At 41.4% G+C, this 136264-nt stretch overlaps 1 protein-coding gene across 1 annotated transcript; it reads left to right on the forward strand.

The window, feature by feature from the left end:
* Window positions 1-23410: 23410 nt before the first annotated feature.
* Window positions 23411-121669, forward strand: LOC111141299 (ATPase phospholipid transporting 10B (putative)). The gene is made up of 22 exons (XM_022493759.1): window positions 23411-23685; window positions 24674-24868; window positions 41638-41842; window positions 56933-57018; window positions 59653-59759; window positions 63210-63341; window positions 66706-66833; window positions 68414-68666; window positions 69767-70005; window positions 79540-79731; window positions 81236-81836; window positions 84243-84352; window positions 86324-86450; window positions 89391-89575; window positions 93884-94205; window positions 97123-97199; window positions 99224-99349; window positions 105784-105984; window positions 107160-107240; window positions 108446-108550; window positions 116313-116500; window positions 121207-121669. Exons 1-22 carry the CDS (start codon window positions 23411-23413, stop codon window positions 121667-121669), a joined length of 4398 nt encoding a protein of 1465 aa, XP_022349467.1.
* Window positions 121670-136264: the final 14595 nt, after the last annotated feature.

Raw genomic sequence — 136264 nt, forward strand, 5'->3', positions numbered from 1 at the left:
CATCACAAAATAAGGATAAAGATTTTCTGGACCCATTGCACAGGTTTTCAGGCATATTGACTCATAAGAAAAGTTTAGGAGTGTTGATTTTATTTATTTTTATTATGTTATATTTGTCACTATACAGTACATCATTAGTTTTTGATGTAGTGTTCCATGATTCATTATTTGCATATAACACCCAGTGCTCATTACAACACGCGCCCTCCTTAATACCCATCATGGAGCTAACCCATCCCCTGACTCCCCTCCCCTCTGAAATCCTCAGATTGTTTTCTAAGTCCATAGTCCCTCATGGTTCATATCTTCCTCTGACTTCCCCTCTTCAGTTTCCCCTTCCTTCCCCTAATGTTCTACATGCTATTACTTATGTTCCACATATGAGTGAAACCATGCGATAATAAGTCTGCTTGACTTATTTCACTTAGCATAATCCCCCCCAGTTCCATCCATGTTGATGCAAATGGTGGGTATTCATCCATTCTGATGGCTGAGCAATATTCCATTGTATATATGAACCATATCTTTTTTATCCATTTGTCTGTTGAAGGGCATCTCAGTTCCTTCCACAGTTTGGCTATTGTGGACATTGCTGCTACAAACGTTGGGGTGCATGTGGCCCTTTTCACTACATCTGTATCTTTCAGGTAAATACCCCTTAGTACAATTGCTGGGACATAGGGTAGCTCTACTTTTAACTTACTGAGGAACCTCCATACTGTTTTCCAAAGTGGCTGTACCGACTTGCATTCCTACCAACAATGTAAAGGGTTTGCCTTTCTCCACATCATCTCCAACATTTGTTGTTTCCTGCCTTGTTAATTTTTGCAATTCTAACTGGTATAAGGTGGTATCTCAATATGGTTTTGATTTGAATTTCCCTCATGGCTAAAGATGTTGAACATTTTTTCATGTGTCTGTTAGCTATTCATATGTCTTCTTTGGAGAAGTGTCTGTTCATGTCTTCTGCCCATTTTTTGACTTGATTATTTGTTTTTGGGTGTTGAGTTTGAGAAGTTCTTTATAGATCTTGGATACCAGCCCTTTATCTGAAGTGTCATGTGCAAATATCTTCTACCATTCTGTGAGTTGCCTCTTAGTTTTGTTGACTGTTTCCTTTGCTGAGAAGAAACTTTTTATCTTGATGAAGTCCCAATAGTTCATTTTTGCTTTTGTTTCCCTTCCCTTTGGAGACATGTCATGAAAGAAGTTGCTATGGCCAATGTCGAAGAAGTGACTGCCTGTGTTCTCCTCTAAGATTTTGATGGATTCCTGTCAGACATTGAGGTCTTTCATCCATTTAGAGTTTATCTTTTGGTATGGTGTAAGAGAATGATCGAGTTTCATTCTTCTGTATATAGCTGTCCAATTTTCCCAGCACCATTTATTGAAGAGACTATCTTTTTTCCATTGGATATATTTCCTGACTTGTCAAAGTTTAGTTGACCATAGAGTTCAGAGCCTGGGCTCTCTGTTCTGTTCCACTGATCTATGTGTCCGTTTTTGTGCCAGTACCATGCTGTCTTAGTGATCATAGCTTTGTAAGATAGTTTGAAACCAGTTTTTCAATATAGTTTGAAACTTGATGTCCCCAGCTTTGTTTTTCCTTTTTCAACATTTCCTAAATGATTCAGGGTCTTTTCTGGTTCCATACAAATTTTAGTGTTGTTTGTTCTACCCTTTGAAAAATGCCATTGGTATTTTGATTGTAAGGGCATTGAATGTATAGATTACTCTGGGCAGCATAGACATTTCAACAATGTTTATTCTTCCAACCCATGAGCATGGAATGTTTTTCCATCTTTTTGTTTCTTCTTCAATTTCTTTCATAAGTGTTCTGTAGTTTCTATAGATTCTTTACCTTTTTGGTTAGGTTTATTCCACATTATCTTATGGGTTTTGGTGCCATTGTAAATGGAATCAATTCTCTGATTTCCCTTTCTACAATTACATTATTAGTGTGTAGAAAAGCAACTGATTTCTGTGCATCAATTTTGTATCACATTACTGAATTGCTGTGTGAGTTCTAGTAATTTGGAGGTGGAGTCTTTTGGGTTTTCCACACCAAGTATCGGGTCATCTGCCAAGAGAGAGTTTGACTTCTTCTTTGCCAATTTGAATACCTTTTATTTCTTTTTGTTGTCTGATTGTTGTTGGTAGGACTTCCAGTACTACGTTGAAAAATAGTGGTGAGAGTGGGCATCCTTGTTGTGTTCCTGATCTTGAGAATAATATTTGTTGTGGGCTTTTCATAGATGATTTTATGAAATTGAGGATGTTCCCACTCTCCCTACACTCTGAAGAGTTTTAGTCAGGAAAGGATGCTGTATTTTGTCAAATGCTTTTCCTGCATCAATTAAGAGGATCAAATGGTTCTTGTCTTTTCTTTTACTATTGTGTTCTATTACATTGATTGATTTGTAAATGTTGAACCACCCTTGCATCACAGGGATAAATCCCAGCTGGTCATAATGGATAATCCTTTTAATATACTGTTGGATCCTATTGTCTAGGATCTTGAAGTATTGACTTTAATCTGAATTCAGTTCAAAGGACCCTGAAGCAAAGAATGTTTAAGAAGCTTGTTGGAGTGATATTGGCCAGGAAAGGAAGCCAGCATTTTCATTTCAAACTCCATTGCACTCAGAATTTTGTCACTTCTTAAAGAAAAAGAAAGAAAATACAATGTAGACTTTACATTCACTATTTGATTTTTGCTTCTTAATAATGTTTATAAAAGCACATATTTGGGCGCTCTTTTTTTGGGGGGGGAAATTCCCCCTCATTTATTTTCATAATTAGTGTTGGTTTTTTATGCTATACGAAGTTTCCATAGGGTAGTAATAATTCATAACATCTGTCCAATGGAAATAAATGTTTACGTTATGTCAACTAGATTTGCCAGCAGAAAACAATTAGGTTAGGAGTTACATATATTCAGGGTATATTCATGAGATAAGTAGCCAGTGCCTTGGGAGAGGTTGTAGTGCTTCACATTTGATAAGCTCTCAACCAATTTACTCCTTTTAAAGCAGGCACTCAAAAAACTCTGCCCTTTGGAACAAACTATTCCAAGTCCAGTAAGAGCTTGAATTTTCAAGAGGAGAGGAAACTCTGGGGGATCTAGATCCTTCTCTTCAGGAAGAGAGTGTAAAAACCAAAGTCCAAAATGGTGTCACTTAGGCCAAGTCATCAAACCAGAGCTTACTACCAATTCCAATTTCAGCCTCAATCTCCCCTAGAAATGTAGTCTTAACTACTAAGTGAGGAATTTTCTGATGAGCATCATTGAGGTAATCTGCCATATGGATCCTCTCCATCCCCCTAAGGAAAATGTAGCAATCCACCTAATAAGACCCCTGCTCTTTCCGCCTAACAGAAGGTGGCCTTGCCTAGAACAATATTTTTTTTTCTTTTGCTATTAACTTGCTTACCCCACCCTCCTTCCTATAATAGCCTTCCATTTTCTATAACTCCTCAGAGCTCCCCTCTACTTGCTAGATTGGATGCTGCCCAATTCGTGAATCAGAAAGCAAATTAGATCTTCAAATTTTTGTTCTTTAACAAGAGAAAAAAGAGTGAATGAACTACTCAAAAGAAGAGGAGAACTAGAAAACACACATACCCTTCTGAAAGACACACTGGATCTTACCCTTCACCGAACTTATCAAATTTTAACATTATTTCATTTTTGCATTAGAGGTTTTTTTAAAGGTTAGACATATAAGTGAAATTTATGGTGTATCCCTCTGTAGTGCTTCTTCTTCCTTCCTTCTCCAAACACAACTATTGTCCTAAATGTGATATTAATTATTCCCATACATGTTTTTCTACTATAAACAATATATAGTATTCTTTCAAGCCTTACCTAAATGGTGTTTGGGATAGAAACTCTTAATTTCCTATTCAACATTTATTTATTAGTTGACCTACTCAGTATTTACTCTTCTGTTTTATAGAACAGGTAGTATATTCTGGGTAAAAGTGCGCCCTACTAAAGGCCTACATTTCTCACCTTCTCTTACAGCTATATGGACAGCCAGTGAGAGGAGACAAAGGTCATTGGGCAGGGCTTCTGGGATGACCCTTTAAAGTGACTCAGCTGACAGGTATACCATTTGCTCTTCCTTCTTTTTCCTTCCTACTTGGAACACAGCTGTGGTGGTGAAGCTCCAATAGTGTAATGCCTAAGTTTTCGCATCTGAGAGACCACCATGGAGCCAATACCGATGCAATCACACGAGGGTTTATTTTACAAGCTTAAGCTTGGGCCCAAGTATACTGGATGCAGCGGAGTAGGGACTTGGACCCCGAGGCTAGTTAAGGGAGGGGTTTTTATGGGTCATTACAAGACGCTTGGGGAGGGGATGAGGAGGAGAAGTTTCAGACTTTTCTGCAGTAAGCTGATTAGCTGTTGCGGGAGTGTTGCAGGGTGGGGTACTTTCTTGGAACTAAAGCAGGGTGGGGGGTCCCTGGAACTAAAGTAAAGTAGGGGAAAGTTCAGCCCTTAGGCCTGAGATGGCTGCCAAAGCTAAGATGGCTATACTAGTGCTAATGCTAAACCTGAGGTGGGATGGCCTTAATTTTCTCGGCCTCCACAATAGCTCTTTGGTTCATGATATCACCTAAGGTCAGAAACCAGTACTAAGAATCATGGAACAGAAAGTCTAGGGTCCCTTATGACCCTGAACTGTATCAGCCCTGAACTGCCTACCTCTAGATTCATTTTATGTTATAAATATGAATATAAAAACAAATATCTTGTTCGAGGCACTTTTTATTGTTAAATATAGTTGAACTTCACCCTAAATAATAGAGAAACATACTGTGTGAATCCTCTTCCAAACTGAATTTTTCTCTCAACATTATATTTTTGTTGCTCAGCATTCTGAGTGTATTTTATAAGGCAGGTACAGTGTTAAAATCACTAATTCTGGGATTAGACTGGCTGGTTTACAGCTCAGCTCTGTCACTGATAGCTATGAGACTTGGGGGTAATTAATTACATTTTTCTGAACCTTAGTTTGCTCATAAAACAGAGATGAAATAGTGCCCCTGCCAGAGGAATGTAAAGAGAATTAAATGAGTTCATATGTATATGCAAAGTGCTTACCGTACTACCTACAGCAAAATAATTAAGCTATGGAGAATTATTAACTATTATTTTGCTATTTATCCATGATGATACAGTTCAGTTTTAAGTGCCATATAATATTACATTTTATAAACATGCTATAATTTATGTTTTCATTTTGTTTGATGTGTATGTTTCCAGTTTTTAACTTTTACTAAATGATGATGCATTGAACATTTCTGAATATATCTTCTGAATTTTGAATATACATGTGAAGGTTTCTCCAGGGTATCTACCCAGAAGTAGAAATTCTGAGTCTAGGGACGTGTGCACTTCCAGCCTGGCCTGATAAAGCTAAATTGCTTTCCAAAGTGGTTGTAACAATTTATATAAAAAAGTGCCTATTGCATTTCATCTTTGCCAAATCTTAATGTAATTAGAATTAATTTTTGCCAATCTGATGATACAGCAAGGTATCATTTTGTTGTTTTAATTTGCATTTTCCTGATTACTAACAAAGCTGGAAATAATTTCATGTGATTTGGAGCCATTTAGGTTTCCTCTTCTGATAATATCCTGTTCCTGTCATTTCTTGTTTTTCTCCTGGGTTGTTTATCTTTTCCTTTTTGAATTTGTTTATGTAATAATGTTACAAACATCTCTTCCCTTTCTGTGACTTGCCTTTCTACAATCTTTAGGACACAGAAATTTTAATGCAGTCAAATTTATCAGTCTTTAATTATTGATGTCTTTGCCTTAAGAGTTGCCTCCCTACCACAAGGTCATAAGGATTTTCTTCTATATTTTTATTGCAACAGGAATTTTTTTCTTTTTTTGGTCTGCTGTGTAAAGTAGAAATTTGTTGTTATCGTTATTTTTGCTGTTATATAAGTTAACAATCTCAACACTATTGACTGAGTATTCTGTCCACACTGATTTGTAAGGCCACATCTGTCACGTATCAAGTCCCCATATGTACACAAGTCTGTTGCCCAGCTCTCTGGTGTGTATCATTTGTCTATTTGCTATTTTGGTGCCAATACGCACTGTCTGAATCTGTCTCCAAGGGGTCTTTAATCCATGAGATAATTCAAGAACCTTGGTTTTTGGCATCGTACAGATAAATCAAATCATCAGATGGATTTTCCCCATTCAGACAGTTCTTCCAGCACTACGTAGGACAAGTCTCAGTGCCACAGAGACACAGCAGAAGGGAGGAAAAGGTTTAACTCAAAGCTGCTTTTTACCTCTCTTCTCAATATATACCCTGTAGTGTTTCAGACTCCAAAATCCATACACGCATTCTGCTGCCATCAGAGTCTACTCTACATGATGCTGTACTTGCCAGTCTCCCTTCCCCACATTGTTACACAACAAAGCCATTTGTCTTTCTAATGGTCTAGAGGAAAAGAATGGTATCTAGGCAATATTTATAGCCTGCATAATATGAAGTGCTTGTGACAGAGACCATCATATTGGAGATGTAAAACGTCACCAAATCTCCACACGCATGGGAATTTGGTGACTGAGAGAATTGGAAATAAATTATCCACTCACCAGATGGAGTGTTATCTCCTTGGCTCTTTCATGAAAGGACAGAATGAAGTGATCAGAGAGTGGGAGGGAAGGTGAGTGTAGCTACCTATGTGCGTTAATTTGCTTTTTTCTCTTCCAACATCAGAATAATAAGCCAAAAAAAGTATACCAGAAAGAATGCTAATTTTGTCTTATAAATCAAATTTTTAAAAGCCTGCAACACCCCAAAAATGTTTAAATGGTGGCCAAATCCCCTGGGCACCAGGAAATGTCAGTGAGTCTGCCTTAGCAGCCTCAACCACAATCAATCAGACAGGAACATAAAAAGCAAAGCCCAGTGGTTTTCCTAAACATCCAGGATCTCTAGCCAAGGATTCAGGTTTAATGAAGAGAGAGGAATTGAGCCTCAGGGACTAAGGCTTCAGAAGGGGAAGATTACCTGGAGGTGTGGGCAGCTCCCAACCCCTATCAGACAGTCCAGCCAGGAGACATTACTCTGTCATTCTTCTTCAAGTTTTTGGTGGCAGATTGATTTATCCCTGTGCTGCTTTTCCACATCTCCATGGACCTTTGCCATTTAAACCATAGGAGTATTCAAGTGGTGACAACTGTTTCTCTACTTTTTTCTCATTGTGTGTGTGTGTGTGTGTGTGTGTGTGTGTGTCTTTTCTCTCCTCTCCTGTCTCTGCGTTTACAGGTTTGTGGTTTTGTCATAGGAGACTACAGCCATTTTCTCCTTCACAGTCTTTTTCTTTTTTTTATTTAAGATTTTATTATTAAGTAATCTCTACACCCAACGTGGGGCTCGAACTCACAACCCTGAGACCGAGAGTCACATGTTTCAGTGACTGGGTCAGCCAGGCTCCTGCCCTCCTATTTATTTATTTATTTGTTTGTTTGTTTGTTGTTTGACAGGCAGAGATCACAAGTAGGCAGAGAGGCAGGCAGAGAGAGAGGGGAAAGGAGGCTCCCCACTGAGCAGAGAGCCTGATGCAGGAGTTGATCCCAGGACCCTGGGATCATGACATGAGCCAAAGGCAGAGGCTTTAACCCACTGAGCTACCCAGGGGTGACTCCTTCACTCTTACAGAGCTCCTTCCACACACCCAACTTTAATAACTTCTTCTTGACTATAGGAAACAGATTAACAATTATGGTGTATTGTTCTCCAGAAAACTATCTGTGGATCTGTTTGCTCCACCCTGAAGATAAAATGTGCATATTTCAATAGACAAAAAAGAATATGTGTTGTTTTCACCATCCAATGCAAAGTCTCTGTCCAGAAACTCTTGCTTACAGTTTAATGAGTCTTATAACAACCAGGAAGTCTTTTAGAATCTCAAATGATGTTAAAAAAAAAAAAAAAAAAAATGTTATGATTGGCTATCATGGAGAGTCCAGGCTCCCCGCGCCGAAAAGCCAGACTCCTAAGCACCCATACCAGCTCGAGCATTCTGCTCATAGTGGGAGAGCCAGAAGTAGTGTGAATTGTACCAGAAAGTCACTTAGTATTATTTCAGGTATAGATAAAGGGATATAAAACAAATGAACAATCCATAAACAAACCTTTGACCAACTGAGTTTCTTGGTGCCAATGACCACGTATCATTATAGCACTGGGGTCAAGATCTGTACTGTTATCCAATTTGAAATGCTCTGTAATTTAAGAAATGTTTTAAATGTCCAGATGAAAAATAAATAAAGTCTATAGTTTAGTTAATTGTTAATTGTATGGTACTGATGCTAATTTATTATTTTGAGAAATGTAGCCTGATTCTATAAGATTAGGAGAATGTCAGGTAAAGGAACTCTCTGTACTATCTTTGCAATTTTTCTGTAAACCTGAAATTATTCTGAAATCAAAAGTTTATTTTTAAACAAATAATCCAGGGCAATAACAGATATCAAAAGTTATAGGAACAAATACAAATGGCTCACACTGAGGTAGAAAAACCAAAAGCCACACTGTCCAGGCTGTGCATTAAGAAACTGACAATTCTACTGATTATCTTTATGACCTTAAGCCACCTAACCTTTTTTTGTTTATTATTCCAGAGTAAAAGAGCCATCAGATTGATCTCTAAAACATGGAAAAATTCAGAATTATTCACAGCCATGCCCTCCAAGCCACAATTTCACCAAATATGAAAATTTAGTACAAACAAATTTAATCCTGCAATCTTCTAGTTCACCCAGACAGTATCAGTTCTGCTGTGTGCAAATATCAAGTCATTTCTAAGAAAACAGGGAACTGAAGAGTTGGTAATAAATAAAGACAGTGTATTGGAAGTAAAGGTTTACATGAGATAACATTAAAAGATAAATATTGAATGCATATGAATTGTGATCCTGGAACTGCAGAGAGAGCTTTTGCTAGGAGGTGTAAGAACAATGTTTTACAAGTACTTTAGTCAGAAATGCTCCTAAGCAGTTAAGGACATGCAATCCTATGTCATGGGGAGAGAGTTTCAGAAACACTTCCCCGGTAATTTATCTCAAAGATCCAGCCATAGTCATTGAGATCTAAGAAGCCAGAAATCAAAAACACTATTTCATAAATCAGAATAATTTTGTTTGTATGCTTCATAACAGATGTTAGCTACAAACAGAATTAACTTCCAGTTTCTTGTATTAAGAGAGGCAAGCATTAGAAAGATCTAGAGAGCAGATTCTGAGTGAAACTGTATCATATCTGTTGTTATTTTAAAAGGAAAAATTTCATTTATATTGAAATTATGTAGTATGCTACATCAATTGTCTTTTTCAAAACATTATATATTATTTTCTCAAAGCTTGGTCACAAGGAAGGGGAACTTCTGCTATGAGTTCTCGAATTCCTTAATCACAGATCCCTCTAAGAGGGCATTTTGAGGAACTTAATGCCTATGGCTAGAAAGAACCACCATAATACTTCAAAGGATCATTTGGAGGGAAAAATAGAATAATAAGGTTGAGGTTTTTGAAATTCTTAAAAATAATATTGCAATACAAATTTTTTCTTCATCAAATCAGGCACCTCTTGGTGTCTATCATTGTACCGGGGAAGGAGGTGTAAAGAGCTGATTGTTCCCAGGAGGTGCTGGGGTAAAGTCATGACTAAACACACCAGGCACTGGGGAAGAGTGGTGACTACTCCCAGAATGCACTAGGGTTGTTAGTGGTGACTGCTTTCAAGAGACATGGAGTGGGGTTATTAAAATGGTGGCTGCCCCGGGGCGCCTGGGTGGCTCAGTGGGTTGAAGCCTCTGCCTTCGGCTCAGGTCATGGTCTCAGGGTCCTGGGATCGAGCCCCACGTCGGGCTCTCTGCTCAGCAGGGCTCCTGCTTTCTTCTCTCTCTCTCTGTCTGCCTCTCTGCCTACTTGTGATCTCTCTCTGCATCAAATAAATAAATTTTAAAAAAAAATCTTTAAAATGGTGGCTGCCCCAAGAAACATGGAGTGTAGAGTGGTGACTGCCCCATAGAAGCCTTCAACCAGACAAATGCATAGGCTCAATACACAGAACTAGGAGTTAAAATGGGATAACGACAGAGTACTCTGAAGCATATGAGTAACCCTTAAATCATACTTTAGGACCAAGGAAAGTTTTCCAGGGGAGGGAACATCTAAGTCAAAAAATGAATGAAGATTAGCTAGGCCTGGTGGTGGTGGGGAGGGGTAGAAAGGGCTGCTGGTATTGTTTGTGACAGTGAGAGACACAAAAACAAATACAATAATTTCCTATGACTAGAATAGAGCACAAAAAAGAGGTACAGAAGAGGAGCTCTATCTAATTCATGGAGAGAAAGATTTATAAATTATTTTAAAGTTCAGTTATTCTATCTGATGGAAACTGAAAGTTAGAAAGGGTTTTGATCAAGGCAGTGACATGAATGGATTCACAATTGGATGACATCTTTCTGATTTCACTTTGAAAAGACAGATTGGAGGGGAGCAAATATGGAAGCAAGGGGACCAACTATGAAACTATCCATGTATTTGAGGCAACTATGGCTTAGACTGCTGTGGTGGCAAGGATCCCAGAGGCGAGTAGACAGAACTGACAGAATGTATATAGGATGGAATCAACAGGACTTGGTAACTGATTGGATACATTAGGTGGGAGAGGAATCAGAAGCCTAGTCAACTGAAGGCGTAGCACTGTCACTCCACGAGATAGGGACTGGAGTTAACATCAGATACGGGGGTAAAGATAATGAGTCTCTCTGGAAGCAAACAGAGATTGACATTCTTTTTTTTTTTTTTTTTTTGAGATTGACATTCTTAATAGACATCCAGGTGATGATATCCAATAGACCATTAGGATCTGTCTTGAAACTCCTCCTTATATTAGGAATGGAAGTTTGGAACTTGTAGAGGCCTTTTGAGAACATTATCATGGCTATATTAATGTAATAAAAAAGGAGAAATAATAAAGATGAGGGTTTAGGTGTTGTTTTGGAAATGTGAGAATATTCAGCCCAAGCATATATAAAAAAATAACTCAACCAAAATAGATCTAAGAAAAAGGCTCCATTTCTTTTTTTTTTTTTAATTTCTTTCTTTTTTTTTTTTTTTTAGATTTTTTTTATTTATTTATTTGTCAGAGAGAGAGAGGGGAGAGAGAGCGAGCACAGGCAGACAGAATGGCAGGCAGAGGCAGAGGGAGAAGCAGGCTCCCTGAGGAGCAAGGAACCCGATGTGGGACTCGATCCCAGGACGCTGGGATCATGACCTGAGCCGAAGGCAGCTGCTTAACCAACTGAGCCACCCAGGCGTCCCAAAGGCTCCATTTCTGAAAAGAGAAAGGATCAGCCACTTAGCAGTCACATGCTCTGAGACCTGACCTTTTAAGGATAGGCTATCATCTGGGGAGGAAATAATCTGCCCTCTGACAAGGTCCCTCATCAAGGTCACTCATCTCCTTGACTTCTGAAAAGTCAGGGTGAGAATTAAACCTGAAGCAAAAGTGTTAGAGACACACATGGGTGTGAGTGATTACCTAGTCAGATTCCCTCATTCATAGAGGAAGGAACTAAGGCCCAGAGAGAGTAAGCAACATGCCCTCTGGTCACACAGCTAGTCAGTGAGATGTATAAGCCAGGTGTCAGCTTGGCTTGGCTTACCCCACCCTTTAAAATCCGAATTAGATGAACTTGAACCCCTATGTTATATCCTATGAAAAACCTCATGCCACCATTTGCCTCCCAACTTCTGTGAATTCTTATGGGATTTTTGTTTTTCCTCATCATCTCTAGTTCTGATTTCCAGCATTTGCTTAGTTTCTCATTCTCTACTCTTTCTTGTGCCTCTTCTTTTATCTTCTTCCCCTGGCATTGAGCCAACCAAATATGGGAACAACTCTTTCTTGACTTCTAGACCTCTACCCCTAATCAAATGCTATCATTTATACAAGTCCACTCTATGTTGTAAAGTTTTATGAAAAAATTTCAAGTAACATGAAAACACATTACACATATTCCAATATCATACATATTTTTAGTGAATATTTGACCTTTAAAAAAAAGTCCCATATATACAATGGAATATTATTTAGTCATAAAAAAGAAGGAAATCTTGCAATTTGCAATAGTACCGATGGATGTTAAGGGCTTTACACTGAGTGAAATAAATCAGAGAAAAATACTGAGTAATCTCACTTATATGTGGAATCTAAAAGAAAAAAAAAAGTAAGCTCATAGAAATAGAGAACTTGGGCATCTGGGTGGCTCAGTCAGTTAAGCATCTGCCTTCAGCTCTGGTCATGATCCCAGGGTCCTGGGATCAAGCCCTGCTTCAGGTTCCCTGCTCAATGGGGAGCCTGCTTCTCCCTCTTCCTGTGCTGCTCCCCCTGCTTGTGCTCTCTCACACATATGCTCTCCCTCTGTGTCAAATAAATAAAATTAAAGTTAAAAAAGAAATAGAGAAGAGATTGGTGGTTGCCAGAGGTGGTGGTGCTTGGGGTGGGTGAAATGGGTGAAGGAGGTCAGAAGGTACAAGCTTCCAGTTGTAAAATAAGTCTTGGGTATGTAACACAAACACATGACTGTAGTTAATAATACTATATTGCATATTTGAAAGTTGCTAAGAAAGTTCTTAAATATTCTCATTATAAGAAAAAAAATTGTAATTATGTATGACAATGGATGTTAACTAGACTTACCATGGTGATCATTTTGCAATATATACCATTGTTAAATCATTATGTTAGACACCTGAAATTATTGTAGTGTTATTTGGCAATTATACCTCAAAAAATTTTAGAAAGTCCCTCTACCTTTTTCTGACAACGCAAGCAGCAACTATCTTAATCTCTATTTCTTATACTCTTGCCAACTAATTCTTTCCTCCTTTCCCTTCCCCTTTTTTTCCTTCTACTTAATTTGTGTTCCCTAGCCTTTCATCCCAAGTGTTGATCAGTGTGCATTTCCTTCCTAAGGAAACTCTAGAGACACCCACTAAAATATCAGTTTTTCTCACCCTATTTTACAGATCTGGTCCCATTTTCTTTGCACTGAGCCAGTTGTCTAGTCCATTTGACCCTGAGAAAACTCCTCCCATCTTTCCCAGGTCCTGCTCTCTCACTGCCTACCTCACCTCAGCCTTTCTTGGAAGTATTAGCATGTAACTCACAGAATCATGCATATGTTTGGAGTGAGGTGAACTGAGCACATCAGTGTGTCCTATTGTCTTTTAATTGCTTTCACTCCTGCAGACTTCGAACAACTTTCTTCACCCTTCAGCTCAGCACTGATTTATTCAGCTTGTGAAAGCAATTTGTTCACTTTTAATTAGACCCAATTTAATTATTTTATCAGTAAAATAAACCGAAAGAACTATAAAACAACTTTTAACTGAAATCACCTTTCTGCCTGAAGGGATATAAAAAATGAAATTATGCATCTCATTTTACCTACCTCTTACAAAGAGAAGATTGTCTACATTGTCTTTTTATTTCCCAAGATCTTCTGCCTTTATTAGGAAGATACTTGGGAAATCAGGCTTGGAATAGAGGAAAGAAAATAAGTAAAGGTAGTTTTCAATAGACAGCAGATATTTAAGGGCATAAGGGAGGGTCTTTCCAGGTTTGCCCTTTAGCAGTCCCTACTTTACAATGATCTGGGAGCTGGTTAGGAGTACCAGTTTCCTATCCCATTCCCAGGATTTCTAACTTAGTAGGTCTGAGAGGTGGGAACAAGAGACCTTGCTTCTGGGTACCCAGGCTTTTATTCACTAATTGACCACTTCTGCTTCTCCAGCAAGTTTGCCTTGTCCTACTCAGTCATTCATGTTTTCTTCTACCTTTGGCAACTTCCAGAGCTTGCTGTTTGTGTTTATTTAATTCTCTGTTGATAGCCTATCTGTTACCTTTCTTGTGTATAACCTCATCTCTCCAACCATCTTGTTGGGGCGGGAACTGTGCTTTACAGAACTTTTTCTCTGCACTTAGCCAAATACCCTGTATTCAACTCTGTGCTCCCTCCGCTACACCAGTTTTTCCAACCTTTCAAAGCCCAAAGACCTCTTCTTTCATCAAAGAATTTCATAACCTACGCCTCAGAGTTGGTATAATTTTAGTATCTTGGACTGAGGAAATACATAATAGCAAAAGTTTACCATGAAGTCAGTAATGCCCTTAAACAAATTTGCAATATATCCATTTCAACCCTATCTGCTACACATTTGCAAAGGTAGCGGCTCACATTTGCAACAACGTGGATGGAGCTAGAGAGTATAATGCTAAGCAAATTAAATCGGAGAAAGGCAAATACTATATGATTTCACTCATATGTGGAATTTAAGAAACAAACAAAAACGAAATCAAAGGAAAAAAAAAAAATAAGAGAGAGAGCCTCACCGAAGAACAGGCTCTTAACTATAGAGAATAAACTGATGGTTACCAGAAGGGAGGTGGGTGAGGGGAGGGGTTAAATATTTGATGGGGATTAAGGAACGCATTTGTCCTGATGAACACAGGGTCGTGTATGGAAGTGTTGAATTATTATATTTCATACCTGAAACTATTATAACACTGTATGTTAAGTGAAATTAAAATAACCGAATAAATAAAAACTTTTAAAAAAGAGAGAAAGAAAAAAGAAGTAGTAGTTCACATATGTATGCAGCATATAATGTGTTCCATCTACAGACTATGCCTGGAGCACATACGAATTCTCTAATATCTCACTATCAACAGCCTTAACCCAGGGCAGCAGCTAAGGGCCAGTACCTACAGATCCCTCTCTTGGCCTCAAATTTGAAGGAGGGCACCCAAATAGAAGGTCAAAGTGTTCAGAAAGTGTAGAATCCCTTTCTTCAGCTAACAGGAAATAACGACAGGCCTGACCGTATCCTAACCGCCACACTGACACGTTGCCTAGTAGCCCTCAGTGGATTAATCCTATGCCCAAATCTATGAAGAAATGTCATTTAACTTGGGACCTGGTAGAAACCACCAATTCTCGCCAAAGATTCTATGTATTTGCCCACATAGCTCACCCTCCCTTGTAGCCGAGGTTAGACCATGTGGCTGATTCTGGCAGCCATTTGATTAAGAGCAAAGTCATGTAGTTCACGTCTACATCTCTGTTATGGCTCTATTTAAAGCCACATGTTAAGATGATGAGGCAGAGGGAGCCTGGAGCCCTGAGCCACTGGATTGAGGAGAGCTACTTTGGAGCTGCAAACCCTTAGTGGTTGTGCTAAGCCACTGAGATCTAGGGCTTCATCTCACAGCCTGGCCTGTGGCTTAGCCTGACTAATATACTAGGCAAAGCCTGAAGAAAGGGCCTTCAAGGGAGACAAACTACTAACTGCCTAAATTCTCACACATGTGCACACGTGCACATGCACGCGTGCACACACACACACGCACACACACACGGGGTGGGGGAGACAGACGGGAGGTGGAGAAAGAAAGCTTGGAGTATTTAAGAATACTGAATAAGAAAAAAAGATATAGGTGGGAGCTGGGTCACAGGAAGTCTAATGCAGGCCACAGTGAGAAGTCTGGGTTTTATACAAAAACAATCATAATCACTGAAAGTATTAAGAGACCTGACATGATCTGATTTGCACTTTAGAAAAACAACTTTGGCTGTTAGGAGGAAACCAGGGTGGAAAGGGAGTAAGCAAGGATGTAGAAAGCCAACAGGAGTCGTGCAGTGGTCCATACAAGAGACAATAATGTCTTTTCTTATATTGGAAGCAGTAGAAATGTTGAGAAGCAGATGGATTTGAAAAATATTTAGGTGAACACATGTAGAATTGAAAAATAGCTTGACTGTTCGTCAAAAAAATGAAATTTTACCATTTGCAACACTATGGATGAACTAGAGGGTATTATGCTAAGTGAAGTAAGTCAATAAGAGAAAGACGAGTATTTTATAATTTCACTCATATGTGGAATTTAAGAAACAAAACATATGAACATAGGGGAAGGGATTGGGAAAAATAAAATAAGACGAAATCAGAGAGGGAGACAAACCATAAGAGACTCTCAGCTACAGGAAACAAACTGAAATTTGCCTGAGGGGAGGCTGCTGGAAGGGGTAGGGTTACTGGGTGATGGGCATTAAGGAGGGTACTTGATGTAATGAGCACTGGGTGTTATATGCATGTGATGAATCATTAAATTCTACCTCTGAAACTAATAATACACTATATGGTAATTAATTGATTTTAAATATAACTTTAAAAAATAGACTGTAGCAAATGAAGAAGAAATCAGAGATAACTTCCAGATCATTTGGGTAAAGGGAGATGCTACTCATAGGAATGGGGGCTACTGGAACCAAAGTGAATTTTGGAGAGAATCCAAATCTTTAGAAATATTAAAGCTGAGATACCTAGAAAAGAAGAGAAGATGGCAAAGAAGCAGTGGGACACTCCTGTCCAAAACTCATGAAAGATGTCTGAGCTCCAAATACACCTAATGGGAGACCATCTTGCTGGGTACCTGGTGATGCCCTAAACTCCAATGAACCTGGGGAGTAATGAAGTAGAGTATAGCAGACCATAGAACTTTCTTCTTGTCTGTTTCAGAAACAATTGCTGTCCTTGAAAATCTGTTGGAGTAAGGCTCTTATGGACCAAGATGCTAAGAAAAAATCAGGGTAAACCACATTCACAAAAAAGACTGGTAATGGAGACTGAATGTGGTGTGCTATTAATACTTCTATAAAGATCTACCCTCTGGTCATTCCCACACAACCCCATTCTGTAGGATTTCATTTGTGACATGTTTTCATTATCTTCTACAGAAGTACCTCCTTCAAATTAACTTTTATCTAAGGTGATTGCTATTTCCTTCTCACTCTGCCTTTGCCTTTCACTCCCAGCAGCCTCCAAAAGCCACAATTTCCACCCCACCCTGTGCAAGGGCCTCAGACACATTTCTTATTCAAAATTTCTTTCTCTCTGGAGGAAGTCAGCATCTGGCATCCTAATTATAGGACACGTTTTGTACCCGGTGAATGAGGCACAATCACAGCTCCTGCTCCTCCCAGTGGGAAGGACAGAGCACTTTCTGGTACTTACAAGAACTGATTGCCCACAGCAGCTATATGTAGAATCCTGGAGCCGCATACAAGGCAAATGAAGGCTCTGACGTTCTGCCATCCTCAAGGCTTCTAGCCTCTCTGAATTCCACTGAAGAATAAGGTCTCCCCTTGGGCCATTCCTTTCCCAGATTTCTCAGCCAGGTTCTGGAACTGGAAGCCTTAGTGACAGGCTTTTTTTTTTTTTTTTTTTTTTAAAGATTTTATTTATTTATTTGACAGAGAGAGATCACAAGTAGACAGAGAGGCAGGCAAAGAGAGAGAGAGAGAGAGAGGGAAGCAGGCTCCCTGCTGAGCAGAGAGCCCGATGCGGGACTCGATCCCAGGACCCTGAGATCATGACCTGAGCCGAAGGCAGCGGCTTAACCCACTGAGCCACCCAGGCGCCCTTAGTGACAGGCTTTTAAACTGTGATTTCTGTTCTGTGGTCTGCAACTAAATGTATTTCCTTGAATCTAAAATGTCATCAGCTTAATAATATGTTGTGAGGGTAAAAAAGAAATATTATCATATCAATTATGTGACATATCCTAGGTTCAAAACATTAAAATGTGGGGAAAAGGGTACATTTTGGATTCTAATAAATATAGGTTTTTCTAACAGGGAGAAGGAAGAAGTTTCCATAAAGGAATCATTCTATTCCCCTTACTTTTGTTTCTCCATCTATAAAATGGATATGGGTAAAATAGGTAGAGGACTACATAAAAGTAGTGGCCATTTCCTTGAGCAAATCCAATCAGAATAAGTGGGGGAAATAACAAAATGAATAGGGAATTGGTAATAAGCTTGTAGTATTGCAAATTTTTCCTTGATCTAGTAGAATATTTGGGAAATGGATAGGAAGCAGTTTCTCTGGATTTTTTATTTAATTCAGGGTTGATGAAAAGCCTTTTGTTGTTTTGACACTTCTGTGGGAAACAAACAAAGAACTTGCAAAACATGTTAGCAGCATTTCCTGCATTAGTAGGTAAGCATCGAATAACGAAAATGATACTTTCTCTATAATTGATGATGTTTCTGAACCTGGTTCCCCCAATGGCAAAGGGAGATATAGAAGGTCTAGGACAGTGTTGTGATAATGGGCCAGCAGTTTTTATTTCAATAAAAGTAGGACCATGTTAGTGCCTATGAAAAATAATGTGTATCAAACCCCTAATTTCAGATATCAGTGTCATATCAGAGTTATAGTCAGTGTTATATCACTGTTAAAGTCAATATTTAAGCTTTAAAAAAAGCGAGTTGACTTAAAACATATTGCATTTAATAAAACAAATGATCTTTGGGTATGGTAAAAATTGGAAAGGTAATTCAAGAATGATTGCAATTTGGGGAAAACTGGTATAATTGATTGATTTAAGGACATACTAACCCTTGACTACTCTAAGGTGTTATTTTTGTTAACTAGAAGTCTAAGAGGAAATTATTTTGTGAGATTCATACATTTTGTAGGGCTCAGGGTAGAGTGTTTTAAAAACTCCTGTGGTTAATTGAAGGCCAAACTTTCTTAGATTCCAATTAATTTTAATATCGAGATAGTGTACTTTTTATCAAGAATCTGAGTGTAGACTAAATTTAATTTTATAGTTGTTTGTTTGTTTGTTTTCCCTTCATGCCTGCCTAACTGATATACTTTTTAAGGAACTGGACATGAAGGGAAAATAACTCTCTAGTCTCCACTTACTACTACTTTCTAGCGTTACTTGAATTTTCTTCCCATTTTTAAAATCAATATTTGCTCTAGCCATAGGACACTTGTAAATGTGGCTTCTTCTTAGGATGCTCTCTTACTTACAGACACAATGCACATATACACACAATACGCATACACTTATCCCATCCGCCTTACAGACACAATGCACATATACACACAACACACATACACTTATCCCATCCCCCTTACAGACACAATGCACATATATACACAGCACACATATACTTATCCCATCCCCCTGATCTCAGCTCAACCCCACCTCTTCAGGGACAAGGCCACACCCCTCTGTAGTACAATCACGTTGGGCCCTTTTCTCCTTTGTGACACTTAATCATGGTTGGTGAATATACAGTTGACCCTTGAAGAGCAGAGGGGTTAGGGGTGCAGACACTCCGCACAATCAAAAGAATAAGCACAAGTCAAAATCTACATATAACTTTTGACTCTCCAAAAACAACTACTAATAACCTACTATTGACTGGAAGCCTTTTGGATAACATAAACAGTCAATCAGCACATATTTTGTATGTCATACGTATTATATTCTTCGTTCTTACAATGAAGTAAACTCGAGAAAAAAATATTTTAAAAATCATAAATTACATTTACAATACTGTGCTGTATTGAAAAAAAATCTACATTAAAGTGCACACAAGTGGTTCAAACCCATGTTGTTCAAGGATCAACTTTACATTTATTTCTATGAGTGTGTGTTTAGCTTCTGAGTGCCTCACTAGAGTGCAAGTTCCAGAAGAAAAGAAATGGATGTGTAGGTTTTACTCACTTAGTACAAAACAAGAGTTCAATAAGTATTTTTTGGTTTGAAGAATGACTGGTTGATTGACTCCTTAACAGTGAAAATGGGATTTGCTGAAGATGGGGTTTCCTTGGTTTGTTAAAATAAAAAAGTAAAGGCCTAGGGTTAATTGGAATGTGGGCCAGGCTAGATGGAGAAAGTTGGGGAACAGGATTTCTCAGTAAACTGTAATTAACTCAATACGTTAGGCTAATGGTCCACCAAATAGAAATGTACCCCCTACCATCTAGAGGACATTCTGCCCAGGGGAAAATGATAGTGGTGCTAGAAGGAATTACTACTTCCAGCCAGAGGGATCTGAGTATGAATTAGCAAAACTAGAAACTTCTCAAGCTTATTGTTAGTGGGAGGTACCATTTCAGAAAATTAGGAGAGAAAAGACTTTGTAACTGGATGGACCTTGTAGAGTTGCTTCAGACAGGGCCCTCCCTCTAGGCAAGCAGTAATAAACCACACCTCAGATAAAAGGATTACACAATACCACCTTGTTTCCTGATCTACTTTTGGAAAGCAGTTGCTTACTTGGAAGAATGAGTAAACAGTGGGTTAAGGAGCAGCTGTCCCAACAGGGTCTTGGCCCTACCCAACCCATTCCAGTAAGTTTCTGGCAGAGCAAAGCCTGGGATTCACAGCTCTGGTCAGGTGCTTTCCCTGCCTAAAACTCTTCAGGACTCCATTCTACTCTCCCCACAACAGCCTTAACAAGCCAGCTGGTTAGGCTCCCCACTCAAGTGGGGAGCCTGCTTCTCCCTACCCCTCTGCTGCGCCCCCTGCTTATGCTCTCTCTCTCTCTCTGTCAAATAAATAAATAAAATCTTAAAAAAAAAAGGGGGTGGGGGGTTCCTGGGTGGCTCAGTTGGTTAAGCCTCTGCTTTTGGCTCAGGTCATGATCCCAGGGTCCTGAGATTGAGTCCCACATCGGGCTCCCTGCTCAGTGAGGAGCCTGCTTCTCCCTCACCCTCTGCTGCTCCCCTTGCTTGTGCTCTCTCTTATTCTGTCAAATAAATAAATAAAATATTTGACAAGCCATCTGGTCCTTGTCTGGCCCTCCAGCCTCAGCCCTTGTTCTTTGTCCCGTACTTCATGTGCTCTATAGGACACTCCTATGAACTTTTTTTTGTTGTTTCTAGAACCAGTTCTTCTCCATGGATCACCCCTGCACAACCTTCCTACCTAGCTAAGTATGTATATGTATATATGTATACACACACATATACAAACATGGACATTATTTTCTGAACCACTGAAACATCTTGCCCCTTTACCCATAACTACTTTAGGATGAATTTTCTAGGAACAAGAACATTTTCTTATATCACCACAATATAATTATTATAATAGGGTAAATTGCTATAGTAAATTGCTATAATAGGGTAAAATGCTATTACTAAGCTTCAAATAATTTTTAAATTTTATGCATTGTCCATTTATGTCCTTTATACCTGTACTATCCCCCCCAGGCCAGGATCCAACCCAGGATTACACATTACACTTAATTATCATATCGTTTTAGTCTGTTTTATTTTTTTTTAATTTTTTTAAGATTTTATTTTATTTTTTTATTTGACAGAGAGAGAGAGATAGATCACAAGTAGGCAGAGAGGCAGGCAGAGGGAAAGGAAGAAGCAGGCTCTCCACTGAGCAGGGAACCCTATGTGGGGCTCAATCCCAGGACCCTGGGTTCATGACCTGAGTCAAAGGCAGCCCTTTAACCGACTGAGCCACCTAGGAGCCCCTTTTTAGTCTGTTTTAATCAGAAATAGTTCCTCTGCCTTTTTTTGACCTTTGACATTTAATACCTTTAAGGTAAGCTGATTATTTTGTAAAATAATCCCCAGCTTGAGGCTTTTCAATGTTTCCTTGTGACTACCACAGAGATGATGCCATGTCCTTGGTACATCATAACAGGAGGCACAGAATGTCAGGTTATACCATATTGGTGATTTTGGTTTAATCTCTTAGATTAGGTAGTGCCTGCCATGTTTCTTTAATACAATGGTTCTTTTTTTACTATTGTAATTAATAATTTGGGGGAAAGATATTTTGAAACTATGGAAATATTCACTTCTTCATCAAACTTAAGTCTACTTGTTTAGCATCCATTTTACATCTGTTTTATTTTTAAGAAAGTTTATTTTACAGTGTGAATAAAGAAAAGCAAAAGATATGATATGAAAAATGGACTTTTTAAACCACCCTACCTAAAATATCTGCATCTCCCATATCAATTCAGTCTTCCTTTTTGAAGTCCTTATTGTCTAAAATTGAGAGAAGCCTGATATGTATGGAATTAGGCACGGCAAGATTTCTCATTTGCATTTTCAACCCTATTCATGAATTATCTTTTCATTTCCTTTTCTTTTACAATAATAAAAAAAAAATCCTTGAAAGGAACATTTTTTTATAATGAGAAAGAAGATATACGATATTATTTCTGGCTTATCATATGTCACAATATTGCTTTTGGTCACATTATGATGGGCATCAGTAATTGCATTTATTTTTTCATGCTTGCTACAAGGGCTCACTTAAGACTCTGAAGAGCTCTTCTGGATTGAAAATCATTTGGATTGATTAAACTCATGAGGAGAATTATGATAAGGGTCAGATCATATGGGCATCAGGAAGGTAAAATATTATCATTTAAACTAGAAATGGAACTTTTTCTCCTTTAAAGAACCATATTGTCAATGACAGGTGAGGTTGTTCATCGTAAGATAAATAATACCTGATGTTTACTGGTCTATTTATTCAAAAGAAAATCATCCTGTGAGCCTAAGTGAGAAGCCCCATTATATGCAAATTCTTACAAAGGATGTCTTTGAATAAAATCCTTCAGGGTCTTTAAGTAAGAATGGCCAGAGGGAAACTTGAAGGCTTGCTTATAGGTTCCATTAAAAGAGCTCAGGAACTGGAATATCCTAGATAAAGCAGTATTTTGTCCCCCATCTAGGAGGATCATCTGAAAAAGTGCTCAGTTTCAGAAACCACCAAATGGAGTTGGAGAGTAAGAGAAGGGTCTCCCACCCTCACACCCAGTCAGCCACATTAAAAAAAAAAAAAAAAAAAGGTGATGTCCCCGGAACGACATTCTGTACAGCACAGTCACCTCGGGCCAAAGTTTCCTAGGAAAGAAACTGTCTCCTCTGTCCCACCTATTACTCTCATTTGAGGTTCTGACCACAAACAAGGTTCTCCAAAATATCTGTACCAGAGAATTTTAGAGATAGAGAACACCCTTCCCTTTAAGATATGACTCAGCATATTTTTATGTACTATTTAATTCACTCCTTACAAAAAGCTTGTGAAAAAGGTAGAATAAGACTAGTTTTCCTCATATTACAGTGAAGACACTGAAGACCGTGAAGGTGAAGGGACAGCTCAGTGTTAGGAACAAATCACAGATCACATTCTGACCTCTGGGGGTCGTAGCCCACTGGGCTATACCTTTCCTGATAGGCCGAACAAGGTCATCAGCCCCCTCCTCCCATCTTAAATGCTTTCGTGGTACTTACCACTGTGCTAGTTGTGTATTATTTATATGATTATTTGCTTTATGTCTCTCACTCTTGAACATATGGTTTATAGGGATTGAACCTATTTGGTTCACATTGTATCCCAGAATCTACCTTGGATGGATGGGTAAACAAGTGAGTGAGCCAATGTACCACTTATTTTCTTCTGACCATGGCAACTGCCTGTGTCTGTTTTCAGACCGTAGCTTGCTATCAGAAATGGCCCTCTCAGTGGACTCATCTTGGCACCGGTGGCAGTGGCGAGTCAGAGATGGCCTCCCCCAGTCTCCATCAGAAGCCACACCTCTGTTGTCCCAAGATAGAAGAAGGCAAAGCTACAACCTGACACAGCAGCGGGTCGTGTTCCCCAACAACAGCATGTGCCACCAAGATTGGGCAGCGGTCTCCAGGAAATACTCTGGCAACAGAATCTGCACGACCAAATATACCTTCCTCACCTTCCTGCCTCAGAATCTCTTTGAGCAGTTTCATAGGTATGCAACCAGTTGGCCAAGTAATATGTGCTTTAACCAAGTATTTGCTAGTATTTCTGAAACAAAGATGCTGCCCTTGGGGCCACCTAGCCTTTAATATCCAAATGCATAAACCTTGAAAAGACTTGTCATTCATTTGCTCATTCATTCATTCAATAAATATTAGATTCTACTCTGTGTTAGGCCATGCATTAGCAGCTAGAGATACATGAGGGGAAGAAAAGAGAGGGATTGTCCTGACTATTTTCTAGTAGAAGAGATAGGCATTAATTTTAAGAATTACATAAATTAATATAAAATTAGAACTTAGAGAGATACTTCCAAGGAGAGGTATATGGTGATCTTAGAGTGAATAGGAGGGAGATCTGGCCTAGTTAAGAAAGTCAGGAAAGACTTCCAGGAGGAAGTGACAATTGAATTGAAGTAACCTGAAAGAAGAGAATGCATTAACTGGATAAAAACAGAAGTCAGGAAGGGAGCCAGGGGAATGTTCCTGCCAACAGAACTTCATAGTGGCAAGAAGGAGCAAAATGCACTTGGAAGACTTAAAAATGTAAGCCATACTTTCAAGATAATATATGCAAGATCATCTTTTATTTATAAAGCAAAATACATACCAAGCTATCATCCTAAATTTTGTAATTACTATTACAAGCTATCATTTATTGAGCAAGTACCATGACTGAGAACCCTCTATTGTGTATATAACAAATATTATCCTTTGTAATAGTTATATGAGCCCTTAAAAGTAGGTAGTACTATCCCCCTTTTATACAAGTTGAAACAAGCTCCAGAGGGTCACACAACTAGTGAACACTTCAAGTTTGAATGTATCTGGATTTGGCTAAAAAGCCCTTACCATAATTCCAGGTGACACTGAAAGAGAATATCATTTCTGTTGGTAAGGGCCAACAGTAGGGAAGAAGGAATGAGGAGAGTATATTTTCCTCTCCGTGGTTTTCCCTCACACTTTGCTTGCTCCTTCCAGATGGGCTAACCTCTACTTCCTGTTCCTGGTGATTCTGAACTGGATACCCTCCATGGAAGTTTTCCACAGAGAAATCACCATGTTACCATTGGCCATTGTGCTGTTTATCATCATGGTCAAGGATGGCATGGAGGACTTCAAGAGACATCGTTTTGACAGAGAGATCAACTGCTCCAACATCTGGATATATGAAAGGTAAGAGAAATCATTCTTCTGTTTGCTTTCTTGCAAATAGGTTATACATATTCACCAGCCTTTTCAAAGGATTGGTCTCTCTTCTCACATTTTATTTTCTTAAGTTCACTTAATTCAGTGACTCTCAACCAGGGCAGTTTTTCCCAGGAGGGAACATTTGACAATGCCTGGAGACATTTTTCTCTGCCATATTGTGAAGGAAAATGCCAACGGCATGTAGTGGATAAAGGCAGAAAGACGATGCTAAACATCTTATGCCATGCAGGACAGCTGTCCACAACAAATAATGTCAGTGATATTGAGATTTAGATACCTTAATTTAACATGTATAAGCACTCAAATTATTAAATACAAGAATGTTATATTATTAATAGTACAGTTGGAAGCTCAAGAATTGATATCTAAAATTGACTAGATTGGGGCACCTGGGTGGCTCAGTGGGTTAAGCCTCTGCCTTTGGCTCATGTCATGGTATTACGGTCCTGGGATCGAGCCCTGCATTGGGTTCTCTGCTCAGCAGGGAGCCTGCTTCCCCCTCTCTCTCTGCCTACTTGTAATCTCTGTCCGTCAAAGAAATAAATTTTTTTAAAAATCTTTTTAAAAAAATCTTTAAAAAAAATTTTAGGGGCGCCTGGGTGGCTCAGTGGGTTAAGCCGCTGCCTTCGGCTCAGGTCATGATCCCAGGTCCTGAGTTCAAGCCCCACATCGGGCTTTCTGCTCAGCAGGGAGCCTGCTTCCTCCTCTCTCTCTGCCTGCCTCTCTGCCTACTTGTGATTTCTCTCTGTCAAATAAATAAATAAAATCTTTAAAAAAAAAAATTTTTTTTAAATAAAATTGACTAGATCATCTCAGGAGACCAAGTTTAAAAGCAGCTCTTTGGAGAGTGAGTGATAGGCTATGTCTCCCATACAAGAAAATGTATACCATTTTTTTTTTATATATATACCATTTTAAAGCATCTGAGGCTTCTTGTTTTTAAAACTTAACCAGGTAGGTTTTAGGACCTAGAGTTGGCACACCTGTTCTTGGCTGCCTGGGTGGAAAAGGAAGATCCCCATGGGTGCTGTCGATATTCCAAGAGGCGGAGTCTCAAGAGGTAGAAGGAAGTGGCCTGGCAGGTGCACACCTGTTCTCTGCAAGCTTTTTCCTTGTCATTTCTCACCTGGTGTTTGTAAACCAGCTTTTTATTTTTAATTTTCCTTTTGAAAGAAGAGAGAGAAATTTCCAGCGGAGAAGGCAAGTAAAAGATGTCAGGGACATGACTCACTGGCAGCTCAACAATGGGACTGATTAGGGAAAAACTCTTTTATGGGGAACTCATGTGCCGTGCTATAAGAATTAAAGAGATGAATTGAGCCGAGATGAGAAAGGAAGGGAAGAAAGGGCGGAAAAGGAAAGAAGACAAGAAACGAGTGGTAGTCTCCAACCTGCCCTTTGAAGGATGGTCCTGCGGAGAGAATCCCAACAGGCATTATTGTGGAAATCAAATTAAGACCAGCAAGTACACTGTGTTGTCCTTCATGCCCAAGAACATCTTTGAACAGCTGCACCGCTTTGCCAATCTCTATTTTCTGGGAATTGTGGTTCTGAATTTTGTCCCTGTGGTCAATGCTTTCCAGCCTGAGGTGAGCATGATACCTATCTGTATCATTCTGGCGGTCACTGCCATCAAGGATGCTTGGGAAGACCTCCGGAGGTACAAATCTGATAAAGCGATCAATAACCAAGAGTGTATCATCTATCGCAGGTAAAGCAAAACCCACTGGGGAAGTCTTGTGGGCCTAGCTCCGATATTTCTATGGCTGCTGCCACTACCGCTACGGTTGATAGAGGAGATGGAATAGGGAGAGAGCGTTATTTTATTTCAGTGAAGCTGTTTAATTCTCCACAGTCAGAATTATGATCTAAAAGCAAAAACCAGGTTTAAAAAAAAAAAAGAGTCTTGAATCCATTGCTTATTTTTTGTAAAGGTTTTATTTATTTATTTATTTATTTATTTATTTATTTATTTGAGAGAGAGAGAGTGCACAAGCCAGGGGAGGGAGAGGGACAAGTAGACTTTGCACTGAGCATGGAGCCCCAGGCAGGGCTAATCTTGCAACCCTGAGATCATGACCTGAGCCATAACTAAGAGTCAGACACTTAATAGACTGAGCCACACAGGCACCCCTTGAACCTGCTGTTTATTAAAATTAAGAGGTCTTTATTATGTGGTATTTTCTTTGGTGCTTCAAATGTGTTTAACACTTAAGAATTTTGCATAAATTTTTCATCCGCTCTTAGTCTGGTGTTACTATGAGCGCACTGGAGCGTATCTGGAGAACTTTAGATGGAACAGGCATCACTCTTTCAGGAGAGCTGTAGAGCATTTTTTTATTAGATGCACTGGAGACACACACTGCCTGAATCAAACTGCTCATTAACTACATGACCTTAGGCAGATGACCCAAACTCTCTGAGCCTCATTTTGTCACCTATAAAATTGAAATCCTTCCTGGGGTGGTCATGAGAATTGCATCATTCGAAAGTGCTTAGCACTATGCCTGATATATAATAAATGCTCAATACACAAGCTGTAATTGCTTTATTTTTAGACTATAAAACTCATGTTAGCTCCATCATCAAGGCTTTCCTTAAGATTTCTCTTTGATGTCGTGCCAACAAAAGCAAAAACGGTGAACCACCTGTCTTGCCACATTTTTTTAAAGTTATTTCATACATGCTATTGTTTTACAAAGGTTCCACTGAGGGTTGTTAGGGAAAGGACATGCACTTGGTCAGCCATATCCATATCCTTCTTTAGTGAAAGAGAAAAAGATAAGAGTTATTGTAGGTCTTAAGTTTATGACTGCACATGTAGCCAACAAAGAAGCAAGGGAGTCAAGTCTGGGCTTGAAGAGCAACTGCCTGCAGTGACTGAGGGCTTTCTGGGCTAGCAGTCTGAAGCCATTGATGACTAAGTCGTGAGCAGGGACGGTCTTGACTTTTTTGGCAGATGAGGAAAACATCCATCTCTCTCAAAGGGCACCATCCCTCTGACTTTATCAACCTCAACTCAGCAGAAGTTCTGCCGTCACTTTGGTCACTCTTAAAATGAGAAGGACTGGCTTCAAGGTGTGCGCTACAGCCTTTTAGTGGCTTCCTTCTCAGGAGGGTTTCTATTCCCCAGGGAAATGGAGGGTGACCGACTTGGAGCTGGCTGATGAAAGGTTTTATAAGAGACCATTGAATCCAAGGGACTCATTTGTTCCAGGGCACCTCTATGAAAAACTCCACTCCCTCCCTCAGCAGTAGCTGTACTTCTGGTCTTTTTGCTTGCAGGGCCACAGTTGCATGTCTAAAGAAGTTAATCGGAAGCGTGTGTGTGTGTGTGTGTGTGTGTGTGTGTGTGTGTGTGTGTGTGTTTTCAGCTAAATCTAATTGTCTTGATTGTTGTTAGCACACTGAACACCTAGAGATGAGATTTAGTCATTCCTCACCTTTGAATAATAAATTATAAAGAGAGGGAAAATAATTGTCAGGTTGCCTTTGTTTGAAGAGACTGTCAACCAGTCCACCCCATCACTTTTTGTTTGCTCCTTTTCTCCTTTGTTGTTTTCCTCAGAGAAGACATACAGGGGTGAGCCAGGAAACTGTTTCTTTAGGGAAGAATGAGTGTGGGCAACTCAATTAACCTGATCCTATTCTCCCTCATCTGCCAGAAATCCTCTGCCCTAAGCCTCCTAGAGTCATGGGCCTGTTCTTGGGGATAATCTCAGTGTTGATCAGACCCTAGACTGACCTGTGCTGGGAGCTGGTCTGACATAGGCCACACTGTTGTTCTGTTCTCAAAATAGCTTCCAGGGAACAGTGAAAAACGGAGGCAATAGCAATCCTAGCAAAAAGAGACCTTGGTCCACAGGTTCACTGGCAGTGAGAGGCATTAGAGGTTTTATAATAGCAGTATTTCCCAAAATGTATTCAGTGGAATAATAATGACAAAGAGGTATTCTCTGAGAAAAAAAGCATTCATGATCAAAAAATAATACATTGGCCCTCCTAACCTGTGTTCCACGAGGGAACTGAGAAAAGAGACACCATAAAGAAATCTGTCCATCCTTAACTCCATGTTGTTCCTAACTTACTTAACTTGGAAATTTTTTCTAACATATATTAACATCTCAATTAGGGGAATTTTACCTTCTTCAATATAACAAAATAATTGACTACAGGGCCAGGCAGGTAATTGAATGAATGAAGTGGACTAGATACAAAAAGGAAAGCAATATTATCTGTGTACTAACAAGTGGGAACGGATCCTCCGCATCAGTGCTAGGATGAACAAGGGAATGGTGAGCACTCTGGGAAATGGGGGGACCCACGTTCTCATATCAGGAGACAGAGCTGGCCACCATATGGAAATATAGACCTAGTGTTGCCAGATTGTCTGAATTTTATTAAAGGAGCTTAGAAGTTAGTATTTTTATTTTAAATAACCTGATACTTAAATGAAATAATCTGATAGAATTTTTTCAAATACTTCATGCCTATTTTGTTTGGCCTGAATTTCTTATTTTGCCTGTGAGTCCCTAATTTGCAAACTTTGCTTTAGCCTCTGGCCCTAGGAATCTAGAGTCTCTGAAAAAGAATAATTAGATTCTTCCTTTGAGATTCATCTTCAGTGAAGGAACCTCTTAACCTCTTTGCTCAGGGATGGGGTGTAACTTTGAAGTGAGAATACAGGCCTGGTATTCAGTAGGTCTACTTGAAGCCCACATCTACGACTGACTACTAATAATAGCTTAGAAAAGTCATTTAATTCTCTGGATCTGTTTCCACTTTTGTAAGACTTGGGAGTCAGACTAGATCTTGTCCTGTGAAATGGGCTCTGAAAGAAAAGAATCCATGGGGCGCCTGGGTGGCTCAGTGGGTTAAAGCCTCTGCCTTCAGCTCAGGTCATGATCCCAGGGTCCTGGGATCAAGCCCCACATCGGGCTCTCTGCTCCGCGGGGAACCTGCTTCCTCCTCTCTCTCTCTGCCTGCCTCTCTGCCTACTTGTGATCTCTGTCTGTCAAATAAATAAATAAAATCTTAAAAAAAAAAAAAGAATCCACAACCAAATAAATTCGAGAAATAGAACATACTTGACCTTTCTCTTGAATCTAACAATGCACAGCAATATAATAAAGGTCCTAGGAGGACATTCCATAAGTAATCTGTCCAATTTTGTTTAATTCAGTTGTGTCTGTTGGAATACTCTCTACTATAAGCAGCAGAAACCAATTCAAATTTAAGCAACAAACAGACTTGTTGGTTTAAGTCACTACAAATGTTCTGAGGTGGTCAGGTGATCAGGTATAGTTCAGTCTGCTTTCTCGATCTAGCACTTAGCTGTCCTTCTCATTCAGTCTCCTCTGCATTATCTTTACCCTGGGCAGATTTCCCTCATGGCAGTGAAATGGCTGCAGCAGCTCCAGCCTTCACATCTACATGTGGTAACTCACAAAGGGAAAAAGAAAGGCACTTCTGGGAATATTCTTGCAACGGCAAGAAAGCTTATTTTCCCAAACCTCCTCACACCTCAGTGACCCCAATGGGTCACACGCTCATCCTTGAACCAATCCCTATGACTAGGAGATGGGATTATGTGAACTAAATTTAACTGAACCATAGTTCAGCATGAAGACCATTTCCCTGAATGCATATGTGCTACCCAGAGAAGATGTAAAACCCAAATGAAAATAATAATAATAATAATAATAATAATAAAGTAGTTTCTAAGAGAAGGGGGACCAGATATTGAAGAGGCCACTTCTGTGGACTCAATACCATCATCTTAAAATATGTTTGAGCCTAAATTCTTTGTAAATTGCTTTGCACATATTAACAGGAGCATATACTCTTGGGGACATTCTGTACTATACATCAGTAAGGTTCTTCCAACTCTGAATCAATTATTGATTCTATAAAAGACCCTGGAATAGGAAGCTAGGAAATTCTAGGTAAATGTTAGTTATTACCTTAATTGATGGATGCTGAAGGACATTTCCTTTTGCCAAATATCGATGGCACATGATAGGATGTCAGGCAAAGAATACAAGATCTAAGAGGACAATTTGTTTTTCGAGAACAATGTAAAAGCTTATATCTCAGGCACTAGCTCTATCCATTTTGTCTCAGCATCACACATTTGAGAAATGTTGCCTCTGTGTGTGTGTGTGTATACATACACATGAGGGTCACTGAATACTAGGGCCCTTAGAATTTTGCTCAACCCAATTCTATGCATCATACAGCCCAGACTTGTTTATACTGTGAAAGACTCCTTTTGCAAACAGCAGAAGCCTTGTTAACAGAATTACAATCCTGTTAGAGCATTTTCTTTTAATATAGCAACTGAGCTTGTGGTCTAAAGGTGACCCGTTAATCAGATTTATGGAATGACTTCAAGAAGAGATTAGCTTCAGAATTGTATTAGCTTACTTTCTCCCAGGGCTCAGTTTAATGAATCTAGGAACCATACCCAGCAAGAGATTTCTATCCTTCCATTCAGCTTAGTAAATTTTTGTTTGTATTCAGAAAACATGCAGTAAGGAAGCAGGGGTGTGAACTGAGGAGATCTGTGATGGTGTTTGTTCCCATATTATAATGAAACTAAAGCCCTCCCGTGTCTCAGCAGCAGTTGGTCACTCTTTTGTTCCCAAATGTTCATTTGGGATCTATGTGTGGACACCACATAGTAGGCCCTGAGTAGACCCCAGGGGTTCTCAGTCCAGGGATCACAAGGAACTTGTAAACAGCTACATTGTCCCATGCCTATGCACAAAGGGCACAGTCATTAAGGGGATGAGGTGATGCATCTGCCTGCAGAAAACATCAAGGTCGAGGGAAGCCTTCCCTGAAGAGGTGACATTTCAAGAGGCATTAGAACATGAGCAGCATTTAAATGGGCAGAGGAAATGCATTTTAGCTCATAGCCTGTTCATGCGTCAACTAAAGGTTGTATGTGTGGCTTATGCTGGTATCAAAAAAACGCGATCAAGAAACATCAGAAATTTAAAAGAATGGCTCAGATTAGAGATTTTGAAATTCTGGCTCTTTTACCAATTCTTGCCTGGAAGTCAGGTGGCCACTGTAACAGATGCTACGGGAGAGTGGCCAGTCTTCCGACAGCATGGCACTGAGGGCCTGATTTCCCAGCAGTGACCAGCTCTACTGGGAAGAAAGAAGCCTGACCTGCAACCTGTTTTTAGTTGTATGTCAGTCACCTTTAATGCCAGAGCCCCTACTGGAAAGCCTGAGAATGCAGAAACCCGAAGTCCTGGTCCTGGGTCTGCCACTAATTAGCTATACAACATCAGGGAAGCCACTTAAGCAGTTGGGGCCCCATTTGTCTCCTCTTTAAAGAGTGGTCATAATCTCTATGGCGTATTTTGTGAAAAGACATACAGTTGACGTACAAGAGGGCTTGAAAATAACAGAGCTATAGAAACAAACTATGCAATGCGTGCCAAAGGAGGGTGAAAAATGAATGTCAACGATGGCATTTAAAATGTGACCTCTTACTGGATGCTTTGCGTCAAGGACTTTGGCCTCAGACCTAGGATTGTCCAGAACTGCCACATACCAAAGCCGTGACTGTGTGTAGTGATTTGATTCCTTGAGCCTTCATTTCAACCCCTATAAAGTGGGAACAATACTAGCTCCTAATTCTTAGGGAACTGTGGAGGGAATGAGATCATCTTTATAAATTGTTTAACTTCCTGTTTGCACCATAAGTAGTACTAAGCACTTTTTTCCTTAATTTCCAGTGACTTCAACTCTAATTTTTTCAGCATCAGGCCCAGCCTGAGTCTTTAACTTTCATGCTACACTCCCCACACATGCAAGGTAGGAATCACTCATGTTAGTAGTGAAAAACAAGGCTCTGCTCCCTTCTTTCTATTCAATGTGGCAGAATCTGAAACCTGAAATCAAGAATCCCCTCTGGAACCTAGCCATCTTTCCCCCTCCTCCCTTTTCACAGAGTACCTGAGCACACCCACACCAACAGTCACATTCAGTCAAAGGATCCAGAAGGCCTCGATTAGCCCACAACCAAGAGCACTTTGTCCAACCCAACTTCTAACACAGAGCATGCATTAGAATATCATACATGTGTGGTTATTAACAAGGCAACGATTTGGGTCTCATTTCAATATTATTTCCTCTAAATAATGGCTTTCACTATTATTTCCTCTAAATAATGGCTCTTTGGAAAGCCCAAAGGAGAGGAGATGGTTGATAAGACAGAATTCAGGCTTTGCCAGGGTTATTCTAACATCGAGATACATAAAAACACTTTTCTCTAAAACTATGTCCCTGGGTTGCTGTGGGTGCTGAATGAGAGAATGTATGTAAAATGCTTAGCATAGTGCCTGACGCTCAGTAGCCTTCAGAAAATGTTAGCTATAATCATGATAGCCAGGAGTTACCATGAGTTTGACCCAAAATGATTAAGGAAGAAATGCCATTGGCTGGCATTTGAAACCACATGAGAGAAGACAAACTCTGTAGCTAAAGAACTCGAACTCCAAGCTCTTGAACATAACAAAATGGGCCTGAGGGAAGAATCTGAAAAATGCAAGCAACAGACAAACGTCTAGTGTCATCTGAAGCGTGACCATGAAAAGCACCGCTGGCTGGAGTTTAGGGATCAGCAGCCCACTGCATTCATCCCACACATCTTTGCTCTGCATTTAGCATCAGCAAACTAGGCTCCACTCTGACGCATCAATTTTACAAGCACCCACCCTATTCCCGCTGCCTCCCCTGAGCTCACAGAAGGCCATAAACTATTTGGGCCAATTCAACTTGTCATTTCAGCATCGAATGCATTAGGTCTTCTCCAAAACTCAATGGATGGAAGAGTCATAAAACAAGAATCCAGGTGTCCCTAAAGCTCTGACCTCATGTCAATGGGCATGATTTATATTTTGGCAGGTAGGGATTTATAGCCTCTGTTAAGGAGCTCACAATTCCAAAAGGTGAGGCTCCTATTTTCAACCTGGCTCTAGTTGTTTAGGTCACCAGTTTCTGAGACTTCATCTGCATTGTAGCTCACTCCAAACAGAACCAAGAGACCACATCAAGCCATGAAGCTTCCATGTCTGTCACTTATATGTCCAAATAGATACACCTGTGTCACCTTATGCAAGTTAGAAAACCTTTCTGGGCCTGCTTTCTCATTTATGAAATGGAGATAATGATAATAATAAAGGTTGTTCCATTATTAGGTAATATAATGTAGCTAAATAGTAATGGAGCTTAAGTGCTGGGCAGAAGATAGATAAGCATATTGTGTTGTATTGTGTTCTGTTGTGTTGTGTTGTACATTACCAGAAGTCTCCCCCCACCCCCGGCAAGTCCATAACAAAAAGAGAGAGACTGGATATTAAAATGACTAAAAGTTTAGGAAAAGCTTCTCTTCTGCTGCCTCATATTCAAAACAAATCTGCACAGAATAAGTTACTAAATACTTACCAAACACTTCCCCATATGCTAGGCACCCCCCACCAGATCCTATGTAGGAACAGAAATATAAGGCTCAGGAGTCATCCCACCTCTCCATAAGTTTATTACATTGTTAAAAGTAAAAGAGACATGAAACAGTTAGGAAATGGGACCACAGTATGTCAGGAAATGGGGCAAAGAGAGGTACACTACTGATATTCAGTGCCCAGAGTTGAAAGTGAAAGGTCTCATTTACAACTGCAGAGGCTCGAGGAAAGTCTTTTGGGGTGACATCTCATGCCTTCAGTACTCCCAGGCTGCTTCTCCATAATCTGGGAATGTGACCTTGATGGATTATCGCACCTGTGAGTCTCTTGTCCCCTGAGCATGGTGTTTCGATGGCCATCACTGCTTTGTGCCATTCTGTGCTCATTTCTGCTTTCTGTGTGTGACAGGTGTGTGCACAAAGAGGTCAAAGAGTGGACTATCCCTTGGAGCTTTGATACAAAGATGGGACTCTCAGTATAAAGAAGGACTTTAATAACAAACATAACTGGTTGTGTTAGGCTCATTGACCTCTGGGTGAGGTCACATTAATACATATACTCCAGTGACACTTAACCCCAAACTGCTGATTTGGGACATGTTCTCCCACCCTAATTTCAAGCCACCCCCAGACATGCCTAAGCATCCTCAGATACAGGGACTGTCACTGTGTCCCTCGATATTTCCAGTCAAGCCAGAAATCAAGGTACCCTGCCACTCCTCTGGCCCCCTACTATCCCTTTCTGGTACTTTTCTTAGTCCTGTAAGCCTGAAGCTCTCTCACTTGTGGACTGTAGCTGACAGGTGGATGCAGAGGGGAAGGAATAGCCAGGCAGGGCACACTCACAACCCAGGCTCAGGCTGTCTTTAACGTAAATGCTTTAGCTTCTGTTCTATTTCCTGGAGCCAGGTCAGCGACAGAGGCCACACAACCCTTTATCTCTTTGTCCCTTTTCAAATATTCTATACCTTCTTGCCACTTTCCTCCCCCAGGGGAAAAAAGAGGAAGAAGAAGAAGAAAACACCTCATTCATATGAGATCATAAAAATAGACAATTTCACCCTCTCTAGTCTACCGTCTCCACAGCAGTGAATCTGTTTGCTCCAAGCTAATAATAACTACAATGATAATAATAGCAGTAGGAAATGCCATTTGCTGTGCAGTCATTAAACACTTCTCATATATTATTTTAGTTAGCTCTCACTATAACCTATAGAATATATTTCTGTTGTCCTATTTGATAGATGAATAAATTGAGGGTCAGACAATAAAGCAGTAGATTCAGGGCAGCACCACATGTAACAGATAGTTCCAGGTTTCAAATCAGGCTCACCTGACTCCAAAGCTTTTAACCATTCTCTGGTACTGCCTCTACCTCAACAAACCACTGGCAAAACAATGGGACATTACAAGTATTCCTGAAGCAGCCACAGGGCCCTGGGTTCTCTCCCTTGGCATCATGGAAAGGGTATAGGTTCTAGAGCAAATTTTGTTACTGTGTACCTTGGCCAGGTCACTCCTAGCCTCAGTTTCCTTACTTGAATAATAGGAGTAGAATTGGAAATCCATCCAATCCCTTCTCTCCTGATTTTGTTGTTGTTGTTGTTAATTAAGATTTTCATCACCATACACAAGGTCATCGGGATTTTCTCCTATTTTAACTTCTGAAAGTCTTAGAGTTCTGTGTTTTGCATTTAGGTCTATGATAAATTTTGAATTAATTTGGGGGAAAGGTATAAGGTCTGTGTCTAAATTCATTTGTTTGTCTGTGGACATCCAGTTCTAGCACCATTTGTTGAAAAGACTACCTTTCCTCCATTGTATTGCCTTTGCTGTGTGTGTCAAAGATCAGGTGTGTGTGTGTGTGTGTGTGTGTGTGTGTGTGTGTGTGTGTGTTTCTGAGTTACCTCTTCTGTACCATTGATCTGTTTATCTGTCCTTTCACCAACACCACACCACTTTGATTACTGCAGCCTGAAGTCCTGAAGTCAGATAGCGATAGTCCTCCAATTTTGCTCTCCTCTAACATTGTGTTGGCTCTTCTGGATCTTTTGCCCCTTTATATCAACTTTAGAATCGGTGTGTCATCATCTGCAAAGGAACTTGTGGGACAGCACTGATTTTAAGGGTATTCTTTCCTGGGAGTTTGTGCCCATAGCCGGAGCCCTAAGTCTTCAATCAGCTAGATTGAGTCCCTCTTTTCTGAACTTGGGAAAAGGATTCAGTCTTTAGAGTTTCCTGTGTTTGCATATTGTGTCGCTGGGCCTGCCATAAAATGCAATCATGGGCATAAAAGGGGTGTCCCAGCTGCGTGAAGGAGAGAGCGCTGGACCTGGCAGAGCGGGGAGTTAGCACTCACCATGATATTAAGAACCATTGTCATTGTCCTTGTCCTCATCATCGGCATCATCATCATCATCATCATCATCATCATCAAACGAGCTTGTATTTATTGAGTCCTTACCAAGTGCAAAGCCCTGAGCTAAGTCCCTGTCATGGGTCATGTCACCAAACCTTTCAACAAGCCTCTGAGGCAAGTGCACGTATTACTGTCAACTGAAAAAACAAAGGCTCCACGAGGTTAAATAACTTGCCCAGGGTCACACGGGTAATAAGCTGTGACGCTGAACTTCAAACCCACTCTTAACCCCTACACTATACTCATTCTCCCTGGCATTCCTCTTTCACCCTGGGGTAGGAATGTGGACTCTTCTACGTCTGCCATTCAAGCTTCTGGAAGGACAGCTGAGGTCAGCTCATCATCCTGTTTTGAATAGATAGTCCCACAGACAACCAAAACTCCTGAGAAATCCTCTCTCCTCTAGTTCCTTAAAACTCTTTTTGTAAAACCCACACACTTGATGAATGGAGCCTTAAGCATCCTCTCCTTCCCCATCTCCCTCCTTTCACCTGCCTCCCCGTGACATCCAGTTGGTTACAAACCTCTCTTGCTGTTTATTTCCCTCTTAATAAGCCCCATCTCCTCTCGGAAAGCCATTTAGCACAGCTCCACTTAATTTCTCCTCAAAGCAGAATCTGCCAGATGGAGTCTTCATCCCAAGCCATGTTGATTTGTCTTATTTTTAAACAGCAGTGAACACCCCATGAAACTAAAATAGCAGTAGGTTCCCAGGTGTGACTCACTGAGCAAGGAGATGATCAAGAGCGCATGGAGTCATCCACCTGAGGCAGCTGTTCCGAATGACTTCCTCGGGTGGCACCCAGCCAGCTGTTGGCCACATCTGGGTGTCACTCAATGCAGGAGCATGCTGCTTTTCCGCATCAGCTGGGCTCAGCCACTCATCACTTCCTCTGGCTGGACCGCGTTTGGCTATGCATCCTTGCCTTTCCCACAAACATACTCACACTCCTGACTATTGGGGAGACAAAATGGACCCGGAGGACCAAGAGACCAGCACAAAATGGCCAAGTGAAAGAATGAAATGTCTCATTTTTTACCCTGTTATTTTTATCTCCAAAATACCTGATTTTTTATCTCCAAAAATTCCTTTAAAATTTGACTCTGATTCTAGAACTAACTATATTTGAGTTAATATAAAAATAATTCATCAAATTATGTACCAGCTAAATTGCTAAACCATATCCCTACACACACACACACACACACACACACACACACCAGGTTTTTTAAAGCTAACATCCCAAAATCATGTTGATTCTATAGCTTCATTATCCCAGACACACATAATAGGTTGTGTGCTTCAAGGCATATGTGCCTCTGTTTCAGGTGTACACTCACAAAGATGGGCGGTCTCTTTCATAAGAGAGGATAGGCCTACAACAGGGACTAAGAATGTTTCTTTACTTCCACATGTCATCCTAAGAAAGGATTAACCTAAAGGAAAGACAGAAGTGATAGTTACTAGTAAGGCAGTGACTTCCCTGGGATCTGAGGAATAATAGAAATCAGAGACTGGTCTGACTTTCTGCATCTTGGGTGACTCCCTGACCTCATTATACCCATCATCCCAGTGGGAATTGACAACATTCAATCCCAGCTCACAGAAGTGACTGCTTGTAAAAATGTATATACCATAAGCTTATCTCCATAACTCTCCATCTTCCATAACCTTAAGAGCCCAGAGCCCATAATAAGCAGTGGAGTCTGTTATTAGAAGGTGAAAGAATGAGGGGTGGCTGTGTGGCTCAGCTGGTTAAGCATCTGCCTTTGGCTCAGGTCATGATCCCAAGGTCCTGGGACAGAGCTCTGCATTAGGCTCCCTGTTCAGTGGAGAGCCTGCTTCTCCCTCTTTCTTTGTTGCTCCCCCTGCTTGTGCTCTCTCTCTCTCTCTGTCAAATAAATAAATAAAATCTTTTTATTAAAAAAAAGGGGGGGGAGTAATGAGATTCAGTGTTCATAGATGAGGGTATGCTGGCCTTGCCTCTGATATGCCTATGTATGCAGCAATTCCAACTAGCACTTGCAAATCTTCTGAACCAGTGTGCTCTGGAAGTTTTGGCAATGAGGATATGGCTCAGAGTCTAAGGCATTTTCACTAAACTCAATTTCAAATACCAGGCAGAACGCTGAGATTATAGGGATCAACTGATACCCACCATCCCCAAAGGCATTACCTGATAGGACATAGAAGTCAAAGCTGGGAGGTGGGGAAGAATGTGGACAGGTTGAGTGATAATCCTTTATTCCTTGGATGAATTTTGCTATAACATTTAGGAATTTTTTGTTTTGTTTTAAGCACCCTCTCAAAAAGAAGAACAACAACAAAAACAGTAGAGAAAACTAGTCTTTCTTTGACCCTGTGAGGTTCCTTCTCCCAGGGAGAGTATGGGCCATTCCAGTTCCTTTAGGTAGCCTTATACTCAAACATTTATATTCTCAAGAAAAAAACAAATCCTTCCCGGAATCAGCAGAGAGACCATGAATTATCTGACAGTAATATTCACATTTCTGGTGGAGGAGTAGCCACCCCAAATACATCAAGAAACAAACAGGTATATTTCCGAAATGCCACTGAGAAAAAAAATGAGGGGGTACTGTCCCTATTCTTTACAGGAAAAATAAGTGGTAAAGTAAGTTGATGGAATCAAAAAGGTGTTTAGAAACCTGTTAAATGTCTTTCCATGGAAAGAAGCACTATTACTAAATTTTACTAAATTTATTTAGTAATAAATATTACTAAAATGCCACAGGTGCATTGCCCCCCAAATCCTCAGAAGTGGTGGCATTAGTCATTTGGATGATATTGCCCATGGACTGATTATACCAGTGGCTGCTTTACTGTGCTTTCTGGAGCCATGGGAATGCCCACAGAATTCTGTGGGTCTTTAGCATGGCAAGATGCTCCCCAGGGGTGCCTGGGTGGCTCAATTGGTTAAGTGACCGCCTTCAGCTCAGGTCATGATTCTGGAGTCCCAGGATCGAGTCCCACATAAGGCTCCCTGCTCGGCAGAGAGTCTGCTTCTCCTGCTGACTTTTCTCCTCTCTCTCTCTCTCTCTTTCAAATAAATAAATAAAATCTTAAAAAAAAAAAAAATGCTCCCCAGTACTAATGTCCCTGATTATCTTATAGATTCAGATCAGACCTTTCCTTGATTGGCCTTCCAGATGAAACCACACTCATTTCAGGGGATTAGGAGAGTCCTTTGCATAGATCTTTTATGACAAGAACAATGGTGTCTTAGGAGGGCTTATTTGGGGTTCTCCAGAGGGCACCAAAGAAGAAAAGAAGACCTCAAACCCTTACCCACTTTAGGGACTTTTATGAAGTTAAAAAGGAAAAGCAAAATTCCAGTCACATCTCTTTCTCTGTGAAAGAGTAGTCTTGTCATGACCAGGGCACCCAGATTCCAACAGAAACATTAACATGCCAGAGGGACTCAGCACCAGTGGAGAAAAACAGCCAAGAAAAGCCTGCTTTCCTGGGCCTGACTGGGCTCAGAGGTACCCAGCTGAAAACCAGCTCGGCTCAGTTGAAAAGACCATGTGTACAATATTGGTTTGTTTCCAAATCCCATATTTAAAGAGGAACATTTCCAAATACAGCCCTAGACAAAACAGCCCACACTTTCAGGACAGGTCTTGAAACTGTCATACAGGAGTAATGAAGGGCACTTGGAGAGTTAAATTTGACTTGGTAAGTCCAAAAGGCTTCCAGAAATACCTGATAAATGCCTTAAAATATTTACAAAATGGTAGAAGATGGAATAGATTACGCAGGAGAGCAGAACTAGTTCAGTATTTGGCTAAGTAGAAGGAGGACTTTCTAAGACGAGAGCTCCTTGAAATGGAATGTCTTGACTTGGGTAGTAGGGAGTCCTTTTGCTGATGGTGCAAAAACGGAGGCTGCCATACCACCAGAGACCTGAGGAAAGAGGGGAATACTTTTGAGAAGGTAGGATCTCCAAGCATTGAAAACTGTGGGGTTGGATGCCAACTTGTATCTGGGCTTAGGTTTCAGATATTTTAATAAGACCTTGGGAAATTTTTCTTTGACCTTCGACTTCCTCATTTGTGAACTGGGTCTAATATTCATTTCAATAAGCTATTATACAAATAAAGAAAGTATTAACTATTACTAGTACTTGGCACAGTAGATATGCTGCTACATTTGTGATTATTGCTGCCATCTTATATCTGAGCTTGATAAATGGGGTGGGAAGAGAAAGTTCATAATTTCCTGGAATTTCTTTAACCCTCTGGTTCTATGATTACCGTGGGTCCTATCCCATCAAACTTCTGGTGCTATCTTTCTAATTCCCTGATTGTCCAGAGTTTTCCATTTCAGCATCGTCCCAGATCTTTCTACACAATGGTTTATATCCTCACTTTCCTACGGCCACTTTCCTAATCAGAAACACTCTTTCCTGAGCAAACCTTTCCTTGCAACCCTGCTTGCTACAGTGATAACTGACTATTCTGGAAAATGATGTATATCAAGAGTACTAAAGTAATATGACTATATAATCACCTTCTCCTTTAATTTTTTTTCTTCTGCTAGGAAGCAAGGCTGAGCATAGTACCTAGTCTACAGCCAACAGTCAATCAAAACTCTAAAGGCTCATGAGGACAGATCTTCTATTAGTGGGATTCTATAGACCATACTTAGCTTTTCTAGAGAGTTATGACGGTGGTTATTTGGGGCAAGGTAGAACACTAAACAATCTTGTGACAGGCTCCTTGAGGGATATTTAGGCACAGGCCAGGCCTTCCTCTATTCACTTATTAATTCTCTAGAGAACCTTAAAACTCACTATTGTTCTTCTACCCAAGAAAAGAGCGGAGCTACGTGCAGAAATGCTGGAAGGATGTGCGTGTGGGAGACTTCATCCAAATGAAATGCAACGAGATCATCCCAGCAGACATACTCCTCCTCTTTTCCTCAGACCCCAGTGGGATCTGCCACCTGGAAACTGCCAACCTGGATGGAGAAACAAACCTCAAACAAAGACGTGTTGTAAAGGGCTTCTCACAACAGGTAAGGCTCTTTCTAACATCTTCATAGATGAGGTCAAAGGGAAGAAGCAAGCCAACTCTACTGGGAAATTGAACTTAGTCTGATAGCTAGAGGAAAGAGTAGGGGATGCCTCCTTTTCCCAAGCACTTAGCTATACTTAATCTTCCCAGCAAGCCTCTTGGTGGCTATTATCCCTTTATCACAGATGGGGAAATAGTCTTAGGAAAGTTGACTAACTTCCTGAAAGCCTCAGAATTCCTAAGTGGGGTCGCACTCTATTAATGAAACTGTGTTCTGTGCTCTGAAGAGTCTAATATCTCTTCAGTTACCCTTAGGACTAATTCACTTTTCCATGCTTATGCAGTCCTTGCCCATCCTCTCCAGCTCCACTCCCTCAACTATTTCCTCTTTGAATCTTCTCCAGAACGACTTTGACTCCAGTATAAGCTACAGGAAGGTATTGCTAACTATTTTTCCACTTGTGTACATCTTACCTTATCTCCTTGAGAAACAGGGAATGATCATCACCACTTTCAGTTAACGCCCATATACTTACATGTATGGTACCATAGACATCATAAGGAAGTTACAACTGTTTGGTGGTTAAGAGCCCAGGCTCTGGAGGCTGACAGAACTGAACTCAAAGTCCAACCCAACCATTTATTAGTATTCTCACCTCAAGCAAGTTACTACTCTCTCACATCTTTATTCCCTCATCGGGGAAATGGGTACAAAAATAGTCCTTCTCCATTAGGATGATTCTGAAGACTAAAGGACATGTATAGAAATTATTTAGCATAAAGGTAGACACATAGTAAGAAACCCGTAAATAGCTAGCAGTAAATGTCAGTGGTGATCAGAGGCAATATGTGTTGATAAATTGAAACTAGATGTGATATTCCAATTTTCAATTAAAATTCCTCTTGCAAGGGTTGGTTTTTAATCTAGAACCTTCTTCTGCCTGTGGAAAAGAATAAAATTCTATCAGTTTCTTCACTCTGTCAGCCTTCGGTGGGAGAGAAATTAGATGAGTCAGGGATTTAGGGGAAAGAAGGCAAGTGCTTCATTCCTCAGATATTCTCTTGAACTAGAGTTCAGTTATCCAGATAGAAACTTCTTGAGAGAAGTTTCAAGGACAACTTGACAACTGTGACAACTTGTCATACCTCACTTTGCCTCTCTCCAAGCACCCGATGAGCAGTTCTTGAAAAATCTCTTTGGTGTGATTGATTCAGTCCACAGAAACCTGTTCTCTGACCTCTGCATAGTTCTTCCCTAGTTCTGCTCTGAGATTCAGAGGAGATAAAGAAAGTAAGGAACAAAATGTAAGGTTTGGTGCATAGTAGGCCCATAATAAATGGTCTGTTACTGCTACCTCAGCTGTATTTACTACCCTGGGCATGGAAACCACCGTGACCACTTTGCTGCCATCTGCTTTTTCTTGCTATTTTGCAGGTTCAGTCTTTCCATTGGTCTCTCTCTGTCTCTCTCAAACAAATAAATAGAATCTTTTAAATAAATAAATAAATAAAATTTAAAAATTAAAAAGTAGCCTCAGCCAGCTCTCTAAGAAGGAGGAATTTGGGCTGCTCTTTGCTACCTTGCTTCTCCCTTATATCAGTGTGAAAAGATCTCTGAACATAAGTAGAATTCTATTCTAACTCTTTACTATAGCATTTCTCAAATGTGTTGGACAGACATTGATGAGAGTTGCAGGAAAAGTATATGTTGCAAAATCATAAAGTAGAAGACAATAGGTTACAAATTTTCAAATATTTCACAAAGTACTGCCTGACATCTCAGGTAATTTAAGAAAGCTCAAGGAGGAGAGAGGACGGGGACTAGTATGTAGCATCTCTAACCATTTCACCACAAAGAACTTTTGTTCCACAGAACATACTCTAGGACTATTGCAGGAGATGTAGGATCACAATTTAGGGATTTGGTCCAAATATCTTACAGGTGTTCAAGATGTACCATCATCACCACAGGGAGAAACTTTTAAAAATATATATGCATTCTTCCCCATTATCACTACATTATGGCTCTCTAGGACTGAGTAGGGGTCGGGCATGCATATTTTTTAAATGCTCTCCCATATGATCTTGCCATGAGCCTACCACATACCAGCTTTTTTGCAGACCTGTATGACAAAGGGAAGGTATCACCTCAAGCACTCACAAAAAACCACTTTTAATAATAAGAACAAAACTACCATCTCCATGCTTCTTAGATGTGCCTGTGCTTTTCCATACATTGTCTCTTTTAGTCCCTACAACCACCCTATGAAGTAGATATTACTATCCTCATTTTACAGATGAAAACTGAGGAATAGAAGTAGAATATTTCACTATTGTCTCAGAGAAGATTTTGAGCACCTACAGATATGGTTTGTTGCGAAATTTGATATCTTAAAAAATAAGTAGTAAAAAATAAATTAAAAAAAAAAAAGCATTTCTTAGTTTTCCCTCTAACCCTTAATAACTATAAGACCTTCACCTTGCCAAAAGGGTTTCTACTAACAGAGATTTATAGAAACTTCCCACCCCATCTGTACACCCATACCCATTTTTACCATCTTGAAGATGATGAGAGATTATTATATTTTGTTAATTTAGAGTCGATAAGCAAACTTTGTCCCAGCTCTCCTAGATCAGCATTTCTCAAGACAGAGTGTGCCAAATGCTTATTTCAAGAGATAGTTCTTAGAAAACAAGGTTCATTGTCAAATCTGATTAGAAAAACTGTCCTGTGGACCCCTCTTAGAGGGTCCAATGTACATCAACATAGCAAGGTCTCTGAGAAGATCTGCAGTCAACAGATCTTTTAAACTTTCTTTAACCCTGAGTTTTCAGAACTATTTTTTGGCACAATAATTTTAGCATTCCCATGAAAATTTGGGAGGAAAACTAACCTGGATTGTGGAGCATGCATGATCACAGTAGCTGAACAGTACACAGAGAAGGACCTAGGCAATTCATCCTTCCCTTTCCTATATAGGTTCAAATGAAATCATAAACATAAAAGAGCTTCTCAAAAGTATCTTTCTCCTGTGACAAGTCACATCATTCTCAAGGTTGCCAAAGAGTCGCTTTCAAAATCCTTTTCTTAGTATTCAACTTGGACAAAGCCAACTTTTTTTTTCAATTTAGAATTTTATCATGCTGGGTGATCTTTGAATTCACAAAATTATTGACCTGTTCTTAAAATATTTATTCCCACATCCCATTGCTGAGGAAAGGGAAGGAATCCAAAATTGGGCTTGTGCTAAAGTCTGCTGAGCAGGTCAGAAGACTTTATTAGAGAATTAAATTGTACCATTCTCTCTTTGATGACATTCTGATACCCAAAATCTCTTCTAAAAAGGATTTCCAAAATGGGTAGGAGGCATTTAATACCTGAAAAGGAGTGTGTGCCTTTATTTTGGTAAATAGAAAATACCAAAGCCAAAGAATCAGAAATGAATTCTTCCAATTAATATTTCAGATGAAACATATTCCTGGCTGTCTATTATCCAAATCACTGAATCCTAAGTCCTACTAAAACGTGTGTCAGATCATTTCCTAGTGGCCAGCCAAGTGCTTACCATGGCGAGTATGATATGTGGGTGAGCCTCTTTGTTGTCAACTGGGAGCTTGTTAAAAATGCAGAATTTCAGGCCCTGCCATAAACTCAATCGGAATCTGCAGTTTAACAAGATCCCCCATGTGATAGCCGTGCACTGCAGAAAATTGAGAACTCTGGCTTAGGGCATCATCGACTGATGTAATAATTGTGCTTATCTGTTTATTGCCCAAATTAAAGATTTTTAATTGACTCTCCCTTTTAACTAGCTTGCCTTCTACAAAGGTTCGTGATTTTAAGCCATTTTCTCAGTTAGGAAGAACCACTGGAGCTCAGATCTTCTACAGTGAATGTGTGCACTGACTTGAACATATTTAGGCAGTAGAGCACTTTGCTGAAAGACTTGAGGGAAGATAGGGAGTCCTTTATCACCCTCCCATTTCAATGATGACACGCCTAGAAAGAAGCAAAAGGTAGCTATCCTCTCAACCCTGCCTGCCCTGAGAACCAGAGGAAAAATCCCCTTTCCTGGGGGATTTTGTTATAAGACCTGCCACTGGTAGGCTGTTGCAAGTTTCCCTAAAGAATGATAGTCTTTATACCTATTGACCACTGCTTAAATGTTGAGCAGAGATCATATTTTCTAGAATCCCTTCGATATAAAATCTACATCACGATATATAATGATAATAAGTAATATCAATAGATAAGTTGATTGATCATACACTGTGTGCCATGGGCAGGTCTCTTAAGTGTTTTAGACCTATTATTTTTCTCCTCTCCATAAATAACCCTGCAAGGTAGGCACTTTGAATATCCCCATTTGACAAATGAGGTAAGAACAGTTAAGTAACCCTCCTAGCAGTGAGCTGAGCTTGGATTTAAACTCAGGCAGAATTATTTTACTTTAACATTTTTTCTTTTTTTTTTTTAAGATTTTATTTATTTTTTTGGCAGACAGAGATCACAAGTAGGCAGAGAGGCAGGCAGAGAGAGAGGGGGAAGCAGGTTCCCTCCTGAGCAGAGAGCCCGATGCGAGGCTTGATGTGGTGCTCAATCCCAGGATGCTGAGATCTTGACCTGAAGGCAGAGGCTTAACCCACTGAGCCACCCAGGCACCCCTTACTTTAGCATTTTATTATGGAAATTTTCAAGTGCATTCAAATGTAGGGAGAATAGTATGATGAATTTTTAATGTGCCCATCAGCCAATTTCAACAACCACCATAGCCAATTTTGTTTTATCTATAGCCTCACCCTCTTCACTCTGCAAATTATTTTGAAGTAAACTTCAGTGTTGCAGCATTTCACCTGTAGGTACTTTAATTAATCTAACTCTCAAGGATATGATTTTTAAAACTTGCAATGATACCATTGTCACTCCTAAAATATTAGCATTAATTTCTTGATGTCAGCTTTGAAGTCAGTGTTCAGTGTTTTCGTTTGTTTGAATAAGAATCCAAGTAAGTCTAAAGACCCAGATAAGTTTCTCTTTTACTCTAGGGGTTCCCTGCGCAGCTTTCTTTTTTTGTTTTTCTTGTATATTCAGTTTTGCTGCTGAATAAATCAGGTTGTTGGTCCTGTAAAATTTCCTACAGTCTGGATTTTGCTGATCACATTGACTCCCAGCTGTGTCATTTAAACATGTTTCCCTGTTCATTATATTTCTATAAATTAGCAGTTAGAGCTCATGCCTAAATCTGATTCAGGTTAGGTTTGTGTTTGAGAGTGTATATGTCACTTTTGCATGAATTGATTCCCTCCCATCTTGCAAAAGGTGACCAGTGAGTTTGTCTTTTTTAGTATCAATATGCACTGATGGATTTAAACAGATTTGATATGTGTCAAATCCATGCAGTTGTTATCTTTATTGATTACCCCATTTTTAGCTGGTGAGACCTTCTTTGAGTTGGCTCCTGAGCTCTTTTTTATGATCCCTGTAGTCTTAATAGATCGAGTCCCTTTCAATGTAAAATAGGATTTAGAAATCACAATAAGACATGTCAGAGGTATATACAGCTATTGGATTGATCATTATTTCCATGCCATTTAAATGGACATAACTAGGACTTTTTAAAGATTAAATAATCAAGATTTATGCTGATGCTTGAAATTCAGGACTAGAAGTCTTTATACAACCTCATCAATATGAAATATGTAAACCCTTCTCTCACATCAGGCAAAGTCCTTAGCCACTGTACTACACAGCCTATTTTACTACACAGTCCCCCTGGATATTTGACACTCACAACAATCCTTGAAAGTAGAAAAGGAAGGGATTAGTAACATTTTCAAAATGAGGAAACAATTGCAGAAAAATTAAATCTTATCAAAGATTACCCCACGAATGCAGTGTTATGCCAAAATTGGAACTCAGTTCAGATGTACATGATTATTTTTCCCATTGCTGAAGTGATTCTTAGATCCTTTTAGGTGTATATTTTATTTCTCAAGTAAATACAATTTTCACAGATATAAAAATACTGCAACTATACAAGTTTTGGTTGTAATTATTTGCAATAATAATAATTAGACCAGGAAGGAAATAACCCTACAAAAAAACTTACTTTTATTTTTGATGGCCCTCTGACCTATTTTTGGCCAGAGTTGTTCTAGGGCATGAGCAACACACACACACACACACACACACAAAATACAAACATGGGAGATCCCCTCCCCTTCCCAGGGTTTAGCAGTATTTGGAAACTTCTATTAAAAAGTCTTTTTCTATTTTTGTCCCTTCAGGGCCTTATGAGGAAGCACTGCTACGTTATGTGAAAGACATAATCATGCAAAGTGTTAATAGATGATAGCTTAAACTTTTCCTCCTCCCCACTATCTCCATATACCGTGAGAACATATTTACCTTTGAAGAGTGGCCTTCGCAGTCGTAACCACCAGGGATAATTGGGAATATTTCAGGCCAGTGTGGGAACTATTTGACGTCTCAAAGGAAAACCATACCAATCTAGTATAAGGATTAGGCAAGACTCTTCGTTGCATGTGACTGAATTCTGATTCATAGTAGCCTTGACGGAAAGAGAATTTACTGAAAGAAAATAAGGTGAATTGGGCCTTAGGGTAGTGTCAACCAGAAATTTAGAATCCATCAGTGCAACCCTCGTTTCTTGTCTGGGTTTCTCGCCATGTTTGGCTTTCATCTCTCACAAATAGACCTAACACTCACAGCTTCACCTCCAGAGAAGGACTGGAAACTTTTCTGATGTCTGAATTGAAAGGTATCCCAAAGACAGGGACTGATTGGCCTGGCTCATACTGTGCACCCATCCTTAGACCAACCAATTAACTCTGGCTGGAGGGAAAGGATTCTGAGATTGGCATCCTCTACTTGGACTTGATGGTGGAGATTAGCCTATGCAGCAGGAGGGTTCTGAGCAGCTCACCAATAAATGTCCATTAAATACATATTGTGAATCAGGGCTCTATGTATCTAACTTACCTATGTGCCCTATCTCTGCCTACACAGCATCCTCTGTAACGTACCCAGAGTAAATCGTTCCTTCCTCTGTGCTCCCATCGACCACTTCTGTCACTCTCAACCATTGTGCCTGCCTCACCGTAGTTCATTCAATGAATTCACTTTTCCAACCAGTATCCGATGAGGTCCTTTTATTGCCAGATATTGTGCCAGATCATTTTGTTGTTGTTTATTGGGGTGATGCACTACGATCATATCTTTTGTGAGCAACTGAATAAAAAAAGTTTCTCAAGTTGGAATTCATACTCTCTTCTCTGTGACTTCTTTTGCCAGAAACATAAGGTACAAAACATTGGCTCTCATGTCATTTTCTTTTGTCTCAGTTATCCATAGCCAGAAAAAGGTATGCAGAAAAGGTCTGTCTGTGCAATGACCTGTGAAGGCACCACGGCCCATCTGGTGGCCATGTTTCAGGCGTCATGTAGTCCCTCATTCATTCACCAAATATTGATGGATTAGGTCCTCTGTGTCAGGTGCTGTAGTGTGCACTAGGGGTTCAGGTTTAAACAGGAGAGAAACAGGCTGTGACTATATACGCTAACAGGGAATCACAAAGACAATGATTGACAAACACTCCCACAAATAATTAGTAATTGGTTCCTTCTAAGAATGACAGAAGAAGTCATTCTTTTTCCAGTATTCGCTTGGCATGCCAAACCCCTGCCTTAGAGGTTAGAAAATGTCATAGCACAATTTCAAGATTAAATTTAGTCTTAGCCCTGAATAAGAATCAGAATGTCTGTCCACTTGAATAAAGTCCACACAAGACTGTAAGGAATCCTTAGATAGGATCTCCCATCCACAGCCCTGCAGCCCAATCTGTGCGCTTTAGCGGGAATCTCTTGGGCAGGCAGGGAGACCCAGGGTGTTTGAATAATGCAGACCATCTCCTCACCCAGAGTCATAAAGGAAAGTAACTGCCAGTCACTCTGTTGCCGATTATATTGAAAAGAACTCTGACTCAACCGGGAGCAGGAAGGTTATCGAATGCTGTTAACTGTCATTAGTTTTCAGATGGAATTCTCAGAAATCAGAGGGTTGTCTAATTTGTATGCTGGGAAGGAAACCTTGGTCACCTGGTTTAGCAGCTAGGGCATGAAGAACGTTTGATTCTAGCATTATCCAAACTAATAAGCTTTAAAAAAAAAAAAAAAGCAAAACTTTAAAATAGTATCCTCCTAAGGTTGCCTGCCGTGTATCTCCTGGGTAGCCACCTGGGGCGTGTGGTCTGTGTATCCTGAAACCTTGCTCCACCTACATGAACACTCCACAAATGAGCTAGTTCTGCTTTGTCATCCTCTCCCTGGTATGGGCTGGTTTTTCTAGTCATCTAGCCTGAGGGTCATGTAGAAACAGAATGAGAGCTGCACAGAAGTTTGGCAATCCCTGGTTCAATACTTCTTTTTCACAGGCTCAAAGTGAAAACTCAATAAATAAGTACATTCTGTGTTTAAGGAGTTTAGCTGATTTCTTTAGCTGATTTCCAGTTAACAGAATCTTTCTTGAATATCTCCTCATAGCTATGGAGGGGTTTCAAGGTGATGTAAAATGTATTTCTCTCCTCTAAGAACTTAAGACTATGGGCACCTATTTTTTTAATTTAAAGACCCTTTATGACTATCAAAAATCTTTGATAACCTTGCCCTGCCTAGGCCTTCTGACCTGAAAGCAAATGTCCTTTCAGTGTCCATTACTTAAGAAAATAAACCAAAAAGGTACCATGAATTTGGATTTGTAATTTACTGATCTTAAGAATTCCTAAAGAAATCAGAAAACTGGGGTGCCTGGGTGGCTCAGTGGGTTAAGCATTTGCCTTCAGCTTGGGTCATGATCTTAGGGTCCTGGGATCGAGCCCTGCATGAGGCTCCTTGCTCAATGGGAGTCTTCTTCTCCCTCTCCCTCTGCCCCTCCCCTTTTTCATGCTCTCTCTCTCTTTCTCAAATAAATAAAATCTTTTTTTTTTTCTAAAGAAAGAAATTAGAAAACCATGTATGAGACTTACGTTTCTGCTGTCTCTGGACAACATCCTGCTGCATATAGGGATTTATAGACAAGCTGCAATGTGTAATCTACCAGCTGGCTTATAGAAATAGCTTGATATTTAGCAATTAGAAGCATAAGATATTACAAGTTCCAAGTGAATTACATGGATATTAAGAATTGTCCCAAGCAAGACAGATTGCTACAGTCTGTGGTGGACACATGGGTCCTATTGGGCCTGGCAATAAAAGTTTAAGAGAGTTATCAATATGGAAAACCTACAAAGAAAGCAGGATAAAGGAAAGGCCAAGAGGGTTTTTCCTTTGGGCAGACAGCATTAAATGCTAATGCCAAGCAAAGAAGATGTATAACCTTTAGAATCAGACAAACTTGGATGCTCATGAGCTGTGTACTCTTAGACAAGCTACTTAATACAAGCAACACTCAATTTTCTCTCCAATAAAATGGGGCTAACTTGTCCTCAGCACTTCACAGGAGAGCTGGGAAGATTGGATAAAATCAGGTCAATAAGGGACAGCATTCTGTGAACTGCAATTTTACCAAATAAATAAAAATCATTAATTTTTTTAAAGGCCAAGATATATCCATGGGACTGAATAGGCCACTGTTTTGATTAGACTTCTTTATTTGCAGGAAACGGAAATGATTCCGACTAACTTAAGCAAAATAGTAACCTTGCAAAAATGCAGGGGCAGGTAGGATGGAGGGGAAGAAGCATACCGTGTGGCTCGCATACCGTGTGGCTCACAGAATCAAAGGAAAGCTGAAAACCCAGGTTCAGAAACAAGAACCAGGAGCCTCAGTGCAATGGCCAAGTATTGGGAGCAGCAACTACTTAATGATCTCCACTGTTTTTTCTTCCTTGAGTCATTCCCCTCAAGTCAAAGTCCCACAGTGGGAGAGTCTAATGGGCAGGGCATCTTGACGTAGAGTCCCATCAAGATTACAAACCACGGAGGAGAGGTAGTTTCCCGTAAGGAAGTGAAAGGACTGTTAATGAAAAGGAGGTAGACTGGAAGGCGGGTAGCCAGAAAACAACTGCCCACTACAAACAATTTGGTAACATCATTCATACATATGTAATCATATTTATGAATCAACATGAAATTCATTTATGAAGAATAGAGGAAAATAGGCCTAGAAAAGTAAAACTTGAGACTGGTGCAGGGGAAATGGCCCATTCTTGTTACTGGAACATATTTCAGGCTCTTTGTTAAACCTCGGCCTTCCTGATGGGCCTTGGAGGATGCAGCTCGTTGATTCTGGGTCATAAGTCAGTGGATACCTTAACCCCAGAGAGTCATCCCACACTCGCACTTGGCCCACTTTCCTCTGCTTTCCCAGATACTGCCATTGACGCACCTGGGCTAAACTGGGAACTTTGAGTTGTTTTATGACTGCAGTAACTGATTTGTGTCAAAAACCTCTCCATTCTTTCTGATTCTCTCTCACTTTGCCCCGTGGCTCATATTTTATAGGAATTCAATTAAATTTTTGAATATATGAATGAATGAGTGAGTGAATGAATGAATGGATGAATTGGAGACTAGTTTGGCCCATGTTGGAATGTTGGGATCTATTTCTTTAACTACTTTTTTTTTTTAAATACAGATTTCTCATCATTCAATCATTAGGAACTCCCAGTCATAAAATCTAACCTTTTTTTTCCAATTGAAAAGAAAAGAAAAGAGGGAAAACATCCTATCATGTCCTCTCCTGATAGACAGATAGGATAGAGTGTGTTCTCAATCTTGACAACTTTATATCTCCTTAGCCTGGAATTGGTTCTAGAGCAATTCTCAGTTCTACCCCCAGGAAATGTCTGTAAACATTTTTGGTCATCATATCTGGCAGAAAGAGAGGGTACTACTAGTATGAGGTTGGTAAAGGCCAGGAATGCTGCTAAAATCAAAGAATTAACCAGCCCCAAATGTCAGTAGTGCCAAAGTTGAGATACCCTGGTCTAGAAATGCCTTGACTGCCTACCAACTAGATGTTTATGTAGATACTAGAAAAAAGGATGAGACCAAGCCAATGACTCTAAGAAACAACTTTATAAAATGTAACAGTCTTTTAGAAAAAGTCAAATAAAAGCATTTAATGGAGGCAAATCAAAGGTCAGCATGACAATATGCTTGCTTGTTGTTTGCTTCCTTGTTTGACTCCCATTAAGAAGGGTGAGGTGATCATGATGATTATAATAATGATGATTTCCAGGCACTGGGGCTTGCTTATTTTTTTTACTAAGATATAATTGACTTATTATATTAGTATTAGGTATATAAACAATGATTTGATATTTGTATATATTGTGAAATCACAATAAGTCTAGTTAACATCCATCACCTCACAGTTATAATTTTTTTTCTTGTGATGAGAACTTTTAAGATCTCTCTTAACAAGTTTCAAATATACAATGCGATATTATTAACTATAGTCACCTTGCTGTACATTGCACTGCATGACTGACTTATTTTTTAACTAGAAGCTTGTACTTTTGACCCTCTTTACCCACCCCCACCTCTAGCAACCACCAATCCATTCTCTATATCTATGAACTCAGTTTTTTGGGTTTGTTTTTTAATTCCACATTTTTGAATTTATTATATCAGGTACTTCAATTATAGAAAATGGAAAAGAAACACAGGAAAGGAAATCGAGCTGAGGGGAGATCTTTTTTTTAATTTTTAAAATTATTTGAATTCAATTAATTCACATAAAATGTATTATTGGTTTCAGAGGTACAGGTCTGTGACTCACCAGTTTTATATAATATCCAGTGCTCATTACATCACATGCTCTCCTTAATGTCCATCCTTCAGTTACCTCATCCGTCCACCCCCATCCCAAAGGGAGATCTTAAACACTAATCTTTCCTTTGTGCATCAAAATAACACCATCGTTAAAAGAGCAAAGTGTATGGCATCAGAAGCCCCATAGTTAAAGCTTGCCTTCTCACCTTGCTAGCTGTAGGTCTTTGGGGAAATTACCGGGTCTCCTTAACCTTAGTTCCTTTACTTGTAAAATAGAGATAATAATAGTCTCTGCCTGGGGAACCTGGGTGGCTCAGTCAGGTAAGCCTCTGCCTTCCGTTAAGGTCATGATCTCAGGGTCCTGGGATGGAGCTTCGCTTTGGGCTCCCTGCTCAGTTGGGATCCTGCTTCTCCCTCTCCCTCTGCCACTCCCCCTACTTGTGCTCTCTTGCCCTCTGTCAAATAAATAAATAAAATCTTTAAAAAATAATAACAATAATAGTCCCTGTCTGATAGAGTTATTACGTGATTTAAAGGCAATAGCATGTTTAAAATATTTAGTTGGTTCTTAGCACATAACAAGCATTCATAAGTGTTAAAGCAATAATAATAAAAACAGGACAGAGAGGATCAAATGTATTGATGATGGTCACGATGATAACCACAGAGACAACAGTGATGATAATTGGCTTTGGATTCCAAAGATGTGAACCACAGTCACAGAGATTACTTACCAACCCTAAGACAATTGCTTTGCTTCAGTCTCTATTTGCACATCTGTCAAAGTCTCCTACAGTCACTGTGAGAACTTAATGACACGTGCCTGGTGTATAGGAAGTGTTTGAGGGAGGAGGGTCTGGCCTGAAGGGCAGCAGAGACACACACACTCCTCTCCGGAAAAGGCTATCTTTTCCTGGACCCTGATGGCTCCCCAGGCCATTTTGCTTATTAGTGGGGCTTTCTTCGATAAAGAGCTGAGTCAGAAAGAAATGTTGGATAGGTGGGTTTCATCCACAAGTTATGAAAATCTGTGCTGTAATAAATCAGAAGGGAATCAGAAACTCCTGAACGAGGCTAATGTAAGGACCTTGCAGGGTTTGGCAGGTCCCTCCATGCCCTCCTGTCCTTGGACTCTCCTAGCAGCTCCCCGGAGTGACTACAGCAAGTCCTTCAAAGCAAGCAATCCCCAGAGCTTATCTTTGAAGATGGCAAGACCCACATGCCCCTCTTTACAGCCCATTTTGGGGAGGGAAGTAAGGAGCCCAGGGGACAGGTAGCTAGAAAGGGTCACCTCCTCAGAAAAAGAGGGAGATGGACAGAGGACCCAAGGCCAGGGCCCAGAAGAAAACGAGAACAAGGGACACTTGAGGAAGAAGGTCCCTGGGAAGCCCCAGCACAGGGACAAGGGAGGCCAACCTCACATTGCCGGCATCTGCCGGGTAGGTTAGGATTCAGCAGACACCCAGGACTCACTGCAGCAGGATCATTAGCTCTGAGACCCGCTGCCACTCATACCTGAAATGAGTTTGGATTTAGAAAGCCAGCAATGAGCCGAGCGGCATGGATCGGAGCGAAGCGCACGGCTTAATCAGGGGCAAGAAAGCAGCTGACAAATTACAGCGTGATTTGTCATCCTCTCAGGACTCGGTAAGTGTTTGTCCCTGAAAGAATCGATACCTGGAGAGAAAAGGGCCATATTTTTAGAAACTCCTGGGTGGGTAATTTATTTCAAGTGAGTGGAGAGTTTATTTATGTTGGCGCCCCCACAGATCCAATGGACAGTATATTTATACGAAGCCAGAAAATGCTATCATTTCTTCTAATCAATTTGCCCCTTTGAACAGCTGTACCTTGAAACTTTCAGCAATAAATTCAGTCCCCATGCTATAACCTCTACCCAAGAAACCATTTCTCACCCCACCTTTAGCATTCCTTCCTTCTACTGCGTGACATGTTACGCCTGCTAAAACTTTCCATGTGGATTCTATTCTGTCTGCTGGGGCACAAATGAGACAGACAGGGAAGGTGGGGTTAGCCCCATTCCACAGATGGGAGACTGAGACTCAAGAGGTAAAAGGAGTATTAGCCCATGCGGGTAGAAATCAAGATCTCCCCTCCTCCCGTTGTGCCCTCCCCCACTGGATTGTAAAATTTTATATACCTAGATAACCTAATGAAAGAGAAATCATGGAGAAAAAGGCAAGCATGTGTCTGGAGTACTTTGCTATGGGAATGTTCACTGGGGGACAGCGTGCTATGCAAGTAAAGGACAGGAGTCCTCCAGTCAGACTTGGATTCAAATCCCAGTCCTGGGACAGCCATGGGCAGACTGTCTACCCTTCTGAGCCATGGTTTTTCCATTCCTAAAGAGGAGATAATTGGTATTTCTACTTCACAGAATCATTGTAAGCTTAAAAATAAATAATATATGCAAAGTTCTCATCATAACAGCTGGCAGAAACGAATACAGTATATGCTGTTTATTGTGTTTTATTAGCTACAATCTCTACAGCATGTTCATAATAGAAAAACAAATTGAGACAATATAAATGTGCCATAGTGAAATGGTGAAGTGAATATGGTGGCATTCATACAACAGGTTTCTATGCAGGTGTTAGTAAAGTTGTGTAAAAAATTTAAGATGTAAAAATTTCCAATTTACATGAACATCACCATTTTTTTTTGAAATGTACAAATGTATGTATACCCATACATAGATGTATGCATTGGTATATTTTTAAAATTGTATTTTTTTCAAATGCTACAAGTAATTATATACTCAAGAATATTAATTCTGGTTACTTCTAGGTGATGCAATTTATAATCTCTTTTTGATTGTGTCTGTGCTGCCCAATGTGGTCGCCACTTGCCACAGGTAGCCATTTAATTAAAGTGAAATAAAATCTAAAAATCAGTTTCTCGGTCATACGTCCACATTTCAATAGCCGCATGGGATGAGGGGCTTCCATATTGGACACACAGACTCAGAACACTTCCGTCATTGCTGCAGGTTCTGCTGGATGGCGCTGGTCTGGAAACTCAAACCCAAGCCTGCCAGAGAATTGTGGGACGGGCAGGGACCTCCCTCTGCCGTGCTTCCAACTTGCCAGCATTTTCAGTGCATCTGCTTCCTCCTTCTCACTGAGGATTTCAGTTTTCTTCTAACATTCTACAACTATCGTGATGTGACAAAGCAGGGATTGCCTTAGCTGTGATGGTTTTAACAGTGCTTAGCTCTCCTAGTAAAACTAGATCCCTCTGATTTAATGCCCTCCTGCTGTTCTCTCCCTCACAGGACATACAGTTCGAACCCGAACATTTCTGCAACACCATCGTGTGTGAGAAGCCCAACAACCACCTCAACAAATTTAAGGGTTATATGTAAGTCTCTAATGTCCCTGTGCTGCTGGTAACTGTTTCCCCTACAGCTAGAACACCACATCCTTTCTTGAAATGGCTGAAGAGATTGAGGACGTGTCTTTATTTTTACCATAAAGAAAACTAACAACATTGGGAAACTTTTCCTTTTTTTTTTTTTTTTTTTTTTTGGCCAGAGTGGCATTTAATTATTTTGCTGGGTTAAATTTACTAATTTTTTTTAAACTTCTGGTGATGAAATAACATCAAAATCATGACCACACTCTGATTCAGGAAAGGCAAGATTTGAGGTCAGTGTTCTCACAGAGCTTGCATTGCATTGCAGGTAAGAACGGGAACTTCTGTGTTTGACAGACCTGAGTTTGAAATCAGGTTTTATCACTTACAGGCTGTGTGGCTTTGAGTAAATTCATTAACCTCTCTGGGCGTTGGTTGTCTTATCTGTAAGATACAGATTACAAGGTCTACATCATGGGACTTGTGTTTTCTATGAATTAAGTGGTTTATCGCACGCAGAACCCACAGCACAGCAACTGGCACAGAGTGAAGGGTTGATGGCGGCTGCGCTCTTGTCATCAGTGTTATTCTTACGCCTCAACTTTAGTTTGGCCTGAGAATTTGATGGTAATTCTGCACCCATATCAGACTACTGGTCTTAATGCAAAGATAGACCACAAAAGAGCAATGGAAATGATGAGAATATGAGCCCTCACACAGTGTTTTCACAGTTTCTAGAGTACTTACAGGGAACATCATCTCTTTCACTCTGTCCAACCACCCAGGGAAGTGACGATTATGATCCTCATTTTCCAGATAGGGATAATCTAAGACTTTCCAGATACACCCAAAGGCGCACAACAGGTACCAGACGATGCCAGGACTTGAATCCTGGTCTTTCCACTGGAGCCCCAGTATGTTTTGCATTGTTGTGCAGAACGAGGCTCAGCTTGGTAAGGTGACTTCTTGACCATTCGGGTCTGGAATGAGGCTTAAGTAGTCTTCTTGGAAGGCAGATGTCTATGCTTTCTCTCCGCCCACATTTTCTCTGGCCTGTGTTGTCAAGAGGAACAATGAGCGAGGGGAAAAGATAAGAACAATACAAGATAAACAGTGGCTTTTAAACACAAATTATTTTAAAATGCATAGACAGCACAGATGGAGACAGGCAGAGAAGGGCCAGAGCTCCTGGCAAAGAGGAGGATTTATTGCCTGCGTCTGTTCAGGTGAACTTGCCACCTGCCCCGCAAAGAGGCCATCCCTCCTGCCCGAGGTTTGTGGATTTAGTTCAGCCCAGTCAGCTGTCAGACATTCTCATGTTAGAGTCAAAAGAATTGCAAACGGAAAGGACTAATTCAGTGCAAGTTAATGGGGCACTACTCTGGGAATCCTAGTGTTGTGAAAACAGCATGACAGCTGCTATCTATGGCCTGGGTCCCTGAGTCCTAAGATGTCCCACGTATCAGGTGTGCGGCCTTCGAAAAATCTCTCGCCCTCTCTGGGCTTCATCTTTTTCATGAGAAGGATAATCACCCTTCTAACTTCCCAGAAGTATGAAGAATCAAATAAAATGATATAAGCAAACTTAGTTTATAACCACAGTAAGGAATAATTGGTATTAAAAGGCATATTGAGTGGCAGGACAGCATTCTGGAGACAGACTTTGTGGACTTGAATCTCCATTCTGCCATTTACTAGCTCTACAAACTTGCCTCAGTTTCCCTTTTTACAAAGTGGGTATGGTAACGTAACCTATCTTCCAAGGTTGTCATGATGATTAACCGAGTTAGTAAATGGAAAACAATTATAGCCAGACTTAGAAAAATGAAGTATTGAAGAACTAAAAGAGAAAGGCCCTAAGGGCTCAGATTATTATTCTTTTTGTTCTCCCTAATGCTTTGGGGAAGTTATATTTAAATTTAAATGATCCCAAAGGAGGGGCATCAGGGTTGATAAAGGTCAGACCCCAGGTAATAACTGGTGTTGGGTGGCTTTAGAAATTTCTAGTGTGAGGTGGAAAACTGCAATGCCCCTGAGACTAGAGCAAGGAAAAACCTCTCGGCTTTCAGGAGCTGCCTCCCCCATGTGGCACAGAGGGCTACTGTTCCCCTCCTGTGAGGTCTGTTTATTTCACAAGAGACGGAACAAGAGGAAGGTGGTACAGGAGAGAGGCAAGTGAGAGATGTAGCTCCATATAAGAGGACCCTTGCCAACTCATAGGGGACAGGGTGGGAGGGCCAGCACTGCCTGGTGGCTTTGGCAGACTTGCAGTCAGACCCGGTGGTCTGGTCCCTATAGCCAGGCGAGACAGAGTATGGGAAGGCTGCTTGAAGGAACACTGTGTGGTCTTTGGGATATCCTATCCACACTAAACCATTCTGAGTGAGAAAACTGAAGCCAATGCTTTTCCATAAGGATGGATAATTCCCTTTTAATGGTCCAGTCCCCACCAGGCCTCCCAGGAGCAATGAAGGTTGTACTTGAACTTGGAAACCAGATGCCAAGTTAATAATACCCATTGCTCTTCTAAAAAAAGGGAGGAGAGGGATCGTGTTCACTCACCACTTCTAATTCTGTGACACTAACCAGTGATAGCATGAAGAGGCCACCAAACCACTCCTGGTATTTCTTCATCCCCAGGGAGCATCCTGACCAGACAAGGACAGGCTTTGGCAGCGAGAGTCTTCTGCTTCGAGGCTGTACCATCAGAAACACCGAGGTGGCTATTGGCATCGTCATCTATGCAGGTCATTGACTTATGTTGTCCTTCCCCTTGTCCTCCCTCCTCCAGCTCCTCCAAATCCGCCTGCAGTCAGTGGGAAGCCACAACAGTTCTGAGGGGTACAAGCAACTTCCCATTTCTCAGCTAAGCAAAGTGAGACTAGAATCACAGCAGGTTATTTGGTTCACAGGAGATGTACATAGATGCCAAGCTAACATCACTCATCTGAACAGGAAGAGGGATTCGTGCTCATTCACCTCTCATGGTCTTGTGACCCAAAGGCAGGATGAAGAGTGCTTTCTTGAGCCTGAGGAATAATAATCTCACCAAACTTAACAACTCCACCTTTGTGTGAAAACTGTGCCTCTGTTTCCTCATCTAAGCAAATGGGAAGGACTTTTGGTTCAGTCTCACAGCATACTCGTGAGGGTCAATACACGAAACAAATTACGTCTAACACAGTGAGCACTCAGGGGGTTTTAGTTGTTCCTTCTGCAGTTACGTGTGTATTATTTATTCGTTTCGTGGTGCTCTAGCTTCTCCTTTCCACTTTGATCTTGCTTTCCAATGGAAATTTTTAAAAAAACCCGGCAGCGCTTCTCACAATGAACCCGAAGTCTGAGAGGGCCGTCTTGGGACTGCTGTATACCCAGCACTTAGCTAGTGCCCAGCACACAGTTGGTGCTCAATAAATTTCAGCTCTTACACCAACAACTGCAGACTCTTCCTCTGCAGAGAAAACTCAGTCTCCCTGGAGTGTCTACCTTTGCTGGAAGACCCCAAATTGTGTTTTCCTGGGTCTCCCACTCACTAGGACATCTTGAAATATTTTGCTTGTTTGGTATTTTCTTTGGTTTGATTTGATGGATAGGGCAGAGCATTTAAACATCAATCTACCTGAGGATTCACTTTTTGGAACTGCCAGAGAAAAACAGGCTTTTAAACAAGTGATGTTCCAGTCTAGCTAGCTTTCCCTAACTTGGTGGAGGGGGATTGTTTGTCAGTTCAGGTTAATCTTTTCAAGGGTCTTTGGCAATGAAGTTCAATGCCATCTGGTAGACCTATGAAAGATAAACTCTGAAGCAATCCCCACTCCACCAAAAAAAATCCCAATAGGCTTAGAGTTTGCTTCTCTGCCTGATCAAAAGCAAAATTGTGCGTGTGTGATGAACATGGTAAATGAGGGGAAGATTGGGAGAGAGTGAATTATGACTCTGAGGAGTCAGGCTGCTTGGGGGTGAAATCTACTGGCTGCCTGCCATGTTCCTGAGTGTGTTGGTTAAGCTTTCAACACAGGGATACTAATAGTTCTCACCTTGTAGGGTTATCAGGTTCAAATGAGATTGTCTGTGAAAGGGGCTTAACACAGTGCCTGGCACATATTAGGCTCTCAAAAAGTGTGAGCAAAAATGATACTAATTGTTTCAGTATAATTCTCTAGAGTAAGAGGTTCTCAACCTTGGCACTATTGACATTTTGTTCTAGATTGTTCTTTGTGGTTGGAAGCTCTTCATGTTTAGCAGCATCCCTAGCCTCGAGATGCCATTAAGATGTGACAAGCCAGAATTTCTCAATACATTGCCAGGTGTCCCCTGAGGAGTAAAATCATTGCTGGTTGAGAACAACTGGTCTAAAGTCATAGTCTCTCCTCTGACAATATGGACGAACGAAATAGGAGCACCTCAGAGTCAAAGGCTCAAAAAGGTCAAAGTGAGCTTTGTGGATCTTTTCAAAGGAAAAGATCCAACATAGGTGTGTGCTCCTCACAAAAAACATGTATTGAGCTCCCACTGTGGATAAGGAAGTAATTCAGATATTTTGTGTATATTAATTCACTCTCCTGCCCAAACACACACATACAACTATTGTCTCTCATTCTGCAGATGAGAAATTGAGGTACAAAGGGATTAATTCACCCAAGGTGATTTGTCTCCTGAGATTAATTCCTTATAACCCAATGTCAAGTCTCTACGGAGATAAGCTCTGACTCTAAAGACCACATTCCAACCATTACACCATACTGCCTTCCCTGGGAGCCTGTTTACCAAAAGAACAGAGGGCTCTCAGAAGGTGGGAAGCAGGTGGGTAAAGAGGGAGGTCTAGGTCCCTGATGTGAGGTGAGCCTGAAGCAGGTGGGAAGGCCACAGTACCATCAGGACAGTCAGCCTGTGCTCATTGCTGTGGAAACCCCACTTAAAACTACAGCAACTTGAGTCTGATTAATAAGCCCAGAGTTTGCTCACTCCTACTGTTTTGTTGCCACTTTAAATCCACAAGGCAACCAGCTAAAGAGCATTAAAGCCATTCACTGCTGGAGCGGATATATTGGTTTTCTTTAATTTTGCACAGCAAATATGTGTTGTTTTTTCTTTAATTTGCTGAGGAATATAACATGGTGTTTAAGTTTAACAGCCCCAAAGGAAAAGCTCTGTCTGAAGACAAAATCTCAACTTGGCTCTCAGCTCTTAGCTGTGTGGCCTGGGTACCACAATTGGTAGGAGAAAGAGTAGGAATCAGAATCCTGGGTTCTCAGTATGGCTCTGACGTTATGGCTCTTTCCCTTTAGGCAGGTCTCTTCTACCCTCTGGTCCCCAGTCTCCAACTGGAACAAGGGTAACTGGTTGAGACTGGTAGTTTTCAAATTTTGTTGTCCTCTCTTTGAACAAAATTTTATGCAGAATTCCAAGATAGGTGTAGAGCGGCTCAAGGCTAATGCTGGGGTAGAGGCCTTTGGCCCCTACCGCCCTTACACAAGCAACACCAACATCTTGGGCGAAGAAGCAAGAATGAAAACTGCCGGCCTAAGGCACTGTCCTGCCACAAGGCCTTGGTATGCACTGTTTCCCAAGGCCAAAACCATGTTTGCCCAACTCTTTTCTCTCCCTTCAAATGTCCCTTATATGTCATCTCCTCTGAGAAGCCATCCCTGACCATGTTCTCTAACACCATCTCTTACTTTTTAGCTCATTGTGTATTTCATAGGAGTTATTACTAACTGTAATTATTTATTTGTTTTCTTAAATATTTTCACCAAAATGTGAGTCATCTGCCTCATTCTTGTATCCTACAATTAGTCCATAACAGTGTCTTTGTGTAAATTAGAAAAAAAAAAAATAGTCTTTCCTCCAGTCAGTTTACTGTCATTTGCAGAAGTTTATCATGGTAAACCTACAAATCTAAAACAACTATAAAATGAGGGGTGTTTCTTGAGTTGTACAATGTACAACCTGTGCTTAGTAGCTCTATCAGTGTGCACCACAGTGTCTGGTGTGGAGGTGATTCTCAGTAAACACATGGTGACAAATTGTATGAGGCCTCTACAGCTGTTCTCAGCAATCTCCCTGAGGCAGGAAAGATTTACGTTAGAGGAAGAAGCCTCTCTTCTATTGTAAGCTTCCGTGAGAAGAGCTAAGGATATGATCCAGGCCAGAGGAAAACAGATGCTAAAGCCTTATTACCTCATTTTCTCTCAAAGGCCATGAGACAAAAGCCATGCTGAACAACAGTGGCCCACGGTACAAACGCAGCAAGATTGAGAGGCGCATGAACATAGACATCTTCTTCTGCATTGGGCTCCTCTTCCTCATGTGCCTCATTGGAGCTGTAGGTATGGAATGTTCTGGAAAGAACAAGACAATAGTAAACTTCTGTTTCTTTGGGCAAATTGTTTCAGCTCTCTGAATCTCAACTTCCTCATCTATAAAATAGAGTTAATGAAAATAAGTCCCACTCTGTAATTTAATAAGATATCAGTCAAATAAAAATGCTTATGGGGCACCTGACTGCCTCAGTTGGTAGAGCGTGCAACTCTTGAGCTCAGGATCCAGAGTTCTAGGCCCACGCTGGGGGTGGAGATTACTTTTTTAAAAAATGCTTATGAAAATCTGCTGAAAGTATTATGCACTCTAAATATTAGGAATACCATCTATCATTTATTTCTCCAAGAAATACTGAAACCAGGCACTCTCTTAGCATAAGAAAATAAAAAGATGCATCAGTCTGAGGACTGGTCCTTAATGAGCTCACAGTTTAGCAGGAGGGAGTCCAACACATGAACAGAATTGGTAAAATATGTCCTACACAATAAAGACTGCATGCAAGCACTGTCTTGGTTTTCCATTGTTGCTATAAAAAGACAGCACAAATTTAGCAGCTTAAAACAATACTCATTTATTGTGTTACAAAGCTAGAGGTGAAAGATCCAAAATTAATTCCACTAGGTTAGTTCAAGGGTCAGTAGGGCTCATTTCTTCTGGAGGCTTTGAGGGGAGACTCTATCCCTTGTCCTTCTGAGCTTCTAGTGACTCCTCCTCTTTCTTCAAAGTGCATTACTCCAATCTCTCCTCATACTTCCTTCTCCTTTTTCTGTAGTAGTATTTCCCTATGCTTCCGTTTTCTTTTTCTGTAGTAGTATCTCCCTTTGCCTTTTTCTGTAATAGCATCTCCTTATGCCTCTTCTTTATAAGGACATTTATAACTACATCATTGGGACCACCAGGATAATCAACGATACTCTTCCCCATCTCAAGACCCTTAACTTAAATCACATTCTCAAAGGTCTTTTTGCCATGTAAGTTAGAGAGCATATTGATGGGCCAGGGAATTAGGACATGGACATTAGAGGCAGCCATTATTCACTCTACTATTGGTAATATGAGAGCATCAGGGGAGGAATTCTTCCTTGAAGAGATGGATGGAGCTGATCCCTGAATGCAGTCGTCATTACCACAGGAGGTAGATGGCAGAGGCAGGATGGGCAGGCTGTGAAAAGAAAGAAGTCACTCTTAGCCTCGGGCACAGCACAAGTAAAGCACAGAAGTAGGAAGGAGAATCATTTTATGCAAAGGGGCATTTGGCTCTTTGGTGTGGCAAGAGTAAAGCCAAGCATGGAGACCTAATTAGAGCCAGGCTGTGGCCACGTTCTGTAACTGCGGAGTGTGGAAAGCTGCGGGAGGTACAGACATGAATAATCTGAGCCATTTAAGTTGATTCTCAGAGTATAAGCAAAAAGGGATATTTGCTCTTATCCACTCTCTCTAAGGATGGTCCTCAAGATCCTAAAGGAGACCCCAAAAAAGAACCAGGGACGATGAAGAGGAGAAATTCATGTGCTAAGTCCAGAACCCCCTGCTGACCCCATACCAGTGGGCAGCAATGGTGTGTGCTCTTTACTTGCCTTGGTCAGAAATTATGCTCATCACTGTTCTTGGAAGATTGTGTCTGAAAAGATAAGACCTCCTAGGGCCTAGGGAGATTTTGTGTGCCACCAGAGTGAGGACGATGGGATTTAGTCTTGTGAGTAGCCGGGTTTTTAACTATGCTTCCCAGATATGTCCAATGGCACTCCAGGTGAGGGTGGCCCACAGCTAGCAAGAGAACACCCAGAGGGCCAGCAAAGTGGGGGGACAACACCATCCGGGTGACGCCACCCTCATGCCCTCAGAGACACTACAGGAACTGTTGCCTCTGCTTCAGAACAGATTTTTCAGGGGATGTCAGAGCTGGAAAGGATGTTCGAGATCATCTCACTGTGTCTCCAGAGAAAGGAAGTTAATGATTAAAAGGTCACACAGGGAGATAAGGTATCGGCAAACCAGAATCTGCTTGTCAGATTGCCCAAAATAATAAATAAATTGAGAAAGTAACAGGGAGGGGCAGAATTGTATGCTGTCTGAGAATCACTACTCATACACAGTGACAGACCTCTGGTGGTGCCTAATTAAAGCCCAGCCCCTGCTGTAAAAGCTCTCAAGTGTGTGTCATTCAAGAGTTCTCTATCACATGCTTGCTTGGACTGTGCAAAGATGATGTTTCTTTTTCCTTTGCCCAAATGTCCTCCCCAGGCCTTTCTGATCACTGACACGCTCCTGGTCTCCAGGACTCCCCAAGGGTTCCTGCTCCATGTAGACTTCCCTGGCTCCCTTGAGGGCCAGAGTTATTCATTCTATAATATTACCTTAAAATAACCTCATGGCTGTAAGTCTCCTTTCTTCTACAGTATATCATGGTGTTGGGCCCAACATCCTGGGAAAAGAAGCACAGGGGACAGGGCAGTATCCCCTGGGATTTTTTATTCCCTGTAGTTCCTACCCTAGGGCTGAGAGCATTATACACATTTGGTCATTCTATTTTCACAGTAACCCTACAGAAGAGGTATTACTACTAATTGATAGATGAGAAAACTGAGATTCAGAAAACTCTGTAGCACTTCCTCCTATTAATCCTCAAGTGATGAATGTGGTTGTCCCCTTCTGTGGACAAGGAAATGGGGTTCAGTCTGCATTCAGATATGTTACTATGAGTTCTCATAACATTTCACACTCTGCATAGTACCTCTTAACACTCTGTGGGATTTGTCCCTTTACATCTGGTCTCTGAATTATTAGACCTCCTCAAAGACAAGAGCTGAGACCAATTCCTTCCTGAATTAATAGATGTTGAATAGAGGGAGGAAGGGAGGGAAGCAGGGAAGAGTGGGTGAACAGAGATATGGGTGGATGGAGTGTGGAAAGATGAACTGTGGATGGACGGATGAATAGATGAATTGTGAAAATGTGGATGGGTAGATGAATGGATGGGTATATGCATGGGGAAGGAAGAGGGGCTAGCTTATGGGTCTATCAAGATCCCCAGCTATGAACTGTCTACTATACAACTGAAAAGAACTTGTGTTCCCTTTTCTCTTTCCAATCCCTATATAACAGGACTTCATCAAAATATAAGTAATCCACATGCTAGTCTCCTCCCGGTAGGACAGACTTTAATGCCTTCAAGAGATGGAAGTGTAGGGTATGAGAAGGACCACTTTAGATGAATACATACACACAGAATTAGTCTGTATAGAATAAAGATGGGTTCTTTCAAAGCAACTCACTTCTGGGAATAAATTAGGGGCTGATATAATAGCCCTTAATTAGACTAGTATAATTAAGTAAGGATTCTTCTTAATCTCTGATTTTGCCTACTCTCAGGTCACTGCCTCTGGAATGGGACCTTCAAAGAACACCCTCCCTTTGATGTGCCAGATGCCAAGGGTAACTTCCTTCCTCTTGCCCTTGGAGGCTTCTACATGTTCCTTACAATGATCATCCTGCTCCAGGTAGGAAGCCCTCCCTAGCTAGGGGCTCAAGACCTGTGACCAATACCTGCACAACTTTGTGAAATAAAGAACAATAGTGCTGTCCCCAAGAAGAACTGACTGAACTAAGATGAGAAAATGGCCATTGCCTTCTTGTGAGTCTTTGAAAGCACTCACATTTGGGTTAATGTCAAGACCAGCCCTACCTTGTGGAAGGAACCTTGCCCCCCAGATAACAGTGGAGGAAAATATTTACCAGGCTTTTCTATTTAAGCATAAGATTATCGTAATAATCTAAGCACACCTACCCCTTTGCCAGATATAATAGAACAGGTAAAATCCTAATGACCTGGGAGCAGAAGAAGATAAAATATCTCAGAGAACTACAGAGAACTGTCAAGCCCTATGTATTGGGAGAAAGAAACCACAAGTTAGTGTTTTAGCATCTAATAGGTTGAGAGGGAAAAAACACAGCTGGCCCTATAGAGGAGAAAACACACAAGCATAGAGCACCTATAAGAAAGGGGCATTAAGGAATAAAAAGATGAGTAAATTCTCCAGGTTCTGGAAGAAGTCACAATCAATGGAAAGATGAGGGAATTTGCAGTTTTGTTTTTATGAGGCTCCATTTACATTCATTTCTTGCAGTATTTGAGGGTGTTTTGTTGTCCTCTTACAGGTGAACTTTTTTCAGTCATTAGTTCATTCATTCATTTAGCAGAGTAATCTTTTTTAAATGTGAGTTGGGCCATACTCTTCCTCTGCACAGAATCCTCCAATGGTTTCACACCTGCTTGAAGAGAAATCCACAGTCCTTATAACAGCAAACGAGGCCCTACATGATCTGAACCCTGACTTCCCCCACCGGCCTCATCTCCTAGCCATCTCCTGCTCATTCATATAAGACCTGCTTACTTTTTCTCCTCAATTACCCAGTCCGCTCATACCCCATTCTTTGCCCCAGTCCTCTTCCCACAGATAACTTCCTGCTTCACACCCTCATTTCTTTAGATCTCTGCTCAAAGGTCATGGTCTATAAAAGAGTCCCTTCCAGTCACCACCTTCTACCCTATTGAATTTTCTTTCTCACTACCTGATATATATTTCTTTGTTTGTTTACTGGAATGTGAGGTCTTCAAAGTCAGGGATTTTGTTTTGCTTGCTGCCATCTCCAGGACCTAGCACAGGATCTGACACGCAGCAAACACTCAGAAGACGTTAGGTATTGAATCCAGAACAGCAATCAACAATGGATCTGAATACATATAAGAGTGAGCAACACCCTTGGTGGCATAGAGATCTGAAGGGCATCAGGAAACTCTGGACGGAGGCACTAGAGCTCCTCTCCCCCTAACCACTCAGTCATTAAACAACAAATAGTGAAAGCGTACCCATACCAGACCTCCCTGGCACCGGTTTTCCAGATGTTCCTAAGAATTACAAGGGAAGAATGAAGTCATTGACCCTTAGTTTCTCAGAGAAAGTCCATCGTGTGAGCTGACCTCAGTTTTCCATTAAATGCCTTTGCTGCCTACTAGTGAGAGTTCTGAGACAGGGAACTGGCCTGGTCTCTGACACTGTGGGACCCAATCTCCTCACAGGTGCTGATCCCAGTCTCCCTGTATGTATCCATTGAGCTGGTGAAGCTCGGGCAAGTCTTCTTCCTGCACAATGACCTTGACCTGTATGATGAAGAGACTGATTTGTCCATTCAGTGTCGAGCCCTCAACATCACTGAGGACTTGGGCCAGATCCAGTATGTCTTCTCTGACAAGACGGGGACACTGACTGAGAACAAGATGGTCTTCCGGCGTTGCACTATCATGGGCAGCGAGTATTCTCACCAAGAAAATGGTACGAGAGTTCCCAGGGGCCCTCACCACTCTTTCTAAATGAATCACCCTGCTATCCTAAAAGAGTGGTAATGAAAGACATTTTCCTGGCTCCCCACTGAGGTTTCCTGGCTCTGTGGCAGATTGCTTCCTCTATCCCCGTGGGCTTCCTTTTCCTAGATCAATTGTGTTGTGTTCTTATCACCTGTGAACTTCCCTTGCTCACAAAGGCTATCAGTGACCTCCTGTGTGGAAACCCTCCAGTCAGTCTTTGCTGCCATTACACACAGGATTTTTATCTGCCAGAAATGGACTGGGGACGTGTCCAATTATGTACCAGGTATATAACCAAGATTTAAGAATTTTGGGGGTCACTTTACCTGACATGTCAGGACGGGCCTCAGTATGGATGCATGATCAGATTCAATACATCCAGGAAAAGCCTTCCATGTTAACTGATCTTTTGGAATTTTACTGAAGCAGAACTTTGACTTAGGAGGTATAACTGAAGAATGCCAGGATGGTCATCACACATGGACTGAAAGTGACCTGTAAAGCTGATCTGATTGCCTAAGCAGCTCTCCACGATCACCACCACAAACATACCACACATACTTTCTAACTAAAGGAAGACACTCAAAAGAGCAGCACCCATTCTTTTGAGTGGGAGGAATGGAGAAGAAAGGGGGAGATATTATAGGTGGCTCAATCACCTTTGCCATGTGATAACCATTTACATGGGAGCTTCTGATATCTTTTTAATAATAACAACTACCATGACCAGTACTTAGAGTGTATCAATCACTTTGACATACTATTTTATTAAGTCTTCCAAACAACCCTATGAGTTAAGTATTTCTTTTTAATCCCTAATGGAGGAAATAGGAGCACAGATTTAGCAAAGCTCAGTCACATAGCTAGGAAGGAGTAGGACTGGATTTGAATCTGTGCAACTTAGTTGTACCCCTCTTTCTCCAGTCAAGGTAGCCCAGTTGCCCATGTTCCAGAGCAGCAAAGTGCTCTTACCTTGTGTTCTTTCCTCTATCTCCAAAGTCTGGTATCCCCAAGACCGTGACTTGGCCAAGGTATGACTAGTGCAATAACAGGACTCCTTTCTTGCAGCCAAGCGACTGGAGACCCCAAGGGAGCTTGACTCAGACAGTGAAGAGTGGACCCAATACCAGTGCCTGTCCTTCCCAGCCCAATGGGCTCAGGGCCCAGCAACACGGAGGGGCCAAGGATGGGCCCAGCCTCTGAGGAGGTGCCACAGTGCCCACGTACCCATCCAGGGCCACTCTAGACAAAGGTCTGTGGGGCGCTGTGAAAGTTCACAGCCTCCCGTGGCCTTCAGCAGCTCCATAGTAAGTACCTGTTTTTTACTCTTCAAGTTGCAAGTGATCTCTTTTGGGGGATAGATGGGAGGGGGCTCTGGGGTGTGAAAGAGAAAAGACTGTGCAAATCCTGAAGAGCTCTCAAATGGCAGCCCTTGGTCTTATATTCAGTCCACATATGTTCTGTTGGGCATATACACTTCTTGTTCATTTTAAATGTTCAGTGTTTAGAAATTGGGAGATTTTATAGATCTCTGGCTTCTCTTCTTAAACAGGAATTGGAAAATTTCTCCACATTAAGCCAACATTTCCTTGTGGCAATAATTGGCTTGAATGATGGAGTTGATGCTCCTTAGACTGGGCATGTTGTCTTCTGTTATCACAGGCTGTCCCCCTTCTCTGTTTACCCCCATCACTGAACTGAGAGCCAGCAGCATGTTCATGTTGCATGTTTTTCCAAAATACAATTAAAGGAAAGAGAAATTGTGATCGTGGCGAAGAACATCTATGTCAAAATTACCCAGTACACTTCATTCCCTTAAATTAGTTGCCTGGTCCCTATGGGGATTTGACTCTGCAACTTGGGTCTGGAGCTTTTTGTATATGTTTCCTTCATATTTGATCCAATGCTACAGCTATCACTAAATCCCTGGCACATAAAGAAATTGAGTTTCTTCTCCAAGATTACACCGCATTCCCTAGAAGGCAAGGCCAGAATCAGAGCTTTCTGAGTCCTGTCCCATTCTACTTTCCTCTGCACCATGTTCTTTCTCTAGGAGACAAATCATCTAGGGTCTTTGGCCCTTGCAGAAAAAGCCACAGGGAGCCCCAGCTATGCTGAACAAGGCCCACATCTTAAGAAAGGACTGAAATGCTATTATCTCATTATTAGAAAATTAGATTTTTAAAATTATCCTCATAATGAATTTCCTTCCAATTTTTATTTTCTCCATTAAGACACACATAACTATGTACATTTAACATTTCTGCAGTCATAGTACCTATGAATTAAGTGTGATGGGTCTTTTTAATCTGAAATAATATCAAAAGATATTCCATATTGCTACCTAGTTTTTAAAAGCTTTTTAAAAAGTTTTTCTGATCGTGACAGAGAAGAAATTCTGTGAGTCTATGTGTTCTGGGTTATTACTTATTAAACTTGAGGTGAGTACAAAGTTAACTCTCTTATGTTACTTCCACACAAAGAAATGCAACATTAACAAGGATAAAGCATTAGCCATGGGTTAAGACAGATGATGTTCATAAACATACAAGAGGAATGATCCATAGATGCCTTTAGGAAGAACTTTTTTTCCTTCTTTTTCTCATGTAAGATAACAGAACATGCATTTTGTTGCATCTTTCTCTTCTTCAATTTAATTTTGTCCCCTCTGACTATAATGCTCTTCCTCCAGCTGCTTACCTAAATATTTCAACAATACATCTAGTGAATTCTCACCAGGCACAGATGCTAAGTCTTGCGTTGCGAGTGTCTTTTGACACCTTCCAGTCATGGATGCCGTGGGCATCCCAGGTGCCTGAGAATGTCTCCCCCAAGACACACAGAGAGAAACAGGAAGCTTTCTTTTGTAGATCTCACTTAGGACGACACACAGATTCACTCCCGCTTGTTCAGCCTGACAAATCTTAGTGGCTCAGGAAAACTGCAGCCCTGAGCCAGCCAGGGGAACTTCTATTCAGGGCCTATCTATCACTAGGGCCTACAACTATCACTGGCTGTTCTAAAAGTTAAATAGCATGATGTTCATGCCGACCTGCAAGGTCCCTTTCAGCTATAAATTAGGTACATTCGGGCTCAAATGCTCTAGGTTTTCATCTCTGCTCCTTCATCTACTCTGTGACTTTGGTCAGCTTACTGAGCTAGAACCTCAATGTCTTCATCTTTAAGAAGGATTATTGTTCTGTTTCCTGAGTTTATTTTGAGGACTTAATTCTTAAAATCATGTGTTCCAGATAGATAACTAGTAGAAGTCTAAAACAGTGTTTCCCAAGGAAAGCTGTCTAGCTGGTATAAATGTTCATATCTGATGACATGGGAAATGGGAGTTTTCATAAAATGCATTGTGAAGCCCTCTCCCATGAGATTCTGGTATATATGGTTTAGGGTAGGGCCTGAGCATTCATGTTTTTTATTTCTGATAATTCTAGAGAGCAACAAGATCAAGAACCTCTCTAAACCTAGCATTGCCCCCATAAGAAATCATCTTCATTTGGCTCAAATGGACATCTTCTATAGCTTGGGAGGCAGTGGCTTAAGAGCGTGATTTGGGCGGCCTTAAAGGGCTCTGACACTAACACATAAAATATCTGTGGCTAGAGTGGCAGATCCTTGAGTCAATCCATAGAGAATATCGGTGGTAGCCCCGGGGTGGACCTCCTGGCTCCTGCCCCCACCCACCCTTGGCAGGCTCTCCAAGCTTGTGTCCTCTTCCATCTGCCCACCTGGCATTCAGTCTGGTTGGATAATAATCTCTTGGCACCACCGGTTCTTTACCTTCCCTTTGTAAATCAGTCAGAACTTGCCTCTAAAACCACCACGATGCCAAGTCCTGGCAGAGCAAGCACCCTACCACAATCTAAAGAAGGTGGTTGTTGGTTTCCTTGGAACTTGGCCCTAAACCCGGAACAAAATGAGCATCAAGGCTAACAACAACAGAAGCTGGTTTTTTTTCCTTTTACTACAAAGAACAAGGAAGTATCAGTTAATGCCTCTTAATTGGCTGCTATAAAATCTGTGGCTTTAGGGTGGGGATAATACACTTTGGAGAGTGGTGAGGTAGTTCTAAGCCAGTTTAAGAGTATTGGCAGATGGAAAATGAAATGGTTCCCCCACCCTCCCAGCTGCGTAAGAAGCCAAAATTTGAGCAGAGAGTCTTTGTTTAGAAGTGCCACTTACAAGAGGTTTTCCGGAACCATCAGACCAAAGAATATCTTCCTAATCATAAAATTTGCACTGGAGCCCTTACACTCCTCCAGATGGCACCACCAATTCCTTCTGGGGGCATGGCCTCTCCCACCTTTCTGGGAAGAAGGCAATGGAGAAAAGTAAAGGCGGTGTCTTGGGCCCTCTGCCTCCTTTCCTTAGTTTTGGTCTTCCTTCCTTTCTTTGAAAGAAATGCGTGCAGCACTTCCAGTCTTCTCTGGACGGATGAGGACAGCCCACAGATACAAACTCCCACTCGAAAGTTAGATAAGAGTCCTGATTTAATTAGCCAAGCACACAAAATCTTTTCGGAATAATGCGGCCACACAGGGCAGGAACAGATGAAGCCTCTACCAGCTGTGCCTCCCTTAGCTTCCAGGGTACCAGAAGGTGGCGCCCAGCTGCGGTGACCCTGTTCACATGGCATGAGGTCTTGCAAGATCTGGAAAACTCCCTTCTTGCTACACCACTTAAGTTTCTTTCCTTGGGGCTTATGTCCCCTTTGGGAAGAGCTTATCTTAAATCCACATGCTTCTATTTAAGCAAATATTTGCTAACATTGGATTCTCCCAGTTTTTGTTTTTGTTTTTTCAAGCTTTTATTTGACAGAGAGAGGGAGCACAAGTAAGCAGAGCAGCAGGCAGAGGGAGACAGAGAAGCAGGCTCTCCACTGGGCAGGAAGCCCGACGCGGGGCTCAATCCCAGGACCCTGGAGTCATGACCTGAGCCGAAGGCAGCCACTTAACCAACTGAGCCACTCAGGCACCCCAGGTTCTCCCAGTTCTTGAATGAAAGGCAGCGTCCTCTAGGTCACAGCCTCAACCTCGGCAAAATTGTAACTTTCTTAAATCCTAGTTCAGCCTCCAGCTCCCCAGCAACCCAGAAAGTTTGTTTACACAATATAGTGATATAACCACATAATTAAGTAAGTAGTAGAAAGTAACTAAAGGTCAAATGATAAAAAATAAGTCTCCTTCCCTCTTCTTCTCTTCCCACAACCCTGGTAACAACCATTATTTGCATTTTCTTGTGTATGTCCCAGAGATGTTCTACCTATATGGGAGCATACAAGTGTGGTATACACATGAGTACATCCTTTAGTGCAAATATTAGCATACCCTGCACATTGCTTTGGACTTTTTCTTTTAACCTAGTGAATCTGAGGGAATATTTCATATATGTAGACAGATATTCAATGGAGAGCTGCCTCATCTTTTTTTTTTATATTTTATTTATTTATTTGACAGAGAGAGATCACAAGTAGGCAGAGAGGCAGACAGAGAGAGAGAGAGAGAGAGAGAGAGGAGAAAGCAGGCTCCCTGCCAAGCAGAGAGCCCGATGCGGGACTCGATCCCAGGACCCTGAGATCATGACCTGAGCCGAAGGCAGAGGCTTATTAACCCACTGAGCCACCCAGGTGCCCCTGCCTCATCTTTTTTTTAATGGCTGTTAGAATTTGTTGGGTGGTTGAGCCATTGTCTGTTTATACATGTGTATTTTTCTATAGTATTCTTCAAACATGATTGCTAAATTGTATCTTTTTTATTTTGATTGATACTTCCCAAGAGGTTATTAGTTCAGACAGTCACCCACAACAAATAGAAGGATGTGCTTACATCCACTTCTGCCAATTCTGTGTATCTACTCAGTATCTACATTTCTTTGGAATAGCCTGTCATTTATTGTCAAACTTCAAGTAAGCTTCCGCAGTATAGCATGTATTGTTCTAAACACTGGGATATAAGGTTTAATAGGGTCTCGTCCCTGATTTCAGAAGTTACAACCCAAAAGAGAGGAGAGAAGAACACCAGTGCCTATAGAACGCTCCTTTTGGTGCTGGGTGTAGGGTGCCGAGGGGCTGTAGGAGCCCAGAAGGGGTGCGCCTGCATCTGATGAGGCCTCAGGAGGGCTGCCTGGAAGGGTTAGTACCTGAGCTTAAGTTGAGACAAAATTAAAGGTTAACCAGAGCAAAGAGAAGACCATCTAGTGGGGAGCAGCAAGGAACGCAAGTGACATGGAAAACTGGGGTTTTGAGGAGCAGCTGGAACAGAAGGTGCAGGTTGGAGAGAGGTTGACACCTGGAGATGGAGGCCCGGGAAGAACCACGCCACAGAGACTTTTCTTCCAGGTTGGACACCAGGGTTCCCCTTTTACTTCCACTGCTGGCTCCATGGATTCCTAATAGCCGCAAACTGCTACACCCGATGAGTGATTGTTGTCAATGTCAACTTGAGTGAGTTAGCGTTAAAACTGAGAAGAGAGGGGCAGACTGGAGGTTGGCCTGCTTTCCCTAGCCTTCAGTGGGGGACATAGTTCAGCCATGTAGCACACGGTGGCCATATAAATTCTCGCTGCTCAAACTGGGGTTCTGGGACCGGCAGCATAAGCACTGTAGAAAAGCAGATGCTCAGGCCATACTTCCAACCCACTGAATCAGCATCTGAGTTTAAACCAGAGGCCCAGTTGATTGTGTGCATGTTAACGTTTGGGAAGGTCTGGCATGGAGTTGAAGGGTTCAGGCGTTGGCATCAGAAGGCAGAACTGGGCCCACGCCCCATCCTTTTTATTAACTTTGTGACCTTAGTCAAATTACTTAAACTCAGTAAGCCTCATTTACCTCATAATTAAAGTGGGAGAATAATAGTACCTATTTCAATGTGGTCATGATAACTAAACGATGTCCATGAACACACTTACCAAAACACCTGACTTTGATATAATTTCTCAATAAATGTAATCTAATGATAATAATAGAATCCTTGAGGGTATAGTGGGAGGTCCAAGATCACCTTCATCAAAGAAGGTTTGAATGAGCTTTAGGTGTTCTGCAGTAGAAAGAAATCCAGCCAGTTGGGTGGCTGGCTGCCACAGAGCTCTAACCTGAACAACCAGGTAACCCACAATTTTATATTTCTCTTCCCTCAGAGAAGTAGACTAGCCAAGGGGCTCAGAGGTGGGTGGGAGCATTGCTTTCTCTAAGTGTCCTAAGTGCCAAGTTCCTAAATGTTAATGGGCCAGACAAGAAACCAATGAGCTGTGGGCAAAGGGAACCATGAAGAACTTTGCCCTGTGGAAACAGTTTGCGGTGACAGGATAAAGCTTAACTGACGTCTGCTGCTGACACCTGCAGGCTGGACCTGCTGCCGGTGCCAGAGAGAAGTAGGCCCTTTGCAGAGACTTTTTTTCCAGTGATGCATTTTTGTATGATTGGGTTGAAATAAGAAGGGTTATAACAAAGAGATCCCATGAGTTAATCAGTGACGGAGTAGCATAGGTTTGAGTGCTTGCTGTCTGCCAGGCACTGGGGACATACCATGGGCTGTCTCAGCCCTCATGGCACTCATAGACTAAAGGGTAAATGAACAAGCAATAAATGTCCATTAAATCATTTTAACTGTGTCACCGTTTGGAAATATGTAACGCATAGCTTGGAGCAAAGCAGTATGTTGTCAGAAGCTGGGAGTCAGCTGGTGTGAAAACTGTCCTAGATCTGACCCTAATTCAATGTTCAATCTTGAGTAGTTCACTTCCCACCTCTCTGACATTCCATTTTATCATCAGGAAAATGGGACATTTGGCTTTGCTGACCTCCAAGCTCATCCGCAGCTCTGTGCATCTGTGCAAAGGGTTAAAAGCATCTCATTCATGTATACCCCCAGCCCCAAATGAAATCTTTTTCCTGAAAAAAGGAGATTCCCATAATCCCTTTTATAATCTCACAGACCATCTGCTGAGTCCTAAGGATTAGATATATAAGCCTATTAGTTGTGCTTGGGATGCCAAACACCAAAGACGCTCGCTGTCAGCAACTATCAAAGGCTACTTCCTCCTCGTGGGGGATCTTGCCTGGCACAGAGGTTAAGAGCATGAATTCTGTTTGGACGATCTCAAATCAAGTAAAGGAATCCCTTTCACTTACTGTGTGACCTTGGGAAAAACACTTAATCTCCCAGGGCAGCAGTTTCCTCATCTGCTACATGGGTAACCAGGAGAATGATTGTACTCAACAGGTAAGGTTGCTGTGGAACCACAGTGAGATAATGGAGGTCACCAGAATGGAAGAAGTACTGTACGCATACAAACTATCATTACTACTTTAAGAAACGAGCTCAGAGCCCCTTGAGTTTTGATGGTGCACTGATAACAGGCAGTGGATGGGGTCTGGAATCTGGCTAGGGGCGTTTGCCGATGAGCATTAATAAGGGAACACTGCTACTTTACCATGACCATGGAAAGGAAAGGAAGACTCTAGACTTGCAGTCAGAGGGTCTGACATCTGATTCTGGCTTTATACTGACTCACTGAGTGATTGGTTAAGTCAGCCCATCTTTCTGGGTTTCAGTTAGGTTGGGACTGTGAGAAGTCAGTGAGGTCACATAAATGACTTTGCTTGGAAAATTAGGAAGAGCTACATCAAAGTGAACTCCTGCTGGGAAAACTGCATTCAAAGGCAAAGAGGTTGGATAGTGCATGCTCCCTTCCTAGGCTTTCTGAAAATAGTGACACCATATGGTCTGGATGGTTCACCATTGCTTATCACAAGGCTATGAGAAGAAATGCAGACTTGATACAGTTTTACTAGCACTCTTCCTGTTAATAAGTACTTTTCTCTGGATGTTGTTTTCCTAAGATGGTGTGAACCGGAGGAGTGTAATGTTGACTCTTGGAAAGCACTGCAGATGAAGGCTGGAACTCTTTGCTCTAGTCCATTTCCCTTCACCTCCCTGTGCTGTTTGAAAGCCCAACTCATATCCCTGCAGGCATCAAGCTCCTCCCCTGGGTGTCTGGGTTTCCTCCCCTGTCCTCTCACCTGTGCCAGCAACCCCAGAGAGAATACAGTCTGACTTCTGGAGTCATCGCATTTGGTAATCAGAGAAAGACACAGTCTGAGGACTCTTTCTCCACAGGGTTCTGTTTCATTTTTTTCCTTTTTTTTTTTTTTTTAATCTCAACTTGGGTTTTATTTGGCACTCAGTCCAGTTCACTGGCACTCAGTCTTCACCCTACACAAATTAATCCAGATTCCTTCAGCCCATCTTTTTCAACCATTGAATTTCTTCTAAACTTTAACCTATGGACTATGAACACTGATAGAAGTAGTTTTGTGTGGAAACATCTTTGCTTGGTGACTTTTGTCGTATCTGTTAAGAGTCAGCGTTTGTTGAGCTTCTGCTTCAAACAAAGCAAGAGCCGGGGCTCTTGAATGTACAGCTTTGTGGAAAATGTGGTCTCTATGTCTGAGGCTCTTACCCTATCTCCAGAGAGATTCAACATGGATATAAGAAAATTGAATTTTAAATATAGGTCAATATGTGGTGAATTCCAAAGGGATGGCACAAGTACAGTTTCCGCAAGGATGTGAAAAATTGGAAACCCATGAGTCAGATCCAGCCCACAGACTTTTCTTTCTAAAAAAACTGAGTTCTCACATCATCTCTCTTCATCTTGAAAAATCAATAGATCTGGCAAGCTGGACTAGCACCGGAGCACCTCACTAGCAGAGCACTTGCCACCTTTTAGGCAGGGTAGGACTTGCCAGGGCTCACAGCCCCTGCCATCCACAGTGTCCTCATCTGTACCGTGGCCCACTACCCTCATTCACCTTACCTACATGACTCCTGTGGACATTCTAAGTTCGAGAACACGCTGTTGTGGCTCAAAAGGCTGAGAACTCATTGTGGGCTGGATAAGATCTCATGGACAGAGGGAACTTCTCACGGACAGAGGGAACTTCTCACAGCTACTGAAGTCTAGGTGGGATTTTGGCAGAGAGATGGTTGTTCCAACAGGGTGTGGTCAGAGGCGCTTAAAGGGAGTATACATCCAAGAGGCAGCAAAAGAATCAGCAGGCTGAGCAGAGGGTCTGCACGGAGAAGCAGCAGGAGTAAAGAGCAGGAATGCAGACTGGAAGAATTTAGATGCCAGACCGAACTGACTGTGCTAACATGAAGATCTCCTGAAGGTTTTCAAGCTCAAGAATACCTTGAGGGAAATGATGTTTTAGAAGGATGCATGGTTGGGGTGCCTGGGTGGCTCGGTGGGTTAAAGCCTCTGCCTTTGGCTCAGGTCATGGTCCCAGGGTCCTGGGATCGAGCCCCGCATCCGGCTCTCTGCTCGGCGGGGAGCCTTCTTCCTCCTGTCTCTCTCTCTGCCAGCCTCTCTGCCTACTTGTAATCTCTGTCTGTCGAATAAATAAACAAAATCTTAAAAAAAAAGAAAGAAAGAAAGAAAGAAAGATACATGGCTAATACATACGAAGGGTTAGAAAGAAGAGAGGTGAGAAGCAGCAACACCACTTCAGAGGCTGATGGAGAAATCCAGATTTGAGGACTAGAGATCTGTGCCTGGCTGAAAGCATCAGGAATGAAGGGCAAATGGCAGGGAGAAACTGTGAGGGAAGGGCTGCCAGAGTCTGTCACTGATGGGCATGCAAAGTGGAGGGAAAGGGAGGAATCACGTACGAATGCCTTGACCAGGCCTGTGGGAGGAGGAGATGTGCTGGAGGCATGACTTCGGGAAAGACCGTATCATCCTTTCCCAGGTGTGCAAAGAATCTGCTGGAGGGGCCTCCCTCCCCAGTCCCTTCAGGAAAGATTCTCATCCAGGCCTTTCCTTTTCAGGAAAAAGATGTGACTCCAGATAAAAATCTACTGCCCAAAGTGCAAGATGCTGCCCTGTGGCTGGAGACCTTGTCCGACACCAAAGCTGCCAAGCCTTTCCCCTCCACCGCCTCCTCCATTGCTGACTTCTTCCTTGCCCTGACCATCTGCAACTCTGTCATGGTCTCCACAACCACACAGCCCCGGCAGAGGGTAAGGATCGCTGGGGTGGGTGGTGGGATGGACAGAAGGAGAGCTCGGGTAAGAGGTGATGCCCTGAACAGAGAGACAAGACACTTGATCCCTAGTCACAGAATCACCACCTCATCACTGTGACACTTTGAACGTATTCCTTATCTTTTCTGGGCCTCAGTTTCCTCATTTTTTAAATAAAATAGCAGAAGTTATATATGCGCTTTCTCTATAGCTTTCAAATTCTTTATCTGTCTATAGGATAGATATTAAAAGTTAATATTTACTAAGCACTTGGTATGTGCCAGACCCCATGCTAAACACATCATCTGCATTACCATTTAATCATCACGACCCCAAAACCCTATAAGGTATATCCTTGGATTTCACAAGTGAAGACAGAGTGGCTCAGAGAGTTTCAGCAACTTAACGAAGGATGTATAGGCGATACACAACAGAACCATCTGTACAACTCCATAATAATATCACATTACCCTGGTCTCTGCTTTTATGTGAGGGCAAAAAAAAAAAATTGTTATGATTATTATTATTAACACCATGGGTGAAGTTCTGCCAATTTAGAAAAAATGCAGCTGGATGGCTGTTTATAGAAGTTTATACTCTGAATTGTTTTTTAGTACTAAAGATGGATTGCTCTTCAATGATCCACAAACACTCACCCAAGGTCCCTTATGAGTGACTGATGAGAATAACTGAGTGTTATAACTGGTGATGTGAAATCGGGAAAAAGAAGGCTCACCCAGGTACCAAACCAGAGCCTCCGATTATTACACCTAGATCCCAAACTGCTCTGAGCAGTCATTCCAGCCACTGAAAACTCACCAAGTTATCAAAAAAATTTTAGAAGAGTTTTAGGAGACAGAAAACATTACCTGAGAAATTAATTCTGTTTTCAAGAAAGGAAGAAGTACATTTTGGGAAAGACAGCATCTAACTCTCAATTTTCAAATTAATGGGGAGATATATTAGCTGTCATGGAGCTCGGGAGTCCAATCTCTGGAGGCAGGCAGCCTCCGATTTGAGTCCAGCTCTATTACCTACACACCAGGTGGTTATGGCCCATTTATTTAACCTCTTTGTGTCTTGGTTTCCTCATCCAGAAGTTGGGATAACATAGCATCCCCTAGAGTTGCCAGGGAGAGTGAGATGAGATGCTGAATGCAAGGATAAAGCAAACAAAGCCATGGTAAGGACTTAGGTAATGTGAACTCTTAATATGGGTCTGGCCTTTGTCTCCTTTTTTTTCCTTTGTCCATGACCAGAGCAGGATGGTAAAATTGAGCATTATCAATCCCTAGGACATCAGGGCTAGAAAGAGCTATCTTGCCTAATTCCCTCATGCTATAGATAGGGAAATGAGGTTCACAGTGAAGAGAAGCCCATAATCACTGAAACCTCAAATAATGCACTTACTACAAAATGACCTTCATAGTCTTCCATAAAACAGCGTGACATTTTTCCAACACTGAGAGTTAATGTTCTACTTTCCTCCTTTGACCACAAGGTCACCGTGCCACCCTCGACCAAAGCTCTGGGGACATCCCTGGAGAAGATTCAGCAGCTCTTCCACAGACTGAAGCTTTTGAACCTCAGCCAGTCATTCTCGTCTACTGCGCCCTCTGACACTGACCTGGGGGAGAGTTTGGGAGCCAACATGCCTACCACAGGCTCAGAAGACAAAGATGATGCATCTGTGTACAGCGGAGGCTACTCCACAGATGGTGGCTATAGGAGCAGCGCATGGGACGAGGGCGACATCCAGGGGTCTGCATTGGAGGCTTCCTTGGAGGAGGTGCTGGAGGCCCCAGCTCTAGGCCTGGCCAGCCCTGAGCTCTATTATGAGGCTGAGAGCCCTGATGAGGCAGCCCTGGTGCATGCTGCCCATGCCTACAGCTTCACACTGGTATCCCGGACACCAGAGCAGGTGACCGTGCGCTTGCCCCAGGGCACCTGCCTCACCTTTGACATCCTCTGTACACTGGGCTTTGACTCTGTCAGGAAAAGAATGTCCGTGGTTGTGAGGCACCCACTGACAAGTGAGATCATCGTCTACACCAAGGGCGCAGACTCAGTTATCATGGATCTGCTGGAAGACCCAGCGTGCGGTGAGTCCCACCTCACCAGGGCTCTAGGAGGAGGGCTCCTTGGTTTAAAAGGCAGCACAGAACAGTAATAAGGAGCTTGAGTTATAGTGTCGCTTAGTCCCACAGATCCTAATTTGAACAGAGGCCACAGATGCTTTCCTCAAAGCAGGTTCCTTAAATCATGCTGCCTTCTGCGTCTCCAAGCCCTGGAGAATTATAGTGCTCGTGAGCTTATTAAAGATTTAGGGCAGTCTTACGCTGGAGAAACCTCTTTACCTTTATCCCAATTTCTGGTTTTTCAAATTCATTTAAACATGGATTAGCCGTACACAGTTTTTTTCTACCATGACACCCATTAACATGCCATAGAACACACTGTGGTCCTAACTCTTAGCTTTGGAGAGAAGCCAGCTGAACCCAAAAAGGGAAGTGACATAAGAGGGGTGCACAGCTAACCAGTGGTAAATCCTAGGCCGGGTATCCTGAATCCCAGTTTGGAGCCTTTTCCATGCCACCAGAATTCTGTACCAGGCCCAGTCTGCTCTGGGAAGCCTCAGGTGTCGCTCTTTATCATGCTCTTCCCCAGCCTCCCCCAAATGGATTTTCATAAACTTGAGCCAAGCCAGAAAAATGTTCCAAAGTCCCTACATATCCGTGTCCAATTTTGGAGCAGCATGAATTAGTGTGCAGCCACTTCCTGATTGCTAACAAGAAGAAGACAGTTATGGGGCCATGATTCTCCCGGGATAGCAGATTCCAGCCAAGCTTTAGAATTGCCCAGGCAGCCCTGTGCCTCCTGCAGTATCAGCTGTGGATCAAAGCCAAGAGGTTCATGGGGATTGATGAGTGTTTAGAATGGGAAGGGAGCTAATTAGGTCTCTTCATCCCAGACTCTGGCAGACAATGAATTCAATATTTCTGAGTCAAGGGAACCATGGCACTCTATCCCTGGGCAACAGCCATCCAAACTGCCCTAGAGATGGTTTTTGTGGGTTTTTTTTTTATTATTATTTGTTCCTCACCTGATTCCAAAATGGATTAGAGATGCTTCCAATAAAAGATGCGTACACAATATTGCCATAAGAATTGAGAATCAACGCTTTGAAAAGGAGAGAAGAAAATAACCCTAGGTATAATAGATTTACAGTGTTTGAGCATTCAATTTGACCCTGAGGTTCCTGGTAGCCTGAGCGAAAAAATAAACTCCAAGGCACACAGGTAGAAGGCAAAAGGGACTCATCTCGGGGAGCTAGTGTCTTTGAAAATAAAATATTATAGACAGTGCTCATTGGGACAGTAGTGCTCAATAAACACAAAGATTGTGCTGAAGGCACCAGGGAAAAAAGTAGTATCTGAAAAATGAGATAATCTTTAAAATGATTTTTATATTGCATAAAAACAGCCTTGGAATAGTATCATGGGAAAAATCAGAGATTTGTTGCACTTCCTTATATTTATTTTACTGTAATGAATTGTATGTTTGATTTTGCATTATATGGAGGGAATAGATGAGGTACACAAAATCTGCTTACTATCTAGGGCCTCTGAAGATCGCAATCCAGCCCTGGTAAAGGAGGACTTGGAAGCCTTTTCCCAGCTCAGCTTTATACAGTGCTGCACCTGATTAGTGATGTCTGTGACATCTTAAGTAAAGGAGGTGGGGATGACATCAGAGCTGCCCCAGACCTGCCAACCCAGGCCAAAACATTCTTTTTATCTGATAGAAAAAAGTACTGGATTTTCAGGAGAAAAAGATAAAAGAAAACACATCAGACTTCATAAAGGGAACGTTGCACAACACAATGAAATATTATTTCGAGCTAGATTTATAGGAAATGCAAAAAATATTTTTTTCTAGGGCCATTTCCTATTATAGAAAGAAAGCCTAACTCAAAAAAAAACCAATATGTTGAAGAGCTTCGCAATGAGATCTAGAGCTGTGGCTATCCTGAGTCCTCAGTTGTATGAAGACTGGAATAGAGGACAGAGGGGATCATGGATGGTAGGTCTAAGACTTAGCAAACTGTTGATCATCCAGGGCTGACTGCTACATGGAAAACACCAGAGGTAACAACAAAGATTCAGACTTCTGTGTCTGGATTCAGCAGGGCTTCAACTGGGAACCTCTATTATTTGTGTAAGTTCCCAGGTTATTTTGATGCAAACTTGTGTTTGGGAACAATAACCTAAGACAACCCACCATCCCTAAATAGGACTTTTCTCAGCCAGGCTTTTGTGGATCAGATATAGAAAGCAGAAAACTTAAGGATTCCTGGAGTTATCACAACATCATGGCAACCAAGAGAGATCGTCCGTATTTCTGGGGTGGGCTATAAGGGGATTCCTCCTCACTCTTTCAGAGTGTTAGAAACAAGGATCCCCAAGCATTTGTACATGACCTCATGGAGGACAATGACTATTTGACAGCAACGGACACGGATGTGGAAAAGAAGGTGAGGAAAATTCGAGCCAGGACCCAAAAGCATCTAGACTTGTATGCAAGAGATGGCCTTCGAACACTGTGCATCGCCAAGAAGGTAAAAATAAATTCTTTTTTTAGTAGCTATAAGGTCTCAACCCTGAGTCTGTCCTTTCTATTTCTTTTTAGAAGACCCTTAATATTGGTTATTTTAACATTTTCAAAATTCAAAAATATATATATTTTCAAAATTCACTATTCTGACTCACCATAAAGACCCAGGATCTTGACAATTATGCTGGGGCAGAACTCTGAATGGCAAGGTTCCATTTCAGTGTAGCTTTGATGTTCCCTGTTTTTCCTTATATATACATATATAATTGGTAACCCATAACTCATAAAATAATTTTTAGTGTTCTAATTTTACCTTCAAAGTAGACTTTTTAAATTTTGCATTATTTGCCTAGACTTGAAATTTGGGAGAGACTATGTGATCACATAAAAATCTAGATTTCTGGTTTCTCTTAAATTTTAGAGGATCTGATGAACCATGTCTCCATTCTTGAAGAGCAACTAATAGCTAGAGCTTTGTAGTAGCTGATTCCTTTAATATAGGGTATATTTTTCTGTGTTCTGCAATTGGTCACAGCCCCTACCTTCCCTGTTGCCTTGCCCTTGGCCCAGCTGTAGTCTTGTAATTACCAACCTCTTGCCCTGCAGACCTTTGATTTTGCAGACCTTGCTAGAGAGGCAGGCAAAGAGATATGAATCCCAGAGTAGGGGCATCTAATGAGGCACCTAAAAATCAGATAAGGGAGCTATGATGACATGCATTTCTAGATGACTAAAAGTTGTTTCTTCTCTATAAATTCCCAGAGCTCTTCATCTCTTTTATGACACTTAGTGCAACTAAGTTTAAGAGCACCCACTTTAAACTCAGACCTACCCAGGTACAAGTCCCAATCTCACTACTTGCCTATTATGTGACCTTGGGAAAGTTTCTTCACCTCTCTGAGTTTGGGATTTTCTTACCTGTAAAATGGCATTAATGGTCCCTACCTCATACAGTTATCATGGAGATTAAAGTAATATATATATACAGTGCCTTAGACAGTGACCAGTGCTTACTATCCATAAATTGTAGGTATATCCTTACCACCTTCTATTTTCCATTGAAATTCTTTGTGCCTTTTTGTCTCCTCTAATAGAATTATGAATTCCTCAAGAGCCAAGGCCTACATGTGTCCCCTTGGTTTTCCCCATAACGCCATATACAGAAGGAAAAGCAAGGAATATTTGATTGTTGGACAAAAGAATCATTTATTGCTATTAGAGACAGTATGCACATGATGCCAGCAGAGGGGTCTAATGTGCTATGGACTCTAAGGGAGGAAGATACGTCCTCCAGTTGGATTCTTCCAGCTACTGTGTATCTCCAGTTGCTGGTGGAATAGTCTACCAGGCTATACAAGATCTGACTGCTGCTTACCTTCCCAGCTTCATTGCTGCCTCTTCTCTATCTGACTCTCCATCCTTTAGCCAACTGGTATATTCAAGGGAACAGAAAGAAAGCTAAGTTCATTGCTGTTTCATGGCCTTTGCCTTTGCCCCTCTCCATGACTGACCCCTTCCCATCATTGGATCTCAATTTGCATGTCACTTTGTCTAAAAGAACTGAAGATCCAAATGAGATAACCACACAGCTTCCCCAATCTAGTCACACTCTATCACGTCACCCTCTTTGTTTTCTGTAATCCCTTAAAGTGATCTGTCCTTTTAAGAAATTTACTTGGATTAATGTCTCTCACCCTCCACTAGTACATAAGCCCAGGCATGCAGGGATCTTGTCCATCTTGATCACTACTATACCTCCAGTGTCTAGAGCACAGCAGGGGCTCGCTGGTGATAATGGAACCTGAGGATCAATATCTCACTGATTCATGCATTCAAAAAAAATCAATAAGGAGAAATAATTGTGTAGGGAAGTATAATTCCTACATCTAATTGTGTAGGGAACTTCAAACAGGCCCACAGAAAATGCTCTGGGATTCACCCTACATTTGGAAAGAGCCTCTTCCTTGTCCTGCAGGTCATAACTGAAGACGACTTCCAGCGGTGGGCCAGCTTCCGGTGTGAGGCAGAGGCATCCCTTGACAACAGAGATGAGCTTCTAATGGAGACCGCACAGCATCTGGAGAATCAACTCACCTTACTAGGTAATTAAAATACGTCATCACTAAATTTAAAAAAAAGGAAGGCTACACACTGTAGAGGGAGTTCTTGGCCCTGACTCTGGCACTGCTGCAGATGTGTCTCAATTAAAAGCCTTCCCTGGAGTGCCCTTCCAGGTATATGGCACAAGTGGTACAGATACCCAATCCAGACTCCACAAGCCGCTTCCTGAGGATGCCCAGGAGCATTCCGACACTGCCTGCTGGATGAAGTCCAGGAGCTTGGTTACTTCTCCTCCAGTTATTCGAATGTTTATTGAACACCTACTATGTGCCAAGTGGCATGCTAGGTATTGGGACTAGCAAACAAGAGCCATAGGCCCTCTCCTCTCAGAGCTCAATCTAGCAAGGAAGCTGGATGATTAAACAAGGAATTTCAACCAAGTGTGATGAGGGCTGGGCTGGAAGATTCACCTGGTGGTATGGGCACAAAATAGAAGGTACCAGCCTAGACTGGGGCCAGGGAGAGTGCTGGAAGGCAGGAAATGAGCAGGGCAGAGGAGCTGGTCAAGCAAAGGCAGACAGTTGTCAGGCAGAGGGAGGGGCCTGAAGAAGAGTTAGATATGAGACAGCCCAGACGGGCTGGAAACCCCGAGGTCTGCCATGACTGAACCACAGAGTGTCGGGGAGAAAGCTCAGCATGACGCAGGTCATGAAGGACACATAAATATATGCTAATGGTTGAGAGAGAAGGGAGGAAAAGCAGGGACAGACTCGAGCTTCACAAAAAGCTGCTGCTCTATGGCAGTTCGACCGATAACACTGAGGTAAAGATGAGAAGCGGGGAGACGGGCTACGAGGTAGTCTTATGTTTCTATGGGAGGTAAAGCATTACCTGGGCAGAAGGAGGAGGCTCTGTTTATCAGGGTTAATCACCTCACAGCTGGCAGCAAGATCTGGAAAAGGCTACTCCTGATGTGTGTACATGCTGACCACATGGCTAAAGCCTTCTTTCGCTTGGGAGGCAATGCTGAGCTGGGGATGAGGGCCAAATCCTGGTCCTGGGCTGTGTGCTCGGGGACCTATCCCCTCACCCCTGAGCCCTAGCTTCTCCTCCATGTAAACCAGACTGCTCCGAACTCTCTGCCAGGCAGGGGTGCAAGGGGAAAGCACCAGGAGTGCTGTAAGAAGACAGTGACGACTTTATGGATTAAAGGTAGCAGCAAGATTTGTCAGGAAGGGTGGCAAATGAGGAGACCTGTTCCCCACCTCCTTCAGCCTTTTTTCTTTTCCTGTGTTTTGACTCCGGGGCCTTTGCCCGCTGCCTCCCAAGGCCTTTCTGAAAACTAGCCATGAGAACTTATTTTAACAAGAACCAGAAGGTAGCCAGGCCAGACAGCTCTATCCACACGCAAGGCCACAGAACGTCATCCCACTCGGGCACATGACTCCCTCCTCACTCCCTCTGCGCCCCCTACTCCCCCCTACCTAACCCCCTCCAGGTTGCTTTTGTGTCAGGGAGCACTTCGGTCTCAGTCAGCAAGCGGTACTCCCCAGCTGGTTCTACAGAACGAGAACACGCGTGTTGGGATCTGTCGGCTTCCCTTGCTGGGAAAGACTTTCACGGTGTTTCTGCTTCATTTTTTTCTTTCACGCAAAAAAAATGTGTTTTTCCTCTTTTCTCCTTCACTCTGCTTCCCTGTAATATAAATCAGCTTCAGAATCTTACCTTCTAGGCTAAGCCTTGGAGGGAAAGACAAGGCCTGAGCCATCACTTTTCGTGGGGTTGTTTGTGCATCTGGGCCTGCAATACAAAAGAGGCACATTTCAAGATAGAGTCATTATTTTTGTTCCCTCAAGGTGGCTTGGGGAGGGGAGGATTGGGGCTGGGAAGAGATTTCATCTTACCACCAAGAATCTGCCATGCCACGAAAGCCGCATTGCATTCACCCTGGGTCCCACACTACTTAACGATCTTTTCAATATGCATCCATCCACTGTAACTGCTTTGCCAACCTATTGTCACTAGGGATTATTAAAAGAAATGAAATGTCTTGCTCCTGCCCAGAGTAAAATGGGTAGCCATTAGTCTGTTGTCTGAAGTGAATCTCAATTTAAATGCAGATTAATTTATGCTTAATCAATTCACAACTATTTAATATTTGGCTATATATTCATCAGGGTTGGTGCAAAGCTTGAGATCATTCAAAAATTATAGAGTCTGCATATTTGATTCCAAGAACAGTATCAAAAACCTGAGTCCCAATTCTGCCGTGAGCTGTTACAGAGCAAAGTCTCTGCACTTCTCTCCAGTTTCCTTGCGGCTAGACCCACCCAGGCGATTTCTCCACAACCCGGCTCAGCCTCTAATCTCATCCCACCTCCCCCAATCTCCAGTCCTTTCTACAATGATCTTCTTAAAACTCAAAACTGATCCTGTCACTCTCCATCTTAATTCCCTTTAATAGCTTTCTCATCTACCAAATAAATCCGAAATCCTGTAATGCCCCGACAAAGCTCTGTAGGATCCAGCAGACTTCCTTTCTTCCTGGCCCCATCTCTTACCCCACTCTGCCTCCCTTTCTGTGCCTTCTTCTACTCTGACCTCTGGGCCTTCATATATGCTCATCCCTCTACCTGGAATTCTCCTCCTTTGCCCTTTCTTGGCCTTGTCTTCCAGGTCTGAGCTCAAATGGCCCTTTTTAACAAGATTGTCCCTGACTTTGTAGAGGAAGTTCAGGTCACCTAGAGTATGGCACCCTCAGCTTTTCTTCTCATATAGTTCAGTTATAAATCCTCCTTCAACAAGCTTTTGAGTTGCAAAAGGGTAGAGACCGGCTCCATTTCACTGTTGTATGCTGACTGCTTAGCACAGCCTAGGACATGGGAGATAGTTAATAATCACTATCTGGTTTGAGAGGGCTTGAGGGAATTTAAGCAGTTTTTCACGCTAATTGTAAGCTCTGGTGTCTTTGATCACTCCAGGAGCCACTGGGATCGAAGACCGGCTACAGGAAGGGGTTCCGGACACAGTCGCTGCTCTGCGGGAGGCTGGCATCCAGCTCTGGGTCTTGACTGGAGATAAGCAGGAGACAGCAGTCAACATCGCCTATTCCTGCAGATTGTTAGATCAGACTGACACGGTTTACTCCATTAATACAGAAAGTCAGGTGAGACCAAAGTAGAGACCAGATGTCCAAGTGCAGAACAGCTTCTAAGCCAAAAGAGATAGGCTTATGGGTGGGATTTCAGTACACAGGGAAGCACCCCTGCCCCCAAAATATCACTGAACCTTGGAGCTCAGAGGCCCTCAGGAAAGTTACCCACTTCAACCCCATGCACCACTGACCAGTTTGATCACATTACATCCAGTAGTACATGTTAGAAAGTTTTGATCTTCTAACTTCCACCCTTGGCCCAATCTCCACATTTTACAAACGAGGAAACTAAAGACCTTTGGGACTAAGTCACTTGCCCAGGGTCACCCTGGTAGTTTCTGACAGAACTAAATCCAGAACACTGTCCTCTCGCCAGGCCAGTGCTATCTGTGCCATAACACATTGTTTGCTCACAGAACCCCAGTTGTGAGTTTCTTCTACTTTGGATTAACTCTCCCATTGAAAAAGCCCCATTCGCATTAAAATGATTCTGAGTTTAAAATCTCACCTCCAATATATGTGTCCAATTGGTTTGCCACAGAATAAAACCTAAAGGGAATGATTCATGAGACAGCATGCTTAGATAGGATGGGACAGAGAGAGAAAGGGAGAAGCAGAGTCCTAAAACTGCAGTTTTCAACCCCCAGTAAGATTGTGGGCAGCAGGGGGTGGGGTTTGGAGAGAGAATTGTGTGAAGTCTGAGGAAGAATATTCGAAGTTACAATACAATTTTATATTTGGGGGGGGGGATCTATTTTCACAATGCAAACTGCAGAAAGTGAATTCTTGGCTGATGACTATGGGAAGGAGGCATTGAGATGTATGCTCCTACCAGAAGGAAACAATTAGGAAAAGTATCGGAGGGGCGGTGGGAGGAGGGCATGGGGAGATGTAGGCAGACCGTGGGGAAAAGGATGGAGAAGAGGGAAAAAGATGGGAACGAACAGCACAGAAAAGGGAGTCAAGGAGGATGCTGGAACCACACTCTTTCAGTTTTGCTTAAGACTGATTGGACCCAGAACAGAGGTTTAGGAGGTTTAAATCTGGTTTTTTTTTTCCATAAAGAATCACATACACATATTTTTTTTTAAAAAGTAGTGTATACTATGAATAGTGCCTGAGGCCTTTTGTAAGAATTGGAAAAATTACTTTCTTGTCCAGTGCACAGATTATGCTGTGATTAGATTAAACCCCAGTGAATTTTCAAAATGAAAATAATCTTGGGGAAGTCTTTGGCATTAATATTATGCTTAGGAAAGAAATTTTTTTTCTTTCTAATTTGCTGCTTGCTTGAGTACTTGATCTCTATAATAATAGTTGATATCTGCCTGCCCTGCTTACAATGGAAATTCTATTTACAAGAATTATTTCACTCCAGGTGATCCCAGAAGGAAGACATGGGCAAACTTGAGTCAGTCCGACCAAGAGGGATAGAGTGGGCTTTTGTGGTTTCTGTTAAATGTAATGTATTCCTCCAGGAAGCTGAAGCTATTTAACAATTAATTAGCCAACGTTCTTAAGGAACAGTGGGTCACATTTCATGTTTTGTTCAGTCACTGTTGATTCATTTAAAGCTGTCTGGGACCCTCTCAGATGGTATCTGAATGTTAGCCCCTGTCCACACCCTAAGCCCACTAAACCTCTAAGATTAGTTTTTCTCACCCCCTTAACCTGGCTACGAGGATATGTAAAGCCAGAAACTGGGGAAAGCCATTCCAAATCTCAGATTTACTTAAACCCTAGTTTAATATAATTCTGTATTCAGTGAATAATTTCTCCAAGGGTTTTAATCTGCCTAATTCATTATAAATTGATTTAGGGCTACTATTTCTTTGTTATATACCTTAAATCTATAAGCATGTTATGGGACCTCTTTAGACCTCAGGGTTCACATCCATAAAATGAGAGAATTACTAACCCATCACTGAAAGGGCTGTTCTGTCAAGGAATTTAGAAGGAACTAGAGTATTTGATAGAAATTAATAACAGCAATGATTATTATCATTATTAGTAACATATATTGAAAGCTTAATGTGGTCCAGGTACCAAACCTCCCAAAACTTCACTCTCTTCATATGTAAAACAGGGATTAGAAAGATTTATTTCAGAGGCTATTGGCAGGATTATATAAGATCATAGAAGAAAAATACTTATTAGCATAGTATTTGTCTTAGTTAGCAAATTACTCCAAAATTTAATGGCTGCAAACAACCAATATTTATTATCCCACAGTTTCTGTGGGTTAGGAGTCCAGGGGCAGCTTAGCTGGGTACCTCTGGTTCAGGTCTTTCTGGAGGCTGCAGTTAAGCTGTCAGTCAGGGGTATGTGCTCATCTGAAGGCTCAACTGGTAGGTTGTTTGGATGTGGAGAGAAGCCTTTCTTCCAAGCTCGCAGACATGATTGCTGGCAAACTTCAGTTCCTCACCACATGGGCCTCTCCATAGAGCTGCTTCACAACATGGCAGCTGCTTTTCCCCCACAGCGAGCCGTCCAAGAGAGAGAGAAAAGAGTGCCAAATTGGAAGCCATGGTCTTTTTATAAGCTAATCTGGAAGAGACTTCCCATCACTTTTGCAGAATTCTTAACATTAGAAAGGAATTGCTAGATGTGGCTCACGCCCAAGGGAAGGGATCAGACAGGGGCATGCATCCCAGGAGGGCAGGGATCATTGAGAACCATCTTAGGGGCTCCCTACCCCAGTGCCTACCATATACTAAAGGTTAAATGAATGGTAACTATTTGGTTATTATATCACAATTTGAAATAAGTAAATTCAGAAACTTTGAAACTTATATCTCCAATGACTTCCTGCAGCCATATGTTGGAGAAATTTATATAATTTGTGTCTGCCCCAACTCCCAGCATGGACTGTCTTGATCTCTTTCCCAGATAAGTGCTTCAGGCATAACCACCCACTCCTGGAACTACTTCCTATTACCCCTCTAGGTTCTGGGCATACCCTATTGCTTGCAACACTCAATTCAGCATCCCTTAAGGGAAGACTCAGGAATGATTATCTGCAGTTCTACTCACTCCAGAATAAATAACTCCAAATATTCTCAGAAGCTTCTAGATTAATGGCCCCCAAACCTATCGTATCAGAACAGTCTTCACAATTTTTGCCTAAATCCACATATTACCTGTACTGTTTTTTTAATGGTTTCATTTAAATTGACTGACTTTAAACACATTTATTTTTAGAAATTTGTTAGCACTACAGTAAATGAAAATCATCCTTGCCATGAATAAAAGAACACTGCTAAATAAAGATCATGTGGACAAAATCAGAGAGGGAGATAAATCATAAGAGACTCTTAATCATAGGAAACAAACTGAGGGTTGCTGGAGGGGAGAGGGATGGAGGAATGGGGTTACTGGGTGATAGGCATTAAGGAAGGCACTTGATGTAATGAGTATTGGGTATTATATAAGACTGATGAATCACTGACCTCTACCTCTGAAACTAATATTATGTGTTAATTAATTGAATTTAAATTTTTAAAAAGTGTATAAAAAACAAAACAAAAAAATAAAGATTATGTGAAAGGAACAATGCTATTAAAATTGATGATACAGTTGACTGCCACAACTTTTCTCTATCTTTATTTGAAAGTAATGTTGCAAAATCTAAAGAGGTACAAAGGATATATTTAGAACCAAAAGGTGACTTTATCTCTGATACAATCAAAAGTAAAAGAGGAAAATTGATAAGAGCAAATAAATTCTTCACTAGGTTTCAGGGTAAACATCAGAAAAAATCAGTGAGAAGTTTCTTTACATCATTAAGATGTTCACATTCATCGTCAGTTTTAACCTCTATGACCAACACATTCATGCCAACAGATAAACATACAATGTATTTTTTTTAATTAAAAGCCATAATTTTGGTAATAATGATCTGCCTCCACTAGTAAGTTGGGTGAGCTAGGACAAGTTACTAATGATTTCACTGTTTCAGTTGCCTCATCACTCAATTTCCTCAGGAGAACTAAAATGACTTATGAGAAATAGAAAGCACAATACCATCATGACATTATTTATTGGCTTATACCATTCCTGTATCAGTCCCCATCTTGCTGAACTACTTCTACTCCCATTCCCTAGCCATCTCTCTTTTGCCATTAGTCTGCTTCCAAATTAACATTGCTTTGATGCCTTTTGAAATATTGCAGAGAAACGAGAGAAATCAGAAAATGCTTCCTGAGTAATCGCTATGGTGGTAGAGTTTCGTAACTATTTTACTAAAGGATAAAGTGAAATCTTCAACCTACATTTCCAGTGTTGCTTACTAATACCATATTTATTATTCTGACTCATTAGGAAACTTGTGAATCCATCCTCAGCTGTGCACTGGAAGAAGTAAAGCAATTTCATGGACCACAGAAGCCAGACCCCAAGCTCTTTGGGTTCTGTCTACCTTCTGAGACACTACCTCCCTCCTCAAGAGCTTCAGTCCCAGAAGTTGGATTGGTCATCGATGGGAAGACATTGAATGCCATTTTCCAGGGAAAACTGGAGATGAAATTTTTGGAGTTGACGCAGTACTGCCGGTCTGTCCTATGCTGCCGTTCCACCCCGCTCCAGAAGAGTATGATAGTCAAGTTGGTGCGAGACAAGTTGAGCGTCATGACCCTTTCCATAGGTACCTATCACGCCAAGATGTGGGTGCAGCCTGTGAGGCTGATCTGGCAAGAGGCCTGGACCAGAGTTGGAAGGTCATGTGTCAAAGTCAAGATACCCAGGCTGAGGATCACTGTCTTAGACTGAGAGAGTTCAAAGTGACAGCCAAGACTGGCAGCTGGGAGATGAAGCAGAGGCTCAGCAGAGTGGGAGAGTGAATCAAAGTTCTCCAGGATGAGCATATCACTAAGGAAAACTTAGGACTTGAATGGAGGTTAAAGCCAGAAGGAACCTCAAATTCAGAACATTCACATAACTCAGTAATATACACTCAGGCCAATTCAGTTCTGGGATACAGCCCATTCCCCTTTTGATACTCAACAGCTGGCATAATAACATAAACATCAGGTGTTTGTGGATTTGATATTCTGCTGAGTGTTGATGGCTTGTGGGGATATTGTAGAAGTTGAGCCTATCCCATACGTTCATTCCAAAATACAAGGCCCAGCACAAAGCAAACACTCAACGAATGCAGACCTGTTGGTTGATGAAGAAATTCCTCATAGGACCCTAAACTTTAAACGTGGTTAAGGCAGAGAAATCAGAACTGTACCTATATCAAACCTTCCAGGGACAAGCAACCTGGTTTCCAAGAATCTTCACAATCTGGTCTCCACTAACCCTCTAGCCACATCCTTCACCACAGCTACTGTCTGTTCCCCAACATCTGGCACTCCATGCTCTAACCAGATGGAACTGATTGCCATTCTCCATGAGCCTTGTCCTATCTCTCTTACTCCCGAGCCTTTGCATTTGCCAAGCTATTTCCTCTGTAAAATACCCCTTATTCCAATCCCATCTAACCTTCCTTGTCTCTGGGAACTCTTGCAACACACAGCCCTCACAGCTGCAGAGCACTGATACGCTTTCTGCAATGGCCTGCTCAGGAGACCAGGAGTTCCTTGAATAGTGGGAACCATATCAGTCTTATCATTTTGTCTGTGCTCTGCACATACCAAGCACATAGTAAACATTACATTCATTTAGGGATATTCCTACAGATGGTTCCAGGTTCTATCCTTCCTACACAGACATAGAAAGAGAGTTTCCTTCCTGGCATTTCAAATTAAGAAGCCTATTTGCACATTGTTTCTTCTCCCAGTCTTCAGGTGAAAGCAATTCAAACCAAAAAAAAAAAAAAAAGGGAGGTGGGGGGCATAGGCATAAAGGGAGCAAAGCTTTAGCAACTGCATCCTGATTTTATTCCCCAAATTGTCCTCTTCAGAACTTTAAACACACACAAGGCAACAGCCCAGGACTGACATTCTGAGGTAAGAAATTGGCTCCACTGCCACAGAAGCAGAAAAAAAACCCCGCAGGGTGAGTTATGGCGTGATTCCATACCTCTACTTCCACTGGTTTGCTAACAGAAGAAGTTAAAGAGTAGATTTGTTTTCCATGGGGAAGAAGAAAATAAATAATGATCATTACAAGAATAATGGCTACTTACATTCATAAAGTTTTAAAGATTAATTTTATTGCCAAATAACAAAGGAAAGAAAATTCTCTCCCCGATTCCATATTCTCCATGTTATCTAATACATATTTAAATGCATTCTATTATGAGAAGCTACTAGAAAAAGAGGTGGGGCCAGGAGGAGAATGACGGCAATGCGGGCCACAAACCATGGCCGCCAGGCTGAATCCAGCCCACTACATGCTTTTGCAGGGATATGAGAATGACTTTTATGTTTTTAACTGTGAAACGTGTACAAGACTATTTGCCTTTCAGCAAGAAGAGTTGTTCAGTTTTGCTTCTTGGCCCACAGAGCCTAAAATATTTACTATCTGGCCCCTTATAGAAAAAGTTTGCTAATCTCTAGTCTGAAAGATAAAGCTTTGGGAAAAGCCAGGTTTGTAAGGAAAGCCTCACTGGGTAGAGCTGTGCTGTGTAAAATGGTTGCTACCTAGCTATATATAGGTATTGAAATTTATAATTAAATAGAATTTCACCAGCCACATTTCGATAGTCATATGGGGCTCGTGGTCTCCATATTAGACAGTAAAGATAGATGATATTTCCATCATCACTGAAAAACTATATGACAGTGCTGGAGGCTGTGTATTTTTGTGCCCTAACCGCCAATTTCCTGAAATAAACACCTTAGCTCGTTAAATGGGAACACAGTGTGATTAAACGTTCCTCAACTAAAAAAAAAAAAAAAAAATCAGTCAATCCCATTTTCCTATATTCAGAAACAAAACCGAACACCATCCCTGTCCTTGGACACCATCGCCAATCTGATGATTTAGCTGTCCAGACCTTCCAATGGTCTTAATACGGTAAATATTTTAGCTTCTACTGAGTTAGGAAAGGTAGCAAAGATCTTCGTGCCAATGCTCCTGGGCCCCTTCCCTAGCTTGGTTTACCCTTGCAGAATCTCTATGTTGCTCAGATTCTCCATTTGCTCATTAGTGAAGTCCACTATAACATTTGTGAAGGCCTTTTAGTGTAAACTGCAAAGCCATGCCCCAGCCTCACTCACCACTTTATTCCCAATACCTAATATTGTGCCTAGACAAAAGGTACAATAAACATTTGTCAAATAATAGAGCTTCTTGTCAAAGAAGAAAAGGCTATGGTGAGTGCTGTGAAGTATGTAAACCTGGCGATTCACAGACCTTTACCTCTGGGGCTAATAATATATGTTAACAAAAAAAATTTTTTTAATTAAAAAAAAAAGAAGAAGAAGAAAAGACCTCTCTCAGGCCAAATACTGTAGCAATGACTTTTCTTGTAGGACTATTCAGAGCAATGTTAAATGTATTCAATTATGTACAAATGGGGAGACTTTAGAGCCATTCGTGTAACACCCTTTTCATTGTCATGCAGCAGTTAGACCAGGAATAAAGACACCTCATGATCTCTCTCCTTTCAGGTGATGGAGCAAATGACGTAAGCATGATTCAAGCTGCTGATATTGGAATTGGGATATCTGGACAGGAAGGCATGCAGGTACTGTTCCCCTCAATTATTCTCATTTCTTCCCTCCGACCCTTTTTGGAGAGTTATGGAATTCCCCCCCAGTGTTGGAGGATCTTCTCCCCAAGAGCTTTGCAGAATCATCATCTGAGAGTCACAGGGCTTCCATGCCTATACATAACCTCCATCACTATATCCTTTGCTGCCCAGTCCTTCTGATACAGAGGAAAATTGAAGGATGCTTAGCCTTTTTTACTGGGGGGAGGGGGGGTGCAAAAAAAGTGGTTTTATTAAGGCATGGGGAAAGGACCCATGGGCAGAAAGAGCTGCACCAAGGTCATGGGGAGTGGCCCGTTATATACTTTCAAGTTGGGAGGGAGTTACAGATAGCATAAGTCCCTAGGGAATTTTGGAAGTAAGGTTTCCAGGACCTAGAGGGGGCTTAGCTTTACCAGCAATACCTATAGTCTAAAGCCTCCCTGAATGGGAGGGGCTAAGCTTTCTACTGACTCCGTTCTTCCTCTCTGTAACCTCTATCCACATCCAAGACTGCGGTGCCCTCCATGAGCAGTGACAGATATAAGGACATTTGAAAACATTTTTCAATTGCCATTTTAGTCTTGATGGCTAGATTGACCTATAAATTGTAAGGTACACTTACTAAGTCAAAATTCAGCTTGGGACAAGCATACTAGCTTGAGCTACTAACATTTCCCACTAAAAGAGACCCCACTTTGTGGTTTTGAACCATTAACAACTATATTCCCACCACTAGTACAGACAGGAGGCATTGCCTAAATTTGTTGGTAAGGATGAAAGAACACAGTTACCTTTTGAGTTTCTTCCATAAGCCAGCACTGTACCAGGCATCTCGCATTTATTATTTCAATTGATTTGAACGATCACATCCCTGTGTGTTAGGAATTATTATTCCTTTTTTTTTCCTAGATGAAACCGATGCTGGGAAAGGTTAAACAGCCTGACCAAGACTTATACCAGGGTCCATAACCAGGCACTTCCAAACCTCATACTTCTTTTTTTTTTAATTAACATATAATGTATTATTTGTTTTAGGGGTTCAGGTCTGTGATTTATCAGTTTTACACAATTCACAGCACTCACCATAGCACATATGCTCCCCAATGTCCATCACCCAGCTACCCTATCCCTTCCACCTCCCTCCCCTCCAGCCCAGTTTGTTTCCTGAGATTAAGAGTCTCTTATGGTTTGTCTCCCTCTCTGGTTTCATCTTGTTTCATTTTTCCCTCCCTTCCCCTATGATCCTCTGTCGTATTTCTCGAATTCCTCAAATCAGTGAGATAATATGATTATTGTCTTTCTCTGATTAATTAATTTCACTTAGGATAATACCCTCTAATTCCATTCATGTCATTGCAAATGGCAGGATTTCAGGGTTTTGATGGCTGCATAGTATTCCGTTATATGTATATACACCACATCTTCTTTATCCATCTGTTGATGGGCATCTAGACTCTTTCCATAGTTTCAAACCTCTTTTTTGAAACATAGTTTCAAAACTCTTAAGAGTACCATGACCTATGTCCTGTTCTGAATAATCTCAAGGGCAGAAGACACAGTTCAGCTCCATGTAAAGGAAGAGCTCTCCCACCATCAGCTCCATGTGAGGGTGGAGCCAATGTTCTTCCGCAGGAGGCAACCAGGGTGTTGAGAGGTGTGAGGCTTTTCTGCATGGACGCCACTACTTTCTGGTTAGCCGTCGCATCTCTAGCATGGTGCCAACACATTTTAGGCCACAGTTAATGTTTATCAGATAAATGGAAGGAAATGAAAGGCCAGACTAGACCACTAATTCTTTACAAGCTGCCTTTCTTGGATTCTAGTGAGGTTTGGATTTTTCAGAAGAAAGGATGGGGGATGTCCAATTCCAAAGAGCCACCCTAGGTACCACTTAATGACAAAGGGTCTTTTTGGCCCTACCAGGTACGGACCTAGAACAAAGCAGAGCCCTCAAGGGGGACTCTTTGGTTCACTGGTGGCCATGGGTAGAAGCTGATGTCTCTGTTCTGCCCTCTCAGGCTGTTATGGCCAGCGACTTTGCCATATCCCGCTTCAGACACCTCAAGAAGCTGCTGCTTGTGCATGGCCACTGGTGTTACTCGCGCCTGGCCAGGATGGTGGTGTACTACTTCTACAAGAACGTGGTGAGTAGCCCTATGGGAACCTCTTGTGCAGGCCTTGGTAGGCCCTGCCAGGGGACTGCTCCTACCACAGTGGTAAGACAAACAAGCTCAGCATAAGGGAGGGAGACAGGCCGGCCTAGATTTTGAATCCTGAAACCTTCCTACTAGTTCTGTGAACTTGAGCAATATAACTCACTTCTCTGGGTCTCAATTTCTTCTTTTGTGACATTATTGTGAGCATTAGCAACACTGTATGGAAAGCACCTGGTACAAAGAAGGCAGCATGAGTGGTTACAAGCATGGACTTTTGAGTCAAACATATTTGTTTCAAGTCTAGGCTCTTTTATTTGGTAATGGCCTTATACCTTCTTTTTACCATCTGTAAAATGGGAATGATAATAGTACCTTTCTCCTATATTTGCTAGAAGGATTAAAGGAGAGCTTGTTTATAAAGTAATTAGCACATAGTAATCACCCTATAGAGTCAGCCATCATTTTTATTATTGCTATTGCCATTGCTCTTAGATGGGCTCCATAGAGGAGATTTACTTTCTGACTACAAGAAAAAAGGACTTGAAGAATAATTAGCCTGACACATATCTTAAATTTTCTCCCCAGACAGACCCTCCCCAATGCAAGCACTATACCCCATGCCTTGGGAGAGTACAGGTTTAAGACTGGAGTCCCTGGCTTCACCTGATACATACATCATTTCAGCTTCCCCAGCCTTCCCAGCAGGGAATTCACTGAGGTCAGGACATTAAATAAAATGTCTCATGGCAAAAATGTTTGGATTGGGGAGATCATCTGGGTTTTAGTCTTGCCTGACTCTAGCACACTGTGTGAACTTGGAAGTTACTTAACCTCTCTGAGCCTTGGTTTCCTCATCAATAATATGGAGACACTAGGACTCCCTCTGTCCCTAGAAGTATTATCAAGAGACTTTAGTGCCAGAGCTCAGGAAAGCATGTGACACTATACAATCATAGGAAGGTAACATTGTTTCTCCTAAAAAATACATCCATTTCTGTCTTGTTGATAAGAGCCCAAAGCAGGCACACCCTAACTGAGGCATTAAAACTTTCAGAGGCTCTTACTTGAAAAGCCCTTGATTAACAATGGGTATTGGAAAAAGCCAGAACGTTGCTGTACTAAGGGAGGGAACTAGGGGCCTGAGTTTTCATTACCTAGTTCAAGGACCTTTGAATAATCCCCAAGAGTCTCCAAATAAAATCCAATTCCTGTTTGCATAAGGAAAAAGGGAGGATTAAGAGTTGAGTGACGAGTAGAGTGATGTCAGAGAAACACGTTAGCCAAGTAGCAGCTGCAAAATTGCATTTTGTCCCCTTGTTCCATTCTCCCAGTCCTGATTTAGGCATTGTCACAGTTGCCCTCCCTCAAGAGTGAGCATTTTTTTGCAAAGTTCAATGTATACGTAAATAAACAGCATGACAAAAAATAATGTAAATTCGATAAACTGCATGGTAATATTCAGCCAGTCTATGCAAACAAGTCACTCTATTTAACTTGAAACTCACTCTGGGCATGAAAGGCTGTTTACTTAGAATTCAAAATGCCCGTTTAATTTTTTTTTTTTCTTGCCTCCAAAGGAGCTGTTCTTTGAATAAGCACAACCTCTTCTCCACATTAAATTTGTGAAATAGAAAAGGAAATGTTTCCAGCCAGCCATGCTTTCATAGCTTAAATGGTATTTATTTCCAGCCTGATGCCGTGCTCGAAATTGTGATACTGATGCCGCATTATCTCCCCATTGCAATTAGAGGGTGGAGAACTATGACTTTCACATCCGAAACCAATTTCAGAGGGGATTAAAATGCTGCCTGCTCTGAAATTTGAACAATGAATTAATTACTGCACTGTAGCTTCTTGGGAGGAAAACGCAGGCCCCGTTTCAGTGATGCCGTCACCAGGTTCTGGGCGCCCCCTCCATAGGGCAGAGATTCCAGCGGATGGAAGCAGAAGCAACAAGGTCCTAACAGGGCCTGTGGAGGAAGAAAACAGTGTTAAACTCCAGGATATTGTTGGGACAATGGAACGATGACTGATTTCATTTATTCAAATCATTATTGAACATTTCCTGAGCCTGACAGTCTAAATCAGGGCTCAGTGAGCTTGTTCTACAAAGGGCCAGGTAAGAAATACTTTAGTTTTGCAGGCCGTGTAGTCCATGTTACTTACTCCTCATCTGACCTACTCAACTCTGCTGCGGCAAAATGAAAGCAAACTGTAGACAACATGCAAATGAATCAATGTGGCTGTGTCCCAACGAAACCTGATTTATGGCTGGATTTGGCCTGTAGGAAGGGGTTTGTCATCTCCTGGGCTCCATAAATCTTGCTTCTCAAAACGTGGTTTCTGGGCCAGAAGCATTAGCATCACCTAGATGCTAGTTAGAAATGCAGATCCTTAGAACTGCATCCCGGGACTACTGTCTCAGAATGTCACTTTTAGTAAGATCCCCGGCTAATTTGTATGGACCTTAAAGATTAAGAAGTACTACTATAGGAAAAGAAGTATTACTATGCTAAAAGAAAAGAAAAAATACTTTACCATATTTTCTTACGCACATCTCCCTCGAAGAAGGTCAGGGTGCTAAGGACATATCATCAGGAGATTCTTGACCTAATCAGTTAGAAAGAAAGTAACATTTAAGCTAGGACCAAAAAGAAGAGCTAGAACTATGAATTTGCCAGTTTCCTTGCCAAGAAGGAGAGGCTTGACAACCTGAGTCTTCATAGAAAATATTTTAGGTTTATAATTTTATATCATATACTGTATCTAATTCCAAAAAAGGAGATGAAAGTGACTTATAGTAAAAACAGAGGCAATAGAGAAGCAAGAAGGGAAATTTATAAGAGTATAGAGCAAAATTACAGAAAGGAAAGAAGTCAGTTGTACCAGGAACCTGGGTTAAGATGCTAAATATTAAATGTCGGGTTAAAACAAGCATACCAGTTCTCCAGGAGGAACACTCTCTCTTTGCATCAATTTGTCAAGCAAACCTTTAGACGGTCACACAAAAACCTTCAAGAAACTGTCTTCTGTGGCATTTTTGTTGGAAATGAAAATTAACCTCCATATGGTAACTTTTTCTAACAACCCTTGATAAATCAGTATTAAATTATAATTCAGTAGGAATGGTTCTATGGAAAAATGAGCCAATGATATCCAAGCAGTGTTCTCTCCCTTTGACTAGGGATTAAAACCCTTCAATACTGCCCATGTGTGACGTGTAAGGCAAGGAGCTCAGTAAATGCTAGTTTTCCAACACCAAGGTCCCCAGAGTTCTCCACGCCACTCTTGATTGCTGTAGTGTCCTTGGTACTTAGCACAGCTGGTTAATGTTTGGCATAGCATCACTAGCATTAACATCCACCAACATCTATAGGGAACCAACCACATACCAGGTGCTGTCCTGGTATGTATGTTTATGTATGTATGTAACTCTGAGAGCTACATGTAATATTGGGGTTAAGACCAAAAATATGTGCTAGAACCAGACTGAGTTCAAATCCCAGCCCCAATCTGCTACTTAGCAATGTGGCCTTGAGTGACTTACTTCAGCTCTGTGTCTCAGTCTTTTCACCTGTAAAAGGGGGATACTACCTAACTCACAGGGTTATTATATACATAAATGAGTTAATATGTGTGAGGTACCCAGTAAATCTTCCATCAGCCCTGTGGGGGTAGGGACAGTTATTGTCCATCTATAGATATGGTAGCTGAAAGCCAAAGGGGTTACCCAGATCACACAGCTAAGTACATCACAGAATCAGGATGGGACCTAGTTCCACTGTACTCCAAAATCCCCAGACTGAATGTCCTCTCCACCATGGCATTCAGTGTCTCCCAGAGGTCCAAGCACCCTGTTCTCCAGCAGTTGCCAAATTCTTTGTGTGTTTTCTGCTGTCCAAGCATCTCTAGCACCGTGTCTCAACATAAATTGTTCAAGAAATATCATGTGATATCACACTTGACCAGAGAGCTTCAGACAGCCTCCAACACCAGCCAGTCACCGCTCTCTTCCTCCTTTAGCTTAGACTGTGGCTGGAGCTTGGGTGAAAACTGGGTCAAGCATCATAGAATCTACCAGATAAGCTTGTACAACTTAAAAGCTGCAATTTGGAGAGGAAAGATTGAGGCTTGGAGTCAGAAAGACCAGATCTACATTGCAAATATCAGACGATGGCCTACAGCTGGCAAACTTGCTGCCTTGCTCTCTTGGCCCCCATGGCGGGAACTGCCAATCACAGCATTCTGTGTTCAGTACTTTCCCCTACGTGTAGCACTTTAGGATGGATCCACCTGGCCTCTCATGGTGTAGGATAAATGACTCTAGACATTAGTGCTGGAGACTGAGCTGTAGTCTCAGATCTTGAATTGGTTTAACAAGAGCATCCACTTCCCCCATCATGTTTATGAGGATGGACTCTAGAGCCAGAACATCTGAGCTTGAACTCCAATCTGTTACTTAATAGCTGTCTACTGCCAAAGCCAGGACTCTGAGGCTCAGTTTCTTCAACTGTAAAATGAGAGTAGTGATGACTGACTGCCTCATGGAGCTGTTAGGTGGCTCATGGGTCAGAACAGAGTTTAGCAAATAGTAAGTGCTTTGGGTGTTTGTGTTGCTATTAGTAGCCTCATCTGTAAGATGGTCTCACTTCCAGCTCTGGCATCCTAGGCTTCTACAACTTCAAGTCACAGTTCCAGCCCCAGGTGGCCAAGGGTATTTGGTACGGTCACTTAGTCTATCTGAGCTGCTCAGTCTACCTATGTGTAAGGGAGATAAGAGTTACTGTCTTGCCCATCTTGCTGGGGAGGGAGAAGCAAGGCAAGGTTCTCAAAGGGGGGAAAAAAAAGAGAGAGAGAGAGAGATCAAAGCTTCATACAGCTGCTGAATGCTAATACCACGGGGACTTTAGTATTTCAAGTTCCTCTTAAGCCGACCATGTCAAGTGCACAAGTGGTTGTTGTTGATCTCAAAACTCTAAGTCTGCCCATAGTATATTTCAAACCTACCAGCACAACAAACAGATTGAGCCTTCTCACTCCTTCTGACAGAAAGATGCAAGGTCCAGGATATCTCAGGGCACCAGGATCTCTTTCAGAGCCAAGAAACATCCCACAGGTCACCTGAGCAGAAAAGCCAAAGGATAGAGCTCCTTAGCTAGAATCTCTCTGTTAGCATTGTTACTGTGTAATCCAATAGGAGATTAAGAAAGTTTGGGGGTAGTCAAAGAGAAAGAGCTTTGAAAATTCAGATGCTGGTTGTGTGACTTTCTAGCTCTGAACTTGGACAAGAGGTAAGTGAGTATCTGAAAACCTCAGATTCCTTGTCAGTTGAGTAGGGCTAATAACATTATCATCAAGCTATAACATTTATATAATATGTACTATTTTTATTAGCAATAAGCTTTCAAGAGTCTTGGGACAAATTAGGTCTATGGCACACCTAATCTACTATATACTAAAATAGTATAATATATATCACACACTTGGCATGAATAGAAGCTTCAGTAATGATCATTGGTGTTACTAGAATTAGCATGTCCATGTTATTAAAATTCTAGAGAACCTCTTCAAAATAACCCTGGCCCAACAGTTAGAACACGAACATTCTAGTTTGTACACAAACCTGCTGAATGATTTCTTGTAATACATTTCACCTTTCTGTGCCTCAGTCACACAGAGCTGAGAATTTCTAGTCCTAACTCTGGGAGCAGCAGTTTACGTGACCATCTTGTTCAGGTTACCAAAGCATATCACAGTGTGGTAGGTAATACTAGTGACCCAGCCCATCTCAGGGTGGGGTGCTTTTGAGTGGGAAACAGCTTTAGAAAGCATAAAGAAACAGGGAGAAGATTTCTTACTCTTCTGAGTTGTATGACCATTAGGAAAATAATGTAAGGAAAACCTCATGAAATTATCTTCCCACCAGTCTTCCTGCCCATGGTCCAGTCTTTCTATGATTCCTTCCCCAGGAGCACCGCCTTCTTTTTCCACATTACTGCTAATAATAACTACCTTATCCCATGCCAGGTCTAGGTACGACTGTTCCTGTGTGAAAGAGGGCAAGGTGATGTTCAGAAACGTTAAGCAATTTGCTCCAGGTGACACAGCTCATAAGTGACAGACCTGGAAATTCCAAACCAACCTTTTCTGCCTCCACAACCTGTGCTGTTAACCAGCACAGTGTACTTATCTTAACGAGTCGGTGTAGTTCCCTTCAGGTCCTAACTCACAGTCATAGTTGTTGTAGCAGCAGCTGCTACTCTAAGGATTAGTTACCGCTGACCCTTACACAACTCTGCGTGTCACAAATGAGAAAACAGAAGCTCCAAGTCAGCGTGGTGACTTGCCAGAGGCTCCTAAGCAGCCGTTGGTGACCACAGCCCACGGGTCCTCACTCACAAGGCCACACTCTCCGCCTGCAGTGCTATGTCAACCTGCTCTTCTGGTACCAGTTTTTCTGTGGTTTCTCCGGCTCCACCATGATCGATTACTGGCAGATGATATTCTTCAACCTCTTCTTCACGTCCTTGCCTCCTCTTGTCTTCGGAGTCCTCGATAAAGACATCTCTGCAGAGACACTCCTGGCGTTGCCCGAGCTGTACAAGAGTGGCCAAAACTCTGAGGTAAGATGGAGAGGCCCCAGCTCCTCCCTGCTGGTGTCAGGGAAGGAGCACTGACCTGGGGTCGGGGGCCCTTGCACTCCTGTCGCCACTCTGCCTCTGTCCTCCCATGTGACCCACTCCCCATTCCTGGCCTGTTTCTCATGAGGGTGATAGATCAAACCAGTGGGTTTCTAGGAAATCATCAGGATGGTTTCCTAGAAGGCAGAAAGAGGTCGCATTGACACCCTGAATGGTTTGGAGAAATCAGACCACAGGCACTCCAGGTGGTCCAATTTGCACAGACACAGCCCAGAGACTGGATGGAAGAGACACACAGGGAAACTGACTGCCTTGAGGGAAGCGTTCTGGGAAGAGGGGCATTAAATGCATGAGAATACCTCTGGGCCCAGGAGAAAGGTGTTTGAGAGCTAGTAATATTTTGTGGACAGCCAACAAAGAACCAAGCCCAGTCCTAACCCAAAAATGGTAGGAGAGCAACAGAGCTACCCTAGCACATCAGGCGAGAGAGACACAGTGATGGCACACGTACACCCAGAGCTCCTCTGATTTTTCCCCTCCCTCTGATGTACTAGATATATAATGTATTCCTTGGGTATCTAACAGTAAGAGAAGTTAATACAGCAAAAACAAACTGAGAATAGCTTCACTTTTCTAGGGAAGGCAGGAGGAGGGAAGCACAAAATGAGAACTTGTCTCTGAAGCCACAGAGCCCTGTCTGTTGGGAACCTGTGATCCTGGACTGGGATGGAGAGCTCCCTTTCAGATGTTATGTAGAAATCTTAGAATCTCTAAACTTACCAAGTGTGTATTACCACTAGTGATGTGCTAATGAATGGTAGTTATTAATACCTGAGCACTTCCTGGGGACTAAAGCACAATTGCATTTAGATTTCTCAAAACCCAAGGAGATAGTTGATGTTGTTTTTACCCTTTTTGTGGGAGCCACAGCCATTATCAAAGCAGTTTAGTGACTTTCACAAGGTCATACAGTTAGTGGCACAGCTAGGACTTGAACTAAGGTCTGTCACCCCCAGGTCTATACTCTAATTTTTCCATCCTATTGCCTCTAAGAACACTGTAAATACCATATTGTCTGTCCAGGTGGCACAAGAAAGTTGCTTACAAAGAATGGAGGCTCACTTTGGTGGCTAGTTGATGTGTTTTTTTCCTGGCAGTGCTACAACCCGATGACTTTCTGGATTTCCATAGTGGATGCATTCTACCAGAGCCTTGTCTGTTTCTTCATTCCTTACCTGGTAAGTTCTATAACCCCATTCTAACTATACAAATCACAGAGTGGAACTGGTCCTGTTAATATGAAACACTGCAGCACAGAGGCCCCATCTGCAGACTACATCCAATGCAGTATTTGAAAAATCAGACTGCTTTACCAAAACATCTCAATTTTTGCTAGCTTTTGAGAAACTGGAAGCTACCATTATACTGGGTCATTTTTCCCACATGGCAAAAACCCAGAATTGACTCACAGCCCTGATAGATGGTGTGTGTGTTCTCCAGTTTGCCATAGTCCCTACCACTCCCTTTTGTCTTATACTAGCCTTCTACACTCCTTTACCATTTCTTACTTGAACACTGAAGGTATTTGAATTTATAATCCTTGATTTATATTTAGATTTGTGATTCCAGGGTCAGGGCAGCATGCATTCAGGCAATAAGTTCTGATAATAACAAATGCTACATCATCTGAAGTAAAAGCAAGAGATACCAGCCCCATCTCAGTATGGTTCCCAGTTTAAAGAGTGGGAATTTAGATAGTCAAGCATAGCTCTATTTCTCCTGGATAGGGTACCACAAGGTAGGGTAAGTGCATTCTTTTGTAGTTAGTGACAAGATGGGTCAAGGAGACAGTCATTTTGTGCTTTTGAATTTCCTATTTTACAATACTTTCCTTCTCTGGGACTCTGCTTGCCTTTCTTGGTTATTTTTTGCCCCTACTCTGTGCTCAACACACCTACCTTCTAGGCCTATTTGAACTTTTCACCCTGAAGTTCTCACCTTTGCCTGGCCTACCTTTCCTCTCTTTTCAAGAGATAAACTCCTCTTATTATGGTCTCAGCTGATTATCTTCTCTTCTGTACCCCCAGGGTATTTTGTATACCTTGTACCATTATATCATTTATCCCCTTAATTGTACCACATTTTCCCTGCCTAGTAGACTATAACCTCCTTGAAGGTAGACACAGAAGTATCTTAAGCATTTGTCATTGTGCCTTCTGGTTCAGCCATTCCACAATGTTCTGGAATAACCATCGTGGATTCTGCCACAAATGTGTTTCCAAAGAATTTAGCCATATTAACTCACTCTTCATCTTGTCTGTTCCTTGGGTCAGTTCCCCACGGATGGCAGCTGCATATCTTCTCTTCATTCCTTCCCCTCCCACAACACTCACCTTGAATCCCAGGGCACATCTAATAGTGCTTGCTTTTTCCTTCTCTGCAGACCTACAAGGATTCTGATATTGATGTCTTTACCTTTGGGACACCCATCAATACCATCTCCCTCACCACAATTCTCTTGCACCAGGCAATGGAAATGAAGACTTGGGTAAGCACCTCAGAACCTCTCCTACCTAAAATATTTGAGTTGTTTTACTCTGTATCATTGATCCACTCTAGAAGTCAAGCAGAGAAAGAATTATCATATAGTTTCACTCATATGTAGAACATAAGGGCCTTAGGGGAAAGGAGAGAAATTCCCATTCTCTCTGAATGGGAAGAAATCAGACAGGGAGACAAACCTGGACTCCGGGAGACAAACTTGGGGTTACAGATGGGAGCAGGAGTGAGGTAACTGGGTGATAGGTATTAAGGAGGGCACGTGTGGTGATGAGCACTGGGTGTTATACACAACTAATGAACTGTTGAACACTACATCAAAAACTACTGATGTACTATATGCTGGCTAATTGAACATAATAATAAAAAAGTAACTCCTGAACTCCTACCTGTGTCCCACTTGTACAGGGATGAGCCAGGTATAAAAGATAAAGTGCCTAGCCTCAACTTGCTTATCATCTATCCAGGATTATGAAAATTAGGCCTATAAAACTATGAGACAATTCATTGCAAAAATTAAGTATGTGAGATTAAAAGCTTTTAGAGTATTTTGGAGATGAGGAAAACAGTAGCCTGACTGGACTTAAGGCTGGGTTAGGGAAGCATATGCTCTCCATTTAATTTCAGGGTAAAAGATTAGAAGGCTACCTTCATGTGAGCACACCTCAAGCATGTCCAAATATCACATCTCAGTATCTAAAGATAATGCCAGATTTTTCATTAAATTCTTATAGTCAGTGATAATTATAAAAACAAAGAGCTTAAAATCATAGAGCAGGTACCTATTTATATGATTTTTAATGTATCATCTTATCTAACATCCCAGAGCACTCTGTAGGTTTTGGGGGGTAGTGGTTAGTCTTATACAGTGCTGTAATTATTCCTCAACAAGTTTAAGGTACACAGGATAATCACTTGATATGCATTTATTGTAAAGTAATAGATGTTAATTAAATTAGATCAGCCTGTACGACGTGAGAGCTAGTAGGAGCCACCCAGGGAAACTTACAGATCACAGACACCCTGTGTTCCAATTCATGCCAAAGACAAACAGAACAAAGTGATAAAACCAAAAAGGTATAGTCAAGCTTAAGCACAGGATAAATTTCTTCAAGAGGCACCAGCAACAGAAGAGGCTGAAGAACAGTGAGGTAGAGGAGGGAGAGGTACTGGCCTGGCTCAAACTAAAGGCTTTCCAGAATCCAGGACAAGAAACTTACTGGGGCAGTGGGGAGTCTGGTCCCTATGGGGTAAGGAAGATTGGAGCCCTGTTTACTGCTAGGTTCAAGGTCTTGGCTAGAGTAGCCCACTCAAGAAAGCAAGCTAAAGAAAAGTTGACAAGGACATGCTATTTGGAATTCCAGTTTTATCAGAAGCCATGAGGAAGGGAGGTAAGGGTCAAAGACGCTTTTAATACTGGGAACTGAACCAAGCTGAGGAAACATAGAACTCTTCAAAATGAACACTTTTGTCACTGAAATTAAGGATGCATTTTGTGGGATCCACTCTAGATCAGACTCTGACAAATAGTAAACTACCAGATCGAAGATATGATTGGGAAATCATCTGGAATGCCACCAAGTCTACCAGACTGAAGATATGATTGGGAAATCATCTGGAATGCCACCAAGTACGATAAAGTAATTCAAAGGAATAATGGCTAGAATAAATGGCTCCAGCATCCGCGTAAGAGTCATAGAAGAAGAAGAAAAAAATGGTAGAGAAGCAGTATCTGAAGAGATAATAACAGAAAATTAAAATAAATATGAACATATCACTTGGATATATCACAGTGAAACTGTATAGCATACAAGAGACAATCTTAAAGTCGACCAGAGGCTATGGACAGCTTACTTGAAAAGGAATAGCCGTTAAACTGACAAATAATAGAAGCTAGAAAACAATGGAATAATTATCTTCAAAGACCTGAGGGGAAATAACAAACAGTTACACATCACTTAGAACCAGGGCAAAATCAATGACATTTTCAGATAAACAGACATTGTAAGGTTTGCTACTCCCAGACCCTCAGCAAAAGAAGAAACATACTTCTGTAAGAACATAAAAGCCAAACTGTAAGAAACAACAACAAGGTAAGAAAGGATTGTTCATTAGGCAATTTATGCTAAAATCTTCATCATTAATAAGAGAATAGAAATATGTATTTAACTATCAATTTTTCCATAAAAGTCCATATTTATTTAGTGTGTCTCAAAACTTAAGGTCTCTTAATACTTGAAAATGTATCTTCAGGGACGCCTGGGTGGCTCAGTTGGTTGGGCAGCTGCCTTCGGCTCAGGTCATGATCCCAGCATCCTGGGATCGAGTCCCGCATCTGGCTCCTTGCTCGGCAGGGAGCCTGCTTCTCCCTCTGCCTGCCATTCTGTCTGCCTGTGCTCGCTCTCTCTCCATCTCTCTCTGACAAATAAATAAAATCTTTAAAAAAAAAAAAAAAAGAAAAAAAGAAAATGTATCTTCAAAACTTAAGGTTTAGCCATAAAGAAATAGAAAAAAATAAGAGGGAAATAGGAAACTATCAATTCTGCATGGTGTAGGAAAGATAAAATGTTAAAAGCAAAGAAAAATGATAGCCCCCCTCAAAAAACCCACAAAATAAGATGTTCAGAATAAATCCAAATGTATCGGTACTCATAATAAATGTTAATGGGTTTAATTCACCTATTAAAAGCAAAAATTATCAAACTGGATTTTTTTGTCCAGCAGACATAAGGACAAATAGACAAATTCACAATTGTAGTGTGAGATTTATATACAATGCTATCAGAAACAGATCAAATAGAAAGAATATAAAAGCCTGAAATTATCACATTTGATCTAATGTAGTTGGTAAACATGCATCTTTTCAAAAACACACAGACCATGTACCAAAAACTGAAGGACCAAATTCTAAATTCTTACAGGAATTTGAAAGAATCATAATCATCTTTTCTGACAATGCATTTAAATTAAAAACAAACAATAAAAAGATAGTCAAACAAACCTAACATGTCTGGAAGTTTCAAAATATACTTCTAAATAACCCATGAGGTCAAGAGTAAATCATGATGGAAACTATTGCTGAATGACTATAAAAATGCCACATATGCAAACTTGTGGGATGAAGCTAATAATTTTATTATTAAAAAACAAAAAGATAAAAAACAAGAATTCAATTCAAGGAACTTAATAGAAAGGATCAATAAAACCAAAACTGAGTTCTTCAAAACCCTAATAAAAACTAATCTCTATTACTCAGACTTAAAAAAAGAATGAAATCCTGCCATTTGCAGCAACAGGGATAGGATCTAGGGAGTATACGCTAAGCAAAGTCAGTCAGAGAAACAAATACCACACTTGTGTGGAATTTAAGAAACAAAACAAACAAGCAAAAGGAAAGGCAAACAAAGAAACAGACTCTTAACTATAAGGAACAAATTGATGGTTACCAGAGGAGAAGTGGTTGAGGGATGGGTTAAATAGCAGATGGGAATTAAGGAGAGCACTTGTGATGAGCACTGGGTGTTTTCTGGACTTGTTGCATCACTGTATCACACACCTGAAACTAATATTGTACTGTATGCTAACTGAAATTTTAACTAAAAAAAAACTAATCTCTGGCAAACCTGATCCAAAAGAAGACACTAAAAAGACCACAAAAATATGAGAATGATTGGTAATTATAGATAAAAATTTCAGGTATTTTTTGAAAATTTAAAACAAGTTGGTAATTTCTTTACATGTAAAATTTACCAGAACAAGAGTGGTGAGAGTGGGCATCCTTGTCGTGTTCCTGATCTCAACGGGAAGGCTGCAAGCTTTTTCCCATTGAGGATGATATTTGTTGTGGGTTTTTCATAGATAGATTTGATGAAGTTCAGGAATGTTCCCTCTATCCCTATACTTTGAAGCGTTTTAATCAGGAACGGATGCTGGATTTTGTCAAATGCTTTTTCTGCATCAATTGAGAGGACCATATGGTTCTTCTCTCTTCTCTTATTAATTTGTTCTATCACATTGATTGATTTGCGAATGTTGAACCATCCTTGTAGCCCAGGAATGAATCCCACCTGGTCATGGTGGATAATCTTTTTAATGTGCTGTTGGATCCTGTTTGCTAGGATCTTGTTGAGAATCTTAGCATCCATATTCATCAGTGATATTGGTCTGAAATTCTCCTTTTTGGTAGGGTCTTTGCCTGGTTTGGGGATCAGGGTAATGTTGGCTTCATAGAAAGAGTCTGGAAGTTTTCCTTCTGCTTCAATTTTCTGAAACAGCTTCAGGAGAATAGGTGTTATTTCTTCTTTGAAAGTTTGGTAGAATTCCCCAGGGAATCCATCAGGTCCTGGGCTCTTGTTTTTTGGGAGGTTTTTGATCACTGCTTCAATCAAAATCAAAAGCTTCTGCACAGCAAAGGAAACAGTCAAGAAAACAAAGAGGCAACTCACGGAATGGGAGAAGACATTTGCAAATGACAGTACAGACAAAAGATTGATATCCAGGATCTATAAAGAACTCCTCAAACTCAACACACACAAAACCGATAATCATATCAAAAAATGGGCAGAAGATATGAAGATATCACCTTACACCAGTTAGAATGGCCAAAATTAGCAAGACAGGAAACAACATGTGTTGGAGGGGATGTGGAGAAAGGGGAACCCTCTTACACTGTGGGTGGGAATGCAAGTTGGTGCAGCCTCTTTGGAGAATAGTGTGGAGATTCCTCAAGAAATTAAAAATAGAGCTTCCCTATGACCCTGCAATTGCACTACTGGGTATTTACCCCAAAGATACAGATGTAGTGAAAAGAAGGGCCATCTGTACCCCAATGTTTATAGCAGCAATGGCCACGGTTGCCAAACTGTGGAAAGAACCAAGATGCCCTTCAACGGACAAATGGATAAGGAAGATGTGGTCTATATACACTATGGAGTATTATGCCTCCATCAGAAAGGATGAATACCCAACATTTGTAGCAACATGGACGGGACTGGAAGAGATTATGCTGAGTGAAATAAGTCAAGCAGAGAGAGTCAATTATCATATGGTTTCACTTATTTGTGGAGCATAACAAATAGCATGGAGGACCTAGGGAGTTAGGAGAAGGGAGTTGGGGGAAATTGGAAGGGGAGGTGAACAATGAGAGACTATGGACTCTGAAAAACAATCTGAAGGGTTTGAAGAGGTGGGGGGGTGGGAGGTTGGGGGAACCAGTGGTGGGTATTAGAGAGGGCAAAGATTGCATGGAGCACTGGGTGTGATACAAAAACAATGACTACTGTTATGTTGAAAATAAATTTAAAAAATGATTTAAAAAATAATAATAATAAAAATAAAATAAAATAAAATAAAATAAAAATTTATTCAGCAAACCTGAATAAATCAGTCACCATTAAAGAAATTGGCTAAAATAATCCTGATACCAAAATAGGCACAGAAAGTTCAAGGAAAGAAAATTATAAACCGATCTGACTAAATGAACAGAGATATAAAAATTCTAAATAAATTATTGACAAATTAACTCAGAAGTATGTGAAAGCTGAGAAAGCCCAACCAAGGAACTTTCATATCCTGGTAGTAGACCACAAACTATAAGCTGATGCCACCACTCTAGAGAGCAGTTTGAAAATAGCTGGAGATTGGGGCACCTGGGTGGCTCAGTGGGTTAAAGCCTCTGGCTTCAGCTCAGGTCATGATCTTGGGGGCCTGGGATGGAACCCCGTATCAGGCTCTCTACTCTGCCGGAAGCCTGCTTCCTCCTCTCTCTGCCTGCTTGTGATCTCTGTCTGTCAAATAAATAAATAAAATCTTTAAAAAAAAAATAGCTGGAGGAGTTTAAGTACTCACCTGCTAGGACACAATTCCACTTTTAAGTATAATGCACCCTGGAAATACTCTTACATGGTATATACAGAGATGTCTTTAAGAATGCTTATTATAGGGACGCCTGGGTGGCTCAGTTGGTTAAGCGGCTGCCTTCGGCTCAGGTCATGATCCCAGCGTCCTGGGATCGCGTCCCACATCGGGCTCCTTGCTCGGCAGGGAACCTGCTTCTCCCTCTGTCTCTGCCTGCCTCTCTGCCTACTTGTGATCTCCCTCTCTCTCTGACAAATAAATAAACAAAATCTTTTAAAAAAAAAAAAAGAATGCTTATTATAGTATTGTTCTTAATAGCAGGAGAAAAAAAAAAAAGGAAAAAGCCTAAATGTTCATCAATGGGAAAATAAATTGTGGCATATTCATATAATAAAACAGTTAAAATAAATAACCAAAGCCAGATCCATCAACAAAGATGGCATTCCAAAGCATTAGGTCTAGTGAAAAAAGTTAAAGACACATTCATAAACATGTATGTATAAAATATGCATAAGAATGGTAAACCACTGAATTTACATTTGAGACTGAAGAGAGAACATTTGCAAGGGAATCATGGGTACTTTAATTGTATATGTTAAATTTCTTTAGTGAAAACTGGAGGAAATATGACATAGTTAAAATTGATAAAGCTGGATGTTGGGTATATGAGGTATACTATCTGTTTGCTTGAAATATTTTACAATTTAATTACATTTAAATAAAAGAAAACTAGCTCAAGACATTTTCCAAGAGGAATTCTACTATCTACCACCCTCTTAACCACTAGAATTTTTTTAGCCCTTCAAAAGACCCTGAAAAGTACAATCAGGCCTTGACTGTGTATCACATGGGTGATGAACTAAAGATTCTGTACCTTGATTGCTCAGCCCACCTTCTCACAGCACTGCATGCATCTGCTTTCAAAGAGGGGACCTTTTCCTTTCACTCCCCATTCAGCATTATTAACCCGCCCAAAGCATTTCTAGACCAGCTAAACCGGTAGTTACTTGTAATTTCTGGTGCTCTTGGAAAAGGAGTCGGTTACTAAAATCATTATGAGAAAGTGTATTTCCCTTTTGAAAGTACTTGAAGCCAGACACTCTCTTTCTTGGGTAGAAATTTAACATAAATTTTAGTAACTGTCAGTTTTCACTGACAGAAAATTCAACTATAATAATGACTTGTCTGCTTTAAAAAAGGATAGAATTAAAATATGCAATAGCTATAAGATTTAAGTCAGGAGGGAGGTAAACAGAGTTAAAGTGCTCTAAAGCCCTTGTATGATTCAGGAGTAGGGAAAAGTAGTTACATACTTTAGACTATGGTAAGTTAAGATTGCTTATTATCATTTATTGAGTAATCAATGAAAGAAAAGAAATGGAGTACACAGCTTTCAAACCAGTAAAGGGAGAAAATGAAATTGTACAAAATAATCAAGTTTAAAAGAAGATAAGAATGGGTAAAAGAACACAAAACAGGACAAAATAAGATCGGACAACGGGACACACTATTGCTTTGAACATGAATAAACTGCCAGCCACATGTGGAAAAAATGGATTCCTCACACCAAACAGGATTTTATTTATCTAACATTTGAAAAACAGAGTATATAGGCAGTGAAACTACAAAGAATGGCTTGTAAGTATCACCAAATTCAAGGGTGAGACAGAATCTTTATGGGTTCTTTGAGTAAGTATGTTCAAATTCTGGGTGATAGCAATATGGGTGTTTGCTTCTAATGCTCCATTAAACTGCATGGTTTTTTTGAATTTTTTAATGTGTGTGTTGCATTCCCCCCTCAAAAAAAGTTTAAAAGGAAGTTTGTGCCATGATTTCACTGCCCCCTGATCTAAGCTATAGTTTCAACAGTGTTTACTTTTCCTTTCCTTCCACAGACCATTATCCACGGGCTTGTTCTTATAGGCAGTTTCCTGATGTATTTTGTGGTATCCCTTGTTTACAATGCCACCTGCGTCATCTGCAACAGTCCCACCAATCCATACTGGGTGATGGAAGGCCAGCTCTCAGACCCCACTTTCTACCTCGTCTGTTTCCTCACACCGGTCATGGCTCTTCTCCCAAGGTTTGAGCACAGGGATTGTTTTCTTCCTAGAACCACAAAAGTCCCCCCCCACCCCTTAATAAGCTATTTTCCTAAGCCAAGAGTCAGGAGTTTGACTCCTGCTGGGAAACTTGAGGCTATTGTTTCAAAAACAGGATATTAGATCAAAGAGAATAATGAATTAGAAGGCAAATAAGAGGGACTCTGATCCGAGGTCAGCCACAGAGTAGAAAAGTCACCAACTGGCATGGCCTCAGTTGTGACACCTATAAAATGATAATTCCTGCCCTATTGCCTTACAAATTTTGTTGTGTATAAGGGATCATTTTGAAAAGTTCTCTGATCCTTTATTAGCCCAGGAGTCTTATAACTCTAATAACTATAGGGACAGGCACACAACTGCAGTAAACCAGGTATAGTACAGACATGGGGAGAAAGACCTTCTCAGCTTCTCCCTATCATTGTCACCACAAAAGATCAAGTCTCAGCATTCAGAGCTTTAGACTTCTTTCAGAAGTTCAAATTTTGCATGAAATAGCCAACTTTTTAAAATAATTCAGATTTATTACACATAAAAAAATGTGTATTAGCCAATAAAGCATTCCAGCCCAAAGACTATTTCTAACATTTCTGGCCTAAACCTGCATTTTACTTTTCCAGAAGAATAACAACAACAATGCCTTGCATTTCCTTGAAGCTCATTCTTGCTACACACTATCTAGCACTTTGTCTTGCTTTTGCCATCAACTAGATGTTAGGCAGAGCTATAGTTCTAGTGCCACTTGCTCATGGGACAGCTAAGTCCCGGGAAGGACCCTAATGTTTCTATAAGTCCACCAAAAACCACAGTGGGAACTGGATTCTCCCAATTTTGTGGCCAGTGTTCTGTTCTGCAGCCCATACTCAAGTTAGAACAGTCAGTGAACTTGAACATGTACGTGTGTTCAGGACTTAGCCCCTTTCCATCCTTAAGATCTCACCACTCTGAACACTGAAATTCAGCCACCTTATCATCATAAACTGTAGTAAACAGACTATCTCAATATTGTGCAGAACTTTCTCTAATCCAAAATTAGAGAGCCATAGCCAGTCATACTTCCTTTAATAAATGTGGCAGCTTGCTTACCTAAGTTGGTCTCCATTTCCTTGTCCTAAGCCAGCTCAGAACCTTGATCTCTGATGCACCTCTGATGCAAGGTTGAAGGCTGACGATACCTAGATGGAAACACAAGGTCTCCTCACCTTCTTGCTCTTATTCATGCTGTTCCTTCTATTTGGAATACACTTTCTATTACCAAACCTCCTCATCTTTTGACATTTCAGGCATGACCAATTCCAACCCTTCTATGATTTCACCTACCTTCAAGTGGAAATACATTCCCATCACCTGGGTGTGTCTCTGTCACTGCCTGTAGCCATTTGTTATAAATCGTCTATCTCTGTCTGACCATTAATTTCTGGACAGAAGGTATACTCCTTATATTTATATAACCAATACTTAGCACAGTTCCTGTCACATAGGCTTCATTCTGAGACAAATGAGCAATCCAGGTTAGAAAAGAAAGGGGAATAAAAGAGGACCCTTTTTCTTAAGAAACCTGCAATCCAACAAACAATTCCAATAGAACTGTTATCATAATACAGGGGAAGTGACAAGTTTTGAAAAAGGGCCTTGAGTGAAGAACAGGAAGCAATTAAGAACAAGTACAAGCCTCAGAGGATATATTGCCCACCCCACTCCACCCCTTCTTCGGCCCAACCCCTTGGGAGAGACCATTAAGAATGTGGTTTAAGTACTTTTGGGTTAAGTACTTTTGTTCACACTTTTGGGTTAAATAGTTATGATCACCACAAGCCAAGGACTGAGCTCCCCTGTTCCATATCATATTTAGGGTATGGAAGGAAAAGTCATTAGCCTATATTCTTTGTCTTACGCTTGGGTGGGAAACACCTAGAGCCAAAACCAATCAGGTTGCTAAGGATATTTGAAAAGTATCAAGACTGTTGACACCTGTTTTGAAAAGACAAGCCTTCAGCATTAGAGCTTGTTATAACAGATAGGGGACAAGTTAGGAAAAAGTTAACAAATATTTGCTTGCTAATTAACATAGCGCATAAGTTAAATCTCTGTTCTTTATCATCATTTACTAAGAAAAGCAGATATTTCCTCTGATAAAGATTATTTTAATAGCTCCAAGGACTATAGACTCATAATCTTGGAAAAATAAATGTTTCATATAGAAATCTACATGAAAGAATGTTTGCCACAGAAAACTACTCATTCACTTAAAGTTGTAAACTACATTTATCATAATGGAGATTGATTTCACACACCAAGCTTGTGATAATTAGCCCACTAGCTGTGACCTCACTTATCTTGGTCTAATTAATTCAAGCAGTATAAAAGAAATGTACAGATTCTCTTCAACTAGGAACATGTAAATTATTTTACAGATAAAACAAAAGAAACTACTGTACTAAGTTTACAACACAAAGCAGTATCTTAATTAGCTATAAGGGAGGATAACCATCCTTGAACACTCTTTCCTTGGCTTCAGTAACACAACACTCTGTTTTTCTCCAACTTCTTTGCTTCCTTTGCTGGTTTGTGTTCTTGACATGTGGATGTCTAGCCTTGGTCATAGGTTCTTCTGTCTTCTAACTTTATATTGTCTCCATAGACATAGCAACCACTATTGTGAAGTTAAGTATCATTTTTAATAGATGAATCTCCAGTATAAATTCCTAGTCCAGACTCTCTTCTGAATTCCAGATGTATCTTTCTAGCTACCTATCATCACCACCATGAGGCACGTTTACTCTGAGGAAACAGAGGCATCTGTAATTTAATTCATGATCCTCTATCAGCACCGCCATCAAAGAAACAGGTCTCTTCCAGAGTTCTCTCCATCAAATGCTACCCACTTAGGACCAGGACAGAACAAACTCCTGGGAGTTATCCTTAATACCACCTATCACCTCATATCTGACTTGTCAGAAGAACAGATGGGTTTATCTCCTAGTATTTGTCAAATCCATCTACTACTTCCATTTCTAATCTTTTTACCCCAAATTACTTCAGCAGTCTCCTAATGGGTTTGCTCTAACCCATTTTCATTGTGTCAAAGTATAATTTTGTCATCTGTTTATGTCCCACCCCCCACCCAAGAGCATCTCAAGGCCATCACAATAAAGCACAAAAACCCAAGATATGGCTACAGTCCCTGCCTGCTCTGGCCCTACCAAACCCTTCTGTCTCATATTCCCCAACTCTTATCCTCACTTTCCATACTGCAGCCATTGTATGCAGCATTTTGTTCTCATCCCCTCTTTGCCTGACTACCTCCTACACATCTCTCAGTCCTCAGCTTAAATGTTTTCTTCTCAAGGAAGGGCTCTCACACCAGATCAGGTGTTTGACACTTTTCATTGCTCTCTCCATTTATAAAAGTCTATTTATGTGCTACATGAAAGCAAGAACCTTGTCTTGTTCACAGTTTGATCCTTTTGGGCCTGGATTATTGTAGGGCCTTTACAGGTATTTGTTAAATAAATGGATGGAGAAAAGAAAGTGATAACTTGAGGGAAAGGCTTAAATTTCCAAGAAATTGAATCTTTCCTGAAACATATACATAACCACCTGTACTGCCTTACTGGGTGAGATGGAAAGAATAGGGGAAATTTTATCTTATTCCATTGGACCTACTGTTGTCTTCAGAAACCCTTGCCCACTGTGAGGTCACCCTAAAGCTTTTAGACAATAGTGGAAGGATGGAGCCTTTCTATAAGGCTTTAGAAATAAAACTTTTTAAAGAATTATTTTTGGAAAAGACCATGAGTGTTCTCCTGACCAGTTGAATTACCTTTTAGGTTAGGAAATTGACACCAAAAGAGGGAACATGAATTGCCTAGTATCACAAGATGGTGTAATGGTGTGATTCTTTCTCCATACACCATATAGTTTTACTCACCTCCCCTCTCCTTTCTTCTCTAAACTTGGACTAGAGAAAAGATTCAAACACAGAGACTCCCAGAGTCCACCTTCAACTTGGCAGAAACAAAGAAACACTTGAGTTAACCATCAGGGAGGTCAATTAGGTCCTCAGTTAGGTCAGTTAGGACCTAACTTAGGTCCTCAGTTTTTTCATCTAGAAAATAGTGATAATACAGTGATGCTGTCAAGTCAGTCCATAGATTCAGGGGAAATATGTATTTAGAAACTACTTAAAAATTAGTAAGTTCCACAAAGGGTTGATATTACAAAGCAAACACATTTACCTGAATTAGAATATCTCAGAAATAGAATGGACCACCTTCACATGGTAGATAAAAGCCTTGGGATCCAGAGTGCTCAGTTCTGATCACAGCTCTGTCGTTGTGTGGCTCTGGACAAATCACTTAATCCCTTGGTGCCTCAGTTTCCTCATCTGTACACAGGGGAAACAAAAGTACAAACTGCACAAGATTGTTGGAAGAATGAAATGAGTTAATATCTAAAACACTTAGGATAGCTCAGACACACAATAAATGTTAGCTATTCTATTTTGTTGTTGTTGAACTCCCCATTACCAGAGGTGCCCAGGCCTAGATTTGATAGCCAACAGTCAGGACTATAACAAAGAGGATCTTGCCCTGTGTGGGGAATTGGATTCTAAGGCCCTTTCCAATGCTGAAATTCAAAAAGTCCACAAAAAACAAAGTACTTTTATTGTGTTGTCTCCCACCAGGTACTTTTTCCTATCTCTACAAGGGACTTACGGGAAGTCTCTGATCTTAAAAGCTCAGAAAATCGACAAACTCCCCACAGACAAAAGAGACCTAGAAATACAGAGCTGGAGAAGCAGACGGAGGCCTGTCTCTATTCCTGGAGAGGCTCAGCCCACCCACCATCCAGTGCCACTTGTCCCAGAACAAGACTTCAGAGCCAGTAGCCCAAAGAGCTCTAGCCCTCCCAAGAGGAAGTACAAGGAGGATTGGGTGCTACATGGAGAGAAATGCAGCAGAGACCATCTGAAGGATCACCCATGCCCAGGGGAATCCTCAGCTAAACCCTCATCCAGGGAATACCCTCTTCTGGGGCCTAGCAGAACAATGGCTTCAGGAGCCTACTCAAGAGGTGGACAGATTGATGAGGACAGGCCCTTAAGCAGGGGCAGTCATCGCCGATCCCAGAGTTCAATGACCATATGAATGGCCTGCAGAAATCTATACAAACTCAGAGGAAGCCACCCAGTTGATGGCCTAATTAACCCATAAATATTCCTCTTCATGGAGGAACCAGGCTTGACTTCCTTGGAGAAAATGCTGGCCCCAAGGGCTTTCACAAAGGACTGGAAACCAGTCAACCTCTAGCTTTCTCCTGCTGCCAGGCAGCACATCATGCCATCAAAATTTTTATAAGAAATCTATGTTTTTAATATATTGAGTTGTTAAATATTTTAGCCCAGAGACATTGCTGTGACCTTCTAGGTAAGTAGAGCCAATGGCCAACACAACAGGGCCATAACTTTCTAAGATTCCAAGAGATCTATCTACCCAGGCAGTCTCTGAGGATATGGAAGTTTCTGAGCTTGTCAAGCCATCACCTCATCTTATTGTGCCAAAAGTTAAAGTTTCAGAAGAGACCCATATACAAAGGTACTTCATCTTGAGTGTATTGCAGTGGTAATTATGTCAAGTTTAACAATACTTTCATTCATAGAGAATTGGGTTGCTTTCTGTCTCTAAGCCAAAGAAAACATCTAAAGATTAAAACTAGGTTTGAACTCAGTATCACAGACACTTCTGAGAGTTGTAGGTCCATAGCTAGTATAAGAGACAACAACATAAGCATGCAAAAGTGAATGGGTGCACTATAAACCCCAAGCTTTTGCTAAAGGACCATATGTCCACAGTCAGTACCAAGAGAATAGGAGCAGTACTGTTTAAGCTATTTATTTATTTTTAAATGGAAGTACTCATCCTTATTCAGATATAAGACTGGTAGACTTTAATACCTCTGGACCCAGAATAAACCTGTATGATAGAGAAACTCTAAGCCCAAACAAGGACACCTCAAAGGACAGGTCCAGTATTAAACTCTATCATTAAGCTTATCCCAGATTCTTACCAGCTGGAAGACACTGGCCCATGCTTCATTTATATTAGAGAGAGTCAGAGGAAGTCTCATTTCAGAGGTTAAGGGATTATGGAAACTTCTTTTTCCTAGAGGTTACAAATGCCAAAATGTACAAGTGCTCAAAACAGTACTTTGAAATGAAAGAATGCATGATAGAATTCCAAGAGGCTATCAAGAGAATTCAGGCCTATTATGGACAAGGATAGTGTATCCCTAGTCTTTAGGATAAGTCAGACAAGGCTACTGAACCCTCTCCTCCTTAAGGTAGTACCTGTATATTAAGCAAAAATCCCTGTATATTAGTGATGGATGCAACATGAGTGATGAGTCTTTGAGCCTAAGAGTCATAGCCACCCACAAGTTGACTTATCACTTAAGTAACTTCTCAGCAAAGATGCACAAAAATATCTCAACAATCAAATTGGCAAATGACAGACTGGGCTCATCCTCTGAACTTCTGCAGACAAGCCTGAACTGGAGGGATGGTTTAAAGCATTGTGTCCCTGGAACCAATACACTGGATCTCTTTTACTGACTGTGCCACATAATGATGCCAATAATGGCCAACAGGAGAATCCTATATGCTGATTGCTAGAGAAGGAGCAGGTGAACACAGCAGGCAAAGCAGTAATGATAGGAGTTGTTCCAAATGAGGATTGAGCCAAAACTTGGATCTTAGGGTCCCTGCTTTCCCCATTTGATTCCCGCCCACTCCTGCAAGCCAGATTGAGAGCAGTAGGCTGTTTTAGAGAAGAACAGAGTAGTGGGAAGAACACTGGCCTCAGGAGATCTGGGTTTGTGTCTTTGCTTCTGTACTCTCTAGGAGCCAGGAGCCTTGAAGCAAGATGCCTCGCCTGCAGGTTAGGTTAAAACTGCCTTACCTTCCAGGCTTGGCATAAGGATCAAGCCAAAAATATGCAGGGGACGTGTAAACACTTTGAAAGTTGTAACACCCTCAATAGTAACACAGGGATTTCATTTCAGAGCTAAGGGGAAGCAAGGTAATGGGAAACTTGTAAAAATGACCACTGTACCTATATGTCAAACCATACCCTACATTGTGATGTTGTGCTCTTTCTTGCATGACCAAAGAATCCCAGATTGCCTGGGATTTTCCAAGTTTTAGCACTGAAGGGCCCACATCCTAGGAAACCCCTCAATCCTGGGGCACCTGAGAAAACTGGTCACCTACTCTTGCCCCTCTTTGAAACCAAACCAACTGTGACCATCCAACATGCCATCTTAAGGGAAAAGGTTATAACAACTTTTCCTATAACATTATGCTAATGATTGTACTTAGTACACTTTCATACTTTTATGACCTTTTACTGATTGACTGGAAATGTGTTATACTTTATGAGGAAAAAAAAATAAACATTGTTTTCCATAATTGCCTGCATTTCTGAGTACCTTCTCATCCATCCATCCACCCTTCTTGCATTCATTCATTTATTCAGTAGTCTGTCCATCCATTTATCTATCCAATAAACTTCTGTTAAGCTCCTACTAGATGCCTAGTGATGTGCTATGTGCTGTGAGAAATTCAGTTCCTATCGTAAAAGAAACTCATACCTTGTCAGACAGAGTATCAGGTATCATGTCTGATCTAACAAGAGAGTGTGACACAAAACAAAATGGCTATAAGAATTAGAAGCAGAAGCACACAGAGTCTCCTCTGTCTGAAACTCTAGCCTGGCTATCCTCCTCTTGATGGAAGCTTGACACCAACCTCCAACCCAGATTGATTCAGGTGCCTCCTTATACTCCTTTGGAAAAGATCAAGTGGGTGCCTGCTGTACACAGCACTGTGTTAGGCAACAAGGATAAAATAGGAGAGAAAATGGGCCCATCTCCTACCCTCAGGGGATTTACAACCTAGAAGAGAAGACAACCTAGAAGGGAAGCTAGTAATTAAGGAAATACATAAATAAGACAGTTGAACTCTATGAAAAGAAAGAAGAATGAAAAAGAAGGGAAGGGTGGTTCCCAGAAAAGGCTTTCACCATGATAATACGGCAGGGAAGGGCTATTCCAGATGCAGAGAATTAACTATCAAAGCCCTGAAAAGGGGGCGCCTGGGTGGCTCAGTGGGTTAAGCCTCTACCTTTGGCTCAGGTCATGATTCCAAGGTCCTGGGATCGAGTCCTGCATCGGGCTCTCTGCTCGGCAGGTAGCCTGCTTCCTCCTCTCTCTGCCTGCCTCTCTGTCTACTTGTGACCTCTGTCAAATAAATAAATAAAATCTTAAAAAAAAAAAAAAAAAGCCCTGAAAAGAAAGAGTTTGGTATACAGAAGAAGAAAAGAAAGGTCAGGATGACTAGAACTCAAATAAGAAAGAGTAAGTGCCCCCACGGTAATGTTAAGAGTAACAACCACACTAGCTCACTGTGTGTTTGACAGTAGACTAATGCACATCATCATGGAAACCTCACAGCAACCCTCCGAGGTAGGTAATATTATGCTCCACTATTTCAGTTAGCTTCTGCAACATACCAAACCACCACCACCACCAAATGGAGTGGACCAACACAATTACTTATGTGCTCATGATTCCCTGTGCAGCTTGAAGTGGAAGGGCTGGGATCTCCCATCCTCGAGAACGTCAGCCAGCATCATCATATGCCACCAATGTTCTGGGAGTGAGAACAGAATCTACAAAGCCTCTTGAGACATAGGCTTAGAACTCATATATCATCCATGTCACTACATTCTATCAAAGCAAATCACAAGGCCAGCCCAGTTTCAAGGGAGTGGGGAAAATACATTCCACCTTTAATGGGAGGATCTACAAAGAAATTTGAGGCCATTGACAATCCACCACATCCCATTACAAAGGGAGAAACTGAGGCAAAGACAAGCCAAATAAATATGGCACAGTCACACAATTAACAAGTGGGGAGACAACATTCAAGAGTCTGAAACCAGAGCCTATACTCTTAGCCACGAAGCTACACAACTGCAAGATGGGGCTGAACAGGCAGGTAGGAAACAGATGACAGAGGGTCTTGTCTTCTCCACATTCTCCTGAGAAGCAAAGTAGTTCAGTATTCAGTGAGCTGGAATTCCACCCTAACTCCATCACAGACTGGATGGCCATGTGACCCAGAGAAAGACCACACTGTGTTCAGCTGGGTTGCACACTCAGACAAAAGCTTAAGTAAAGAAAATACTAACAGCTAAGATGAACTGGAACTCATGCCTACCCTGCCCTAAAATATCTTCCCATGAGCTGTTCACCTAGCCAGAACTTTCTATTCTGCCCTGAGAGCCCCAGGAGAAATCACATAGGAGCAAATTCTCCCATGCAATTGAAGAAGAGATGGCCCTTCCCTGCACCTCCAACCCAGGCAAGATTTCACTGTTAATGAAGGTGGGGATTGTGAGCTGAGCCAAGCAGGCCTTTTGAGAGCGTTACAAAAGGAGTCCTGCCCATCTGAACTTTAGGATGCCCACAATGAGGATACGGGTATTGTCAGACAAGAGCTGAAACCCGGAGCCTTTTTCTTCAAAGGCGTTCTGGTGCCACCTAGCATCAATGGAGGAGCTGCTGCTTCTGACGACTCTTCTTGCAGCTAGAGCAAGGAAAACAAGATAGAAGGGGAACTGAGCCAGGAGTTGGAGCCCAAATTTCAAGTCTGCTCTGCCAGTGGTGTCCACTGTGACTCTGGACAAATCCCTTCACCAGGTTTCAACCTCAAACTGAGGTTCTCTTGGCTTCCCCCAAACACTCAAGGTAGGAACTGGACTGGTAGGAATCTGTGGTTCTAAGAGCTATTTGTGAGGGGTTACAGTGTGGAATGCCCTCGTGCAACTGCAGCCTTTGGTTTACTATTTGTGCAACTGTCTGATTCTCTATCATGCATACACACAGTGGAAAATCTCATAATGAAGGGACCCTGCAATCTTTTCTCTGCTGTGTTCCAAGTGCTCAGTACATGGCAATGCTCAACAGTGTTGTGACTCTGGCTGTTGAAGAAACTCATTAACGGGGGCTGGTCTCAGAGGGAGTAGAGCAATCAGGACAGCAACACTTATTTGGGAAGATAATGAACCCCCCAAGCCTTTGCAAGGCCCCTGGTTGCCTTTCTCAGATCAGTAGATTGTAAGAAGCTGCAGGGCCAGGGAAGCCACCATCTCCAGCTGACTGGGGGAAGCCAGAGCTAGGACATCTCTCTCCCTCACAAAGGCTGTAGACTCACTCCAGGTACTGAGGTGTCTAAGGAGTGGGGAAGAACAGCTTTAGGCTCCTATCTCCTCCATCAACACCTCTCTATCCCCAGTCACTTACTCTTTAAATAAAGCACCACGTTGAGTCTCCAGTACCCTCCTTCCATGCATATCACTATGCCTAAGCCCCTCCTCTGTCAATATGCCTAAGCCCCTCCTCTGTGCCCTGACTTTCAGTCTGTCTACAGGAGAGGCCAGCCTTTCTTTCACAGGTCAAGCCTGGGGAAAGACAAGCCCAGGCACCTCAGGAACCAATACCACCTGGGAGGCAATAGTACCCTCAGGCCATGTCCCCAGTGCCAGTTCAGCAAAGGGAGGCTGGCTAACCAATTTTTTAGGAAAAATGTTTTTTCCCCCATCAGTGTCATGAGCTTTTCTTACCCCAGCTAACCTTTATCCCACAAGATGAGGTGAAAGATATCCCTGCAGAGGCAGATGACAAAACCCAAATAACAGGTAAGTGGATGAGCCCAGAGTTACCAGCTAATTTACAATTAGAGCTGAGACTGGAACTGGGGTTCCCTAACCAGTTAGTGAGGACTCTTCGACCACCTCATCCACCAGAGATTAACTGGCAGTCCTTTCCAGGGCTGCTTGGACATTTAAATCTCAGAATGTTAATCCAAAGGAGTAAAATTTGAAAATATCAGGCCATATGGCAGGTGAGTCAGGGTAGATTTGACCACAGAATCCTTCCAGAACTCTTCATATCACCCTGTTTGCAAAAGGGCAGCCTAGGGTTGAAGGGTAGTTTATACCAGGTAGTCACCTCTCAGAATTCTCTTCTCCCATCTGCAGGGTCGAAAGTGAGTCCTGAAACCCCTCAGCTGCTGTCTCTAAGCCTCTAATCCTATCTTCAAAACTACCCAGGTTTTCTGGGGGCAGGGGGAAAGAGAGAGAAAGATTTGTAATCTTTTGCCCCTTTTTACAAAAAGAACTGTTTGAAAAGAAGCGTCTATTTGCTTTCCCCATTTATAACAGACTGGTATGTTAGGCAATGAAAGTGGTCTTTCAGGAAGGGGATACAAAACCCCAGGGAAGCTTAACATTTGCTGTGCTTCCAGCCAAGCACTCCTCTTTTTAAAAAGCAAGGAACCAGAGAAGGAATAGAAGGCCCAAAGAGGGGACATGAACTTGCCAGAGACTGAAAATCACCTCTACTATCCTCCACTACCCCATGAGCTCATCCCAGGTAGCTGGAGAATAGTAATTTAGGAGGTCTGTTCCAGGTTGAAAATGAAATTTATGGAGTACCCTTTTATCAAATGGTCCCATTGGTGCCTCTCCCAGTAGGACCTCATATCACTCTCCTGGCTCCATTAATCAGTTGGCTCAGGATAATCAGAGGATGTCTTTAGGGCATGCTCTTAATGAATATCATGACCAAATGTGAGAGCTTGGTAACATAGTTTAACAGCATTGTGGGGTACTTCATCATTAAGAATAAGCAGGCATGGGAGTTCAGGCAGAGTGGGAGACCAGAATGGTGGCAGGGCAAGGGAGCATAGACACCTTTTGTCAGAAGACCCTTTCTTTAGAAAGCCCTTGTTTCACCCCTGGAAGTGATGGCCTACACATCAGGTGGCTCTTGGAACAATAGGACAAACAGGGAATACACCTCATTTTTTTTGTTCCCTGTAAATGCCAGTATTTTTTTTTTTCCATTCTGCTCCTCTATAAAATGGAACAAGGAAGCCAACTAATGTCTGATAACTTGCTCAAGTCAACAGACAAATATGTGGCTGAAAGAGGAGATTCAGCTCCAAGATGCCCAACTTCAGAGACCAAAATATTAACAACTACACTACACTTCTATAGTACAATGAAAAGAGCCCTGACTAGATTTAGGGTTGGGATATCTGGGTTCCCAAATCTATAAAGAAATTATATAAGACTTTTCTTCCCTTATCATTTTCCATCTTTAAAATTAGGGGGTTGGCATGGAGACTTCTAAAGCTCCAGATTTTTCTGAATTCATCATTACTCTCACCTGTAAGGAACACATACTCAGTTTACTCTTAAGTGCCCTTGAAGCTTTCACTCAACCTACCAGTAAGAAATCTTTTTTCAAGTAGATGAGTTGGAAACCAGAATAATCAGCTCTTGTACAGGATAATTAGAGCCACTAGCAAGTCAATTGAAGACCTGCTGACTGGCTAAGCATTAGAAAATCACAAATACATCTTGGGGATGGAGAGCAGGAAAAGTAAGCAGGTGGTAAAGAAGAAATATGAAAGATGTTAAGATAAATCCCAAAGGAAGTAAGCAAAAGCTGTGTGTTCTACTTATGCCCCAACTCCTGAGTCGGGCATACACTGGGCCCCCATCACTTGATCCTGACCTGCCTTGCTAGGCAGAGCACCTGTTCAAGGGAAACTAATTGCTTACCATTATAAACACACTGTATACTTTCCAACTTCTGTGCCTTTGGTTGAGCCATCTCCTCTACCTAGATTGCCTGCTCAAAGCCTGAATCTCAAATTCAGCCCTCTAGAGACCACTTCTTCCATAAAGCTATCCCTAGTCACTGAACTCCCAAAGCTCTCTGCACATATCTTATGGTATTCAATACAGACACTTCTCGTTACTCAGGTCTTTCCCCCCACCCCTTAATCATACTTGCTAGAATGACAGAGCCTGAAGTGACAAGTCCTAAATGATTCACCCCAGGGCTAGAACCAAGCCTTGGCTAATGATAATAGTGGACCGGCTCATAAGAATGTTCTTTCAGGGGCACCTGGGTGGCTCAGTGGGTTAAAGCCTCTGCCTTCGGCTCAGGTCATGATCCCAGGGTCCTGGGATCGAGCCCCACGTTGGGCTCTCTGCTCTGCAGGGGGCCTGCTTCCTCCCCTCTCTCTCTCTGCCTGCCTCTCTGCCTACTTGTGATCTCTCTCTCTCTCTGTCAAATAAATAAAATCTTTAAAAAAAAATAAAAAATAAAAAAAGAATGTTCTTTCATCTACTCCTGACTACAAATCCAGGAGGCATAGGTAGGGAAAGACATTTCCTCTGCCTCTCCCCATACCAGAATATCTCTGCTTCAGCCTCCCACTTCTTCTCTTCCCCAAAGGCAAAGACCAAAGGATGATCCAATGGTCAATGTTCCAGAAAAATCAGTAGTTTTGAGGACCTAATCTTAAAACAGCTTCAGACACATTCTGGGCTCTCCTGTCTATCTTCCATTTCCTCTTTCCATGAGGTCAAACAGTACAATTAGGCTAAGTGTCGCTTCACAGGGAAAACCAACCTCTCTTTTGCTCCCTTATCCATCTTCGACTTGGGGCCACTGGGCTCACATTTATAAATAAGTTATTTTTGTTTCCATTCTGCTAATGTTTCTGGTAGTACTAGTACAGGAAGAAGGAAGTAGACCACGGGGAAAGTGTAGGCCCACCAAGGGGAGATTAAGTGATTATCCATGTGGGTTGCAGACATTCTTGTATTCTAGGTCCATGATGACACCAAAATACCATCAAAATTTCAATTGGCATTTTTAATTTCCATTTTACAGGTAAGCAAACTGAGACTCAGAAAAGTTGGGTAGCTTATACAAGATGCACTACTTTTTAAGTAGCCTCTATACCCAGCGTGGACCCTAACGTGGGGCTTGAACTCAGGACCCCAGGATCAAGACCTAAGCTGAGATCAAGAATCAGATGGTTAACCAACTGAACCACGAGGCACCCCCCCAAATAATGCATTACTTTTAATAATGATGTGCGTCAATAATGCATTAATAAGAGCCAGAAAAGAGGCAGAAAAGTTATTCCAAACCAAGAACAGATTCCCAGCCCACTGTAATTAGCAACAAGGGCAGCCTGGCCTTTGGTAAACAGCACATCCTGTAATTTTCCACAGTTCTGTCTCCCAGACTCTCTCAGGCTCTTAGTTTGTACCTCTAGCCATTTAAGATTTCCAGCCTCCTTTCCTCCGTTTTCCATGGGAATACCCTCCAAACACACATAGAGCCTGGGAGAAGGATTGGCACCCTGAAAGACATGAGACATTGGCTTAGCTCTAATTACAGCTCTAAAAGCCTGTGCTGTACCTGGTAGACAAACCATACCAGAAGCACATTAATTTTCTGCCCCAGCTGGCTCCCACCTTGGGAAGGCTTACATTGCCATGCTCAAAGGGGCTCTTTCTGAACCCCTGATGTGGGAGAGATGCACCCATCCCTGCCTCTCTTCTTCTTTTTTTTTTAAAGATTTTTTTATTTATTTATTTGACAGACAGAGATCACAGGTAGGCAGAGAGACAAGCAGAGAGAGAGGAGGAAACAGAGCAGAGAGCCCAATGTAGGGCTCTATCCCAGGACCCTGCTGAGCAGAGAGCCTAATGCGGGGCTCGATCCCAGGACCCTGGGATCATGACCTGAGCCGAAGGCAGAGGCTTTAACCCACTGTGCCACCCAGGCGCCCCTCTCTTCTTATTTTTAATTAGAAGTTCCATTAAAACCACTACAGCAATGAGGCACACACCAGGCAACATACTTCAGGACAATTAGCACACTCCTCGGGGGGCTAAAATGGCCTCAGCCTTGGTCTGGGCAATATAATTGCACCAAAACATACAGCCTACTAGGAGGCTCCCATTTTAAGTGGAAAGAAACAATTAGTCACACAATCTATCAGGCAGTTAGATCTGTAGGAAATTATTCAATATGCATAATTTAAAAGTTTTCCAGGGGTTGAGATATATAGAAATTATTACTTGCCTATGACTTGGTACATCCATAAGCAAACCACTATCCCCACCCACACTTACCCCATACTATTAATGCTCTGTGTCTCCGTGTGTAAATGCATACCACATAGAGTCTAGTTGTAATTATGTGTCTGGATCACTGTAGACATTATTTCATTCCTAGAATGTGGGAAATAATCAGTGGGGCAGAGGTGTTATGGAAACCCCATCTACCTCACTGCCACTTTCTGAATCCCCAAGCCACTAATTAAAATCCGCCCCTAAGATAGCTCCTGGCCAAGTCATCCTGGTGATTCTGAGAAGTAAACAAAAAGAGCAAATTAGAAGGCCAGAAAGACCTTTCTGAACACCAGGAAAGCTGAAGAAAATCACCCGAGGCTCCCTGGACTCTGTTTGAAGCCACACTCCCAGATTCCACATGCAGAAGCATCTCGTCTGCATTTGATCACCCTTCTCTAACACTCATTGCTGAACCATTGTTCCTTCCGCAGACCAGCAGTGCCGCTATAATTAATATTCAACTGACATTGCCACTGCACACTCAAAGCCTGTTCTTTTAGCCTTTTCAAATCCAATTCAGACCAAAGTAATCTTTGCCCTTGCACTTTGGTTCAGGCAGCAGCAATTGTTAGGATGGCAGATAATGGTTTATTAGCACTACCGAACAGCAAAGGAGCCCAGCATGGTAGCGGTCATCACTAGGTTTCTGAAACTAAACTAGGTCTCACAAACTAAAATTAACAAGCCAGCAGGACACGAATACTGGTGCAGGAATAAGGCCATTTCAAGAAGGATTATTAATTATAATTTTTCATCTAAGACTACAGATGGAGTAGGAGGTTGTGAGGCCTCCAATAAAGGGTGTGGTCCAGCTAATAAGAGGCAACCACTGTTTGACCACTAACTTTAGACTCTCCACAATCACCCTTCAAATCTCATTATTTGTGGATCTAGAGCAACTGCTACAGTGTAAGGAGGCCTTAATTCAAATCCTAGACTAAACCACTGCATGACCTTGTGCAAATTCTTTCCCTCTAAGGAACTCAGCCCCTTATGTTTAAAATGAGAGTTAAAAAAGGGTCAGTGGTGGCCATTACCCTTCATAATCATTTCTGGAGAACACAGAGATAGGCAAAAGTCAACTGCAGTGAACATTTTAATTAAGAGGATCAGTCCTATAGAAACAAGATGGCAGAGGAGTAGCAGACTGAAATGACATCAGGTCCCAGGAGTACAGCTAGATGGTTATCAAACCATTCCAAACACCTACAAACTCAACAGGAGATAGAAGAAGAGGAGCAATTCTAGGAACAGAAAATAGACCACTTTCAGGAAGGTAGGACATGCAGAGAGATTAATCTGAAGCAACGGGAAGATAGACTGTCGGGAGAGGGGCCAGCTCCTGGCAAGCAGTAGTGCAGTGGAGCACAAAATCAGAACTTTTAGAAGTCTGCTCCACTGAGTGATGTCACTCCAGAGGCTAAGCAGGGATGGAGTCCTTGTGAGGACAGTGTGGTCTCAGTTCCCACAGTGTCACAGAAAGACCAGGGGTGTTTGAGTGTGGCAGAGCTCCCAGGTATCGGAGCAGGGAAGCCAACCAGAGAGACTGAGCTGAGGAGTGGGCTCTCAGATCCATGATCCTTTAGTCTTGCAAAGTTAAATTTTTTAAATTTTTTTCCTTATTCTATTTTTTTAACTTTTCCTCTCTCCTCTTTTAACGTTTTTTAAATACTTTATCTTAACAATACTTTTTTTAAAAAATCTTTTTAAATCTTCATTGTTATAGTCATATTTTATCCCTTCATTGTATTTAACCCTACTTTTTGTATACATATAGGGGTTTTTTCCTTTAAAATTTTGGGATACAATTTCTTCTAATAGATCAAAATATACCCTAAATCTAGCACATGGCTTTGTTCTACTCTCCAGCCTGATCACATTTTTTTTTCTTTTCCCAACCAACTTATTTTATCAATTCTTTCAGAATGTTAATTTTCATGTTTACAGTCATATTCCATCCCTTCATTGTCTTTACTTTTATATTTTTTTTTCTTTCTTTAAAATGTGGGGAGGTAGTTTCTTCTAAGAGATCAGAATACACACAAAATCAAGTGGGTGGCTCTCTTCTATTCACCAGTCTAATATATATATTTTTTTTTAATTAATTTTTTCCCCTTTCTTCTCCCCCCAGTTTAGGGTCTCTTCTGATTTGGTTAGCACATATCTTTCTGGTGTCTTTGCCACACTTTTAGTATTATATTCTCTCATTCATATATTCTTATCTGTATAAAATGACAAGGCAGAAAAGCTCACCACACACACACACACACACACACACACAAAACAAGAGGCCATACTGATGGTTAGGGACCTAATCAGTACAGACATTGGTAATATGTCAGAACTAGAGTTCAGAATGATGATTATCAAGGTGCTACCTGGGCTCAAAAAAGGCATGGAAGATACTAGAGAAACCCTTTCTGGAGAAATAAAAGAACTAAAATCTAACCAAGTTGAAGTCAAAAAAGCTATTCATGAGGTCCAATCAAAAATGGAGGCTCTTAATACTAGGATAAATGAGGGAGAAGAGAGAATTAGTGATATAGAAGACCAAATGATGAAGAAAAACGAACCTGAGCAAAAGAGAGACAAACAACTACTGGACCACAAAGGGAGAATTCAAGAGATAAGTGATAGCATAAGACAAAACAATATTAGTATAAATGGGATCCCAGAAGAAGAAGAAGGAGAGAGGCAGAAGGTATATTGAAGCAAATTATAGTAGAGAATTTCCCTAATATAGCAAGGGAACAAGCATCAAAATCCAGGAGGCACAGAGAATCCCCCTCAAAAATCAATAAAAATGGGTCCACACCCCATCATCTAATAGTAAAACTTACAAGTCTTAGTGACAAAGAGAAAATCCTGAAAGCAGCTCGGGACAAGAAGTCTGTAACATACATAGAAATATTAGATTGGCAGCAGACTTATCCACAGAGACCAGGCACACCAGAAAAAACTGGCATGGTATATTCAGAGCACTAAATGAAAAAAATATTCAGCCAAGAATACTATATCCAGCTACACGGTCATTGAAAATAGGAGAGATAAAAAACAAAAATTAAAAGAATTTGCAAACACCAAACCAACCTTACAGGAAATATTGAAAGGGGTCCTCTAAGCAAAGAGGGACCCTAATAGTAACAGACCAGAAAGGAACAGAGAAAATATGCAGTAACAGTCACCTTACAGGCTATACAATGGCACTAAATTCATATCTTTCAATAGTAACCCTGAATATTTTCAGAATGGATAAAAAAACAAGACCCATCAATATGCTATCTACAAGAAACTCATTTTAGACCCAAAGACACCTCCAGATTTAAATCGGTGGGGAGGGGGGATATACCATGCTAATGGACATCAAAAGAAACCTGGGTGGCAATCCTTATATCTGATAAATTAGATTTTAAGCCAAAGACTATAATAAGAGATGAGGAAGGACACTATATCATACTTAAAGGCTCTGTCCAACAAGAAGATCTAACAATTTTAAATATCTATGCCTCTTACAGGGGAGCAGCTAATTATATAAACCAATTAATAAAAAAATATCAAAGAAACACATCAACAATGATACAATAATAGTAGAGGACTTTAACACCGCCCTTACTGAAATGGACAGATCATTCAAGCAAAAGATCAACAAGGAAATAAAGGCCTTAAACGACACACTGGACCAGATGGACATCACAGATATATTCAGAACATTCCATCCCAAAGCAACAGAATACACATTCTTCTCTAGTGCACATGGAACATACTTCAGAACAGATCATATCCTGGGTCACAAATCACATCTCAACTGGTACCAAAAGATTGGGATCATTCCCTGCATATTTTCAGACCACAATGCTCTGAAGCTAGAGCTCAATCACAAGAGGAAAGTTGGAAAGAACTCAAATACATGGAGGCTAAAGAGCATCCTACTAAAGAATGAATGGGTAAACCAGGAAATTAAAGAAGAATTGAAAAAAATTCTTGGAAACAAATGAAAATGAAAAATCAACTGTTCAAAATCTGTGGGACACAGCAAAGGCGGTCCTGAGAGGGAAGTACATAGCAATGCAAGACTTTCTCAAGAAACAAGAAAGGTCTCAAGTATACAACCTAACCCTATACCTAAAGGAGCTGGTGAAAGAACAGCAAAGAAATTCTAAACTCAGCAGAAAAAAAGAAATAAGAAAGATCAGAGCAGAATTCAATGAAATAGAAACCAAAACCACAGTAGAACAAATCAATGAAACAAAGAGTTGGTTCTTTGAAAGAATTAATAAGATTGATAGACCCCTGGCCAGACTTATGAAAAAGAAAAGAGAAAGGACCCAAACTAATAAAATCATGAATGAGAGAGATCACAACCAACACCAAAGAAATACAAACAATTATAAGAACATATTTTGAGCAACTATATACCAGCAAATTTGTCTATCTGGAAAAAATGGATGCATTCCTAGAGACATATAAACTACCAAAACTGAACCAGGAAGAAATAGAAAACCTGAACAGACCCATAACCAGTAAGGAAATTGAAGCAGTCATCAAAAATCTCCCAACAGGGGCGCCTGGGTGGCTCAGTGGGTTAAGCCTCTGCCTTCAGCTCAGGTCATGATTCCAGGGTCCTGGGATTGAGCCCCACATCAGGCTCTCTGCTCAGCAGGGAGCCTGCTTCCC

Source organism: Enhydra lutris, unplaced genomic scaffold (genome assembly GCF_002288905.1).
Source record: "Enhydra lutris kenyoni isolate GAN:26980312 unplaced genomic scaffold, ASM228890v2 scaffoldscaffold5, whole genome shotgun sequence".
NCBI classification, from domain to species: Eukaryota; Metazoa; Chordata; class Mammalia; order Carnivora; family Mustelidae; genus Enhydra; species Enhydra lutris.

Excerpts from the sequence above, each read along its gene's own strand:
- LOC111141299 (XM_022493759.1), top strand. The coding sequence starts at position 23,411 with ATGGCCCTCTCAGTGGACTCATCTTGGCACCGGTGGCAGTGGCGAGTC. Across the intron at positions 81,837-84,242 it reads GCTGGAAGACCCAGCGTGCG|CAACGGACACGGATGTGGAA; the intron begins GTGAGTCCCACC and ends ACTATTTGACAG. Across the intron at positions 108,551-116,312 it reads CAATGGAAATGAAGACTTGG|ACCATTATCCACGGGCTTGT; the intron begins GTAAGCACCTCA and ends TTCCTTCCACAG.